The sequence below is a fragment of the Equus caballus genome, chromosome 14, assembly GCF_041296265.1.
Source record: "Equus caballus isolate H_3958 breed thoroughbred chromosome 14, TB-T2T, whole genome shotgun sequence".
Taxonomy (NCBI): Eukaryota; Metazoa; Chordata; class Mammalia; order Perissodactyla; family Equidae; genus Equus; species Equus caballus.
This window is the reverse complement of record NC_091697.1, coordinates 11,943,253-12,078,461: the sequence shown is the minus strand read 5'-3', so window position 1 is coordinate 12,078,461 and position 135,209 is coordinate 11,943,253. Positions and strand designations below refer to the sequence as shown.

Genomic DNA, 135,209 nt, shown 5'->3' with positions numbered 1-135,209 from the left:
TGCTGGACATGCCTGAACCCCCTGCCATTCTAGTGAGAAGCACCTGATGGATACACCAGAAACAGTATTGCACACACCAAAACCAGGTGCTGGACACGACTGAATCACCTGCAAGACATGCCAGAACCAGGTGCTGGACACACTGGAACCACCTGCTGGACACTTTGAAATCCCCTGCTGGATACGCCAGAACCATGTGCTGCACAAGCCGGAATCACCTACCAGACATACCGGGACCACCTAATGGATACGCCAGAACCAGGTGCCTGATTCCCTGAAACTACCTGCCTGACATGCCTGGACAACCCACAGGAAACGTCAAAATCACCTGGATGATACCCCGGAACCAGGTGCCAGACATAACGGAACCACCTGCCTGACGCGCCAGAGCCACCTGGCAGATACACCAGAAACAGGCGCAGCACACACCGGAACCAGGTGCCCCACACGACTGATCCACCTGCCATACAAGACTGAACCATCTGCCAGACATGCCGAAACCACCTTCCGGATGCGTGGGAACCGTCTGTGGCACACGCCGGAACCAGCCGCCGGACATGTGTGACCCACCTGCCTGACACACTGGAACCAACTGGCGGACACGTTGTAACCATCATCTGGACACTCTGGACCACCCAACGCAGATGCGAGAATCAGGTCTAGAAAGTGCCAGAAGCACCTGCAGGACACGCCAGGACCACCTGACTCACATGCCAAAATCACCTGCTGGATATGCCAGAGCCAATTGACGGACACTTTGGAATCACATGCCGGACACGCCAGAACCACCTCTCAGACATGCCAGAACCACCTGCCGGACAAGCCAGAACCACCTGCCTGACATGCTGGAGCAATCTGCTGGACGTGCCCAAATGACCTGCCGCATATGCCAGAACCAGGTCCTGTAAAAACCTGCCGGACATGCTGGACCCACCAGATGGACACGCTGAAACCACCAACCCAATATTGGCGGTCCCGCATCTGGTTCCACCATGTCTGGCAGGTGCTTGCGGCGTGCCAGGACCTTATTCTACTGTCTCCAGTGGGTGGTTCCAGAGTGTCCTTGTGGTGGTTCTAATGTGTCCGGCAATTGGTCCCAGCATGTCAGGCAGGTGGTTCAGGCGTTTCCAGGAGGTGCTTTGGGGTGTCTGGCAGGTGGTCCGGGTGTGCGTGGCACCTGGCTCCGGCGTGTTCAGCAGGTGGTTGGGTGATGTTCACCAGATGTTTCTGGTGCATCCTGAAGGTGGTTATGGAATATCCGGCAGGTGGTTCAATCATGTCCAGCAGCTGGTTCAGTCTTGCTCAGCAGGTGGTTCAGTCGTGTCCAGCACCTGCTTCTGGCATGTTCAACACCTGTTTCTGGCATATCCGGCAGGTGGTTCTGGCATGTCCGGTAGGTAGTTCAGTCATGTCCAGCAGGTGGTTCAGGCTTGTCCGTCACTTTGTTCGGTCATGTGCAGCACATGGTTCCAGTGTGTGCGACAACTGTTTCTGGCATATCGGTTAGATGGCTCCAGCATGTCCGGCAGATGGTTCACTCATGTCCAGCACCTGGTTTCTGCATGTGAGACACATTTTCTAGCCTATCTGGCAGGTGATTCTGGTGTGTCCGGCAGGTGGTTCACACAAGTCTGGCAGGTGGTTCCGGCCTGTCCAGCAGGTGGTCTGGCCTTAGGGCACCAGGTTCCACTGTATCCAACACCTGGTTCTGGCATATTCATCAGGTGGTTTCAGTGTATCCGGCACCTGGTTCAAGCTTATCCAACAGGTGGTTCTGGCGTGCCTGGCAGTGGCTAATGTGTGTCTGGCATGTGATTCTGGTACGTTCGGAAGGTGGTTCCATCATTTCCAGTGGGTGCTTCTTGCGTGCCCAGCAGTTGTTTCTGGCAAGTGTGATGGGTGGTTCTGGCATGTGTGCGTGGTGATTCCGACATTCCAGATCGACATTCCAGGCATGCTGGAACCAGATGCCTGACACACAACTACCACCTGCTGGACACACCTGAACCACATCACATCCTAGTGTGACCACCTGCTGGACATGCTGGAGCCACATGCTGGATATGCCTGAAACAGTTTTTGCACATGCTGAACCCAGGTGCCGGACACGACTGAAGACCTGCCAGACACGATGGAGCCACCTGCCTTATACACCAGAAACATGTGTCGTGCATGCCAGAACCAGGTGCTGGACACTACTGAAACACATGCTGGAAAAGCGTGAACCCCCTGACAGCCTTGCATGAACCACCTGCCAGACACGCTGGGACCACCTGTCTGATATGACAAATACAGGTGTCAGACATGCCAGAACCAGGTGTTGAGCACGACTGAACCACCTGCCTGACCAGCCTGAACCACCTGGTGGGCACGACAGGACCAACTGCCTGATGTACCATAATCTAATTCAGCATGCACTGGAACCATCAGTTGGACATGCCGGAATCACCTGCACAGCACGCCAGAACCACCTGCTGGACACACTGGAACCACAGGCCCGACATACTGGAACGACATGCCAGACATGCAGGAACCACATGCCAGACCAACCTGGACCACCTGCCTGACACCCGAATGCCCTGCCCAGAGAGGCCTGAATCACCTGCCAGACATGCCCAACACACCTTTCAGACACATGAGAACCACGTTTCAGAAATATGTGGACCTCAGAAGGGCCATTCCTTGACCATGTGCTTGATGCACCTGGACCAGCTGACAGACATGCCTGAACAACCTGCCGGACTTGCCAGAACTACCCACTGGACACACCAGAACCATCCAACAGAAACACGTGAACTGCTGGGGTCCAGCCCCAGCCGAACAGGGTCTCCTGAGGGATGGACGGCGTCGGTGAGGGAGCAGGCAGTGAGACAAGGAGTTTAGTGTCCAAGTCTAACTTTATTTTGTGTATGTATGATTTATATAGGGCTCAGGGTATGCAAGGATGATTTCATGAAACAGTCCCAGGACATATCTTTGGCTCACGTAAGCGGGTTTTTGCAAGGTAGACAATAGTCCTAAGAGTAATTGATTGTAAGGTAGACAATAGTCTTAAGAGCAATGGATTGTGTGCAGGCCTGGGGGGAGTCAAGCTTCTGTAATTCTGTACTTCAAGGAGGCTACCCCCAGTGGCCTGCTGACTCAATGGGCCGTGGCAACCACCATCCTCCCAGAGAGATCTGTGGGGGACACAGATTTCTTTGTTCCCTCTCCACTCCCATCGCTTCACCTGACCGAAGGACGGGTCAGAATGTTCTTTCCCTAGAAGATGTTTTTCCCCAGAACTTTCCCTAGAATATTGTATTGTATCATTCTCATTCCCAGGGCCAGGCTGAATTCCCCTGAAACACCACCAGGTGTAGAACAGAGTAAGCAGAAGCAGGAAAGTCAAAAGTACCAGGGAGACTTGTTGCAAGGGCAGCCTGGTAGATTCCCTTGAGGGTCGCTGTGAGTCCCCTCATCTCTCTCCTGGACCGTGTCACAAGGCAGAGGCTTAACTTGTAGGCTGATGGCTCCCGGCAGTGAACCATCTGCCTGACACGCTAGAACCAAATGCCAGACATGTCGGAACCACCACCCAGACACTCTGGAACCAGACATTGGAGACTCCAGAATCAGGTCTTGGACAGGCCGGAAGCACCTTCTGGACACGCTGGAATTACATACAGAGAGTGGAAAATCACCCACCGGACACAACGGAACCATCTTCTGGACACACCGGAACCAACTGACTGACAGGCTGGAACAACCCCCGGATATGCAGAAACCAACCGCCGGACACGACTGATCCACCTGATGGATAGAACTGATCCACCCACCAAACACGGCTGAACCAGCAGCTGGACACACCGGAATCACCTGCCTGACACCCTGGATCCACCTGCCGGAATCTCTGGAACCACCTGTTGGATATGCCAGAGCCAGGTGCCGGACACAGTAGATCCACCTGCCAGAAAAGTGAGAACCACCTACCAGACATGCCGCAGCAGCCTGCTGGACACACTGAAATCACCGGCCAGATGTGCCAAGACCAGGTCCCAGATATGCCATAACCAAATTCCGGACAGACTGGAAATACCTGCCAGAAATGCTGGATCCACCACCTGGGCATGCCGAAACTACCAACCCATCCCGATGCAATCAGGTCTCAGACACGCTGTAGCCACTTGCCGGACATGCCAGAATCACCTACCGGAAATGTAGGAATCCACTGCCAGACACCCCAGAAGCAAACACCGGACACCTTGGAACCACACGTTGGATATGCCAGGCCCAGGTGCCGGAAACACCAGAACCACCTGCTGGACAAGCCTGAACAACCTGCCAGACTTGTGTGAATCACCTGCTGGTCATGCTGGTATCAAGTCTAGAATGCGCCAGAATCATCTTCCAGACAGGCCAGAAAAACCTGCCAGACATGCCAGAATCACCATCGGAAACATTGATACCACCAACCAGACATGACAGAATCAGCTCCTGGACACACCAAATCACCCACCAGACATGCAGGAACTAACTGCCAGACACCCCGGAAGCACCCACCGGACACGTCAGAACCACCTTACAGACATACTGGCAACTCATGCCAGACACACAGGAACCCCCTGCTGGACTCACTGGAACCACATGAATGACACATCAGTACCATTGGCCAGACATGCCGGAGCCACCTGCCAGACAAAACTGAACCACCTGCCAGACAAGACAGAACCACCTGCCGGATACGCCTGAAACATTTGACAGACACTCTGGAACTACATGCTGGGCACGCCATAACCACCAGTCAGATATGCCAGAACTGGGTGCTGGACACGCCAGAACCACCTTCTGGACAGGCCTGAACCACCTGTCAGAGAAGAATGAAGCACTTGCCCGATACGCCTGAATCACTTGGTGGACAGTCCAGAACCACCTGCCGGGCACGCCAGCACTATCTGCCAGATAAGCCAGAACCAGGTGCTGGACACTGGACACGACTCAACCACCTGCCAGGCAACCTGAACCACCTGCTGGAGAGACCTGAGCCATCTGCCGGACCCCCTACAACCACCATCCAAATGTGCTGGAACAATGTGGTGGACAAAATACAACCACCTGCCAGACACACAGGAACCAGTTCATGGGCATGCCAGAAACACCTGTTGAACAGGAAGTAAGAAGCCGACAGACAACCCTGATCCAGTCAACGGACACGCTGGAACCACAGGTCAGACAAGACAGAATCATGCTCCAGACATGACGGAACCATGTGACTGAAATGCCGGAACCACAAGCCGGACACGATGTAACCAAATTCTGGACACTCCGGAACAAATCATCATACATATCAGAACGAAATGCAGGACAACAGGGAATGACATTCCAGACACAGCAGAACCACCTGACTGACAGGCTGGAGCCAACTTTTGGACACATCGGAACCATCATCTGGACACTCTGGAACCACCCACCACAGATGTGAGAATCAGGTCCAGAACGCGCCAGAAGCACCTGCAGGACATGCCAGAACCACCTGACTCACGCCGAAATCACCTGCCAGATATGCCAGAACCACTTGTTGGACACTCTGGAATCACACGCAGGGCACGCCGGAACCACCTCCCGGACAGACCTAAACCACCTGCTGGACATGCCTGAACCACCTGCTGAACATGCCAAATCCACGTGCTTGACTCGCTGGAACCACCTGCCGGACACAACAAAATCTCCTGCCGGATACGCTGGAAGCAGGCCCCTTAGACGCCGGAAAAACCTGACAGACACGTGGGAACTACCCGCCAGACACTCTCGAACCACCACACAGAATGCCTGAATGACACTCCAGACACACCTGAAGCACCCACTGGACCCGCCAGATCCACCTGGAACCACCCGCCGGACACACTGGAACCATGACTCTGACACTCCAGAACCAACTCCTGCACATGCCAGAAGCACCCAACGGACATGCTGGGACCATCTTCCTAACGTACCAGAACCACATGCCAGACACAAGGAACCACCTGCCAGACACTTCGGAACCACCTGTTGGATATGACGCAAAAAGGTGCCAGATACACTGAAACCTCCTGCCGAAGATGCCAGAACCAGGTGCCGGACACCCCACAAACACCTGCCACACAAGCCGGAACCACCAGCCTAACATGTCAGAACAATCTGCCGCACACACCAAAATCACCTGCCAGATACACTGGAACCACGTCCTGGATATGCCAGAACCAATTTCCATAAAACGTGGGAAACACCTGCCGGACACGCCGGAATCACCCACCGGACATGTGGGAACCAACTGCCAGACACACCGGAACCAACACCCGGACACTCTGAAAGCACCAACCCGACACAATGGCATCGGGTCCCGTACACACAGCAGCGACCTGCCGGACACGCCAGTACCACCTTAAGAATGTACCAGAACCACCTGCCAGACACACAGGAACTACCTGCCAGACACCATGGAACCAACTGTCAGATACGCTGGAACCAGGCACCCGGTACGCTGAAGCCACCTGCCAAATATGCCAGAACCATGTGCCAGACATCATGGAACCATGTGAGGGATACACCAGTAACAGGTCCTGCACAGGCCAGAACCAAGTGGTGGACACGCATGAACCACCTGCTAAACCAGCCTGAACCACTTTACGGACAATCCAGAACCAGTTGCCCAACACGCCTGAACAACCTGCTGGACACTCTGGAACTACCCGCCGGACATACGCCCAGCATCCACCAGAAACGCCTGAACCACCTCCCAGACACTCTGGAACCAACCGCTGTAAAAATCGGAACCACTACCTGGACAATCTGCAAACACCTGCTGGAGACACCAAAATCAGGTCCCGGCAGGTGGTCCAGGTGTGTCTGGCACCTGGCTCCGGCATGTTCGGCAGATGGTTCCGGCATGTCCACCAGATGGTTCTGGCGCATTCTGAAGGTGGTTACGGAACATCAGGCAGTTGGTTCAATCATGTCCAGCAGCTGGTTCAGTCTTGTTTGGGAGGTGCTTCAGTCATGTCCAGCACCTGCTTCTGGTATGTGCAACACCTGTTTCTGGCATATCCAGCAGCTGGTTCAGTCGTGTCCGGCACCTTGTTTCTGTGTGTGCAACACCTGTTTCTGGCGTATCCGGCAGGTGGTTCTGGCATGTCTGGCAGGTGTTTCCCTCAAGCCTGGCTGGTGGTCCAGGCATGTCCATCAGGTGGTTCCGGTGTGTCGGGCACCTGGTTCCAGCACGTCTGGCATGTGGTTCTGGAATGTCCATAAAGTGGTCCTCGCTGGTCCAGCAGGTTGTCCAGGCTGGTATGGCAGCTGCTTCAGGCTTGTCCAGCACCTGGTTCTGGCCTTCCCTGGCCTGTTTCTGGCGTAACCAGCAGATGGTTCCAGCGCGTCCAAGAGGTGGCTCGGCTGTGTCCGGCAGATGGTTTCGGTGTATTCAGCAGGTGATTTGGACATGGCCACCAAGTGTTTCCACCATGTCTGGCAACTGGTTCTGGCATATTCGGCAGGTGGTTTCAGGGTATCCGGTACCAGATTCTGCCATATGTGAGAGGTGATTCCGGCATGTCTGGCAGTTGGTTCTGGGGTGTCGGGCTGGTGATTCTGCCGTGTTTCACAGGTGGATCAGTGCTGTCCAGCAGGTGGATCAGTCATGTCGGGTGGTGGGTTGCAGCATATCCCGGGGTGGTTGCAGTGTGTCCAGAAGGTGGTTCTGTCGTGTCGGGCAGGTGGTTCTGGTGAGTCAAGCAGGTGGTTCTGGCGTGTACGGCCGGTGGGTCAGGCATGTCTGTCAGCTGGTCAAGGTGCATCCAGCAGATGGTCCAGGCATGGCCATCCCGTGGTCCAGGCATTTCTGAAACGTGGTTCTGACGTGTCTGAATGATGGTTTGGGAGTGTCTGGCATGTGATTCAATCCTCTCCAGGAGGTGCTTTGGGGTTGTCCAGCAGGTGGTCTGGGTGTATCCAGGAAGTGGTTTGGCATGGCCGGCGTGTCCTTGGAGTATGTCTGGCCTGGGGTTCTGGCGTGTCCAGCAGGCGGTTCCAGTGTGTCTGGCACCTGGCTCCAGTGTGTTTGGCAGATGCTTCCAGCATGTCCACCAGATGGTTCTGGCGCATCCTAAAAGTGGTTACGATGAATTCATCAGGTGGTTCAGGCTTGTCTGTCACTTGGTTCAGTCGTGTCCAAGACCTGGTTCCAGCATGTGTGACACCTGTTTCTGGCGTATCCAGTAGGTGGCTCCATGGTGTCTGGCAGGTGGTTCAGTCGTGTCCAGCACCTGGTTTCGTCATGTGCGACACCTTTTTCTAGCGTATCTGGCAGGTGATTCCGGTATGTCCGGCTGCTGGTACACGCAAGTCTGGCAAGTGTTTCGGGCGTGTCCAGCAGGTGGTTCTGGCCTTAGGGCACCAGATTCCACCATGTCCAGCAACTGCTTCTGGCATATCCAATAGGTGGTTCCGGTGTGTCTGGCAGGTGTTTGTGGTATGTCTGGCAAGTGGTTCTTTTACATTAGGAAAGTGGTTCTGGCGTTTCCAGAGGGTGCTTCCAGGGTGTCCAGCAGTTGGTTCCAGCGTGTGTGGCTGGTGGTTCTGGCGTTTCTGTGTGGTGGTTCCAATGTGTTTGGTGGGTCCTTACGGGGTTTCCGGCAGTTGTTTCCCACATGTCCGATGGGTGATTCCAGCATGTCTGGCAGGTGGCTACGGCACATCCGGGACCTGATTCCGTCATGTCAGGTGGTGGTTTAGGCATGTCTGTGTGGTGGTTCTGTCATGTCCGGCAGTTGATTTCGACATGTACGCCAGGTTTTTCCAGTCTGTGCAGAAGTTTCCTCTGGTGTATTCAGGACCTGGTTCTGGCGTATCCAGCAGGTGATTTCAGTGTGTCCAGCAGGTTGTTTCGGCATGTCTGGCAGGTGGTTCTGGCATGTCAAGCAGGTTGTTGTGGTGTGTTCGGCATCTGCTTCTGGCGTATCCCACAGGTGGTTTTACAGTGTCCGGCACCTGGTTCTGCCATATCCTACAGGTGGTTCCGGCATGTCAGGCAGGTGTTTCCAGGTATCAGGCAGGTGGTTCTGGTGTGTCCAGTTGGTGGTTCAGCCGTGTTTGCCAGATGGATCAGTGCTGTCCGGCAAGTGGATCAGTCATGTCCAGTGGTTGGTTGCAGCATATCCAGGGGTGGTTCCAGTGTGTCAAGAAAGTGGTTCCGTTGTGTCCAGCAGATGGTTCTGGCGTTTCCAGAAGGTGGTCCACTGTGTCCAGCAGCTGATTCTGCTAGTTCCTGCAGGTGGTACCAGCATGTCCAGGACCTGATTCTGGCATCTCCAGTGCATGGTTCCAGAGTGTCTGTGTGGTGGTTCCGACATGCCCAGCAGTTGGTTCCATCGTGTCAGGCAGGTAGTTCAGGTTTTTCTGGTGGATGGTACCAGTATGTCTGGTGGGTAGTTCCAGTGTGTCCAGCAGGTTGTTTAAGCATGTCTGTCAGGTGGTCCAGTTGCATCTGGCACTTGGTGCTGGCATGGCCATCCCGTGTTCCACACATTTCTGAAACATGGTTCTTATGTGTCCAAAATGTTGTTTGGGCATGTCCGGCATCTGATTCAGTCCTATTCAGGAGGTGCTTTGGGGGTATCCGGCAGGTGGTCCGGGTGTTTCTGGCAAGTGGTTTGGCATGTCTGGTGTGTCCTTCAATTGTGTCTTGCCTGTGTTTCTGGCACGTCCAGTAGGCAGTTCCAGTGTGTCTAGCACCTGGTTCCAGCGTGCTCAGCAGGTGCTTCCGGAATGTTTAGCAGATGGTTCCAGTGCATCCTGAACTTGGTTACGGTGTGTCGAGCGGGTGGTTCAGGCTGTTCTGTCACTTGGTTCAGTCGTGTGCAGCACCTGCTTTCAGCATGTGTGACACCTGTTTCTGGCGTATCCGTCAGATGGCTCCAGCGTGTCTGGCAGGTTGTTCACTCATGTCCGGTACCTGGTTTCGGCGTGTGTGACACCTTTTTCTAGCATATCTAGCAGGTGATTCCAGCATGTCCATCAGGTGGTTCACACAAGTCTGGCAGGTGGTTCAGTTGTGTCCAGCAGGTGGCTCTGCACTTAGGGCACCAGGTTCCGCCATGTCCAGCACCTGTTTCTGGCATATTCGGCAGGTGGTTTCAGTGTACCTGGCACCTGGTTCAGGCATATCCAACAGGTGGTTCTGGCATGTCTGGCATGTGGTGCAGGGGTATCTGGCATATGGTTCTGTTATGTTCGGAAGGTGGTTCTGGCATGTCCGGTGGGTGCTTCTGGCGTGTCTGGCAGTTAGCTCTGGCATGTCTGGTGGGTGGTTCTGGCGTGTCTGAGTGGTGGGACCAGTGTGTCCGATGGGTGGTTCTGGCATGTCTGTTGGGTTGTTCTGGCATCTAGGGGCCTGGTTCCAGCATATCTGGCAGATAATTTTGGCCTATCTGGCTGATGGTTCCAGCGAGTCAAGCAGGTGGTTGCGGTGTGCCCGACAGGTCATTCATGCGTGTCCAGCAGGTGGGTTCAGGCCTGTCCAGAAGGTGGTTTCAGCACTTCCAGCACCAGGTTCTGGCATATCTGACATGTGGTTCCTGCATTCCTGGCATGTGGTTCCACATTGTCCATCAAGTGGTTCATGCGTATCTGGCAGGTGGTTCAGCTTGTTTGGCAGGTGGTTCTGGCATGTCCTGCCAGTGGTACTGGCATGTCACTCAGGTGGTTCCAGTGTGTCAGGCTTGGGGTTCCTGTGTGTCAGGCATGAGTTTCCGGTATTTTTGGAAGGTGGTTGTGATGTGTCAGGTGGGTGCTTCCAGGTTGTCCGGCTTTTGGTTCCTGCATGTCCGGAGGGTGATTCCAGTGTGTCCAGGACCTGATTCTGTATGTTGGGTAGTGGTTTTTGCATGTCTAGGTGGTGGTTCCGGCGTGTCCGGCAGGTGATTTCAGCATGTGCAGCAGGTTTTTCCAGACTCTGTGGAAGTTGCTTCTGGTGTATTCAGGACCTGGTTCTGGCGTATCCGGCAGGTGATTTTGGTGTGTCTGGCAGGTTGTTCTGGCCTGTCTGGCAGGTGGTTCTGGCGTGTCTGGCACCTAGTTCTGCCATCTCTGGCAAGTGGTTTCAGGGTGTCTGGACCTGGTTCTGCCGTATCCGACAGGTTGTCCTGGTGTGTCTGGCAGGTGTTTGCATGGTATTAGGCAGGTGACTACGGTGTGTTCAGGACCTGATTCCCTCATTTCAGGTGGTGGTTTTGGCATGTCTAGGAGGTGGTTCTTGTGTGTCTGGCTGGTGATTTAGGCATGCACCACAGGCTTTTCCGGCCTGTGTGGAAGTGTGTTCTGGTGTGTCAGGCAGCTTGTTCTGGCATGCCCGGCATGTTGTTCTGGAATGTCCGTAAAGTGGTTCAGGGTGGTCTAGCAGATGGTTCAGGCTAGTCCTGCAGCAGCTGCAGGCTTGCCCGGCACCGGGGTCCGGCCTGTGCTGGACCTGTTTCTGGCGTATCCAGCAGATGGTTTCGGCATGTCCGGCACAGGGTTTCAGCTTAACCGACAGCTGATTTGTACATTTCAGGCAGGTGTATCTGCCATGTCCAGCACCTGGTTCTGGTGTATTTGGCAGGTGGTTTCAGTGTATTTGCCACCTGGTTCCCGCATATAGAACAGGTGGTTCTGGCATGTCTGGCAGGTGTCTGGCATGTGATTCCGGTATGTTCAGAAGGTGGCTTCGGCATGTCCAGTGGGTGCTTCTGGAGTGTCCGGCAGTTGATTCTGGGATGTCTGTTGGGTTGTTCCGGCATATAATGGCGTGCTTCTGGTGTATCCAGGAAGGGATTTCGGTGTGTCTGGCAGGTTGTTCCAGCAAGTCAACAGATGGTTGCGCATGTCCAGCAGGTGGTTCAGGCCTGTCCAGAAGGTGGTTCAGGCTTGTCGTGAAGGTGGTTTTTGGGCGTCCGGCACCTGGTACTGGCATATCTGACGTGGTTCTTGCATGCCCAGCATGTGGTTCCAGATTATCTGTCAAGTGATTCAGGAATATCTGGCAGGTGGTTCAGTCTTGTCTGGCAGGTAGTTCATCTTTGTCCGGCAGGTGGTTCTGGCATGCCCTGCCAGTAGTACTGGCGTGTCATTCAGGCGGTGCCAGCATGTCAGGCAGGGGGTTCCTGAGTGTCTGGCATGAGTTTCCGGTATGTCTGGAAGGTGGTTCCAACGTGTCAGGTGAGTGCTTCCGGGGTGTCCAGCAGTTGGTGCCCACATGTCTGGCATGTGATTCCGGTGTGCCCTGAATCTGGCTATGTCGTGTCCAGGACCTGATTCCATCATGTCAGATGGTGGTTTTGGCATGTTTGGGTGATGATTCCAGCATGTGTGGCAGGTGAATTCGGCATGTCCGGCAGGTTATTTTGGCGTGTCTGGCAGGTGGTTCCAGATTGTTCGGCATGTGGTTCTGGTGTGTCCGGCACCTGGTTCTGGCATACCCAACAGGTGGTTCATGCATGTCTGGCAGGTGGGGCAGGTGTATCTGGCATGTGGTTCTGTTATGTTCGAAAGGTGGTTCTGGTGTGTCCGGTGGGTGCTTCCGGCATGTCTGGCAGTTAGCTCTGGCATGTCTGGAGGGTGGTTCTGGTATGTCTGGCACCTGGTTCTGGCATATCTGGCAGGTGCATTCGCATTGTCTGGCACCTACTTCTGCTGTATCCGACCTGTGGTTCCAGCTTGTCAGGAAGGTGGTTCTGGGGTGTCAGGCAGGTGTTTCCGCTGTGTCCAGCTGCTGGTTCAGCCATGGTTGACAGGTGGATCAGTTCTGTCCAGCAGGTAGATCAGTCATCTCTGGCGGTTTGTTGCAGCATGTCCTAGGGTGGTTCCAGCATGTCCAAAATGTGATTCCATCGTGCCTGGCAGGTGGTTCCAGCGTGTCAGACAGGTTCTTCTGGCGTGTCAGGAAGGTGGTTCCATTGTGTTCGGTGGGTGATTCTGGCAGTTCATGCAGGTTGTCCCACCATGTCCGGCAGGTGCTTCTGGCATGTTCGGGACCCGATTCTTGCTTCTCTGGGGTTGGTTCCAGAGTTTGCAGGTGGTGGCTCCCATGTTTCCAGCAGTTGTTTCCAGCGTGTCAGGCAGGTGGTTCAGGCGTTTCTGGTGGATGGTTGCGGTATGGCCAGAGGGTAGTTTGGCAAGTCTGGCAAAGATGTTCAGGCCTGTTAGTCAGCTGGTCCAGGTGCACCTGGCACATGGCATGGCACATGGCATGGCCGACCTCTCCAGGCATTTCTGAAATGTGGTTCTGATGTGCCCAAAAGATGGTTTGGGTGTGCCAGACATCTGATTTGCTCCTCTCCGGGAAGTGCTTTGGGGGTGTCCAGCAGGTGGTCTGGGTGTTTCCAGCAAGTGGTTTGGCATATCCAACGTATCATTTAATTATATTTGGCCTAGGGTTATGTGCCGTAACCACCCACAAAACATGTTGGAATCACCTGCTGGACACACTGGAACCACCTTGTGGAGATGCCAGAACCACCCCTGGATAAGCTGCAACCAACAGCCAGACTCGACTGAAGGCTGGAACCAAGCTCCTTATACGCCGGGAAAACTGACCACATGTGCCGGAACCACCTGCAGGACACACTGGAGGCACTACAGAGACACACCAGAACCACGCAAAACACACATCGCAATCAGGTAGGGGACATGGTGCAACCTCCTGCTGAATGGTCCGGAACCACCTGCCAGAAATGCTGGAACCAGGTGTCCAACACGCCAGAACCACCTGCTGGACGTGCCTGAGCCACATGCCAGACTTGCAAGAACCACCTGCTGGACACACTGGGACTACCTGAAGTATAATCCAGAAACAGGTATTGCACACGCCAAAAACAGGTGCAGGTAATGAATGAAAAACCTGCAAAACATGACAGAACCAGGTGCCACATATGCTGGAAACACCTGCTGGACACGTTGAAATCACCTGCCAGATACACCGCAACCATGTGCCGCACACACCAGAATCACCTACCAGACATGCCAGGACCACCTGTTGGATACGCTGGAACCAGGTGCCTGATTCGCTGAAACTACCTCCTGGACATGCCAGAACCAGGTGTTGGACACCCTGGGACAACCCACAGGACGCGTCAAAATCACCTGCATGATACCCGGGAACCATGTGCCAGACATAATGGAACCACCTGCCGGACACGCCAGCGCCACCTGCCAGATATGCCAGAAACAGCCGCAGCACACGCCAGAACCAGGTGTCCCACATGACTGATCCAACTGCCAGACAAGACTGAAGCATCTTCCGGACATGCAGGAACCACCTTAAGAATGTACCAGAAACACATGCCAGACCCCATGGAACCAACTGTCAGATACGCCGGAACCAGGCACGTGGTACGCTGAAGCCACCTGCCAAATAAGCCAGAACCATGTGCCAGACATGCCAGAACCACTTCCTGGACAGACCTAAACCACCTGCTGCGCACGCCTGAACCACCTGCCGAACACGCCAGAACCACCTGCTTGACTCACCGGAACCACCTGCCAGACACGCCAAAATCACCTGCCGGATACACCAGAACCAGGTCCTGGATATGCCAGAACCAATTTCTGTCAAAGGCCAGAACAACCTGCCAGACACGCCAGAATCACCCACCGGACATGTGGGAACCAACTGCCAGACACGCCGGAACCAACACCAGGACACTCTGAAAGCACCAACTGGACACGCCGGAATCAGGTCCCGGATACACAGTAGCCACCAGCCAGACACGCAGGAACCACCTTAAGAATGTACTGGAAACACACACACAAGACACACGGGAACCAACTGCCAGACACCACGGAACCAACTGTCAGATACGCCAGAACCAGGCGCCCAGGATACTGAAGCCAACTGCCGAATATGCCAGAACCATGTGCTGAACACTCCTAAACCATGTGATGGATACACCAGAAACAGGTCTGGCACAGGCCAGAACCAGGTGCTGGACACGCCTGAAACAGCTGCCACACACACCTGAATCACCTGCTAGACCAGCCTGAACCACTTGATGGACAATCCGGAACCACATGCCAGGCACACTGGAACCAGGTGCCCGACACGCCAGGACCACCTGCTAGACCAGCCTGAACCACCTGCCAATGTTGTGAGAACCACCTCCTGGATACACCAGAAACAGGTGTCGCACATGCCAAAACCAGGTCCTGGACACGACAGAGCACCGAAATCACCTGCCAGATACGCCAGAACCGCTTCACAGACACTCTGAAATCACATGCCTGGCATGCCGGAACCACCTCTCAGATATGCCAGAACCACGTGCTGGACATGCCGGAACTACAGGTGATTTTGGCGTGTCCAGCAGGTTGTTCTGGCATGTTAGGCTGGTGGTTCTGGCTTGTCTGGCAGGTGTTTGTGGCGTGTCCGGCACCTGGTTCTGGTGTATTCAGCAGGTGGTTTCAGTGTATCTGGCACCTGATTCCGGCATATCCAACAGGTGGTTCTGACGTGTCTGGCAGGTGGTTCCTGTGTGTCTGGCATGTGGTTCTTCTACGTTTGGAAGATGGTTCCGGCGTGTCCGTTGGGTGCTTCCGGCATGTCCAGGAGTTGGTTCTGGAGTGCCATAGTCATGGTTCCATCGTGTCCAGAAGGTGGTTCCTGCATGTCAGTCAGGTGCTTCCAGTGTGTCCTGTGGGTACTTCTGGTGTGTCCTGGCCCTGATTCTCTAGTCTCTGGTGGGTGGTTCCAGAGTGTCCCATCGGTGGTTCCAAGATTCCGGCAGTTCGTTCCATCGTGGCAGGCAGCTGGTTCACCCATGTCCAGTGGGCGGTTCTGGCATCTGCAACAGACAGTCTGGAAAGTGGTTTCGGCATGTCTGGCAGGTGGTTCAGGCCTCTCTGGCAGATGGTTCAGTCTTGTCCCTCAGGTGATTCAGTCGTGTGGGGCACCTGGTTCTGGCGTGTCTTGCAAGTGGTTTAATCATGTCTGGCACCTGGTTTTGGCATGTGCGACACCTGTTTCTGGCGTATCTGGCAGGTGGTTCTGGTGCATCTGTCAGGTGGTTCTTACAAGACTGGCCGGTGGTTCAGGCGTGTCCAGCAGGTGGTTCTGGTGTGTTGGGCACCTGGTTCTGGTGTGCCCAGCATGTGGTTCCGGATTGTCCGTAAAGTGGTTTAGGCTGGTCTAGCAGGTGGTTCAGGTGTGTCCAGCAGGTGTTTCAGGCATGTCCTGCACCTGGTTCTGGCCTGTGCTGGACCTGTTTCTGTTGTATCCATCACATGCTTCCGGCGTGTCCGGCACATGGTCCTGGTGTATTCAGCAGGTGGTTTCAGCATATCAGGTGCCTGGTTCTGGCGTATCTGACAGTTGGTTCCATGGTGTCTGGCACGTTGTTCCTGTGTGTCTGGCACGTGGTTCCAGTATTTTCTTAAGGTGGTTCCGGTGTGTCCTACAGGTGATTCCTACATGTCCTGCAGTTGGTTGTGCTGTGTCCCGGGCCTGACTCTGATGTGTCTGGTGGGTGGTTCCGGTGTGTCTGAGTTGTGGTTCAGGCTGCCCGTCGGGTCATTCCAGCTTGTCCTGCATGTGGTTCCTGCATATAAGTGGCCTGGTTCTGGAGTATCCATCAGGTGATTTCAGCACGTCCAGTAAGTTGTTCTGGCGAGTGAAGCATGTGGTTCTGGCGTGTCTGGCAGGTGGTTCAGTCATGTCCGGTGGGTGATTTGGGCTGCTCCGGCAGGTTGTTCAGGCTTGTCCATCTGCCAGTTCTGGTGTTCCTGCCAGCTGGTTCTGCTGTAACTGGCAGGGGGTTGTGGTGTGTCCCGCAGGAGTTTCTGGCATGACTGGCGGGTGATTCTGGTGTCTCAGTCAGTTAGTTCCTGCATGTCAGTCAGGTGGTTCTGGCATGCCCAGAAGGTGATTCCATCATGTCCAGTGGGTAGTTCCGGTGTGTCCAATGAGTGGTTCCAGCATGTCTGGAAGGTGGTTCCATCATGTCTGGCAGGTGATTCTGGTGTGTCCCGTGGGTGATTCAGCTGCGTTTGGTGGGTGGATCAGTTGTGTCCAGCTGGTGGATCATTATGTCCTGCATGTGGTTACTGTGTGTCCGGGGCATGGTTCCTGCTTGTCAGAAAAGTGGTTCCATCATCTCAGGGAAGTGGTTCTCGCATGTCCATCAGGTGGTTCTGGCATGTCTGGCAGATTGTTCAGGCATGCCCGTCAGGTGATGCTGGTGCTTCTGGCACCTGCTACAGGCGTGGCAGTCCCGTGGTCCAGGCATTTCTGAAACGTGTTTCTGACATGTCAGAATGGTGTTTTGGGTTTGTCTGGAGGCAGTTCGGAAGTGTTTAGTAGGTTCTTCAGGCGTGTGTGGCAGGTGGTCCAGGTAGGTATGGCAGGTGGCTCTGCTGTGTCTAGTATGACCTTCCTGCATATCTGGTCTGTGGTTCCAGCATGTCTGGCTGGTGGTTAAGGGTTGTCCAGCAGGTGGTTCCGGCATGTCCGGGTGGTGGTTCCCTCCAGTCCAGCGGGTGGTTCCGGCGAGTCCAGCACCTGGTTCTGGCATATCTGGCAGGTGGATCCTGCGTGCCAGGCAGGTGGTTCCAGATTGTCCCTCCAGCGGTTAAGGCATATCCAGCAGGAGGTTCCATCTTGTCTGGCTGGTGGTTCCAGAGTGTCCAGCATGTGGCTGGGGCAAGACCGGAGGGTGGTTCTGTCATGTCTGCTGGGCAGTTCTGGCATTTCCAGTGGGTCATTTCACTATGTCCGGCAGATAGTTCGGGTGTGTCCAGCAGGTTGTTGAGGCATGTCCGTCAGGTAGGCCAGGTGCACCTGGCACGTGTTCCAGACATGGCCATCCCGTGGTCCAGGTGTTTCTGAAATGTGGTTCTGACATGTCCGAAAGGTGGTCTGGCTGTGTCCAGCAGGTGGTTTGGGAGTGTCCAGCACCTGGTTTTGGCATATTCAGAAGGTGGGTTTAGCATATTTGGTACCTGGTTTCAGCATGTCTGGCACCTGGTTCCGGCGTATCCAGCTTGTTGTTTCAGTGAACCAGGCACCTGGTTTCAGTGTATCCGACAGGTGGTTCCCATGTGACTGGAATTTGGTTCCTGTGTGTCCGGCAGGTGGTTCCGGTGGGTCCTGCAGTTGGTTCTGGCATGTCTATCGGGTGGATGAAGTGTGTCTGTCTGGTGATTGAGGCATGTCCAGCAGGTGGTTCAGGCTGGTCTGACAGATTTTTCAGGCTTGAGTGGCAGCTGGTTCTGGCATTCCTGCCACCTCATTCTGGTGTAACCAGCAGGTGGTGCCAGCGTGTCCCTCAGGTGGTTCCGGCATGTCCATTGGGTGATGCCTGCCTGTCAGTAAGGTGGCTCCAGTGTGTCAGTCAGGTGGTTCCGGCATGTCTGGAAGGTGGTTCTGTCATGTCTGGTGGGTGGTTCTGGTGTGTCTGAGGAGTGGTTCTGGCATGTCCAGAATGTGATGCTGTCATGTCTGGACTGTGGTTATGGCATGTCCGTTGGGTGGATCAGGGCTGTCTGTCAGCTTTTCCCTTCCTGTTCAGCAGGTGGTTCCGGCGTGCCCAGGACATGGTTCTGGCATGTCTGGCAGGTGGCTCAGACCTCTCCAGCAGGTGGTTCAAGTTGTCCGGCAGGTGGTTTAGTCGTGTCTGGCACCTGGTGCTGGCTTAGCTGGCAGGTGGTGCTGGTGTGCCTGGCAGGTGGTTCTGGACTGTCTGCCAAGGGATGCAGGTTATTGGGCCCCTGCCAGACACGATGGAGCCACCTTCTCGACATGCCAGAACCACCTTCTGAAAACGCTGGAACCACCCCCAGATATGCTGAAACCAACCACAAGACATGACTGATCCACCTGCTGGACAACACTGATCCACCTGCCAAACACAGCTGAACCACCAGCCAGACACACCAGAACCACCTGCCTAAGACCCTGGAAACAGCTGACAGTCACGCCGGAACCTCCTGTCAGATACAGCAGAACCAGATGCTGGACACCATGAAACCACCCACCGGATACACAAGAACCAGGTGGTGGACATGCCAGAACCACCTGCCAGACAAGCCAGAGCCATGTGCCAGACACACCAGAATAGCCTGCCAGACATGCCAAAATCAACTTCTGGATACCCCAAAACCAAGTCCTGAATACACCAGAACCAACTTCCACACAGGGTGGAAAAACCTACCGTACATGCTGAAATCACCTGCTGGACACGCCGGAACCACCACCCAAAGATGCCAAAGCCACCATCCGACATGACAGAATCAGGTCCTGGACACGCTGTACCCACCTGCTGCACACGCTGGAATCACTCACTGGACATGCGGGCACCAACTGCCAACCACCCCAGAAGCACCCTCCTGACACATCAGAACCACCTTCCAGACACACTGGAAACTCATACCAGACACTCAGGAAACCCCTGCCAGACATGCTGGAACCACCTGAATGACACACCAGTACCACTGGCAGGACATGCCGGAACCACAAGCCAGAGAAAGCTGAACAACCAGTCGGATATTACTGAACCACTTTACAGACATCTGGAACCACATGCCGGGCACGCTGGAACCACATGTCAGATATGCCAGAACCAGGTGCCAGACGTGCAGAAACCACCTTCAGGACAGACCTGAACCACCTTTTGCACATGCCTGAACAACCTACTGGGACACACCGCAATCATCTGCTTGACTCGCCGGAACAACCTGCTGGACACGCCAAAATCACCTGCCAGATACGCCGGAACCTGGCCTCTTTTACGCCGGAACAACCCAGCAGACATGCCAGAACTACCCACCGGACACACTGGAACCACCACTCAGACATCCAGAACCACCCTCCAGACATGCCGGAACCAACTGCCAGACACTCTGGATGCACCCACTGGACACCCCAGAACCACCTTACAGACGTACCAGAATCACATGCCAGAAACACCTGAACCACCTGCCTGACACACCGGAACCACCTGTTGGATATGCCGGAACGAGGTGCCAAATACACTGAAACCACCTGCCAAAATCACCAGAATCAGGTGCCAGACATGGCAGAAACACCTGCCAGACATGTCCAAATCACCTGTCAGATACACCAAAACCATGTGCAGGACATGCCAGAACCACCTGCCAAGCATGCCGGAGCCAGGTGCCAGACACGCTGGATCTGCCTGCTATTCAAACCAGAACCTGAGACCAGACATACTCGAATGACGTGCCAGACATGCTGAACCACTGGCCGGAAACACCAGGACCACCTGTGGGACACCCCTAAAGCACCTCTCGGAGAGGACTGAATCAGATGCCAGACACGCCCAAACCATCTTTCGGACATGTCAGAACCATGTTTCAGAAATGCCTGGACCACGGGACGGCCATGCCTGGACCATGTGCCAGATGCACCTGGACCAGCTGACAGACACGCCTGAACCACCTGCCAAACATGCCATAACCACCTGCTTGACTCACCAGAACCACCTGCCGGACACGACAGAACCACCTTCTGGACACGCCACAACCACCGCCAGATATGCTGCAACCCACTGCCAGAACGACTGATCCACCTGCTGGACAGCACTGATCCATCTGCAAAACATGGTGGAATCTCTGGTCTGACACCCCGGAACCACCTGCCAGACATGCTGGAACCAACTTTTGCATATGGGGCAACCAGGTGCCGGATACACTGAAACCACCTACCAAATGCGCCAGAACCAGTTGCCAGACATGGAGGAAACACCTGCCGGCCACTTCCAAATCACCTGCTGAGTACACCAAAACCATCTGCCAGACACACCGGAACCACCTCTTAGACACACCGGCACCATCTGCCAGATATACCAGAAACAGGTCCAGGACAGGCCAGAACCAGGTGCCAGACAAGCCTGAAGCAGCTGCCATACTAGTCTGAACCACTGCTGGACCAGCCAGGACCACATTACAGACATTCCCAAATCACATGCCGGGCATGCTGGAACCAGGTGCCCAACACGCCAGAACCACCTGCTGGACACGCCTGAACCAACTGCCAGACTTGAGTGAAAAACCTGCTGGACATGCCAGAAATACCTGCCTGATATGCCAGAAACAGGTGTCGCACGCACAGAAACAAGGTGCTGGACACAACTGAACCACCTGCCGGACTCACTGGAGCCACCTGCCGGATACGCCAGAAACAGCTTTCTCACATGCCAGAAGCAGGTGCTGGACATGACTGAACCACCTGCTGAACAAGACTGAACCACCTGCTGGACATGATTGAACCACCTGCCAGATATGCCATAACCACCTTCAGGATGAGCCAGAACCATCTGGTGGACTTGCTGGAACCATCTGCCAAACATGCCAGAACCAGGTGACGGACACACCAGAACCACTGGCTGAACATGAGGAATTACAGGCCAGACATACTGGAAGGACACGCCGGACATGCTGGAACCACTTGCCAGACACACCCGGACCACTTGCTGGACACCCCCAAAGCACCTCCCAGAAACGCCTGTACCACCTGCCTGACACGCTGGAACCAACTGCTGGACACCACCACAAGGACACTCTGGAACCACCCACCGGAGATGGCAGAATCAGGTCCCAGCACACCAAAAGCACCTGCCAGACACTCTGGAACCACCTGCAGGAACTGCCAGAATCGGGTTGGTGGTTTCGGAGTGTGCAGGTGGTGGTTTCGGTGTGTCTGGCAGGTTTTTCCAGGACCTGGTTCCGGTGTATGAGGCAGATGATTTTGGCGTGTCCGGCAGGTTGTTCCAGCATGTCAGGCAGGTGGTTCCGGCTTGTCCAGCAGGTGGGTCTCTCGTGTCTGGCACCTGGTTCTGGCATATCCGACAGGTGGTTTCATCATGTCCAGCACCTGGTTCCGCCGAATCTGACAAGTGGTTCTGGTGTGTCTGGAAGGTGGTTCCTTCGTATCCAGTGGGTGATTCCAGTGGTTCCAGAAGGTGGTTCCAGAGTGTCCGGCAGGTGCTTCTGGTGTGTCCAGGATCTGATTCTAGTGTCTCCAATGGGTGGTTGCAGATTGTCCGGGTGTTGTTTCCAACATTTCCGGCAGTTGGTTCCAACATATCAGGCAGGTGATTCAGGCGTTTCCAGTGGATGGCTCCGGTATGCCTGGCAGGTAGTTCCGGGGTGTCCAGCTGGTTGTTCAGGCATGTCTGTCAGCTGGTCCAGATGCATCTGGCACATGGTCCAGACATGGCCGTCCTGTGGTACAGGCATTTCTGAAACATGGTCCTGAAGTGTCCGAATGGTGGTTTGGGCGTGTCCAGCAGCGGATTCAGGCCTCTCCAGGATGTGCTTTGGTGGTGTCCAGCAAGTGGTCCAGGTGTGTGCAGCAATTGGTTCCTGCATGTCCAGCATGTCCTTCCAGTATGTCTGGGCTGTGGTTCCGGGGTTTCCAGCAGGTGGTGCTGGCGTGTCTGGCACGTGGTTCCGGCATGTTAGTCAGGTGGTTCCAGCATGTTATTCAGGTGGTTCCAGCATGTCCACCAGATGGTTCCGGCGCATCCGGAAAGTGGTTGCGGTGTGTCCACCAGGTGGTTCAGGCGTGTCCAGTAGGTGGTTGAGGCCTGTACTGCAGGTGGTTCCAGCGTATCTGGCATGTGGTTCTGGAATGTCCGTCAAGTGGTTCAGGCATGTCCAGCAGGTGGCTCAGTCTTTTCTGGCAGGTGGTTCAGTTTTCTCTGGCAGGTGGTTATGGCATGTCTGGCCGATGGTACTGGCATGTCATTCAGGTGGTTCTGGCATGACAGGCAGGGGGTTCCTGTGTGTCTGGCATGAGTTTCTGGTATGTCAGGAAGGTGGTTCCAATGTGTCCGGTGGTTGATTCTAGCATGTCCAGCAGGTTGTTCTAGCATTTTATGGAAATTGGTTCTGGCATATCCAGGAAATCTTTCTGGCGTGTCCGGAAGGTGATTTCGGCATGTCCGGCAGTTTGTTCTGGCATGTTAGGCAGGTGGTTCCAGCTTGTCTGGCAGGTGTTTTTGTCGTGTCCGGCTCCTGGTTCTGACTTATTTGGCAGGTGGTTTCAGTGTATCCGGCACCTGGTTCTGGCATATCCAACAGGTGGTTCTGGTGTGTCTGGTATGTGGTTCTGGTACGTTTGGAAGATGGTTCTGGGGTGTCTGGTGGGTGCTTCTGCTGTGTCCGGAAGTTGGTTTGGTGTGTCTGGTTGGTGGTTCCAGCATGTCTGAGTAGTGGTTCCAGTGTGTCCAGTGGGTGGTTCCAGGTGGTTCCGGCGTGTCTGGGGTGTGTTTCTGGCGGGTCTGGTGGGTGGTTCTGATATATCTGTGTGGTGGTTCCACTGTTTCTGGTGGGTGATTCTGGCATGTCTGGCTGGTTGTTCCGGCATATAAGGGGCCTGGTTCTAGGGTATCTGGCAGGTGATTTCAGCATATCTGGCAGGTGGTTCAGGTATGTCTGGAAGGTGGTTCCGGCGTGTCCGGCACCTGGTTCTGGCATACCTGACAGGTGGTTCTGGCCTGCTCGGCATGTGTTTCTGGAGTGTCTGTCAAGTGGTTCAGGGGTATCTGTCAGGTGGTTCAGTCTTGTCTGGCAGGTGGTTCAATTTGGTCTGGCACGTGGTTCCAGCATGTCCGGCCAGTGGTACCGGTGTGTCATTCAGGTGGTTCCAACATGTCAGGCAGGGGGTTCCTGTTGTCTGGCATGAGTTTCCAGTATGTCCAGAAGGTGGTTCTGACGTGTCCAGTGGGTGCTTCTGGGGTGTCCGGTAGTTGGTTCCCCCATGTCTGGCAGGTGATTGCAATGTGTCCAGCAGCTGGCTACGACATGTCCAGGACCTGATCCAGTCAAATTGGGGTGGTGGTTTCGGCGTATCTGACTGGTAGTTCCGATGTGACCGGCAGGTTTTTCCGGCCTCTCTCGTTGTCGGTTCTGGTGTAACCAGGACCTGGTTCTGGCATATCAGGCAGGTGATTTTGGTGTGTCCAGCAGGCAGTTCTGGTGTGTCCAGCACCTGGCTCCGGCATGTTCGGCTGGTGCTTCTGGCGTGTCCACCAGATGGATCTGGTGTGTCCTGAAGTTGGTGATGGCATGTCCTGCAAGTGGTTCAGTCACTTCCAGCAGGTGGTTGAGGCTTGTCCGGCAGGTGGTTCAGTCGTGTTCAGCACCTGGTTCCGGGGTGTGCAACACATGTTTTTAGCATATCCAGCAAGTGGCTCCAGCATGTCTGGCAGGTGGTTCAGTCATGTCTGGCACCTTGTTTCGGCATGTGTGACACCTGTTTCTGGTGTATCCGGCAGGTGGTTCCCACGTGTCGGGCAGGTGGTTCAGGCGTGTTCAGCAGGTGGTTCTTACGTGTTGGGCAGCTGGTTACAGCGTGCCTGGCATGTGGTTCCAGAATGTCCGTAAAGTGGTTCAGGATGGTCCAGCAGGTGGTTCCGGCTCATCCAGGATGTGGTTCAGGCTAGTCCAGCAGCTGCTTCGGGCTTATCTGGCACCTGGTTCCACCCTAGCTGTACCTGTTTCTGGCGTATCTGGCAGTTCGTTCTGGCGTGTCCGAGAGGTGCTTTTGGTGTGACCGGCACATGGTTTTGGCATATCTGACAGGTGATTTGGACATGTCTGGCAGTTGGTTCCGCCATGTCTGGCACCTGGTTCTTGGGCATTTGGCAGGTGGTTTCAGTGTATGCAGCACCTGGTTCTGGCATATCCAACAGGTGTCCAGCAGGTGGTTCCGGGGAGTCAAGCAGGTGGTTGAAGCATGTCGGTCAGGTGGTTCAGGCAGGTCCAGCAGGTGGTTCAGGCCTGTCCTGAAGGTGGTTTCGGCACCTCCGGAACCTGCTTCTGGCATATCGGACATGTGGTTCCATCATGCTGGGAATGCGGTTCTGGAGTGTCTGTCAAGTGGTTCAGGTGTATCCAGCAGGTGGTTCAGTCTTGTCTGGCAGGTGTTTCAGTTTTGTCTTGCAGCTGGTTTTGGCATGTCCGAGCAGTGGTACTGGCATGTCATTCAGGTGGTTCCAGCTTGTCAGGCAGGGGGTTCCTGTTGTCTGGCATGAGTTTCCAGTATGTCCAGAAGGTGGTTCTGACATGTGCGGTAGGTGCTTCCGGGGTGTCCAGCAGTTGGTTCCAGCATGTCCAGCGGTTGATTCCAGCGTGTCTGACATGTGGCTACAACATGTCCAGGACATGATCCCGTCATTTCACTTTCGTGTTTTTGGCCAGTCTGAGGGGTGGTTCTGGCGTGTCCGGCAGATTTTTCTGGCTTGCCTGGAAGTTGGTTCTGGCATATCCGGGACCTGGTTCTGGCATATCTGGCAGGTGATTTCAGTGTGTCTGGCAGGCAGATATGGCGTGTCAAGCACCTGGCTCTGGCATGTTCGGCTGGTGCTTCTGGCATGTTCACTTGATGGTTCTGGCGTTTCCTGAAGGTGATGACAGCATGTCCGGCAAGTGGGTCCCTTGTGTCTAGCAGGTGGTTGAAGCTTGTCCAGCAGGTGGTTCAGGTGTGTCCAGCACCTGGTTCCAGCATGTGCAACAGCTGTTTTTGGCATATCCGGCAGGTGGCTCCAACGTGTCTGGCAGGTGGTTCAGTCATGTTGGGAACCTGGTTTCAGCATGTGCGACACCTGTGTCTGGTGTATCTGGCAGGTGGTTCTGGCATGTCCGGCACCTGGTTCTGGTGTATCCGGCAGGTGGTTTCACAGTGACCAGTTCAGGTGTGCTCAGCAGGTGGTTGTGGCGTGTCAGTCACTCGGTTTTAGCATGCTGGGCATGTGGTTCTGGAATGTCCATAAAGTGATTCAGGCTGGTCCAGCAAGTGGTTCAGGCTAGTCTGGAAGGGGCCTAACGCTTGTCTGGCACCTGGTTCCGTCCTGTGGTTTTCCTGTTTCTGGAGTATCCAGCAGATGTATCCACGAGGTGGTTCCGGCATGTGTGGCACATGGTTTTGGCGTATCTGACAGGTGATTTGGACATGTCTGGCAGGTGTTTCCACCATGTCCGGGACCTGATTCTGGCATATTTGGCAGGTGGTTTCAGCGTATCCGGCAGATGTTTCTGGCATATCCAACAGGTGGTTCTGGTGTGTCTAGCAGCGGCCCAAGATGTGTACAGGGTAGTGGCAAAGAGTGTGGGCTTTGACTTGGGTTTTAATCTCTACCCTGCCACTGTTTGAAATCCAAAGGTTGAAGGCCATATATGGCCTTGGGCAAGAGACGTAATCCTTCGTAAACCTCAGTTTGATAACAGTCTCTTCTCCATGGAGATTTAAGATAAATTATATTACAGTACCTGGCAAATAGTAGATTTTCAATAAATGGTACTTTAAAATACTAATAATGACAACAACAATAACAATATCCTTGGATCTACCATTAGAAATTATGAGCATTTTTAGTTAAAGTATTGAGACATCAAGAGCAAGAGGTATTGCTATAAAAAATTAGTAAGAATTACAAAATTTAACATTAGTTGGCCACAAGTATAAACTGTGGAGTCTTTCTAGAAAACAAATATAGAGATTTTCCCAATCAGTCTTACATGTTTAGAGGATGAATAGGCTCTCATTTAATCCGGAACACTGTCAGCCATTGCTTTGGATCAGCATTTTCCCCCTTAAGTGTCCATTTGGAGACTTAAAGAAAGTAGAACTCACTCAAACTTTTCTTTTCTCATCCACTTATTGCTGCTTTCTTCCAGCAATAATTAAAAGCTGTTGATGATTCTTCCCTCAGAAACTGTCTGAGAAAACAGCAGAAATACAATAAATATGTTAATTGGCATTTTTATTATGTAGATGTTTTATATAAGGTGACAAATATTTTTCTTTTATGCTGCTTTAGAACTCATAAAACATGATTAAAAACACTGTTAAAAAATCTCTGTAAAATTTAAACACACATCTCCAAAATCATCTCTGAAAATGTATAAATACAGAGTTGACAGACTGCAATTATTTACAAGTCACACACACATATTGACAAAGCCTGGGATTAGCTGGGTGATCTGGCAAGATCGCGTGAACCTTTCTTGTGTTTTAATTTTCACCAGCAGTGTAATAATAGTTTTTATGCAAAAAATATAGTTTAAAAATTCCTGCAAATAGCTCAATCTAATTATGTCCCTGATGATCTAATTAAATGTTAAATTTTCAGTTATTAAAAACCCACATCTTTCTTGAAAAGAAAATGTTTTAATTAATTGCTGTATATGTTTTATGTTTTACATATGCTATATATTACAAATCAATCACTCTCTTCGTATTAGCTATTTATGCTATTTCTAATTTTCCTATTATACGTAATCCTTCAATTAACATCTTTTAAAAGGTCAACTTTTGTTCAAGCTTCTCTTTTATGTCTCAACATTAGATTTTTATTTCCCTGGTCTTTACAATGGAAGACAGGAATGGCACTCTATTAAAAACTGAAAGAAGTAAAGATGCCTGTCAAACAATGCAAAATTTATACATTTCCACCCCTTTCTGTCCTTCCCCACCACTGCCATCTCCACATAAGTGTGATCCGTTTCAGTGTGTCCAAGTTTCTGATAATTTCTTAGGATACAATCTGAGACAGGGGAGTTACTGAGTAAATTAGAAATTATAGAAACATGAAAGGAAATTATTGGTGGCAAAATAGAAAAATTCAAATCCTATATATATGGAAATAAGAAACATTTACATCAAAGAAAACAAAGATAAAAAGAAAGTCAATGGAATGGGGTAATGCTTGCCATTAGTATGTCAGAGGGAAGTCTGGTATCTAAAATATAGAGAACTGCTGATAAATTTTTTTGGACAGTAACTAGGATCTAGTGGATGAATAAATATTGGCAGAGGAGAAAAACGAGAGCTGGAGGGAAAGGAACTTGCCCATCTTCTGAAGGAAAGTAGACTGTGAAGAGCGTGCTGAGTCTGTGTGCTTGATTGTGCCATCTTGCACTCTCTCTTATTCAGGGTGATGAGTATTTTGTACACGAAGTTTAGATCTCATGAGTAAACATAAAGTGTGATGTGCACTGATAGAGAATATATGCAGGAAATGGGATGGAATGGAGCAGGGTGCTGGAATATGTATATACAGTGTGATGTGCACTGATAGAGAATATATACGGGAAATGGGATGGAATGTAGCAGGGTGCTGGAATATACCTTTAAAGTGGTTTTACTGTACCAGAGGACATGATTGTGTTTGCGACTCTGATAAAGAAATATTTTGAATGATTTCTTCTTTTGAAAGACAGCGTGCTCATTACCATTGCCTTGTCACTCTTGCTAATTTTTGTTAGTGTTTCCTTCTAGTCATTTCCCAAGTATTCCTGAGAAATGAAAAATCCACTTTGTGCCGGATTTTTTTTGCATCTCCTGCTGCATCTGACAGGCCAGCTCCACGTGGAGATGGGGGCGAGGTGGGTGGGGTCTTGTGCAAACAGCAGGACAGGGGGGCCTCTCTGCAGGGTCGACAGCTGTCAATGCTGCCCAGGGACATGATGCCCCAGGGTCACGTGGCCTGGGAATAAATACTGAGCCCCTGGAGAAAGGAAAATGGACAGGAAGCGGCTCAGGTTAATAGACCGACTTATAAAAATCAGATGCATCGAACGCCACAAGTGTCCACAGCTGCATAAATGGAGGAACAGCACACAGGCCGTTGTGGAGGGAATATTACGCAGCCATGAAAAGGAAGCAGATTTGGACATGGGCTCCTTTTTCATGGCTGCATAATATTCCACTGCACAGATGGACCGTATTTTGCCCATTCGTTTTCGGTCTCATTTATTCCTCCTGCAAACAGCGGCTAGATCACCGTCCCAGGATGCAGGCATCTGTTTTCGTGCTTTCGGCACCGAGGATGGAGCGTCGGTTTTTGCACGGGGAAGGAGACAAGCAAATGTGGGGACCGACTGGGCCCTTTTGATGGTGGTTTTGAGGTTGGGAGGCAATGCTGTCTGGGAGTCGGTTTGTGATGGGTGATTTGGGTCAGTCAGGTCCTGCGCTTCTGAAGGACGGTGGTCGGACCTCAGAGGTGGAAGGAGGCAGTGCCCACCATGCCCTGTGACCTCCCCACCACCAGGCTCATCAAAGGGGGAAGCGGCCTCTGACTCAAGACCCGAGTCATCCTTTGAATCAGAGATCAGTTTTTTCTGAGGAAGAGTGGCCCTGAACTCACATCCATGCCCGTTTTCCTGCATTTTGTATGCAAGATGCTGCCTCACATGGTTTGATAAGCAGAAGAGGCAGGAGGGACCCTCCCTGGAGGACCCGACCCATGACCCTTCACCCCAACCAGCTCCTGGTCCCTCGCAGAGCACCCCCCGCCCCCGCCTGCCTGGGTCAGTGTGCAAATGAGCGTCACCTGCTGCGTGGCCCGCGAGGCCCTTTGATGTGTGGCTGCCCCGGAAACGACTCAGGAAACGGCAGCCGGCTTAATTGAGGTGAACATGAAAGCCACTGCTGTGTTAATTGGGGCCGCTTGGCCCCCAACCGAGTCAGGACTCACATCTTTCACGCAGCAAGCTGGGCGGTAATCAGCCCCGGACACTGAGCGCTCGGCCGGGGAGCCCTGGGGGGGGGCCGGGTGTCATCGGCCTGGATATAAAGGAATGGGGCGTGAGCCGAGGGCGTCTGCGTATCAGATGCCGGAGGGAAGATGGGGTTTAGGGGAATCGTTAGTGGGGGGCAGTTGCCTCCGGTCCCCCCACCCAGGTCGTCGGCACACCCTGTCGGGGCTGCCTGGGCCGCTCGGGGGCTGGGAATCAGGCTGAGGGGTGGCCAAGTATGCAAAACGGGATTGGATGGGTGAGGCAGAGTGCAGGTCCGGAGAGTTCCAGGTGAAGGACCGTTCAGGGGTTTGAACCCCAGGGATCCGTCCTACCCCATCCTGGAGCCCAGAGTCTGAGGTCAAGGGTTGCAGGGCTGTGCTCCCTCCGGAGGCTCCACGGGAGGGTCCCTCCGGCCTCTTCCAGTGTCTGGGGCTCCAGGGTCCCTGGGCTGGTGGCCGCCTCCCTCCCGTCTCTGCCTCCGTCCTCACGGGGCTGCTCCTCTGCATCTGTGTCTCCTCTTCTCATAAGGACCCCAGTCCCGTTGCATCAGGACCTCATTTCACCTCCTTAAAGAGCCATCTCCAAATCCTGACATGTGCCAAGGTCCTGTGGTCAGCGCTCCTGCCCTGTTCCAGCCTGCAGTGCCTGGTCCCCTGGGATGGGGAGGAGATGTCCTAGTTAGGTGTCTCAGGAGAGCTGATGAAAATTCATTTCAAGGGCATTGTGGTTTAGAGCGAGTCCCATGAGCAACAGACATTTTCAATATCTCATAGTAGCAATAACTTACTTTGGTTTACCACTTTCAAAGGGGAAATCTGCCTGTCTGTCTTCCTTTCCCCAGATATTATCCAGCTTTGTAATGCAAACAATGGCTCCCCTGTTGTTCTCACTGAAGCGCGGGTTACAGTGGAAGGCGAACTCATGCCCTCTCTTGAAATCTCAAGCAAGCCTGTTTTAAACCAAAGACCAGAGTTAGTAAAATGATTCAAGCTGTGCATTTGTATCAAGTGAAGAACATGCAATTTTCTAAAGAGCAAATCATTGTATAAATACCTGACAATTTTCTAAACAGAAATCACACTGACGGTACCCTGGGCCAAGGACTGGATGTAATACATGAGCATCTGACAGGAAGCAAGACAACGTGCTGAGTTTTTTGCCTCGTTGTCTTGGTCACGTCATTCTAGTCAGCTGTCATTCCCTCTTTACCACCTCTACCCATGAAAGGTCTTCAAGGTTTTCTCACAGAGGTTTTCGGGCCACTTTGAGGGCACTTTATGCTTTACTTTGCAGAGAATAATGGTTACCTCCTTCCTGCCCTGCCAGCCTGCTTTTAATCCCTACTAATGGCAAATAAGAGCTTTCAAATACTTGGCTTCCTCATAGTTAACCAAAAGCCAAGTCCTGACACAGCAAGAGCTAGACAACATCGTTAAAGTTCAGTATTCCGATGCTAAGTTGTAAAGTCGTGACAATAAATGTGGTAAACATTCCATGATGTCAAGTGGAACTAATGAAAGTGCTGCTTGGCTTTTTTTTTTTTTTTCAAAGATTTTATTTTTTCCTTTTTCTCCCCAAAGCCCCCCGGTACATAGCTGTATACTCTTAGCCGTGGGTCCCTCCAGTTGTGGCATGTGGGACACTGCCCCAGCGTGGCTCAATGAGCAGTGCCATGTCCGCGCCCAGAACTCGCTCCAACGAAACACTGGGTCGCATGCAGCGGAGCACGAGAACCTAACCCCTCGGCCACGGGGCCAACCCCACGAAAGTGCTGCTTGGCTTTTTGACCCCAGTTCCTGCACTTGGATGTCAAGGCAAACACAAGTCCTGGCTGTCGAATCACTAACTCTTTCCCTCAGTGTCTCAGCAAACCCCATAGAGCACTGACAGAATCAGCATGTGCTCTGGTTTTAAAGCAACGTCTGCACTCTAGACCTTTTAACAATGATTCTCTGTATGTTTTGATTCACCCAGTAATGAACACATACACCACACTGTGTCTTCCAATGATTAAATTCACAGGGAAAAGACCAAGATAGCCAATGGCAATAGAATTTGTATTTGACTGAAAATCCAATGCCTATATTTCCTCTGCAGTGAAAAGCAAGATACTGTCATCTCTACTGCCTTCAGTGTTCTTTTTTTCTTGTAATTCCTCACATAGAATTTGCAGGACCAAGCAATAATTTTTTCAGTTTAGACCACCTTAACCACTTCAACCAGAATTAGTTCTGAGTGGCCGCAGTGTCAGTCTGCATTTCTAGTGTTCCTGGAGCTAAAGTTTCCAGTGCAATAACCCTAAATAAAGCAAAGATATGTATATCAGTGTGGTCCTGCATGAGAGGGGTCGTACAGGGAGGAGAGCAGATATTAACAAATCATGAGTGCTGTGTGCACAGGGTAAGGTGTGCTGGGTCCTACCTTATGTTGGGAGGAAAGATGGACGAGGACATAGGCAGAGGATATATATGTTTTGTACTTTGCTGTGAGGCAAGCTTTATTGTGCAGGGAAGAACTGTGCCATCAGAAGCTGTACAGGCTGTGTGGAAGTAGCAGTTGGCTTAGGGTGGTGACCTTCATGCGGAACCAGAGGAAGCTGGCTGGAGGTTGGAGTGAGTGGGCCATTTGGATGTAAAATGATCAGATCAGAGCTGAGTCTATCTCCTGCTAACAGAGGAGGTGGCTCCCTTTGATTCACCAGGAAAAAGGTGACAGACACTCATGGAGTCTGTTTGCAAATTATTGAATAAACCTGTGTGCATAGCTTGACTTTGTGCCTTTTGTGTCCTGGTCATAAGACCCAGAAACACAGATGAATTAATGGCTGCAGTAGCTTTAGTGGCACCACTGACCTCAGGGACGGGCGTACTGGACAGCTTCAGGATATCCTTAGCCTTCTTGTTTTACACGTAGGTATAACCAGTGGTGATCACCAGGCCCAGGCATCCCAGGGCAGCCATGGATCAGCACGGATTTACCTGTTAGCTCCAATCTTACCCCATCCTAGCTCACCTCAGTCAAACCAGTTCCAAGGGCAAAGGTTGATTTATTTTGAGGAAGTCTTGTAACTTGAGGGATCTGTTCAAATCTTCTAAGTATATAGAGTCTGCTCAGAAAACTGGGGTTCTCCATCCTGCCACTTGTCAGCTGTAGACCAGGCTAACACCATAGAAATCTGTGACCCTGCTGTTGCCCCCACTATGAAGATGGAAATGGCAGCCGAGCTTGCAAGGTCCGAGACTGCACTGTGACCTGCACAACTGCGGGGAGATTTGCACGCACATCAGGACAGAGTGGCATCACTTTCAAGCGCTCAGACCAACTTGGAACAATGTCCAGTGGGGTCTTTTTGTTTTCACACCTTGTTTTTGATGGGCATGTAGACATAATGTGCATGCTTGGTTGTTTACACAATGTATGGCGCAGAGGTGGAGAGACGGCCAGGCATCATATTACAAAAGCTCCACGTTTCCTTGAGCTCTAAGGCTTTCACTGCCAGGAAACACCAACAGAATGGGTTTCCTGCTCTTCCTCTTTGTCCTCAGAAAGTAGGACTGTTTTATTCTTGATTCTTCTGGTTTAAGATTCAGTGAGGGAAACGTTGTCCCCGTATTGGGAATACATATTGATTTATGGGATAATCCCGTACTGTGGTATAGCCAAGATTCTAAATGTGTAGTTTTAAAAATTCTAAACCAATCAGCAAATACGACAGACTTGCTAATCTTGCTGTTCACCTGTTTGCACTGCGCTTCACAGTGCCCAGAATTGTTATCAGCATGCAAGGCGTGACTCCTCCAGGCAAAGGCAGGTCACAAAGCACAGTCTGGGAATAAAAAAATATATATGTGGTAAATATTCCATTTGCACTTTTGGTATCCTCTTAATATGTTGCCTCTATGAATCATTACTGTGTTGTTTTGGTAGCAAATTTTCATTATTTAAAAAAAAATTTTAATTTATGTTTTTATTTTTTATCATTTTAGTTGCAGTAACATTGGATTATAACATTATATAGCTTTCAGATGTACATCGTGATATATTTCAAATTCTGTGTAGACTGCATCATGTTCAACACACAAAAACGAATTATAGTCCACCCCCTCACGTGTGAACCTAATCACCCCTTTTGCCCTGTTCCAGCCCTGATTCCCCTCTGGGAACCACCAATCCAATCTCTGTTGCTAGGTATTTGTTTGTCGTTATTTTTATCTTCTGAGTGAGATCATACGGTATTTGACTTTCTCCCTCCGACTAATTTCACTCAGCATAATACCCTCAAGGACCACCCATGTTGTCACAAATGGCCGGATTTCATAATTTCTTATGGCTGAGTAGTATTCCATTGTGTATACATACCAAATCTTCTTTATCCATTTGTCCCTTGATGGGCACCTAGGTTGCTTCCATGTCTTGGCTATTGTGTATAATGCTGCAATGAACATAACAGTGCATGTATCTTTATGCCGTTGTGCTTTCAAGTTCTTTGGATAAATACCCAGCAGTGGGATAGTTGGATCATATGGTAGATCTATGCTTAATTTTTGCAAGAGGCAGAGGAAATTCCAGGCCTGAAATGCAAGGGAAATGCATGCATTTCCCATACCCAGGGCCCCCCGACCTGTGCAGGGCTGGCTGCGTCCCCAGATCCCTCCCCACGTTCCCTGCTTCTGGAGGACTCTTCCCAGAGAATGGGGGCCATGAACAGCAGCCAAAGCCTGATCAAGTCAGCGGGGACTGAAGGACAGTCTGGCAGCAGAAAAGCCATGCTGGCTTCCAGGAGAGGGGCTGGGTGGGTGATGGGAGGAAGCCTTGTCTCTAGGGAAAGTTGCTTCTCTTCTCCAAAGCAGGTATGTGGAAAGTAAGATGCCTCAGGCCAGGCCAGGGCCACATGGCACTGCTACCGCTCCACACACTGTCACCACTGTGGCGGAGAGGGATGCTGGAGCTCATGCCGACAGAGACCCTGAGTGCCTGTGCACAAGGAAGGAGTGGAGGCACCAGGTTTTCTATGTCCCTGTGTGGCCAGGACAGCGGCACTGCTCAGGGATGTCAATGCTATAATGAAGTCTGTGCTATTTATCTGGCTACTCAGAAAGGGTTTTCAAAGCAAGAGGAAAGAGGAAATAGGGTAGGAAGGCAGGCCTGGGCCAAGCGGCCTCCATCACCTCCATGTGCTAAGCAGGCCCCCTCTCTGGAAGGGGTTTCAACGACAGCCTTTCTTTCTACTTCCTGGGCACAGAAACTGAGCAGGAACCCAATGAGAAGGAGGGTTCTGGCCTGGAATGGGGTGTAGCAGCTCCCCATTGGTTTGATCTGAAACTCCCAGGCCATGGAGACAGAGGCCAGGTATGGGGTCTTGGGTTCTTGCCTTTACAGGAGCCCCAAAGGCTTTAGGCTTCCCCCTCAGCTTCCTCTGGTGCACTAGAATGACTCTGGCATCAGGCTGAGGAAGGGAGGCTTTCTCAGAGATCAGCAGCTCTCCTCTGGAAAGGCCCCACCTCACCCCATGAGACTGACTCACAGCAGCGTGGCCCTGATGAAAGTTCACAGCTTCCAGAAACCAGCAGCCTCAAGGTGATGCTCTGAGGAGCAAGGGGCAAAGGAAAAGAGACTCTGCCTGGTTGGCTTCTGCTGGGGCTTGGGAGTGGTTGAGTGGAAGAGGCTGGGACCCCAGACCGCCCGGGCTCTAACAGACCCTCAGGGAAGTGGGGGCTCTTCCCACCCTGTGATCACATGGCTCTTGCTACCAACAGAAAAGGTGAAGCTTGGCCAAGGCCAGCATTATTTGGGGGAGGGGACGTCACAGGGGAGGGAACGGCTAGGGAGCAGGAGCACCATCAAATTCCCTGGTCTGGGCCGAGCGTGTCTTCTGCACGTGCAGTTGCCTTATTTGGAGGCAGGAGGTCTGCTACGGCACTATTTCCAAGGTATTACTATGGAAACGCAGTGTAACCCTGAATGCTGTTATTCTGCCTGGGAGTTTTTTCTCTCAAACCAGCCAGGTTTGGGGGATTTGCATGTGTGTCTGCTGTTCCCCAGCAGGAAGCTGTTCAGTCTCCAGGAACAACTCCCATTTGATTTTGCCAGGGACACTACCTTCCAGAGGATGCTAGCCTAGGACTCCTTGGGGAGGGTAGACAGAGGGCAGACAATGACCATCAGCTGAGAGCAGGCCCAGAGCTGCACTCTACTAGTAGGAGGGTTTGTGCAGCAGCCCAGGGCAGGCAAATCCAGGGGAGACCCGGGGGGCATAGAGGAGAAGGGGGACCCAGTTCCACCCAGGCTGATCTCTGCCACTCAGTGAAGGAGAGAGCACCAGGAAGGACTGCTGAACCCTGGGGGTAGCCATGTTCTGCTATGCCTGGACCTCTGCCAGGCTCTGGGCCTTGCAAGATGCCCAAGGGACCCCCAATCTCCACTCTGCTCATTCTCAGGGTTACTGCGAGGCTCGATCAGGCAAGAACACTTGGTAACAGTGAAGCCTGAGCACAGAGGAAAGGAATAACATTTACTGAGCACCCACACTGGGCCCAAGACCTCCTTTCAAGCTCACAAATAATCCTATAACTGGATCAAAACAAGCCCATTTTGCAAATCAGTTCACTGAGGCTCAGAACCTTTCCTGGTGCCCTGAGCCCCTGGACACTGGCTGGGGAAGAGAAGGGAGAGGAGAGGGGTCTTTGGGGAAGGACTGGACCTGGTGGGACCACCCCAGCCACCTCCCACTCTGGTCACATGGGAGTCAGAGCAGGTGCACACAAATCAAGACCAGCACCAAATTTTCCATTTATGGTCAAGGCCCCAGAGCAAGAGTGGGGTCCCCGAATTGCCCTTCACTTGGCTCCCCTTTCTCAGCCTGCTCTCTGCAAGAGCATCTCTGTGTAGAAAGTGGAACCGAGCTGAGTCCTTCCTTGGACTGTGGCGCATGAGGAGTTTGTGCAGCCAGCAACCCCTCCTGGCATGCTCTTTGCTTCCCAGCAGCTGGAAGGACAGCCAGGGGAAGAGACACACGCTCTGCTACTGCTCCTCAGCACCTGCCCCCTGGCTGGAAGCCTCCTGGGGCAGCCCCAGACCACACAAGCAGGCCACCCTGTCCCTGTAGTGGGTCCTGCCCTGTGGCTTGAAGAGGAGCATGCAGATTGTAGCCCACAGACCACTGTAAGGATGGAGACAACGTGCAGGGCTGGTGACCACCTCAGCCCTGACCTGAATCCTTCCCTCACCCCTAATTTTAGGCTGGGTCCTGAAGCCCTTGAATCTTCTGGGGTACTCTCGCTTTGCCCCAGCTCCTCATCTCTGAAACCACAAAGTGGACACCAACTGGCAAACCCACTGCCTACCTGTGGCGTGGGTGGCTCGACTTTCTGCTTCTTCTTCTGGTTCTGTTTGTTGGTCCTGGGATAGAACATGAGCATCTCCAGCCACCTGGGGAGAGAAGAGAGGACCGAATCAGACCCCTGCTCTCAGGAACTAGGACCATTTCTTGTTGGGTGGTCCAGGCACCAGGCTCAACACTTCCGGACTGGAGGCACCCACCCAGTGGCCAGGCCTTTGTACACCTAAGCAGGGCAGAGCACTGCCCAGATTAGAGCCTGCCACTGCTGGGGCAGGAAGTGCCAGCAGCACAGCCTAGGACAAGCACTGTGCCAGGGTGGAAATGTTCACTCTCTTGATTGTGCTGATGTTTTCAAAGGGGTATAAATTGTCAAAAGGTATCAAATTATGCATTTCAAATATGGACCCTTTATTATATGTCCAGTCCGTATTAATTAGAAGAGCTATAAATAAAACAAATAAGGTGTTGGCTTGACTTCTGGTTTCTGGTCCATGATGTTAGGAGCCTGGAAGTCTCCACTCCATCCCCAAACACTAAACAGCTGAACAAACTGAAAAGGCTCCAGCTGTTCTTAGGTTCATAAGAGCAGTGAGGTCTTGGGCAAATTGCCGCCCCCAGATTGGGGAGACTCACAGGTGAACGCAGAGAATCACAACTGAGCCCCTGAGGGGACCAGTGCTGGGGCAGGGAAGCCTAACCTGTAATGGACAATCTGCAGGAGGCCCAGTGTGGACAAGTGTGGACCCTCAGAGAGTTAAAATTCCAGGAGGACCTGGTCACAGGGGCCCAAACTTTTGTGAGTTTTGCCTCCAGCAGCTGGACCTGCTTCTTACAGTGAATGTCTGAGAAAAAATATTGTGCTTCCACAGAGGAAAGAAAAAATGAACAATTTTGAAATATGCTAGAGCATTCTGTTCTTAAAAAGTCTGCTCTAAGGAGAAACTATTTTACTAGAACCTGACATGCTAAGGTTTGATCAGGGACACACCTACCTGTGGGCACTCCAGCCCACTTCAGCCATCCCGCCCTGCCTACGTGGAGGACGCAGAGCACACGTGACGTTCTCTAAGCACATGAATGTGATCTCTTCTGATGCCTCTGGGAAGGAATTGGGTCCAAAGTTACCAGAAATGAAAGGAGAATGAACATTTATTGAGTATCCACTAAACGTCAAGTAGTTTATTAAAATGTCACCCCGTCAGATCCTCTCAACGCTGCACTTATAAACACTGTACATCTTTTTCGGAGAATCCATTTAGTGAGATATTAATTCTTTCAATGTCAAACAATTCTAGTTTTCATTTCTTCGAAATTATCTAATTTTGAAGTTTGATATTTCATGTACTACTCCTTCAGTTATATACTCTAAGCATTTTGTGATCACCAGAAATTGCCCAGTTTTTTTTTTTATTGTGGTAAGAACCCTTACCCTATGGTCGGCCCACTTAACCAAGTCATAAGCGCACACTGCAGTACTGGGAACTCTGGGCACAGGGCTGTGAGCAGCTCTCTAGAACTTACTCATCTTGCACGACTGAAACTTTGTGCCTGTCGGACAGCAGCTCCCTCTTTCCTCTTCCCCCAGCTCCTGGCAATCACCATTCTCCTGTTTCTGTGAGTTTCACATTTTTTTCTTCTTTTTTGGTTTGGGGGGTATTTTTCCAGTTTTAATAGGGCATCACTGCCAAATAAACGTATCTCTTTACAATGACATGATTTGATACATCGCAAAAGGTTTCCCCTCATCAGGATAAATAACACATCCGTCACCACACAGGTTTCTCTTTTCTTCTCTTTCTTTTTCTTGCAAGCATATTTAAGTTCTCTCTTCGCAAATTTCAATGACACAATGCAGTGTTGTCAACTATAGTGAGTTGAACTGTTTCAGATAGCTCGCATAAGTGGAATCACACAATATTTGTCCTTCTGTGACTGGCTTATTTCACTCAGCACAATCCAGCGATCCCACTTTGGGGTATATATCCACCAGAATTGACATCAGAATCTCAAAGAGACATCTGCATTCTTGTGTTGACTGCAGCCTTGTTCACAAGAGCCAAGATATGGAAACAGCTTAGTGTCCATCGACAGATGAATAGATAAAGATAATGCCAAGAAATATTACTCAGCCTGAAAAGAGAAGGGTATTTTGCATATGCAACAACATAAAGACATTTATTTGACAAGCAACTGCAGACTTCTGTTTGGGCCAAATGGAGTGAGCCCCATGCAGCCTCTCTCTCTCAGATGACAAATGAAACTCTGGCCAGAGAACAAATAATTGCCGTCTGATTTTCTAAATTCACCAAGTGAACAACTCCCAGTAACTTGAATCCTGATACTGACCAGGTCTGAGACAGGTTCTGTTGGGGTTTTTACATAAAACAATATTTATATATTACAAATGCTTTAAAAATATACGCAAAATAAATTTGAAAATATGCACCAAAATACGGGCAGAGCTTAATAAATGGTTATAAGGCAGTCCCCCTATTGACCACCACCAAGGTCATTGCCGTCCTCTGTGACATTTGCTCAGTCTTAGTTGTACAGGAGACTGCAAATTAGTACTTCCTGTGTCCCTATGTTACTGTCTCTCTAGGCATTTCATTGTGTGGAGTTCGTCAATGTCTCTGGAATGAATCATGAGAAGAATATTATTTATCATATTATGTAAAAAATGACACTGAAATGAGTCTGACCGAGTTGGTGTGAACATTATGCAGCATTTTAAATGCCCTTTTCCCTCAGCAGTGCTATCTGGGGCAGAAAGAACAGGCAGAGCAGCTGAGGGGATTTAGAATTAGAGAGGAGCAGGAGGAAGACAAAACTTCTCCAGTAATCTTTGCAATTTAACCACCACATTGGCGTTCTCACAGCATGAAATCAAATATGATTTTATGTTCATTGCAGGATTGCTAGCACATCATTTCATAAAATGTGCAGGGTTATTGTTTCCTTTCCCGTCATCTGTATTTGAGAGCCCCAACTCACCTCAGACAAAGGTCCATACTGAATTATTCTGTGTCTTCTATTAAACAAAGGATTCTTTGATACAGTGCAGAAAAATATGTACCTTGATGAGCACGAAATTTGAAGAGAAGGAGCATCTAAAACTTAAGAGGAAAAGGAAGAATTAGAAAAAATAATTGAATTATCTGAAAAACACAAATAATATCAGCTTTCATAAGTCACTGTAAAATATAGAAATAAATGACTGACATACTACTTATAAATAGCTACTAAAATTAGGACATTTTTAGAGCTAACGCATTTATTATATATTCCATCATGAATAAGTTGGGAGGCCATAGTAATGAGCCAGGACCCCTGACCTCTGCAGGGAGCCCTCACCCAACCCCAGAAACTGTCTCAGACACTCTCAAGGCATCATGGGTCAGAATCATTCCTTCCTATAGGGAAGGTGTGGAGCCAGTGGTGAATGGAGGGATTGGGAAGCTGGATATGGGAGAAGAACCCGGGGCTCAGAGGCCCTTCACAGAGCAGGAAAGTGCAGGGAGGAGCTCCCCCTGGTGGCTGTTGGGTGATGCTGCTTGACCCAGGTCAGAGCTTTCCCTGGGCTGTGCTGTTTACCTCTGAAGGACCATGCTGATGCACACTGCCCACCATGGGCTAGAGGATCAATGAGTCCCGTTTCAGTGGGTCCAGTAACTTCATTTTCCTCTCCCGCAGTGTGTCAAGTCTCCACCGCTAGAAGCTCACAAGCTCTCTCTGCGCTTGGGGCGTCTGGCATGTGGCTCAGTGCGTCTTCATATCTGCTGTCCCCCAATTCTGTGTTCACCATCGCCCAGAGATTTCAGTCATCTAGTCTCAGCCCAGATGCCCCCTAGGGTCAAGGTGAATGTTTCTGCATATAACACGGATGGTACTTGCACCTATGCTCTGCTCAAGTGATACCGTTCCTGATGGTTTGGGTTTCATTATTTTCCTAGAATCGGAAAATGAAATTGCCCTACATCCTCTCTTCTTTTCCTCTCTCTCTATATGTAACATATAATATACAACATACATAAGATGCAACATGTAACACATAATATGCAATATGTAGCATTTCATACATTATAATGCATTTTACATACGAAGTTCTCTCCATATAATACATTACATATATTTATGTTTTTATATGTAATTTTATAATACGCATATTAGTTTAAAATAAATATAAATTCCTTACTTTATATGACTGTTTGATGTAGCTAATATATTTTTAATCAAGTTCTGTAGTGTTACTCAGTGTGAGGGCTGATAGAACAGGAACGTTACTACAATGGAACCTCCTCCCTATTTTAGGGCTCTTCTCCCATTGCTGCACTAAAAACTCTCACAGCCTGTGACTGTAATGTACTGGGCCCTAATCAAGATTTTTTTAAGAGCTCCATGGAATTATTGAGTGTTAGGTGTCTAGGATCTGAATCCAAAAGAACAGATGTTTATCCAGTACTTTCCCAACCAAGGAACCACAGGGAAGAGCAGGAGACGTTGTGGATTGACCTGAGGGAGGTGAGCACTGAATGAGATGGCATTGAATGTGGAGATCACTGTGGGTGGTATTGATGGATACCTGCGCAGTATTGTCATCCAGTCCGTGAACATGGCTGCCCTTTCACTTATTTAAATTCGTTTTTTTCAGTAATGTTTGTATTTTTCAGTTTACAGCCTTTTCTATTTTATTATTTTTGATGCTTTTGGAAATGGAACTGCTTTCTTAATATCCTCTTAATCTTGTTCTTTGTTGTTAATTAGAAAACCAACTGATTTTTGTAGAGTATTACTACCCTTAAGTCCCGTAGGAGATACCAAATAGAACCCATTAGGGGTTATGATAGGAGTTGGTTTTCCTATCTTGAAACAGTAGGGTAACAAGTATTGAGGCAGGTGGGAATATGAAAATGAAGCACTGCCATCCGTGAGCAGTACAATGAGTAACCCTGGATCCACCTCTAAAGGCATTGAGGAAAAGTAGGGATTTTCCTGAAGGTTTAGTGGAGGCCAGAGAATAGCTATCACAAAGCACACCTGAGAGCAAAGCTTCTTCAAAATCCCCTTCGAGTAGCTCTGTCTTCCTAGATTTCCATTCCTTTTGGCAACTGCCCCAACTCTCTCTTCTCCCTCTCTGCTCGTTTTCCCCAGTCAAGCTCATTTCTCTCTGCATCTTTCTTCTCCAAACCCCCTCAGCTTGCATATCCACCCAGTGATAAATACCAAGCCCCACCTCGTGGTCATCCACTCCTCTGCAGCTTCTCAAGGTTGCCCCAGGACTCTGAAGCACCAGCATTCTTTCCATCTAGCATCACTTTGGAACGTAGTTAGTGACGTAACTCATCGGTGAACAACATGGGCTCTAAATTCTGACTTCATCTTCGCAAACCGGGTGACCTCAAACGATATCCTTCCTCTGGAGCTGTTTTCCAATCTATAAAATAAGGATAATATAAGTACTTGGCCGGCATGATTGCCATGAGTATTAAATGCGATGATGCCTGCAAAATGCCGGTCTGTAGTGACTGTGCAGTAACTGTTAGCCATCAGTACTATTATTCATCTGCTGGAAAATTCTATGAGGTCAGTAGGGCAGTGGTTCCTGTTTTGATATGAACAAAGCAAGGACCCCAGTGGTGAATTGATTTGCTCAAGGTTGTACAAGACAGGCAGCCAAGCCAGAGGTCAAATCCCATCCCTTGAGTCCAGAGCCTTTGGATTTCTGCCCAATTTCTTAAGGTCAAGACCTGACAAGCAAGTGCTTGTGAATGGGGTCCCCCACAGCTTGGATGCTGTTTAAGAATTCTGAGGAGAGGCGATACCCCTTCCTGGCTTCAGTTTTCAGTGCCAACATTAAATTATGATGATGTATGACATGAGATTGTGTCCCCTGCTGGCCCCTGAAAGTTGCATTTCTTCTGAGGGCGACTAGAGAGGATCCATTTTGCTGTTCTCAGTAGGTCTGGAGTGACCTACTCTAGTCCCTCTGCTTGGGACACAAAGCTCATTGCCCTCATGAGCCATTTCTCACAGCAGCCACTCAGGGACTTCCTACATACTTCTAGTTTGCCTGGATGGTGTCATCACTTCATTAAAATACAGAATTAAAGTTTGTCACTGGACACCCAGCCAGCTGTCAGGATCCCCCCCTCCTCCTGCCAATGTCACACACTTGGTACTTCCTAGTACAGTGTGGTGTTTAGGGAATTCTGGAGTCAGACAGATATGAGTTCAAGGTCTAGGTGTGACACTAAATGTGGACTTGGTTCAATTTTTCAGCCTCTCTGAATCTCCATTTCTTCATCAGTAAAATGGGTATTTGGATAATGAAAAGCAGGCAGTTAATACTTCCTCAGACTCTGGTAGTTCATGAGATTGTGTCAGTGAGATATGACTACACTAATGTCACATAACAGATAACCATATACCTTAGGGGCACATGACAATCAACAATCCACAGAAGAACAAATGTAAGTAGCCAACCCAAATGTGGACAGACTTCCCTGCATTAGTAAACAAAGCATGTCCAATTAAAGAAAACCCAAGATACCATTTTTCATCTATACTTAATGGGAACTCTTTAAAAGATAGACTTTACTTTTTAGAACAGTTTTGAGATTGATAGAAAATTTAAGAAAGACAGCACAGAGAGTTCCCATACACCTCTGTTCTGGTTTGCTATTACTAGCATCTTACCTCAATCGGGGATATTGGTTACAACAGATGAAATTATACAGGTTCATTGTTATTAACTAGATGTATGACTGTTGATGCTGACCTTGATCGCCTGGCTAAGGTAGTGCTTGTCTGTTTTCTCCACTGCAAAGTTACTGCCCCCTCTTTCCATACTGTGCATTTTAGGAAGGAATTCCATGCACAGGTCTCTCCCTGGTTGATGCCCCCTCAGCTCTCAGGATCAGGGCAGAAAAAGGAAGATGTGCACAGCTGACTCTCTCCCAGTTCAGGCCTCATCCTGATGCAGTACCACGTGACCTATATAGTGAGGGGTATGTCTTCAATAGCAAATATTTACTGAATACCTACCTGGTGGTTGGCAGTGGAATCCCAGGCTGTGCTAGACAGCCTCATCCCTGCTCAGGGAGCTTGCCCTGAAGTAGGAACATTAGGGTGGGAGGCATACATGGGGCCATCCTTCCCCAACTTCACCACTGGAGACAGGGAGGCCAGAGAGGACACTGCTGCACTCATGGGTCTGTGATGGGATGAGCGTTGTGGGATGATAGGAGAGCAGGGAATCAGAGGCAACACGAGAGCTGAGGGCACCTGGGAATGACGTGAAGAGTCCTCGGGTTTAGGCAAAGATGTAGAAAAGTCCATGAAACGATATAAACAGAGGAGGATGGAGATAAACAACATGACCTGGGAGAAGTGAACTACCAGGGAAATGAGATTAGAATTCAGGAATTACGAGACCCTGGCAGGGCAAGTGCCTTAGGAATCCCAGAAGATGTGCTTTGGTTTGTCAGGTGGAGGGGCTTGGTCATCGGTTGAATGTGATCTACTGAGGCTGCTGGAAAGGAAGACAGGGAGAGGCCACATGTCAGCAGGGTGAGAAGTGAAGTGTGGGTGAGAGAGTTGACAGAGGGAGGACAGATTCCCCTCCAGGAAACCTTGCATGGGAAGTGTAAGATGGAGGAGTCCAAATCTGGATGTCCTTCACTGTGTGTCATAAAAATAGAATAATGTTAATTTGTATATTTTTGTCACAGGAGAAGATAAATTCAAAGCTTATAGATTGATTACCCTTTAAAACATTAACTGTTTATGTCCAACAAAGAAAATTTGCTTCTTTGGCCCCAGCTTGGTGCCATAAAAGTACTATACTCAAAAACATTCTTTACCACCTTACTGGTCTCCTCAGTAAGATGAGTTTAATAACATTTGGACTCAAGTTTAGACTCTAGTGTGTGAGATTCATGTGTTTAACTTTGTGAAAATTGGTCTCTGACACGTTGGGAGCTTATTTCCTGAGATGTCTGAGAGGATCCTTCCATCTAATCTACTGACCCTGTGGTGACTGAGGACTGGAATCTTCAAGCTCAGGAATTACTGTTCTTGAGTCCTGAGGTGATTCCCAGGAGCTACAAAAACTTTACTTTTCTGACCCTGTATTTTTCTAGAAATTCACCACCCCCACACACTTTTTTGTTACAAGGGGCTGAAAATAATTTTGGGGGCATTAGCTGACTGGTGTCTACGTGATGAGAACATAACGGAGGTAGTAGAATTTTGGAGAAAGTGTTCTTGGTGGGATATTACAGGAAGGAAAGGAAAGGAAAGGGTCGAGTATGATTATGGAGACTCTAATCTTCAGTGACTGAAAGCATTGCAGACAGGGAGCAGGGTGGACCCACGCCACGTGGGGCTTCGGCGTCATTCTGCAGTTGTGCCTTTTTGTAAGTCACTATCACTCTCACTGGCTTGGATTCGAGAGGTTGCTTGGTTGACACTCCTGAAATGAAAAACCAACGATTGTCTTAGTATAAGCATATTCTCAGATACTAGACTCATCTCATTGCGATGAAGTGGATTTTCCTAAAGACTTCCTCAGAGCATTGAGGTAAATGTCTGAAACCAAGAAATGTCAAAAATAGGAAGGGGCTCATGATACAGGCCCCCGGGTTCTCAATCTAAACTCTACCTTCTAGAATGGACTCCTGCCCGTTAGCTGTGATTAGCGAGGTGCCAATAATACCAGCTCTAGCCTCAGGGGCACTTCTACTAGCCTTATTAAATACTTTTTCACAAATTTATTTTACATCCACTATCTTATTTAATCTTTACAACAATCCTAAGATTTAAACATTATTACCCCCTACAGTTTAGAGATGAAGAAACTGAGAACGAGCTAGAATAATTGGCCAAAGATCAAACAGCCAGGAAATGGTAGCACAGGAGTTTGCAGTACTCTGAAAGGTTGTCTGACATCAAGTCAGCTCCTTTTTTCTCAATGATGCTGCTCCTCTTAATCTGTTTCAAAGAGCACTGGAATTCCTCGGTGCTTCAGGGACCACTGAGCAGCAGCGCCTCGGGGCCCTCACTCTGGTTTCAACCAGAGCACGTCTATTATACACATAATAGATTGGAAGTTTTGTTTGAAAAAGTTCCCAGACACTCTATTATCCCATGATGTCTCCTAAAGCTGTTACGAGCTGCACCAGCAACTTCTTGAAGTCAGAGACCTCGACTTCTTTCTTTGGTCTCACAACAGTGTGCAACCCTGCCTGACCTGTGAGCCAGCCTGTGGAAGGAGGAGCAGGTGGGAATCACTGCCCTTGGGATGTGCTCTGGGATCCCCCGTCTAGGTATCTCCCATGACCCCTGGCGGCCTCGCTGCCTGTTTCTCACCGAAGTTAGTCGAAGGATCTGCAGGCTTCTCGCTGCCATCACAATGCATGGAGCTCTCCCCCAGGAGGGAAGCAATGTCTTCTCCGAAGTCAGTCGAAGGATCTGCAGGCTTCTCGCTGCCATCACAATGCATGGAGCTCTCCCCCAGGAGGGAAGCAATGTCTTCTCCGAAGTCAGTCGAAGGATCTGCAGGCTTCTCGCTGCCATCACAATGCATGGAGCTCTCCCCCAGGAGGGAAGCAATGTCTTCTCCGAAGTCAGTCGAAGGATCTGCAGGCTTCTCGCTGCCATCACAATGCATGGAGCTCTCCCCCAGGAGGGAAGCAATGTCTTCTCCGAAGTCAGTCGAAGGATCTGCAGCCTTCTCGCTGCCATCGCAATGCATGGAGCTCTCCCCCAGGAGGGAAGCAATGTCTTCTCCAAAGATCTGGAGGCAGTTCTCAATCAAAAATTGCACAAGAGAAATCTGCAACACAAAAGGGTAAAAACGGGGTGTTCTTTTTCATATGGCATAGTTATAAATCACATTTCATACATGAATCTTGGCTCTAACAAAAATTGTGAAAGAATACTAAGAAAAATTCAGAGAACCAGTTTTCTCTAAGAACGAACTGTGATACTTTCGTGAGTACTTTGGGCACAGGTTTTAAAATACTTTTCATCAGTGGACTAAAGGCATAATTTGTGGTCTAGTTTAAAAGCTAACATTTTTATATCAATGGTTACATCTTGAAAACAAAGGCAATTTTCAAATGTAACCCACATAGGATGTTTGGGGGAAGATGTATACTCTCTTATGAAATTTTATCTGTTCGTTTTCATTAAAAATTTTTTCCGGTTTTGTTGAGATATAGTAGACATATCGCATCTTAGGAAAATTTATAAAGCACCCAATAGACACGGATACGTGAAATTCATTTGTAAGTTTAGGTGCTGCTTCAACTTGGGCAGCAGAGATTTCTGTGGGTTTTTGTGAGGGAAGAAAGCAGCTGGAGAGACACCATTCAGTTTGTCTGGCTGCAGCCCCTCCTCTTGCATTGCCTGCCCCACCCTTACTTTCTGGGAAACTCTCTTGGGAAACAGCTGTGATCTTATTGGGCATGTTGTAGCTCTGATGGGATGTTCTGGAAGCTTTTACTAGTTTCCTCACCCTATAGCAGAGGCAAAATAGTAGCCAAGTATTTTTCTGAATGAGCCACAGCTGGCAGAGGAAGGTCAAAGTGTGTGGAGCCATGGGTGCTCATATTGCCCAAGCTGCCTAGGATGTGCCAGTAATGACCAGAGGAGCTGGGTGTTGTCGCCATCGTGTGATGAAGAAACCATGGCTTGGAAACTTTGCCCAGGGTTACACATCCCTCGGTGATTAGGCTGAGAGTTGAACCTTGGCTTGTCACATTCCAAAGCCCAGGTTCTCTTCTGTCATATCGGGCCGCTCCTCTCTCTGCTGTTCAGTCGGTCCAGAGTTTAGTCTCATGGACACGAAGGGAGGAGAGACTCCACTGCTCACAGTTCCCCCTTAACAACCCTCCTTCCCATCCCCACAGAGGAGGATAAATGACTCTGCCACTCAACGGATGCACTTTCAAAAACTGGTCTGTCAGAGTTAACACCGTCCATTTTGGGTTCCAAGTGGGGACTCTGACCCCTAGGGCACGCAAATGAGAGCTTTCATTACCTTTCTTGTGATGTCACTTTCGAAGTCTGCGCTGCAGGCATTGGGCAAACAAAGAATGCTTGGGGCTATGCAGGTGGCTAAGTTGTAAGCTGTCATCTGATTGACGGACGAATGCTGCTGAATGTTGTGCAGCACTCCAAAAAGATAGCGCAGGAGTGCTGCATTGGCTCTGGGCAGCTCGTCCAAAAGCCTAAAGACACAAAAATGGACCTTTAAAGACAGCACGTCATTTTGCTTAGGAAGTTGGAAATACAGAGAAAGGGAACAGAGGACTTCTTTGTAGAGCAGGCACAAGGCCCAGTGAACATGCACGAGAATGCAGAAATGGCCCTCCTAAACATGCTGCCTGAAATATTTCCCTGAAACGCCTAGAACGTGTTCTCATTTGGGCACATCTTATTAATATCGAATTTAATCTAAATATATTTTAAAACTCTGAAACATTGCAGAAACTCTTCAATTCAAGTTCACAAATCTCATTGATTAAACCAAACAGTGATGAAATTTGAAAGGCTCCCTTTGTTTTGAAGGTAGCAATATAGGAACACTGTCTCAGGGTAAGAGCCCAGCAAAGTTCCAGGCAAAAATGTTTCACTGAGTTCAGTTTCTGAACCAGATAAGAACTTCTCTGGCTAGTTAAGTGTTTGACAAAGGTAAGACCATATCCCTGGCAGATTGGTCCTTTAGCATCTCTCTTGGACCAAAGGATTTCATCTGCTCTCAGTTTCATATTGTCAAATAAAAATGGCAAGTAATAGGATATAGTGGAATATATGAGGAAGCCATTCTGGTGTAAACCTAATTCGGGCCTGACCTTGTCTTTCCAAAAGGGCCTGACCGAGGCCGTTGAGCATGCATTGTATATCTGCTTTAGAGATTCCCTATGGCAAGAGCAAAAGGACCTTGAGATAAAGTTGCAACTTCCCTCCCCCTCCCACCGTTGGTGTCTCCTTAAGGATTAAGCATCTTTCCTTAGGCTAGAAACTCACTGCTGTGTTCACCTGTGACCACCCAGCTTGAGACAATAGACTTGCCTCCTGCTGTGCCCTTGGAGATAGCAGACCCACTACCTGCTGTGTCCAGCAAGTGCTGTGCCGACAGGGCAATCTTGTGACTATTGTGGGAGGGACATTTCAATCATGTGAAACACCCTCTTTGAGGGTATATAACCACCCTATGTACCCCCACTTCTTTGGAGTGCTCTCTTCCTTTGTGGAAAGACCTCCCGGGTTATAATCCTAAAATTTCAGCTCAGAATAAACTCACCCACATTTTCATTTATAGATTGGTTATGGATTATTTTCGTCGACAACATATTCAGAAGGTGTAAAATGGTCAAGGATTCCTTATTAACAAGACTAGGAGAAGAACAAGAACTCAATAAGAGCAGTAAGGCATGCCTCTATTTTTGAACTGGCCTCCGTGGGAGTGGTCAAATCCAACTCTTTGGCATTGGTCATCATTTTAGTGGACAAAGCTGTAAAGTATAAGCTAATATTTTCCTAAGAGTATGTTGATTGTACTTTTCAGGTGTGCCCCAGTAGAGTAATCATAGCATCGTTACCTCTGAGTGGCAGCGATTTTCTCCTCCTCGTTCTCTCCATCAGTTATAGTGACCCATTTAGCATAGAGATCAGATGTAAAGACGCTCCCTGGGATGTTTCGAAGAAAATCCTTACACACATCAAAAGAAGAGTATTATTCTTATGGCAAATACATATTGGACAAATTACAGGGAAAACATGCAGTTGAAAAGTTGAGTTTCTGTCCCCACTTCCTTCTCAGGCTCCCCACACTGTGACCCACGCAGCGCTCAGCTCCACCTCTCCACTGACTTGCACACCCTGAAGTGGGTGCTTGGACTTCTAAAACTTAGAAGCATCAAAGCAGAGTGGGCCACAGTGGGAGTGAAGAGAAAGCCCCCTTCCATCACCTGGAACTTCCTCTTGGTGTCCATTTTAGTAAACTAGTGGAAACTGACAAGGTCCGGTGAGACGTCATCCTCAATCCTGCTAGTTTCTTGAGAAGAAATACCCATCCCCGTTTGAGACACAGTGCTTGCTCTTAACTCAAGCAAGAGAAGTTCCGAAACAAACCAAACGCGCACCCCCTCGTGCTCTCGCACACATATTAAGAGAGAACTGAGCCTTCTGACTTGAGGTATGTGTGCTCCTTGGGAGAACACTGCGTCACAATAGCCTCGTTCTTCCTGGTTTTAACTGTATGAACGTTCGATTCTGCAGACTGGGAAGCAGCAGACATTGGAAATATATCAAAATCCCCAATGGGTAACACTGTGTTACCCCTTACAGTCTGTGAGTGGGACATACAGATCCTTCCAAAAGAAGAAACTTACTAAAAACTTAGATACATCGCAACTTCAGGCCTCTGAGTATCAGGGCTACAGACGCACAAATGTCAGCTTCCTAAGTGGAGGCCTGGAACATCTGTCACTTTAGAGGGCTGAGGAACAAGTTTAATATCGTAGAATTGGGCCTATTAAAATTTACGGAAGCTTTAATGCTTGTGCAAGACTGAGGGGAAGTTGTCACATTGTCTTGCTAACTTCCAAGCACACCTAGCTTCCATTGTTCTCACTCAGCAGCACACGCCTTCTCTTAGTGGTGGCTTGCTCAAGAAGTGCCTCAGGGCAACTATCCTAATTAGAATCTAATGATGGTTCACTCATGCTAATACCTATTGAGCTGCTGTTAGTGCCAGGCACTGTTGTGAGCACTGGGGACAGAGCAGAGAAGCCAATGGACAGAGTCCCAGTCCTCTCACTTTGACTATGTTGATTGGTGTGTGGTACCCAAGGTATTGTAGCTAGCCATGGTAGTTAGTGCTTTTCACCGTGTTTCCTATGGAGTGCTTCCAATATATTTGGAGGGAGGAAGCAGTCCAACTCTGGCCGGCTCTTCGAGTCTGGGAGCGTGCAGGAGGGCCCTTGCCTCATGCGTACCACACTACATGCACTCGGAGCATGTGTCTCCTCTCTGTTTCCTGAACCCTGTTCTGTGGGAGCCCATTGGTGAGGCTGAGTGTGGTGAAGCCAGAACATTACCCGAGCAGAATATGCCAAGGGTATTCACTGCTGGACCTCTATTTTTAGACAGCTCAATGGCAGACTCAATGTGGTCCTGATGACGTACTCATTTCTGGTTTAGGTCAACACTCCAGTTCACTGGGCGTGGTATTATCAAAGCCAAGTTGCAAAGTCTGATTCCCCACCAAGATCAGTCAACTTTAGGAATGTCTAAGAACTATACCCACGAGTGGCCACCCCCTTGCTAGTCTGTACTTATAACAGACAGATAGGCAAGACTCTGCTGATGGGCAACTCTAACTCTTGCTGTAAAATCAGTTCCAGGTGTGCACCTCACAGAAGGCAACACTCAACTTGCTATTTGCATGCCTAGTGTATATTTCTAATCATCCCAGTGTCACAGTGCTCGACTCTAAGCCACTTCTGAACTGTCCCTATATATGACAGAGCTGAACAATCATGGGGAACAAGGAAAGACCAAATGGAATCTCGATTATAAGAGAATTTTAATAACCTATTGTAGTCATTTCTACTTATGACATTCCTCTTTAGAGCTGTTAACAAATACCAAGATGGATTGAGTCAATTCTTTCCCTGTTCTATGATTCCCTTCATAGAAACATAACTGGATATTTGTGATTTAGCTGTATCATTTAAAAAACTTTTTTGTATAAATCTATTGAATTTTCAGAATTCCAAACAAATTTTCGTTGCTGCACCTACTTTAAAAGTCAGATTTATAAGAAGCATGTGGTAGGAGCTTGTTACTGTGTGACCATAATCGTGGGTGGTGGGTTAAGCATAACAAACGTTAATAAAGGATGCCAAATTTGGTAAGGGTGAAAAGGCAAAAAAAGTGAAGTCACCCCTACACTACTTTTCAATTAAAAGAGACAGGCGAAAGGAGGATGAGGAAGTGAATGGAGCTTTTGGTCACTCATTGAGCATTTTTTGATTCATTGAATGACAAATGTTGGCTTACTGACTACGGTCAACCTCTCTATCTATTTTCAGATGTTTCATACGAATTTTCTTTTGTAAACTTTGCTTTCATTAGGACAATGGTGAAGAAGTCATCAAAAACAGGATGTTTGTTCTGGTAAACGTTCTGTATATCTAAGTGTGTGTTTAGGATTTTTATTATTATTATTCTGGGATAATGTTCAGGAATGAAGAAGGAGAAGGCGGTGTGTGATGAGAAAGGAAAGTATATCTAACATTTGGGGCTTTTAACACCCAAACTAACGCCCTTAAATTTGGACTTCGTGAAGTGTTTTTCAGTTTCTCAATCTATTATGCCTATTATGGTTCCTGGGCAATCACGGTGAAGGAAATTGATCATGTACCTTCAGAGTTACGCTGTGTGTGGATAATGCTAGAAGTTTCCCTACCTTTAAGACAGATGCGACCACAAGAACAGATTCACAGTCCAGGTTCACTTTGTCCCCAGCATTTAATGTCTCCTTTAGGGCTCTGCATGATTTTATATTGGCTGATTTTCTGAATATGCCCTCTGTGAGCGGCCCTTTTTGCTTGATAAAGCAAAGCATATCCTATAGGGAAGAAGAGAAAGGAAAAATCAATGGCACCTCGTATCCAGGAGCCCAGAGCACCCGCTCCCCGCTTGTCGGAGCTGGGGTAAGCGAGGTGCAGTGCTGGAGGTGGGGGCATGCAAGCAAACGTGGAATTTTTTTTCTCAGTGTCTCTATTTTCTACCCAACCATCCCTTCTACATTCATATGCTGAAGCATTTCAAACAGTTGTTAAGTCAGATTTTCCTTTTCAGTGAATTGACACTTTGGAATCAAACTTCCCTGCTTCCAGGCCTTTGTGGAATCACCCGCTCCTACTCCACCAATCTTTCCTCATCGTGCCCTAATATAGCTGCTCTTCCCCAGCTATGGAAATCTTTGTGCCATACCCGTGTCCCATTGTTCGTTCCCCTTTAAGGGGCTGCGTACCCCATTTCTACTTCCTGGATTGCGTTCCCTCTTTTAAAATCGGGCTCTCCAAACCCCGCTCCTCCTCCTCTAATTACATCCTCTTCTCATCACTCTTTCCTTTCCTTTTGCTGCATCTTCATGTCCTCTGCTTGTGGTGCAGAAAGGCTCTAGGTATTGGAGTCAGGTAATCCAAGGGACCCGAATCCTATGATGCTACTACATCTTGGCTGTGTGGCCTTGGGCACAGTGTACACTTTAGTGAGGTTACTTTTTTTTCTCGTTTGTGAAGTGGGAATGATGATAATCATAGCTACCCCCTAAATTTGCTGTGAAACTTGCAAGGACTGAGGTAGTAGGAGCATGGGACTGGCATGACACATTTCTTCATCGTTACCCTAAAATTCCCTAGATCTGGTAGAGTGCTTGGAGAGATACTGGACACTCAATAAATGTTGACAGTGACAATTCCATACACCAATTTGAGTTAACACAGGCCAAATTCTGTGGCTGTCACTTGACACATTCTATTTGGATGAAAGGATCCACATATGCCAGAGGCTGAGTCTGTATGCTTCAGCACTGGAAATACAGGTCAAAGTCACCTGAGAGATTCTGAGAAGTGAGACTGAGTAGACTCAGCTGAAGGAGGCTGAAGACTACTGTGGAGTTCAGAGAAGATGAGACGGGGTGGACTCTCGGAGACTCCTCCACATAGAGCCCATTTGCATTGATCTGAGCAGGCATATGTGGGCCTTTGCTGAAACCTATGGAATGGACAAGGGTATCTTTTCCTTGTCGTGTTTGCTTTAGGACTCTGCAGTACCTAAATCACATTTTATTCTCTGAAGTAATATTAGCAAAGCTTTTCCCCCAAAGCCAGCGGCTGTCTAAAGATTTCTCCGTTTAGGGATAGATTTAAACGAGACACTTGACTTCTCAGAGTTCTCTGTCCTCAGGAAAGCCACAGAAGCCCAAAATGAAACCCACCAGAAGAGAAGGGGGCAGGCTGTCACGTTCGCACACATCCCCGAGGCTGACGCCGAAGAGCTGCCCTGGCTTTGGGGATGGTGGCGTCACGTGTGGAAGGTCCTGGCAGGCGCTGGAGCCGCGCCGGAGGGCCCAGTTGCCCATAAAATTCCTTCTCACTGACTTCTGGCCTGAATCCAAAGAAGAAGTGAGATTATCAGTAGTAGTTAGTTTAATTTACTTACGGCACATTCATTGCGATGGCAAGAAGAAAGAGGAGCTGAGTCAGCTTTTGCACAGAATTTCCCACGTTCGGAAATTGGCCAACTGCATCCTTGTGGTGTTAATGTGCTCTTCTTCCCCTCATCCTGCAAACCTAGAGGCTTGCTCAGACTCGGGGTCACTTCTTCCAGGGGAAATGCTTCCTAGGCAGTGCTCTCTCCTGCCTGTTGTATGAGACACTTCACTTGTACTTGTCCGTGTTTTCTGATGTTTAGTATGAACAGTGGATTCAGGTGACAGATCACATTTCAAAAGCTAACCAGGTTTGGTTTTCAAATCAAGCAGAGTTTGGCAATCATCTGCTTTCATAGTAAGTCTCCTCCCACTCTTAGATTCCCTGTTTGCTTTCTGAACGCCCAACCATGGTCAACGTTCTTTCAGCAAAAGGATCTGCCTTGCAAGACACAACCTGCCTGAGCCCACTTCTCAGCCGGCCTCTGACCTCTGCTCCGGGGGCCACAACGCTCAGGCAGCTCCATGATGACTATCAGCAGTCAGGGTCCTTGGGAAGTAGTCATTAAATGCTGGCTATGTGGTAAGATTCCAGGTGGCCGTGTTTCTTCGGACACCCCACAAAGCTACCCAGAGATGATTTTTAACTACCCAACAGCCCCTGTCAAAAGAATGCTTTTCAAAGGAAAGGCGATCAGCAAGGAAAAGCTGAGTTCCAAGTTTCTACTGCTCAGCTATGAATGTTTACCTAATAAGGTACCTTAACATTTGTTTAAATCACATGTTTATACCGAATACTAAAAATGTCAACAGAGGAGCCAAGTTGTAGAAGGATAAACAGTGAAGCAACATTTCACCAAGTAGCCTTCAACGCCCAACCACTCGGCCTTCCCGGGAAGGAGTGAGTGCATCTCCATGTCCACTCACGTGGATGCAGTGCTCCTGGGGCTGGACCAGAGAGAGCAGGATCCGAGAAACAGAAGGCTCCTGGTTCTGCCGCTTAGTCAGATAAGTTTACTCAAAACTCTTTGAGCTTTGGTTTGGTCTACTTTAATGTAAATGATGCTACCTACACCTCTTTGGACTAAATACTAGAAGGTCCCACTCAGCATAAGGCATGGCTCATAGCAGCCTTGATAAATCTCATCTCCCTCACTCAGAGGCCTAAGGAGGCCTAGACATCTGTCTCCTCCCCCCAAAGCAGACCCCACCCCCATTCTCCGTTTGATTTCACTGCCTCCAGAAGGTAGCAGTCATGAAGGAATGCCACCACTCCCCTAACTAAGGCTTCCTCCTGCCTGGCATTCATACCCCTACCATTTTAAAGAGAGAGAAGAAAGCCAATACATTCTTAACTCCAGGAGAAGATTTCTATATGTCTGCATGTACAAATGTTTGTCTCAGATACACGTTCAAATATAGGTTGAGTTGTTGTATGCAACCTGGTTTTCCTACTCTTAACCTGATTTGATTATTTCTGAAACTATCCAAATGTATTCCATTATTCAGCTTAAACAAGAATGCTCTGAAGAAGAGTGCTCTATCCCTTGATACAAAGCTACACATTCAGCTACTCTATGAGCATAGACAGAAAGTATAGACAGTGAGCTAACATCTGTTGCCAATCTCCTTTCTGCTTGAGGAAGAGTGGCCCTGAGCTGACATCTGTGCCTATCTTCCTATATTTTGTATGTGGGTCGCCTCCACTGCTTGGCTTGATGAGTGGTGTAGGTCAGCACCTGGGATCCAAACCCACAAACCCTGGGCCACCTAAGTGGAGCGCACTGAACTTAACCACTACACCACCGGGCTGGCCCCCAAAACCTAGCTAGTTTTAAACAGTCCTGGCAAGATTTAGGTTAGTGTTTCCTCATGCTCCAATTAGGGTGTGTGTATTAAAAAATAAATTTTTTGAAACTTTATCCTTATAAAATAACAATCATAATAAAAATACTTTGAAGTAGAAATTCTATTCTGGCTCAAATACTTCCCAAATAAATAAAATGTCTTCTTCAGAGAAAGAAATATCAATGGGAGAATATTGGAGTGGTAGGGGAAAAAAATGACAAGAAGGAAGATAAAAAAGCCCTGACCGTAAACATTCAGTCTAGTTTTGGTCTCGCCCTGGGTCTGAAGCAGACGTGGAAAGCGAGCTTGCTGTGGGAACAGACTTGAGAGTCCAGTTCTCTCTGGAATCCCAAGGCCACTTCAGCCGAAGCCCAGAAGAGAGTCCAGTTCAATTCCATAACTCTTCGCTCCACTGGAGTTTTTGATTCCAGGTGTGTCTAAGACATGTGGTCATTTGGTCCCCTCCCGTGACAGACCGAGATACTGGACAAATCCCTGAGATTGGGAAGGCACGTTCTCGGGTTGTAGAAGCACATGCTCTGAGAAGACACATGGATGTGCAGACACAGAACTATATGGCAACAGTGCTCTGGGGATACAGAGAAGGGAGCAACTGTCTACCTAGAAGAATTAAAAAAGAAAAAAAACCTTCCTAGAATTGAGCTGGGTCTTGATTTCAGACCTTTGGAGTTTCTCTAAGCTTGATTCTGGGCGGGTACTGGGTCTCTGTCCACACGGGCCCTCCACCCACACATGGAAAATCAGCTCTGTGTCACGCGTTTGGGAAGTGGAGACATGAGCCAAGAGAAGGCGCTTGCCGGAGGGGAGGGGCTCACCTTTCCTCTGCTGGTTTCTGGCTGGGTGCCTTGGCTTCAGGATGAATTGGCCTTGCATTTCTGGGGACTCCTGGAATGTGGAGCCCTCTGGTCCCTGTGGCAGGAGCCCAGTGGCTGGACGATGGCTCATTTTAATTATGTAGGGATGCTCATGTCCTGTACAGAGAAAAATCTAACTATGCATCAGGATGATGGTGATGGATTAGGATCAAACCTCCTTACTGTGAGCGTGTGGGCCACACCAGTGTGTGCTGCCATTCTCCCGCAGCTTCTGGATGAAGAAGGCTGTGCTCCCGAGCGAGCGCCACGTGCACCCTCACGGGCGACACCTTGCAAAAAGCAGGTGCCCAAGCAAAAGAGTTTAAAAAGGAAAGAGAAAAAGATTTTTAACCACGTTGCTTTCTTTGGAATGCATAGATCCGTAAGTGCATTGCACAATGTTGACTTTTGCTGTGTTTCCCTCCGAGAATATTTAATGCCTTCTAGTTTCTGCCTTGACACTAGCTAGATCTGTACATCTGAGGCAAATTACTTGACCTCTCTGAGCCTGACATTCATCCTTTTAAATGCTTACCCTCACACAGATTTATAAGGATCAAGGAAAATATATTAATAAACATTGGTGGTCAATGGTTTTTAAAGAATTGGACCATATATGTTCAGAATTGCTGTGATCACTGTTGTCTCACTCGTAATGTCATTTTAACACAGATTTTTTGTTTCCTTTTGTCAGTTCTAAAGACAAGGACTCCTCAAGAGCAGCAGGGCTCTGTGCCTTCAGCTGCCCTCCCACAGCTGCCCACCCTCCCAGGGCCCTGCCAGGCAGCCATCAGAGGGAAGGCTGCACGGTGTTGGAAACCCAGAAGCAAAGTGCAAAACAGAGTTTACAGAGTGGAAAACTGCCCCCAACATCACCGGGAGTTGCCTGCCATGTGATTTGTTTTGCTCTTCCATGCTTTAAATTGCTTCCTCTCCATAGAGTTCTCTGTGGAGAATTGCACTTTTCCCCAACAGTGTGGTGCGGATTTCATTCTTGAAGAATACAGGCATGCCTAGTTTTATTGTGCTTCCCTTAATTGCATTTCACAGATACTGCACTTTTTACAAATTGAGAACTTCCGGCAACCCTATGTCAAGCAAATCAATCAGCACCATGTTTCCAACGGTGTTTGCTCGCTTTATGTCGCTGTGTCATATTTTGATAGTTCTTGCAATATTCCAGTCTTTTTCATGATTATTATAGTTGTTATGGTGATCTGTGATCAGTGTCTTTGATGGTACTATTGTAATTGTTTTGGGGCACTATGAACACTGCCCATCTAAGATGGAGACCTTAATGGATAAATGTGTGTGTGTTCTGGCCTCTCCACTGACCTGACATTCCCCTCTCTCTCCATATCCTCAGGCCTCCCTGTTCCCTGAGACATGACAATATGGAAATTAGGCCAGCTAGTAACCCTACAATGGCCTCTAAGTGTTCAATGAGAGGAAGAGTCACACACCTCTCACCTTAAATGAAAAGTGAGAAATGATTAAGCTTCCTGAGGAAGCCATGTCGAAAGCTGAGGCGGCTGAGAGCTAGTCCTCTGGCACCAGAGAGTTAGCCAAGTCATGAACACAAAAGAAAAATTCTTGAAGGAATTCAAAGTGCTCCTGCAGTGAACACATGAATGAGAAGAAAGCAAAACAGCCTTATTGCCGACAGGGAGACAGTGTTAGTGGTCTGGATAGAAGATCAAACCAGCCACAACACTCCCTTCAGCCCAAGCTTATCCAGAGCAAGGTCCTCACTCTCTTCAATTCCGTGAAGGCTGAGAAGACCTCCTGCCAGGTCTGCGACAGAGCCTGTCCCTTCCCTTGTCTTAGTCCCTCTATTTTCCGCACTGAACAAATTTGGTGATCCAAGATTTATTATTATTCTTTTAGCTCACTTGCTCTAATAACGATTTTAGGAGAGGTGTAATCGATTTATCAATGACCTCAAGAACAATGCTAGAAAACTCGGCCTGAGAAACAGCAAAGTACCGGTGGTTTAGTCAGTGAAGACGTGAGGAGTTAACTGCGATTATCTCATCTTCCTTATGATGCTGAGAAAAGTTTCAGACACAGAGCAAGTATTAAATAAATATTTGTACTTGGATTCAGAGGTATGGCTGGATTTTTTAAGATTCTCACAAAATAGAGGCTACTTAGTAGTTAGGAACTGGAACAGAGGAATTCAAGACTGGAATATAAAAAAATAAATAGATGGGAAAAGAAATTCCAATCCAGGTTGCCATCATACCTGAGGAAGTAAGTATGTATAAGTTTTTCAAGACAGCTCTGCTTGTCAAGTAAAAAAGTAAAGAAGAAAAACTCACATTTCCCACAAACTAGACCATAAGCCGTGGAATGAAGAGATGTTATCAGTGCCTGGGATAGAGTAAGTGCTTAGTAATTATTTAATAAATGTAGGAAGGAATATTGCATAAGATTTTCACTTTTAAGGGTCTTGGAGCTTGAGACTGAGCAACCGTTCCTTGGAGACTTCAGAGTTGCAGTTTTCTACCCAATCAGCCCCCTCTGAGATGTTCCCAGACACTTACCAGTGAGTGGGCATGGGGCCTCTTTCTTGCCGGAACTGACCCACAGCTGGTAATCTTTCTCAGAGCCCTTGGAAACAAAAAGAACTATGTGTCACACTAAATCTTTCACATCAGGTACCAGTTCCTTAGCATTTCTGCTTCCAAAAAGAAAAAATTGGGGCCAGTATAAATGCTATTTGGTCAATGGGGGTGGCTACAGTTTTTTGAAGTCAATGGCGCCGATTTCAGTAACCCCTTATCCCTCTCACAGCCTCCAATAGACCCTCCCTGATTCTTGTCCCTGTTGATGAAGGCCAAGGATCTATGGAACCACAATGCAGTCAGCCCCTCAATTTGGGCATGGCCGATAGCAAAAGAAATCACAGTTATGCCCCCTTTATTAAGGAGGAAAAGTCTAATCTTGAGAGTCCTGCCTTCTGCTATCTCCAGACTCCTTGGAGAATGTTGGCTTTTGCCTTCAAATGTCCCTGCCCAGACAAGCATGCTGTCCAGAGAGCCACACACCCTGCCATGACTGTTCCATGAAAGTAAAGCTTGAAAGGCCTCGATGGCTCAGCAACCCTGAGCTAAAGGAGGCGGAAGCCCAGGAGGCCTTGAGGAGATGGCCCAGTGAAGTCAGCGCACTGACTCTGGTGCAGACGCGGGAAAGAAGCCACAAGAACTGTAACCGAGAGAACAGGTCAGATGCAGAGCACAGCCACTCCCAGCAGAATCATTGCCAGTAATGCTGTAAAGCCTACTCGGAACGAACAAGTCGAAATTATAAAGACAGCTGAATTATTTTAAAGAGTTCTCCAAGAGAGGGTAAAGCAAAAAATGTTTGAAACGGAATTGTTGGTGATTGATAGGTACCGTGCTTGCCCTTGACTCCCGATTAAAAATCAGTCTAGCCCTTCTGAAGGAGAGTCCCAGCTATGGCAGCCATCACACACACATACACAGGCACACACACGTGCCTGCACAGCTAAATCTGCTCAAAATTGTGTTGCAAATACGAAATGAGAGCTAATAAAAACCTTTTCTTTTAAGGTAGGGATTGGAAACACTGTGTTGGAATCTCTTCAATCAGGCATACATATATAGCCAAATAAGCCCAACTCTTCATTAAAATAGAAATTTTTTTGTCTAGTGAGATTGATCACTTTACGCTAAGGAAAATTAAAATCATGAAATAAAATGAGCTATATCATTAATCAATCTCCCTAACCTCATCCCTAAAAACACTCACTCTCTTCCAAGGTTTAATTGTTATTCAGAGTGTACACATCTTCTAGGTTAGAAATCAATGCAGAAGTGTGCTTTACTCATGCATATAAATTCCAATTCATTTAAAATGTATTATTATTAATTCTGTTTGTACAGAAATCATTGGCTCCTTATGGAAAATTCTGGTTGCCCTTTGCTTTTAAGAGGCTTTATTATACCATTGGGTTAGGCAAATTTTAAATACAAGTCTTGTAATTACGCCCTGTCACTGTAGCAGGGCATTTTTACATTTCCAGAGAATTTTATTTGAGGAGCCGTGCTTTACAAGTGCTTCCTTGTTTTCTGTCCATCTGCATGTCACTCTCCCTCTCTTTTCCCTGACACAACCTTGTCCTCAAACGTATGTATCTCTCACCAAAAAGAATTTCAACAGCTCACACCAGCTCCATCAAAGTATCAAAGAGCAGACACTTAAAAGCAGAACAGGATGAAAGTGATGTGGACACAAACGCCCCCGGATTCGTGGTCTCATTCAGAACTTGTCTCCTCCTTTACCAATTCACAAAGGGCATTAGCCAACTCATCCTCAGGGTCTGCATCAATGGGGTGGAGCCTGTAGCCAGGTGGTCTTTATATCAAAGTTCACAAGAAAACATCTTATTTAGGGTTCATCATACTGAGATTGAGTCCTTGAATGACAACCAGGGCAAATGGCGATGGGAGGGGAGGAATCAGGAAAGAATATACAGAAGGAACAGTCCAGTGGAGGAGGAAATATTTAGAATCTTATGTGATTGTCCATGTATAAAATACATACAATAAAAATGCATTTTGCCATTAGCACTCTAAAATTATAGCCCAATTTCATTATGCTATTACTTTCCATTTGCACAAAATTTAAAATGGGAATACAAGAATAGCAACCATATATAGGTTAATAATATAGCTTTGCTGCCTTCAATTTCCAAATTTGAAGGGGGACAAAATATGGCTTTGAAATCCATAATAATCAGTTGTCATGATGGGTGGTGCATTACGCAAACACACACACACACACACAAATCTCAAAAATTAAAGTTGGTTTTTAAGTAAAAATAGTTTGCAGGTAACTTACAGTTATTCCAAGCATTGGTAGTGACATGTTGATAATGTTATTCACTGTATCCGAATTGGTCACTGTTACAGTTACAGACTGTAAAAAATAAATGTGAAAAATTGCTATAATTTAAATTTGAAAAATTTAAATAATTTTTGTCAAATTACTATCCGTTTTCTAAAGGCAAGCTCATTTTCAGGTAGTGACACAGCACAGCACATGCAGAGCACGAACCCCTAAATACCATTTACTTTCATTCCTTTGTATAACATGAGGCTAGTAGGAAGCATTTCAGTAAATCAAACATTTCTCTGAAAGGATTTGTGGCACAAAAAACATAACAGCTTAAGCAAGAAGGAGAAAGACTGAGAATTCCGGGCAGGCCCGTGGGCTGGTCCTCAGCACCTTGAGGCTATTTCTGTAATGGAGGGGGGGTGGTTTAAAAAGGAGGAGCTGAACCCTTTCTCTTCCTGAGTTGTGCTTTTGTAATATGGCTTTATTTCTTTGCAATTACATACTTGGTATTGGTAAAATCAGAAGAACTGGCTATAAAAGGCATTTTTAAAAGCTATTCTTTAGTGAGTACTTTCTTTGTGTCTGGCATGATGGTCACTAAGTTTTCATTGTCAAGATATGTTGAGAAAATTAAATAAAACCAATGAGTCCAGGAAACTAGACTGAAAATTTGAGAAACTCAAGTTCCATTCCAAACTCTGCCAGTGACTAGGGTATTCACAATAGCTCCCTGCCACACCTCACAGTGAGAAACTGCTCCATTAAAATAGGAAGACAGTTTACAGAAAAGTACCCGAAAGCAATTAATAGGATTTTGAGATATCTATTGAACTCTGAACTCCAAAAGACATTTTAAAAGAAGAAAAACGGTAACCAAGAACACTGACTGCGCACATAGTTTTGGAGTATTATCAGGCAGGAAGGCCCCTGTCCTGAATCAACGGTGCTTAAAGAAGACAGACAGCATAAGGGGACACTCAGAGGCTTGAAGATGACATTAAAAACAAAGGGAATCCTTTCGTAATTCATTCCTTGTCCTTTCATTGTATTTTTCTTCGTATGAATTCAATTGCTTGATATGACAGATGGCCCTGAAACTTGCTTATAATGGGACTTCTATCAATGAAAGCATTCATTGATTTCCAACTACTTGTAGCCCTAAGGATTATGAGAAAGTGCTTCAGAACCCAGTGGTAGAGCTCCGAGGGCCCAGACGCAGGCATGCTGGGAGCCTCCTGTGCTGACGTGTCTGGGGGCATTCAAACATGGGGTTTCCCTCGGGACCTAACCAGAAGTAAGGGTGCTGCTGTTTTTAAGATGTCTGAAGTCCCTTCAATACAATCAAAAACTCTCCCATGAAAGATTTTTTAAAGTAAAAGAATCTCTTTTCAAATGCTAATCATCACTCCCTAATTTATCTGGTCTGTAAGATAACGGTTTTTCCTGGCATAAGGAACATATTATGTTCAAAATAGTCATTCCAAGGATGTGTGTATTTCTTCCTGCATGTTGTCTGTTCTCCAAAACAGATAAATTCCAGTAGACAGAGCTCTTTGCAAACAAACGCCTTAAAAAAATTAACTATTTCATCAAATAATTTGAAAAAAATGGAAATGTGATTTTTTTCATAAGAACTAAAGCGTTACTTGATATATGAAGAACCAGGAAAATGTGATCAATTCTCAAGAGTTGAGGACAACCCTGAGATGATCTAAACGTTGAAATTATTAGCCAAAGACAGCTATTACAATTATGCTCAATTATAGAAATGAAAATATGGTCATAATAAACAAAAATATAGGAATCTCAGCATAGAAATTAAAAATATTGAAAAATAGAAATTTTTTATCTGAAATCTGAAAAAAAAATTGAAACTACACAGGCTAAATTGCATAATGAAGATGACAAATGGAAGAGGAAATGATTTTGAAAGTAGATAATACAAATTATCCAATGTGAAGAGTAAAGGGGAAAAAAGAAGATTGAAAAAAATAACAGAACCTGAGGGGCCTGTGGACAACATCAAAGTGTCTGATATACGTGTAACTAGAATCTCAGAAAGAAAGAAGAGAAAAAATGGGGAAGAAAAAAAAATGAGGAAATAATGACCAAAATTTCCCAAACTTTAGACATAATTTACATTCATAAAGACATAAATTTAAAAACTCAAGAAGTTTAGAAAATGCCAAACAGGATTTTGTTTGGCAAAAAAACATATTCAAGGAAAACCATGCTCTGATACCCACACTGCTAAAAACCAAAAATCAGAAAAAATCTTGAAAGCAGCTGAAGAAAAATGACAGATCATATGCAGATGATTAATGTTTGAATGATCACAGACAACTCATCAGAAGCATAAAGACCAAAAGACAGCGGAATATCTTTAAAGCGCCGAAAGAAAAAAAATTGCAGGCAAAATTCTACATCCAGCAAACACATCTTTCAAGAGTGAAGGTGAAATAAAGACATTTTCAGATAAAAGAAACTAAGAAAATCTGTTGGCACCAGATCTGCATAACAAGAAATGCTAAGGAAAGTTTCTCCATGGTGAAATGAAATAGAATTAGAGGGAAATTTGGATCTTCGGGAATGAATGAAGAACATTAGAAATGTTTGTTTTGTGTAACGTTTATGCAATTAAAGTTCATTTTCAAAAATTTAAAGGTGATTTTCCATGAAAAATTCTGACTGCAACCCCTGCCCTAAGTGAAATGAGAGCAGGCTGTGTGCTTTCCTAGGGAACACTCCAGTCTTATCTCCTCAAACAGAGCATCTCTTGGATACTCAGAAACAGATCAGAATATTTGCACGGCTTTCCTACTGGCCAGGAAATAACTGTCTTAAACTGCCTCTTTTTCCACCTTCACATACTATCGTGTGTGATCGAGAGCTCCCGTAACAGATAACAGAACAAAGTGATATGAAAAACACCCAGAATATTTGCTCCTCAGGGTCAATGTCTTAGCTCCTGCACTACAGTTTCAGAGATCAAATTCTATAGAAACAACTGAGGTGAATGGTTTTTTTCCCCAGTGGCATCAACAAAATAAGGTAGAAATATACTGATCTCTTAAAAGTCTCAACCTTTTCAGTTCAATTAGTGCTGACATTCCTCAGAATGAAAGACTTTTCAAAACTTCTCCGCATTTTTAATACCTGACCCTCCAGTAGATTCTCTCCTAGAAGAGGGACATTACTGAGGCCAGCCGGCAAAATGGGAACATGAATGGTAGCTTCAAGTATCACACCAATGTTCAATGGACTAAAGGCGATAACTGTATGGTGTTATAGAAGGGAATACCCTTATGCTTAGGACATACCCAAGTGTTTAAGGATAAAGGACCGCGACGTATGTGTGACCCTCAAAAATAGGTATCTTCATACACAATATGGAGAAGGAGAGAGAGACAACAAAATAAATGATAAAGCAAATGGAGTAAAATGTTAACCAAATAGGTGAATCTAGCTAAAGGGTATATGGGTGTTCTTTATACCTTTTGTATTTTTGCAACTTTTCTGTAACTTTACAATTATTCTAAATAAAACATCCTAGGAAGAAAAAAACTGTGGAAACAACCCAGGCCACTCTGCATGTAGCAACAATTGGAAAAAATGTTTCATTCTAATAGGAAATACCTGGTTGTGAAAATCACTTTATTACAACAAGCCACTATAATTACCATTAGCAGGATCCAGAGAAACATTAGGAACGTTTACCATGCAATATTCTTTTCATGCTTAAGCACTGAAGCCATCATAGATTCCTCTTGCTTCATATCACCTGGGATTCACGTTTTATGTCACAGTATGGATACAGGAAAATACAGTTTTCCACTTGGTACCTTCTAAATTCTCTCTTTCTCTTCCCCTCTCTTCCTTTCTCCCTCCCTCCCCCTCATCTCCCCTTCCTGTTTTTCTTTCCTTCTCTCTCCCTTTCTCTCTCTCTCTCTCTGTTTCTACCTCCATCTCTCTCTGTCTATGTCTATGCCTTTCTCTTTCATTCTGCCCAAATAAAGAACTTGGAATTTAATTTAATTTTTGATCTTAAAAATACTCACACAGACACAGTTCTTAATGTCCTCAGTGACGATTTTGAGGGGAATGCTCTCTGGCTGGTCCTTCTCTTTGGCTAGATTGATGCACCTAATCACATTCAATAATAACCCAAAATAGAGTAGGATGGATTAGCTATTAGCTTCTTTTCAAATAATCTATACTGCTAATATTTTCAGTCTACTTGGTTATTTTTGAAAGCATATAAATAGACTCGGCAAAACCAAATTATGAGTTGGAAGAATATGCAAAAATACTTCATGAAAGTAAGACATGACCCAGAAAATAACGGGTTGCCCTTGTCGTGTGAGATTTGGCAGTAGATCCAGTCCTCAGAGCTCTCCTGCCTGATTGGAGAGCCCAGCACCTTCCTGGGTTCAAGGGTAGGAAGTAGCAGCTGCTTTGAGAATCACTCAGTAGAGTAACCTGCACTTAGGGAAATTGAGCATGTGTTTTCAGAGTAACATTGGATCCAATCATTAGGTTGGAGAGAAGGGGAAGATGAGAGTGACAAGCAGAACTTCCTCAAAAATAAGCAAAACATGCATGTAAGTGAGAGGACATTTTTGCAGTAGCAGCCGGGTAAATCTAAACAAGGAGTTATTTGAGGATGCTCGCACAGCTTCTACTAGAGAGAGGGAGAATAGTTTGAGGGTGCTGCCATGAAGAGATCTGCAATCTTTTATTGTGGATCAAAGATTTAGAATATGTATACTGAAAAAATACCTTTGAAGGGAAGAGTGCCATTTTTCCTTTAGTTCTGAAGAACTGCAATTTAAAAAAAGGGAGAAAAATTAACTACATAAAATACTTATACTAAGATATTAGAACTGCCATTGCAGATGAAAATAGCAGCAGCCGTTTATCACTGACGTGGATGTGCGTGTCAGTTGTGCTCTCCTCATCGTTGGGCATTTGATGGGCCCTGCTGTTTTCCAAGCAGTGTTACAGCAATGGGAAATAGATCGTAAAGTGGGAGAGCAGTTGGTGTGGAATCTAAACACATAATTGCAACTATGTGAGGCAAGCTATGTGATCACGGGCAAATCAATTAACCACTCTGAGTTTCAGTTTCCAGAACAGGAAAAGGGTTAACTATACCTCAGAGCGTTCCTGCAGCTGGCAGTGCTATTCAAATATAAAAAAGGACCCCTGTGAACCCAGAAGTGTAGACTCAGGATATCCAGGGTCGGGGGACCACATTCCCCATCCTCGTGCCAGTCTTAGAACATGTCTCGGAACACTAACTTGTACTCTGGGACCATACCTTTGTCTTGAATTGTCACCTCTCTATAGACACCAAATAAGACAATATGTACACAGCAATTCAGGCAACCCAGTATTTGATGACATGATTAATTTTATTTGTATAATTAAATACTATTTTTAAGGGAATGAATTTGAGAGTATAAAAGCAATTTTTCAAACTGACTTGGACTATTTAATAGTACTTGCTCACGGAAGATATTCCAGTGATTTAAAAACACAGCTACTCACTGGGGATTAGGGGCAGGATGTTGAGAGGGGCCTTAAACCTTACTCCATGTACCCTGAACATCCACCTCCCCAAGTAGCTCCTAGAGCCCATTTGAAAAAGCACTCATCCAAAAAGGAAAGGAAATTACTCCAATAGTTCCCATTGTTCATGATCAATTTGCACATAAAAACCTTTTGGGGGAAAGTACATACAAGTGTCATTATGAGAGGTCAGAAAAGGAGTCATTGAATACAAAAGCTGTAGGTCTTACCTGAAGGTGGCCACAAAGTTCACTGTGGGCCAGCCCAAGACAAAGGACCTCTTGGCAGAGGTTTCCACTTCTCCAAATTTGTCCAAACAGTTGGCAATCCATATGGTGTTCAGGGGTACTTTATTTTTTATTTTAAAGTTTTTTTTGTAACTAGAAAGATAACCAAACAAGACCTCTGTTAGTTTGTTTCTTAAATGTTATGGGAACAGCTGTGCTCATGGTAAGATGCCAATTCTCACTGCCTCAGGGTGCAACGTGCCTCCTTTAGCTCTGTGACCCTCTGTGCTCCGCACAGTCAGGGGTTGGATGGGTCTTTACAAAGTGTGTGCTGAGTGACGCCTGGCCCAGGAAGGCCCTGAAAACACAATGGCAGCAAATAGCCATTTTTCTGCATGTTGAGGATTGAGTATGGACCATACTCTACATTTTAGAGCTTTTTTAGAGAACCATTAATTCATTTATTATTCATTTATTATTGTTATATTTGTTATTATAGTCACATATATCATTTTATTTACTTAATGATTTATTATTACTATAATTAATTTATTATTTGTTCATGTCTTGCTTACTTTAAAAAGCCTTTGAGTAGCTGAAGAAAGATACATGATACATGATTTATAAAGATAATTATACAACTTTTTTCTTGAGAATCAGACTAAAACAGCAATAAGCTTGGATCAGAGGGATTTAAAATACATTTTCAGCCTTAATTTTTTAAAAGATTTTCTAGCGTTTAAGCATAGGTTATTTTAAATTTCCTTTATTAAGATTTCATTCATATCATTTTCTACCAGGTTCCGGATCAAACTGAAAAACTGTTAGCGCGTGGACTGAGCTCAAAATTCAACCAATTAATCGATTGGTCCCACATCAGTGCCCAGGAGGTCTTACATGTGAGTCATGGAGATATTTCCCATTTATCTCTGAGGAATCGGAAAGTGATCGACTTTGTCAGCAATGAAATGGTTTTCCGACAGTTTCTGCCTAATCTCCTTTGACCTCTGACATGGAAACCACTATATCTCTCGGTTAACTCACAAATTTAACACTCAGGCGAGCCTGAGATTTAGACGGTACAAGTCCTCTGAAGGATGCCTAGGGAACACGGGCACGCCACTTCGGAATTGCCTCCTATTCAGAACCACATGTGGAAACGCTAAAGCTAAAATGAGATCCAAGACACCTCAGGTTCAAAAACCCCTAAGACTCTGCTGACTCATGGAACAGTTAAAGCAAAAAGGCTTTGATGGGATTTATGAAACGAAAATAATTCTGCAGGAAGCCTACCTGAAGGATGACCTAGATTCAAACGTTAGGGTACAGTGGATGCAAATACGCCTTGTGACACAGGTGGCTTCTTAGACATTTCTTTCACATTTTTACCCTATGTTGATGTATTTGAAGATTTGTGTGAAACACAATCAATTCTCAGATAAAATAATTGTTCTAGATCGTAACTCTAAAAGCATTATGAAGCTAAAAATAGCCTACTGCCGATAGGAAAGAGAGACACGTGTCTACTTGTTTTTACAGATTTTAAAAGTTTTGTCATGTAGATGTCCATGTGTGGAGACACCTAAGGTACTGTGTGGAAAATTCCAAATATGTGCACCTGAAAGAGTCATTTCTTTAATTCTCTCCAAAGTTCCATGAAGTCCCAAGATTATCCACTTCCTTGAAACCAAACCACGGAGTTGTCAAAAGCCCAGAGTATGGTTTTCAGTCTCCTATAACATTTATTGAGCTCCCACCACATGCCAAGCACTATTCTACATATTTTACAAAGATTACTTCACTTAATCCTCAATCCACTATATCTATTAGCTCCATTTTATAGATGAGGAAACTCACAGAGAGATTAAGAAAATTGCCAAAAGCAAGAGATGGGCTTTGAAGCCAGACAGCCTAAGTCATGAGCCTATGCTCACAAGCACTCGGCCTCCATGAGTGCTGACCTGGACAGTTCCATGTAGTGCCCTCCTCATCGTTCCTACCTCCAGCCTCCTTTCTCCCCCCAGAGCCATCAGGCTTTCTGACGGTATTGTTCTCTCATTTGAGAGTGAGAGGATCAATCTCCTGACATTCTATCAACAAAGCTAAATGCTAGCCTGGAAATACTGAAAATGTATTACAGCAAAGGCTTGTACTACAGTGGATTCTCCTGAGATCTCACCGCATTTCTCTGCTCTCAGTGTCTGACTCTTCAGATTATGTCAGTAGAAACGAGAAGGGATGAACCTTATGGAAACTGGCTCAAAGGGAGCAGGAGGAAAAAGGCAGTTTTTATTTCTACGGCATGGGCCCTTGATATCGGTCTGCTAAGATGATGGTATCCCTCTTGCTTTCTTCTACCTCAACTTGGACAAGGGAGCGTGAGCCCCGGTGAACTGTGGAAAGTCACAGATTCTAGGGAGATTCCCCTCATTCTAAGGCACAGGTGTTCCCTTAGATGCTGGGAGTAGGGGTCATGGTATCTTCTGCAAGAATCTTTGTAATGCCACTGATAATAAGCTAATAGTCATCTTCATCTTTTGACCTAAACAAAATTGGATTTCGTTGTTTATATATTCTTTAATAACTAAATATGAGGACAGAGATGTCTGAGGGGGGTGTGAGCTAAGTAAGTACAGTCTCTTCCTTTCTGTACGTTCTCCATGGGCCTCTACGAGTATTAGTATCTTATGAAGTAGATGCTGTTTAAAAAAACAAGTCATAATTTCATTTGAAAAATAACCTCTTATTTAGCATTCTAATGAATATCAAAAATGTTAACAAAGTTCCCATCTGACTTTAATTCTTGAGAACCAAAGTTTCTAATGTAGTATGAAAAAAATCTCCAAATAATTTCCACTGACTGTTATTAACATCCAGCACAACGGGAGAAATATAATTTCCTCATGAAGAAAGGACATATAAATCCCCTTTATTATTACACACAAACTAAAGTTCATTTAGTCTGACTAATATATATGCAGCAGTCAGTCAACTATTTACTCCCTTTGTGTTGGTTTCTGTAGCATCAACCTGGAGAAGAAAGAGTTTCCAACTGAAGCCTCAAGACACACTGAGGAAAAACGGAACCTAAGTCACTCCACCCCCTTCCCTGAGTAGAAAAAGCAGGCACTAAACTCAGGTGATTAACTTGAACAGATCGATCCAGGACATAACACAATCCTCCATCTGAGAGTGAGGCATGACAGAAAGGAAAAAAGCGACTTGTTGCAGGTGGCTATTTCATTGAAGTTGTTATTTCTTGGTAGGAAAAAAATAAATAAATTTTCTCATATGAACAGTAATCACGAATGTCCCCAAATGTTTACTATGGAAATGATCTAGTAGCCAGCTTTCTAAAAGCTGTGGTAAACTCTTGTACAAGGTGGCAGCATTGAGTACTGCTTGCTTCCTGCTATGGACTGAATTGTGTCCCCAACTCCTACCCCACTCCCCACCCTCCAATTCATACCTTGAAGCCCTAATAGCCAATATGTCAGTTTTGGGAGATAAAGCTTATAGGAGGTAATTAAGGTTAGATGAGGTCATAAGAGTGGGGTCCTAATCCAATAGGATTGGGAGGAAGAGAGAGAGCTCTTTCTCCACAGGCACACACTGAGGAGAGGCATGCGAGCCCATGGGGAGAAGGCGGCCATCTGCAAGCCGGGAGGGGAGCTCTCATGAGGACCCAACCCTGCTGACAGCCTCATCTCAGATTTCCAGTCTCCAGAACCATGACAAATTTCTGTAAATAAATAAATTTCTTTTCTGTGTGGTGAGGAAATGACTAACTCTCATCTGCTTGGTACCTGGTGAGAAATGGAACAGAATGCTCAGGGAACTGAAAAACAAATGAGAAGTCTAGCTATCAAAAAGAAAATCAGAGGCCAAAATAAAGATAAGAAAATATATTTAAGATGAGTGAAATTGCTTCCAGCTGTAGCCTTGGAGATGGTGATGTCATAAAGAGGACAGAGAGGAAAAGACTCTGTCCAGGGCTTGGCATGATGGCCACTGGAAGCACTAATAATAAATAAATGAATCTCTGTAAATACATTTCTGTGGTTTAAGCCAAGCAGTCGATGATATTTGGTTTTGGTAGCCTGACCAGATGAAGACAGTTACCTTATCAAAAATCTCTGCTCTCTCTATATCAAGGTCTTCTGAAGCAAATCAAATGCCTTAGATCACCTACACTTTCCAACATTCCCAATGGATGTAGAAAGCATATAAAAGTAATCTTGCAGGAACTGAGTCTCATAAACAAGAATATTATTGAATAAATTGATAGAGATTGTGTCACATTATGAAACCCTTGAGCAGACACAGAGAGCTCTCTGAAAAGCAGTATGTGAAAGATGGTGGGCATCTTCTGTGATAATGGACCAACCAAAATAAAAATTCAGCTCTGAAATGGATGCAATTTGCTAGGAGAAAAGAACACTGTATCAATATAAAATGTTTTTAGCAGAGTACTGTAGGTTCTATCAGACCCATTCAGAGGTTAGCAGTATCTGAGAAAACAAAGGTCTCCTACTCTCCTAAATACTGTAATAATTACAAAGGTGAAAAGAAAAGTGAAGGAGAACGTATTCCCCTTAAAAATTGAATGTGAGTGGTCTGCAAAGTCCTGACAAGCAGGAGATGAGTGTTGTGGTTGCTTGCTTTTGTGTGTCTCAGGTTGAGCACAGAGGAATACAACATGGTGTGACAGGAAGAGCATGGCCTTGGGATGAAGGCAGACCTGCAGTGCAGTCTCTCCCACCATTTTCCTGTGTATGACATCGGGCCAGTTCCTGAGCCTTCCTCAGTCTTTGTCTTCCTATCTGAAGCCTGGAGATGATAACAGTACCTGCCTTGGAGGGCTATTGGGGAAACTAAATAAGCCATCTGTGATGCTCCTCGTGTGGTCCCAAGAATGCATCCAAGAAATTTCAGTTTCCTATACTAACCTTGCTTAAATAAAGAGATTGGTAACTAGTCTACACTTTTTAAAATAATGCCTCATTCCTCTATCAGGAGCAGAGTGCCTTGAATGGACCTCATGCCAAGCCCTGGACAGAATCTTTTTCTCTCTGTCCTCTTTATGACATCGTCATCTCCAAGCCTACATCTGGAGGCAATTTCACTCATCTTAAATATATTTTATCGTCTTTATTTTGGCCTCTGATTTTTTTTTTGATAGCTAGACTTCTCATTTGTTTCTCAGTTCCATTTCTCACCAGGATGTGAGGTAGCCATTTCCTCACCACAAAGGAAAGGTTGATTTCAAGGATGAGAGAGAAACTAGTTGATTGTGGTGTGTTCTGTGAAATCCAGACAAAAGAGAGAATAGAGGCAGCAGCACCACAGGTTGGGTAAGAGACTGTGTGCTGAAATTAACAGACCTAGCTTCAAACGTGGACTCCACTAATTGCTAAGGTGGTGACCTGGGGAAAGGCAGCAGACTTCCGGGCATCAAGGTCCTCCATAAGATAAGGAAAATGAGCCTATCTCACTGGGTAGTTGCAAGGGTCAGACAAGATTCAGTACATAAAGTCCTCAGCATAATTCCTGACAGAAAAAATTCTGATAAATCATGCTTCTTATTATTAACGTCGCTCAGATTAAATATAGCATTTTGCAAAGTCGGTACTTGCGTGTCTTACCTATGACATGGCGTAACTAACTGAGAGCTAGTGGTGAGGGCAGCCAAGAAAAGAGTTTTCATTTTCTCTAGTAATGAAAAAGCTTCTTGATAGTTTGTTTGGTGAAATATTCTTTGTCTTTTATGGTGTTTCATAAATCATGAAAACAGAGATGAAGAAAGTAAACAGATGACCTTGCATCCACCTACCGTTAGACGTTAATTGAGCAATTACCATGTTCTAGGCTGGATATTGGTTACATTTGTGTCCAGGGTTGGGAAGAAAGTGCATCCATTTGGTTCTGTCTCCAACATATGTTCCAAATCTGTCTGCTGCCTCTTCTCACTGCCACTCCCAAGATGGAGTCCCTGTCATATTTCACCAGAACCACTGCCTCCCTAACTAGTCTCCCTGCGTCCACTCTTGCTTACCCACCAATCTGCTATCTAGCAATAGGCAGAACAATATGCTAAAAATATAAACCAGATATGGTCACTTGCTTAATTAAATACGCTTCAGCATAATATTTCAACCTTTGTTGTGGCCTGTGGAGACCCTGTGTGGCTGGACCCCTGACCACAGTATCTTACCTGATATTGTGCCCCACACTGCAGGCTCCAGTCACATCAGCCTTTCCTGAACCCCTCCCTCCAGAGGGCTGAGTTGCACCCACTGAGTCCTGCTGGTCCCTCACTCTAGAAGGCTCAGCCACCTAGTCTAGGAATGCGGCTGCTTCTCACCCCATAGGTTTGGTTTAAATGCTGCCACCTCGGAGAGACCTTCATAGACAGCCCCTCTCTAGGATGGTCCCATTTTCTTCTCCACATGGTACCCTCTTCTCTCTCTTATGAGAAGCACTAACTTCAATGTGTAATTTCCCTCCTCTTATTTTTATCATCTGTCCGGAAGCTCCAGGCAGGAGAGACCCTGCCTGTCACATTCTCAATCGTGTTCTCTACAGGGACACGGCACAGAACAAGACCTCTGTCGATACTTGTTGACTAAAGGGAGGATCAAAACATTTGCAAAAGCAAAAGAAGAAATCCACTTAATATTTTCCCACAGTAAGGGTTGGTGAAAACACAATCTGATGGTAATCAGGAGAGCCTGTAGTGTACACGTACTTGGTGTTAGTTATCAGCAACAGATCGCTGAGCAAGAAGAGGTGTCGCTTCTGCCTCCTCCAGCCTCTTTTGAGTTCCACGGGGCCGTGGATCAGCAGAGTGCGACCGGCACTCTCAGATGACGTAGCATTTTCACTGTGGGTGTCCACCTCAACAGAAGAGCTTTCCCTGCAAAGCAACAAATACCACAGGACAACCAGTCACCCATCAAATACCTGATAGAGTTTTGTGCCAAAGGTCAAGGTTAACACGACACTAAAAATTAGCCTCGATCCCCAAAACCGAACTCTATAGCTCAAATTCAAGTCTCCAAATTACAGAAAGCTATTAAAAAAGATGAGGGCACACAGGGAGTTGAGGTAGCTGGAGAACAGTTTCCAGGACATGCCCCGGAGCATGCCAACTCTTAGAGGTGGGGAGAAGGGGGCAGCAGCAAAGCAAAGATGGCCACGAGCTGTTGGGAAGGGGAGAACCAAGAGGCCAAAGGTTGAGAATATTACAAGAAGGTAAAAAAAAAAAAAAACCCAAAACCCAGGACAATTTGTGGCCTGAGACAGATAAAATAAAGTGACCTAGAGATTTGTGAAAAAGTAATTACAATTTAGTTTCATGTTAACATAAAAATTTAGATAACTGAAGATTCTGGAAAATTGACTCCAATCGTAGCTAAATCAGTATTCAAGTTTTGGGGGGAAATTCTCAAAGATCAGCAAATAATACTGGAAACATCAATAAGTTTCTAAACACAACAGGGTCTTAGATATTATTTTGTTGAGCTTATAACCTCTAAGCTATGACTCTTTGGTCATAAAAGGTAAAACAACTAAATTTCTCAGGACACAAAAACTCTTTCATGAATAGGGAGATATTGTCATAGGTCTACAGAAAATTCTCTCTCATGGAGCCAAGAAAGAGTCTCCCTTGACTATGTAAAGCCTGCTTTCTGTACTCAGCAGCACTGAACCTTGTGAACATGAGTAGCTTTTCATGAAAGCAGTGCTGAAGGTAAGAATCAGTTCCCATGTTTTAGGAGAAACAAAACAGAACACTTCCTGTGACTGCTAGTCCCTTTGGACGATCAAGAGTAGTATATTCAAAGACTACCTGCGGAGGTGAAGCCTTGAACGACCGCCTGAAAGCTGAAAGCGCTTTTTGATTGACGAAAACATCCCGTTTTCTTCAATTCTTGGCACTGACTATCGAGCACGTCTACAGCACTTGGCAGAGCACTGTAAACTAGGCACTGAAGCCTGAGGATTCTGGAGTTGTCAAGGTCACCGGCCGTTATGACGTTAGGGTTCTAAGGCGCATGCCATAACTGACAAACTGACATATCTGTTTCCCTGGTTTTGCCTGCATCTTTTGAGTTTTTAAAACTAATCTATTTACTTTGAGATAATTGTAGATTCACAGGAAGTTGTAAGAAACAACCCAGAGAAATTACATCAACGTTTTACCTGGTTCCCCGAATGGTACTATCTCTCTAAACTATAGTACAATACCATAATTAAGATAGTAGCATTGATACAGTCAAGATACAGGACATTTATTTCCATCACCACAGGATCCTTTCTCTGCCCAGTCTCCATGATTTCTTCTGGTACCACCATATCCAGTAATCGTCAACACTGAAGCGAGAGGTCAGGGTCCAGGAGAGTCTGGCTGTTTTTCCAGGAGATGCAGAGGGAGGGCAGCTGAGTCAGCACAGGCTGGGAGAGGGAACCTGCAGACACAGACAGGCATGGTTGCTGGGCAAGAATCATGGGAAATTTCTCAGAAGTCTAAGCAAGGGAGAAGTGATGTTGGGGGCTTCCCTCTGTCCCCAAAGCCTGTCCCCAACTGTGCAGTGAGAGAGGAGCACAAGGAGGAGGGGAGACCAGGCCATGGTGCACACATCCCCATGGTCTCCACCCTGTGCCATAGTAGGGGCTGCCCATGAAAATGGGTTTCCATCCAGTGACTGCCCAGCCCCTCCCTGAGCCCTGGTGCTGGAGCTCAGCTCACACCACACACTGAGGAGGATGGAGGTTGGCCTCACCCCTTGGGAGAGCCCTGGGAGGAAGCACCTACCGAGACAACACAAAGGTCCCTGCTCAGGGGACTCTGCCAGGCCAGAGAGGACAGAGCTTCTCAGCCTCCTTCAGTAAGCACAGGGTCCAGCCCCCAGGCCCAGGCTCCTTTGAGTGAATGGTCCTTGCTGAGCAGCTTTGTAGGGACCAAAGGGCTGTCCTGCACTGCCCCCTCCTGGTCACAGGACACACCCCTCACCAGGGCCAAAGCCCTGAGAGCACAGCTGGTTTCTGCAGCTCACCAGGTCACTGTCTCTATTCACACATCCATGGTCTGATCATCTGTTAATGGCATTCACATACATTGGAGGCAATGACTCTTGTATCACTCTCTCATAAGGCAGTGCACATGGAAGGTGGAAAAATGTACAGAAATTGGAATTTAAAGTGTTTTAACCATGAGACAAGATGTTGCAAACATCATATCCCTTCATTTTAATGTGGTTTAGGGAGCGCATCCATGTTCAGTGTTCCATCACTTGTGCATAAAGCAATGAATTCCAAATAATCTCACATAACCTTATCTGTGTTTTAAACTCCAATTTTTAGGTAATCTATTGCCTGTACTAGTGAGAAATCAAAGAAGCACAATGAATCCTAATATTTGAGCTGTGCAGCTCCCATCACGCCATCTTGTATTAGAGTAAAGTCCAACCTGGCAGAGAAAGTCTTAGACCCTCATTTGTTGGCTTCTGTCATCCATCTCTCCCTGTTCAGAATCATCTCTTCTATGGACACACAGCTTACCAACCCCATCATCCTCTCTTCACAGGTTTTCCCACTAGGGTCCTTCATAGGATTTTGGGTTAAAAAATTGAGTATTAAAATTTCATTGATCTTGTGCTGGATCATGAGCTCTACATTTAACATCTTGTTAATAAATGTCTATCATTAGGGGCCGGCTTCATGGCCGAGTGGTTAAGTTCGCGTGCTCCGCAGCGGCGGCCCAGTGTTCGGATCCTGGGCGCGCACAGCTCGTCGGGCCACGTTGAGGCGACGTCTCACATCCCACAACTAGAAGGACCTGCAACTAAGATATACAACTGTGTACAGGGGGTTTTGGGAAATAAGGCAGAAAAAAAAAAAAAGATTGGCAACAGTTGTTAGCCCAGGTGCCAATCCTAAAAACAAAATGTCTATCATACATGTTCTTAAGTGGAATGCTATTTGACTTCTATCAAGTTCACCCACACTCTGCAGTTTATTTGCTCATGGAGCTTGTCTCCTGTGCTCACAGTTTTTTCCCCCTTCCGCCTGCTCCCCATGGTTTTTTCCTCAGTCCCTGCAGGCCCAGCGCATCCTTCTCTTTCTCTGCGTGAAGCCGTGGAACCCAGTCCATCTCCCTGGTCACTGTCCCCAGGGTCAAGGGGGAGTTTCTCTTCTGTCCTATAGACAATGAGATCACCATTATTACTTAACCTCTACTCTTAATTCGACTCAGAACTCCAGGCTCAAGCTGTCCAGAAAGCAGAAATCATTATCTTTGCCTCAGATCTGCTCTTCAACAAGGTTTGAAATTCAGGAGAATTCAAATACTCTTTCAGTAAACACTTGCTGAGTTTGTCCTTTGTGCCACAGTTTTCTGGGCTCTGTAGATACAGCAGTGACATAAGAGGGGAAAACTCCTATTCACATGGAAGTTAGATCCCAGCAGGAGAAAGAGGCAGTGCATAGACTCGCATAATTCCTCTGGGCATCTGGAGCCTGCTCCTGCTGGCTGAGAGCCCCTCATCTCCCTCAGGACATGGACACTGAGATTCTCTGTGCTCTGTCCCCAGCCTCCCCTCAGCTGCACATGGCTCTGCCCCATTCCAGGTACCACGTGCAGGAGCCCAGCCCTGCTCCCCCAGCCTTGCAGAGTCCCTCAGTGTGGCCTCATCCCACAGTTTGCCCACTGTATTCCATTCTTCACTCTGTATTTAGAGCGATATTTCAAGCGCATCTATCTGATAAAGGCACCTCCCTGCTTAAACGTTTCACACAATTTCTCTCACTGTCAAGATTATGTAAAGCTGTTGAGTGTCACATTCAAAGTCTCTGTATATGTGACCATCTTTATTTCCGACCTCTTGGCTCACCTCTCCCCTGGAGCCTATACAAAAGCACAAGTAGGGCCCCTTTGCTAAGAGGATGCTTAACCCTGAAACCCAGTGTCACCTTCTCCTTTTGGTACTTCTGGTCCTCCTTTCCCACCGCTGTCCCCTTCCATCAGGACCAGGCTCACACATCACCTGCTGGAGATACTGACCATGCTGAGATGAGCAAATACCTGTTTTTATTATAATAATTTACTAGGAAATTTCCACACTTACATCTGATCCCATTGTGCATATTCTCTTAGATAAAATTTAAGCATAGAAATACTGAACAAAGAATGCAGTTATGATTCTTATCATCATTTTGTTTTTCTGATTAGTTTACCCTGTTTACATTCCCTAAAGAAGTGGATGTATATTATGTTATTACTTTTTATTTAAACATTTCATATTTCCAATTTGGTTGGTGGAGTATTATCCTTGGACTGAGTCAGACATCTAGGATAAAGGGTTGTAAGAAGAGATTTTATAGCATTTGAATTCCAGAACAACTTTACTATGACGATCTGTAAAAATGTGACCCATTAGAGAGCCTGGAGGACTATTCCTCATGATCATTTAATTTAAAAACTGTGACAGACAAGGATGTCCCTGCGTGTGGGGAAGCTCATAATCTAGAACGTCCTCTGCAGGACCAAGGATGCTGCTCTCATAGCAATTCTAACAGATCGCTTCTTCTGATGTGTGACGTTTGTTTTATCTCTGTTTTAAATAGAGAAATTCTAACATAAAGTGACTTAGAATAATGATTTTTGATGATTTATTTATTTCCTGTCTTCTGTCAGGGAATGGGACTTCCCTTTGATTCCAGTTTCCTGAGAGATTGTTTCAAAATCACAAACAAGTTCTGAAATTTTATCAAATTCTTTTCTGTTGAAATAGTCACTGGCTTTTCTTTAATTGATCACAAGCCTGTGGTCTGGAAATAGTGACCACTGGCCACTGACTCGTCCCATATGAAAAACTCAATCTGATTTGAATCATAGTCATCAATATGAAAGTTAAAATCATAAGAGTTCTAGAAAAAATACAGTAACATCTTCATGTCCTGGCAATAGACAAATTCTTCCTAGGTTGAACACAAAAATGACTAACCATACGAGAACAAAATACATTACCTAAAATTTTTAAATATCACTTAACAGGCGAGTGACATCAGCAAGATGATGGAATAGGCGGTCCCCCACTCGTGTCCTCACTCAGCAACCATGATTTGGCGGCCATCAATGGAGAAAAGTGCCTTTGTGGGAGCTTCTGGATCCAGGTAGGAGACTGTGAAATCCTGGCGGAACCCAAGGCTGAGGAGTGGTGTTTGAGAAGGCAGGCCCATGCTCAGGGGGTCCTGACCACAGGCCCAGATCAGTGCCATACCCCTGTGAACATGGCACATCTTTTTTTTGTCTTCTTCTTGTCACCTGCACCATTTGTCAATGGACCCAGCAGGAGTCACTCCCGTCTGTGCCTCAGTTAGCAGGCCTGACAACCGTGTCCCTGGCTGTGAGCCCTGAAGCAGCCCGTGATCCAGTTCCAGCCCCTCTTAGCCACAGTCCAGGAGCAGTCCTGCCCATCCAGGAACTGCACAAGACAAATGCTCATCAGTGCCCCTGGAGGCAGGCCTGCTGCCCTCAGTCTGAATGGGAATCTTGAGGCAGCCCTGTGCCCTGGCTCCAGCCCTGTGCAGAGTGGTCTGTGGGCAGGAAATGGGCTGGGGACAGGCCCATTTAAGCCCCAGGAAGCAGGCCTTCAGACTAATACCAGCTGTGGACCCTGAAGCAGACTTCTGTCTCAGCACAGCCCTTATCAGCTGTGACCCAGGGCCAACCCTGCCCAACAAGGAAACTGTCCAGTGCCCAGGGGGGAGCCACACCCATCCATCCACTATCTTCTCTTGATTTTGGGGTAAAGCATTGCCTAGATCCTCCTTCTCACTGCACTGAGGGGTTGTCTTTCTTGAAATGCATCCATCACACTTTGGTTTCTAGGAGAGTCTTCTTGATTTCTCCTACTAGACTCTGCTTGCCTGGGAAATGACGCCATCCTAACACCTGCTTCCAGGCACAGCCTTTCAGCCCCCACAGGGGATGACTGGGATCAGGATGTGTGGACCATCCTCCTGGACCCTGCCCAGTGGGAGAGCAGGCCCCCTCATATGAGGCCTGAGGTCCCATCTGGAGCCAAGTCTCAGCCTCTTCAGCCTGTCCTGTCTTGTTGGCCAATTTTCTTCCTCAAGAAAATAAGAAGAGAAGCCAAGTAGGCATTATCAATCTTTTTTACATAAAATAAACCTCTGGAAGCATTTTAACATGACCCCATTACAGAATCCCGCTCCTGAAGTTCAGATTAATTAATCTGGTAGAAAGGGTCATTTTCTGGCTTTTAAAAAGTGGAAAGTTTCTAATATGGGGGCAGCATTGAGAAGGAGGGGGCTGAGTTCATCCTTCGTGTTCTGTTCCTCTAACAAGATGCTGAAATTGAACAGGCACAGGTGAAGTTTTCATCAAATGTAAGAGGAGAGTAAACTAGAGATGTGCAGGCCTGGCCTTCCTAATGAGTAGACACATTTGTCAGAGCTGATCATATCTCCTGAAAATGTGAGCTTCAAATAATCCTGTCTCAACTAGATGGAGCCATCATGTTGTCTCAATTGATTGAATCACCCGACACCCGCACTTTTCCCAAGAGCCCAGCCTCAGTTCCTCTTTTTCCCAACACCATCCTTCAATACTTCCTTCCTCCAAGACATGGGGAATCTGAACTTATTCCTCTATCCCACCTGCTCCACCGGTTAGCCAGACTCACAGTCTGACATTTGTGTCGTCCACAGTTCCTACCTAGTCCCTACCTACATCCAATCCTCCTCCTCCTTCATTTTCTATGCAGCACCTGGGCCTCATAAACAAATCACATACTGTTGATCCCCTGACAACCTCTCTAATGCTCCCATCTCCACCCCACCAAGCTCACCCCTCCTTACTCTCCCAAAACAGCTTTCCTATACAGTATATTTTGCTTGTTTGTACTCTCTCTTCCCCTAGACAGTGTCACCACTCTGAGCATGTGAACCCTTCCTATCTTGTCCACCTACTATCCTGAGCCCCTACACCCAAGTCTGACCCAAATTAGGTGTTCAGTAAATGGTGTGGATGCACATAATATGGAGAGTCAACTAGCCTGAGTCAAACAGAGCTGGACTTTGTTTCCCTGATTCTGCCCTGACTCCCTGATATGGACTGAACTGTGTCCCTCAAAATCCTAGGTTGAGACCCTAACCCTGATGTGACTGTCCCTGGAGATAAGGCATTGAAGGAGGTAATTAAGGTAAATGAGGTCATGAGGGTGGTGCCCAAACAAGTGGGGCTGGTGTGTTTATAAGAAGAAGAAGAGAAACCAGGGATGAGCACACAGAGAAAGGTCCCTGTGAGGACACAGTGAGAAGGCAGCCACGCGCAAGCCAAGGAGAAACCAAACTGCCGTCACCTTGATCTTGGACTTCCAGCCTGCAGAAATGTGAGAAAACACATCTGTGGTTAATCCACCCCATCTGTGGTGTTATGTTATGGCAGCCCTGGCAGACTCACACACCCCTGGTGGACTCTGTCCCCAGGGCAGCCTGCCCCAGCATCCAGGAATGTCTGCTCGATTAGAGAAAAACAGACAATGGATTGAAACCAAGGACAAGCAGTGGTGGCAGTAATTGAAAGACACAGACTCTTTTCCTCTTATGTGATGTCTTCCTTGTTAGAGATTAAGCAGCGTGTCTCCAACACTCCAAATCTTTGCTTCAGAGGTCCTATTCCTGGTGGAATGGAAGTACTTTGATTTTTGCTACACTCTTCTCTTGGACCAATCCTTACCATTCACTGGTCTCCTCACTAATGTATGAGTTGAATAGAATATTTCACATGGCTCATTCTCTACTTGTATGAGTGAACCGTTCACTTTTCTGAGTCAGGCTAACTCTGATCCAAGCTCCAGGACACAGAAGAGGAACGTAACTGGGACAGAGCCCCTGAGACCTGGGCCCTGTGAGGGGGAGAATCTCAGAAATCAGCCCTCAGTGACCTGAGGAATCACTTGTTTGGGGGAACATGACAGAAGGGCTCTGGACTGGAGTGTGTGTCTAGACATCCATGAGCTGGGCCTCTAGGACAGGTCCTCACCTGAGAGAGGAGGCACTTGCAGGGGAGGAGCCCGGTGATGGCAGGCAATGGCCACTAGTGTGGGTTCTTGAGATGTAATCGCCCTTCTCACTCCCTCTGGGAAGAGGACATCCTCATGAGGGAGTTTTGCCCCCTTCTCCCTCTCCAGAGAGTATTGAATTTCAGCCTGGGGCCTCCCTGATTGGAGTTGGTGTCATTTCATCTGAGACTGACCCTTTGCAGAACATTAGAAAGACCAGGGCACCAAAAGCAGAGTCTTATGAGACAGTGTCCCCTGCCCAGCTCCTAGTGTGCACAGTAGTTGACCCAACATGAACTAATGACGAGGGTGGAGAGCAGATGATGCACATGCTGGGACCACTGAGGGAAACCTTCTGTCCTTTCCTCTCCTCTCTGACCCCAAATCTCCCAGTCATGTGGTGAGCCTGTGATTTGCCCCAGCTCCAGCCCCAGGGACAGGCCTTTCATTTTCCAAACCAATCAGACAATCCCCTCCCTGCTCACCATGATGGAGTCAGGGGAGACAGTGTGAGGTATCTCTTCCAGTCCCGTCCTCATGAAGTCTGAGATTCCTGTTCCATGGATCAGGGAGGGCAATCTCTCTCATTCAGGAGAGTTTATTGTGTGTGTGTGATGCCTGGGACTGCAGGGACATTTTTGACCCATGTGGGATATCAGCCTAGGGACATGTGAGATCATGGACATTGGACAACTCAGATAAATCTCAGAGAAGGAGGGAAGTCCATTGAGATGACGCACTTGACAACTACAACCTTCCTGTCACCACTGAACAAGGCAGGAAGGCTGTTGTCTATATTTCCATCACAAGGATGAGCTCAGGACCTCAAACCCCCATGTGTGTCCATAGACCATCATTCAGGAGGTACAGCTCACTCACATCTCACCCAGTCCCCGAGGACCAGCCTCCAAACCTCTTCCCTAAATCCCCTTCCTTCCCTCCAAAAAACATGCGGCATCTGACCGAGGGAGAAGTGGGCTGGGTGGAGGCCCTGAGGCTCTGGGACCCTGGCATGGAGGTCACTGGACATGGGTCACAGACTCAGGTGGTGGCTGTTTTCCTAGCTGCCATCACCCCATGGAACCTCCAGCGACTGGCCCACAGCGCCTCCTGCTGCCCCAGCCCTTATTCCTCTCGGCCTGACATGAGGGGTTAGGAGCCCCTCAGACAGAGATCCCCTGCCTCCACCCCTGGCTCAGCTTCTGCCTCTCACTCCCCACAGGAAGGGGCCACACCCAGGCCTTGCTCAGGCTGCAGCCTCTTGGTCACATTCAGCTCAGAATTCACTGCTGTGGCCTTCTCGCTGAGGACCATCCACAACTGTCTCCACTGTCCCCATACTGATTCCACTGCTGGGCTGAGGTGGGGTGTCATAACCCATCCCCAGCGCAGGGAATAAAAACACAAAGGCACCACAGATCTGACCCTGTGCACTCACAGTTTGGGACCCAAGAAATTTGGTCTCTGTCTCTCTTTCACTCTGTTTTCTCTCCAGCCTCTCCTTCCTGTCAAGCTGAGCCTCAGTCCTCGCTCCCTATGGGCAGAGGCTCCAGAACAACATAAGCAAGGAAGTGCTGAAGGGAGGACGTCATTGTCCCCACAGTGGGTGCTGCTCCAGTGCGGCCCCTCAGATATCAGAGGGAGGGATGTGTTAGCAGCAAATGCCAGTTAGTGGGCAGCACACGGGGTCACTGTGCCTGGTCCATGTCAGGCTCTGCAGTGGTGGCGTGTCACGTGCACCGTGACCTCTGCTTACGCTAACCCACACTTTCTCAAGGGGAAACATGTATGAATAAGTCACAACATAAATAATAAAGGTGCCCATATAACCTGTCTACTCACTGCTGACATTTTTACTCTGTTTTCATGTAAGGAAACATTCCACCATTTGTTCAATTTTTTATTTTATTACATGCTGAAATTTGTAATTGTTTTTCTACAGATATGGTCAAATTTTTAATTTTTTATACTGGAAACAGAATCATATACATTTTGAACTACATTTTAGATTACATACTTTTAACATGAGATACTATGTTTATTCATTGTGACTCAGATAATTTTTTCATTCATCCTAATTAATTTTCAGTACAATCTCTAGACTTCTAGGTACATACTTATAGCTTTCATAATTAAAATCTAACTCTTCATATTTAAATGTTTTCTCTTTTTTTCTATTCTTGACTTGACACAAATCTCAGGGTAAACCTTTCAGAAGAGCTGTGTCGGCAGTCATCACGTGCGGTCCAAGACCGAAATGGAACAATTCTAGTCTTCTCTGTTCTGGGATAATGCTTTTCTCTGGTTTAAAGATACACCATCCTTAAGCCATTGAGGAAGTAGTCCTTATTGCTTTATTTCTATATTTATTTTTACAAAGGCAGGCATGGAGATGAATTTAATTGTCATCTTCTTAAGCGTTTATTGAAAACGTCACCTGTGTTTTTCTACTTAAACCTTTGCAATGAGAAAGGAGACAAAAAAGGATGGTTTTGAAACAAATCCACTCATTTCACTCTCACGATTGAGTCCCACTTCTGTCTCTCTTGGCTTATGGTAAACCTTTACATCCACTAATTCTGTGTTTGATTTCCAACACCAGCTGTGGAGTCTTCTTTTCCATTTCCAGAATCTTCCAGGGAACTGACAGACCTAAGGCCTGTGCCTTCATTGAGTGATAAATGATGAACAGTGGTCTCTTCTTTGCCTTGATAAACTCTCACCGATTTCTCCTGATCTGGCTAGAGAAACACACGTTTGCAGTCTTGACGCAGTCCTGAGGTCAGGGACACAAACTGTCCCGAGGATGTGGACACAGAGGCGTCAAGGTACCCTCTTTCCCTCCGCCCAAGTGGGTCCTGTGACTCTCGGAGCAGCCTTGACCCTGGGTTCCTGTTCATGCAGGAAGGTCAGTCCTCACAAGGGAGCCTGGGGTCTGAGGGCAGGGAGCCCCCAGGGAGCAAGATGCACAGAGCTGAGGGTCAGGCCCAGGGGATCAGGTTGGAAGTTACTGCTCCTGGCCTCAAGAGGACAGGAAGAGGGCCACCATCCTGGGATTGGGTAAAACAGGAAAATAGAGGCATATTTTGGGTTTCTGACAAAGATCTGGGATTGGATTTCATGGGTTCCTTGTGGTCAGATACTGGCAGGTTCTTAACTCGGCTGGACACATTGGCATCACCCTTCTGTTGACTCTTCCGTCAATTATCTAGAGAGAATTTGTGCCCTGAAAAGAAAGCTTCTGTCTGTGCAGCAGTGATGAGGGTGAGAACAGGCTGTCACGAATGGCGCAGCCATCCTCAGAGCCGCAGCTCCCACAAAGTCTCCAGACATTCAGGGATGGCAGCAGATGAACAGCAGAGTCACCCGGATGTAGACTCAGATGAGGAAGTGACCAGAGAGTGACGGGCTCACAGGGGGAGGGGGAGGGGCTGCATCGTGATTCCTCACAGATCTGGACACTGTGTCAAGATCATCTCATGTCTGGTCCCAGTGGCCAACCCCATCCTAGGACAGGATCTAAGAGACCCTCAGGAAGCTTTCCTGCCAGACCTGAAGCCAGAGGGTCTGTCTCAGATGCTGTGAGAAAAGAACACCTGGGTCCACGTTTCTAGGGCTTCTGCCTGGATGCTGTTGTCGCCAGGCCACACTGACCATCTCAAGGTGCTGCTTTCTCTGCTGTGGATGATCCTGTTCCTGAGACCTGACCCGACACCACAGATGGATGTGTGAGCACAGCTTGGAAGCAGGAGCCTGAAACACATAAAAGATGGAGAAGGGGAGGTTTGGGGTCCCTGCTCATGTTGTCCACAGCCTGACTCACTTGAGGATTCACAGCAGACGTTTGGGATTGCCAGAGAGGATGATAAGTGAGGGGGAAATTGCAAAGATAATGGAGTCACCCAGTATGGGAGCCACAAAACCTGAGCATTGACTGAAAAGAAAGCTCTGGCTGTGGAGACTGTGAGGGGAGGAGCTCCCAACTCATGTTTCATGTCTTCACTGATCAGGTGAGGAGACACTCTGCAAATTTAATAATAATGCTACAAAGTCAGCCCCTCGTTAGCACTGAAGGGGGGTTGACTCTTGCTGCCCAAGGAGTGTGACTCTCGGTCCCCAGCCCTCCCACACTGGAAGAGCACTGTGGCATCTGGGTTGTGCTGGTTAGTGATGCTAAGCTTCACCATCGACTTGGAAACCAGAGCTGTTGGCCGAGGGCCATGTGGAGACCGAGAAGAGAACTGAGGTTGTGAGAGTGTGGCTGTTCCGATGGGTCTGGAGCTTTAACTGGATATCCCAGGGGCTGATGTGTCAAAATCACTCCATTCTATCCAGCGCTTTTTTCTGGGGCAGCAGATCTTGGCTTTCCATCCGGGAATCCCAGTCCTCGCAGGAGGCCAGCTCAGCAGGGAGAGAAGCAGAGTCCTGTGCGCACAGGACAGGTCCACGCTGCAGGGAGCAGGGCAGCCCTGGGCAGTGTGCCTACACGTGTGTCAGGGAGCCATTAAAGGTGTGGTGTTCAAGGTCAGTGAGGAACAGGGGGACCCAAGGCATGGTGAGGACAACCTGAACCCTGCCCCTTAAGGCCCCAAAGCTAAGGCACAGCTACCTCACATCTCTCATCCTCCTCCACACCCAGAGGGAAGGGAGGGGCCTGTGGAGGTTCATGTTATGTGTCAGCTTATGTATGCCATGATATTCAGTCAGGACACAGATATTTGGTCGTACATTACTCTAAGAGTTTCTGTGAATGCATGTTTTAAAAGAGATTAATAATTAAATCAGTAAACATTGATTGAAATTTATTACTATCCATAATGTGGGTGGGCCTCATCCAATCAGTTGAAGGACTTGATAGAGAGAAGACTGACCTCCCCTAGGAAGAGGGAATTCCGCCAGCTGACTGCCTTCAGAACCCAACTGTAACTTCTACTCTTCCTTCCCTGGGTCTCTAGCCTACCAGCCTTCTGCACATTTTGGACTTGCCAGTCTCTATAATCATGTGAAAAAATTTCTTAAAATAAATTTCCATAGATAGATACACACATACATACACACATAGGTAGATGGATAGACGATAGTCAGATACATACATAGATACATGGATAAAGAGAGAGAGAGACACATCCTACTGATTCTGTGCTCAGGAGAACCATAAGTCGTACACAGCCCTTCATCCAAATCTCTGCCTGCTCTTCGCTCGTTCTGGCCCTTTGCAGGGTCCTGTCCTGTGGAACAATCCGTGATACGTGGTGGCACAAGGGCAGCCTGTGCTCTGGGCCCTACACAGACCTCAGGAGGTCGTGGTCACAGGGAAGCAGAGGTCCAGGAATATTCCTGGATGGTTGTGCACTGTACACAACCCCACGAGACCAGGCTGTCGGCGCCCCATTTGTTGAAGGACGGATTCACACTCTTTCTGCGACAGGCCAGGCAGCTATCGCCAGTAATCCATGATTTTGTGAGAAGAGCCTTTGGGTTTCCTGTCCAGGATTCATGGATGCAGGTTCCACTTCTGAGCCTTGGAAATGATGTCAGGGACCCTGGGAGCACCTTCTTCTTTAGAGCCGCTGGGTCACAATCCTCATGCACAGGTGACAGATCAGAAGGTGCTCCTTGTGGTGAGGCAACAACAAGAAACCCATCACCCCCGGCGCACATGGTGGGTGCCAGCACGGGCTCAGGACCCAGTGGCATCCAGCCCTGGCCTGCTGCACCCACCCTCTGCCCGTCAGCCCTCAGAGAAGGTTCCCCACCTGGCCTCTGACTCTTCTGGGACTAACGCTGCTCTCCTTGCCTCACCTTGATCATCGAAAACAACCTCTCTGTTCCTGGAGTTCAAAGACGATGCTCCACCCCTCCCTTCCCAGATGGATCGGCTCCCCGGGAGGGAGAGAAGGAGCATCCCAGGGCTGTGCGCCATTTATGTCTGCTCTTAGCATTTTCTTTCTTTGCTGAGATCTTCTCCCTCATGGTTCATCATGATTACATTTTACCTGAAGACCTTGCAGCGAGTCTTTGGATCATTTCGGGAAGAACTGTTATCTTAGTGACAGTCAGTTTTTTGACCCAGAAAATAGGAATATCTATTCATTCATTTATTTTTTAAATTTCTCTTGAAAGGTTTTGTAATTTTCAGTATACAAGATCTGCAATTTTTCTCAGATATATCCACGTTTCATTAAATATTAGTAATGTTGTATGTTATTGTTTTTCTTTTAAAAATTGAAGGTTCATTACTGCTATATAGAATACAATTAATTTCTGCATCTTGGCATTTTATCACAAAATCCAAACTGAAACAGTCAGACCGGAAGCATATCGCAGTCACTCGACCCTGCGCTGGGCATGGGCAGACTCGATCTCTTTTGGCCTCCTCAAATGTCTCCACTGAGAGAATCTTCTCTCTCAACAAGCAATTTTTGTCTATGCAAACATGAGTTGGATAAGAATATATTAGCAATGATATTCTTCATGATATGAAGAAAAGGGTATGACTTTGTCAACTGTTCTGGTTCTAGGAAAATCAGGTCTTGTCTAAGATGTGACAGCAGAAGCCATCTCCTGAGCCACCAGAGGGGCGAGCGCACCAGGCCAGGAGAGTGGGGGGGGCGGTTTGTGTCTCACGTCCTCGGGGGTCTGGAGCACATGTGAGCATTAGTGACGCCGGGCCATGTGTTACAGTAATAGTGAGCCTCGTCCTCAGGTCGCAGCCCGGGGACGAGCAGAACACCAGAGTTAGTTGTGTCATCTTTGGATCCAGAGAAGTGGCTGGGGATCCTGGGCCCTGATGCTCATTTGAGTCTGTGTGGCAGAGCAAGAGATACCTGGGGGCTCCCTGGCTTTGGCTGGTCCAGAATATCCTGTATCCACCAACACTGATGCCACTGCTGGCAGTGCAGGTGAGTCTGGCATATGCTCCAGGTGATGCAGAGGCAAGGTGGCTGAGTCAGCACTGGCCGGGAGAGGGAACCTGCAGACACAGACACCCGTGGATGATGAGGCAGAGACTAAGGTTAAGCAGCTAGAGGGTCTCAGCCACAGGGGGCTGACACAGGCTCAGGAGCTGACTCTGGACACTGCAGACTGTCCCTACCTGTGCAGGGAGAGAGAGGCATGAGGAGGAGAGGAGTCCCGGCCGTGGTGCACACAGCCTGCTGGGGCCCCAGATCAGGGCTGGGTGGCCCCCAAATCTTTGCTCTTCTCCATTGATCTGAAAGAGAAGGGGCTGCTCACATAAGTTTGTTCCCCCTAATGATGATCCCACTTTTGTCCTGAGAACCAGCTGAGTCTGAGCTTGATTCCTTAGATGGAGGAGCTGATGGGTGAGTTCAGAGTTTGCCCCATCAGAGGGACCAGGGAGGAAGCAGCTGAGGGACCTTACTCAGACCTGTGAGCAGAGAGGACACAGCTACTGAGACCCCTCAGCAAACACAAGCACCAATGTCCCAGCCCGGGAGGATTTGAGGGATTACACAGCAGGGGGCACCCAAGGTGCAACCTTGGGGAAGACCCACAGCGCCCCCTGCTGCTCACTGTTCTAACTTCAGTCTCAAGTTGGAAATAATGTCAGGGACACTGGCTTGACAGCCTGGTCACTGTGGGTCCACAAACATCCATGCGCCACACCCCGTGCTCTGCCCCCACGTAAGTGATATTGATAAACAACCTGTTTAACTGTGGGCTTCCTGGCCTGCTAGGAGGAAGAGATGTGGAAATCTGACCACAGGACAGTGAGACTGAGTCTGCAGTGAGTGAGGAGGCAGAGGGCTCTGGGAGCAAGACCCGAGCAGCTCCTTCCACAGGGGCCACATGAAGGAGCCACTGGAGCCCTGGGTCTGAATGGAGACCGGGGTTCTGCTGGTGGACAAACAAAGCAATAACTGTTCCTAGGAAATGTGCTTGATTCTTGGAAGATCGGCAGTGTTTGCAAATACTCAGGGACATTAAGTAGACTAGGTTGGTGGTTGGGTGGCAAACCATACAGGGGACCTTTGCAGTGGTCTACGGCACTGAATCTGTGGCTCTGAGGAGAGCTGGAGACCGATTCGAAAGAACTTTTTCTTTCACCAAGAAGGGATTGAGATGTATTTATGACAGCTTTAGTGAGGTTTAATTTTCAAATAATCAACTGCCATTTTAAAGTGTGTAATTTGGCAAGCTCTCATGAATATATGAACACACTGGTGAATCCATCACCACCGTCAAGGCAATGACTGTATCTGTCATTATGTTGACATCACCAGTTTGAAACCACTCCATCCCGCCATCCCCTCCCCAATCCCTAGGTGATTGCTGATCTGCTTTTGTCTTTATAAATTAATGTCCATTGTGTAGAATTTTATATAATTCAAATCTTTGTTCTGGTTTCCCAGCTTTACTTGTCTGGCTTCCTTCATTGAGCATATGTATTTTGACACCCATCCCTGTTTTCACAGTTATCCACAGGCCATTCCTGGGCACACAGTATGGACGGGCCGCAGTCTGCTTCTCCATCCGCCTGTTCATGAGCGTTTGGGTCTTTTACACTTTGGGCTATTTATACATAAAGCCGTTATTTATGTTAGAAGTAAATTTATTTGTTTGCATTTATTTAATATGTGATTTCATGTATTAAGTAGTTAAAATAAAATTTAATATGTAACTTTATGTTATAAATGAATAAACCTGCTGAGTATTTGTGTACAAGTCTTTGAATGAGTATGCACTTTATTTTTTCTTGGGGAAACAGAGCAGCTGGGTCTTAAGAAGCTATATATTTACCCCTTTTAGAAACTGCTCAACTGTTTTCCTAACTAGTTTGTCGATTCCGTGCTCCCACCAGCCGTGTGAGAGTAGCTGTGCTGCCTCCTCTCAGTATTGTACTTTTGTCCCTTCTCATGCAGGTTTAGTGGCATATAATTTCCATTTTAATTTGCATTTCCATAATATATAATGATGTTGAAAAATTTTTCATGAGCTTATTTGCTATCATGTATCATCTTTGGTGCAGTGTCTGTTGAAATATCTTTCCTAATTTTAAATAGAACTCTCCTGTAATTATTGAATGGAAAGAACTCTGCAACATATTATCCACACAAGTCCTTTATTAGGCAAGTGATTTGCATGCATATTCTCCCAGTCGATGGCTGTCTTGTCCTTCTATTAGCAGTGACTTTCAAGTGCAGGGTATTTCATTTTTGATGAATTCCAAATTATCAATTTGTTTTTTTGGTTTTTCTTTTTTTGGTTGGAGCTTTTGGTGTTGCAACTAAAAGGTCTTTTCCAGCGTGAGCATTCTTACATATTTCCCTTTATGACATTGTTTTCTTTCTTTCTTTTTTGTTTTGCTTAAATATATAAAACTGGAAAAGCTGAGTCAAACTAAATGTTTAGATTTCAATTTATCAGAAATTGGCAAAAGTTTTCAAAGCATCTCACATTCCAAATGAGTAATATAGGTGAGTTCCTCTGGCCCCACATCCCTGTCAACATTTGGTTTGTTAGACTTTCTCATTCCATCAGTTTCTGTAGGTGCATAGTTTCTTTTTCTTTTTTTTTTTTTTTTTTGAGGAATATTGACCCTGAGCTAACATCTGCTGCCAATCCTCCTCTTGTTGCTGAGGAAGACTGGCCCTGAGCTAAGACCCGTGCTCATCTTCTGCTACTTTATATGTGGGACCCCTGCCACAGCATGGCTTGCTGAGAGGTGCCATGTCCACACCCAGGATCCAAATCAGCGAACCCAGGGACGTCAAATTGGAAGGTGCAAATTCAACCACTGCGCCACCAGGCCGGCCCCAAGTAGGTGCATAATTTCTGTAGGTGCATATTCCTTCCTCTCCATTAAGCCGAGGCAGCTCTGATTGTGCTAATTGGCTCACTATGGGCCACCTTTTGGTCCAGGTTTCATTATAGTTGGAATTTCCCTTTTGCTGATGACTTATAAGGCCAAGAACTTTTTAAAATTTTTTATTATTTATTTTCCTTTGTGAATTGTTTGTTCAGATCTTTTGCCCATTTTAATGGATTGTTTCTCTTTTTATGTGAAAATAGCGATTATTAATGTACTTTTGATGTAGCCATTTTGGTCACACATGTGTCATATGACATCTGGGCAGTTAGTGTGGAAGGTGAGGAGAAGTGACCAGGCCATGGTGGACACACCCAGGCCTGTTGAGGACTCACAGTGCAGACAGAGCTGTCCCAAGTCTGTGTGTCTTTTGTCACCCAAGCTCCAAGGGAACTAGGGCTCTCTCAGTCCCTTGGGCACCATCTGTCCCCAGGCCCCAGGGGCGGTAGGAAGTCACCCCCTGTGGGTCCCAGTGAGCACTGAGCCGGGCCGTGGATGAGCGAGGGGAGGAAAGGGCAGGCAGGATTCCGGCTGCACCGGCTGCCTCTGAGGCTGGAGTGCGTGCTTTTCAACAGGTCACAGAGTCCTGCCTTTCAGTCTCAGGGGTGTCAAGGTGGCCTTAATGCATCTTTCTCATTTCTCCCTCATTTTTCTGGATTAGCACCTCTTTTCTTCACTGTGATGGGGTCGGTCCCTCCTCCTTCTCTCTCACTCACCAAACCCACGTCCTGGACACCTGAGATAAAATGTCTCAAGATATAAGAAAGAGTCAAGTGCATTTACTCCCACCATTCTTACTGTTCCTATGTCTCTCTGCCTCTGTCTCTTTCTCTCCTCCTTAAATTAGCATGTGCTTTCGAGTTTATTGCGAGAGTTCTAAAATCCTTGGTCCAGAAGATCAGTGAGATACCTCTAAGGTGGTCACTCCAATGAACTCCAGTGAGGCAGGAGTGAGGGGCATCATCCTGGGGTTTCCACCTGGAGAGGAGAGTATTCCTGCTCCCCTAGGGAATGACACCGCACGAGACAGCAGGGTGCACCAGGTTTGCTTTCTACATTTGCACCATTATTGCAGGACCAGGTCACTCTGTAGCAGCTTTCCAGCCGCCTGCTGCCTGGGGAGCTCATGGTAGGAAGCTATATGCCTTGCTCTTCCCTGGAGAAACAAGAAGAAAAAATCCAACACTTTTGATAGTCAGGACACCAGACACTCTTTCTGGGAGCCATGTGACAGTGTCGGTAGCAGGTCAGAAGAAACAGGATCATCCCACTTCCCCATTCATCTGGATCACTGTTGCTTCAACAAATGACACAGCAATGCTGTGAGATGCTCCACAGACTGGCTGGTGGGGATGGTTGAGTAGCGGTCAGCCCCAGAGCTGGAGCCCCAGAAATGATCAGGAATTCCATCCCCCTTGCTGTGGCTTCCTTCACTCTTCAGGCACGTCACATCCTGAGGGGGTCTTCCTAGGGTGCTGTTGATTCCATCCGATGTAGAAGGTGCTCTGCTCACTGCTCAGGGTGCAGCTGAGCATGGCCAAAGCTCCCAGGGAGGCAGACGCAGAGAGTAACTGAGTCACACAGGCTGACTGAGTCTGGAAACACAAACAGCCATTATGGTGGAGGGAGGGAAAGAGGGAGAGACATTTCCTCCATGTGGTTGGGAGGTAGTTTAGTGGGCTGGGGAATCAGGACTGTCCTGACCTGAGCAGTGCAGGAGGAAGGGGAGGAGAGTGGAATCCAGGCTGTAGTGCAGACGCCCCAGAGCTCTGCTGAGATGGAAATGCTGCAGGTCTCTCTCATCCTCCTCAATCCCCAGAGAATAGAGCCCTTCATACAAATTTGCTCCTCTTCTCCTGGCCAACCAAACACCTCCTCGGTTCATGTTTGCCTCTCCCACCACACACACAATGTCCTGAGATCATTATTTCTGGGAGGGGTAGACCTGGGCTGAGACTGGGCTGAGAATCACCAGGAACCCCGAGACATCCAGCTCCTGGGCCCAGGGGGCAGTGAGCAGAGACCAGGGGACAGGTGTCTGGTTTCCCAGCTCTCAAAGATCCCTTGGCAGCAAGCCTACAGCGCCCCTGCTGCCCCAGGCCCAGGTCCATCATATCTGTGACCAGAGGACAGGTGACCCTGCCAGAGGCTCCTGCCTCCCCCACTGCTTTGATCACTGCCATTCCCTGAGGGCAGAGCGAGGCCCTCCTCAGGGGCAACCTCCCACCTCATTTCAGTCTGTCGTTGTCTGCTTGGGCCTCCTCAGCAGGAATCAGAGACAGAATTCACCCCCTTTGCAAGGAGTCCTCAGGGGAAGGGGCCTCATATGCAAACCCTACATGAAGGAAAACATTCATTAGCTGAGAACAGGGACAGGTCAGCCATGAAGTCACTTCCCAGGCTGCTCAGGAATCCAGGTCCCTTTCCTCCTGCCTGACCCCTCACTAGATGTGCACAGAGGACACACGGGGGTGAGAGTTTCGAGGATGAAGGCGCACACTGGGTAGCTCCCTGGGGAATGAGGAGAAGCCCAGGGAGGAGAAGGGGAAGGGACTCCTGTGGCTGGAAGAGTCAGGAAACTCGAGGGTCCTTAGGAACTAAGGGACCAGAGAGGTCGGGAGAGAAGGGATGTGAGGAGCACTCCTGAGGAAAGATCTGGGAAAAAGTCCATGTCTTTTCTTCAGGAAGTCATCACAAATGACATTCTTTGAAGCATTTTCCTCAAACCTCTGAATCATTGTGAACAGAGCCTGGGCCCAGGGGAACGTGACATGTGTAGCTATTAGGATCAATCTTTCCTATTAGAGAGTTTTGAAAAGAATGTGGTTCATACTCAAGAACCAATGCTCTGGGCAGGGGTGGGGAGGTTAAAAACGAGAACGATTTATATGCTTTTATCTGGCAAAATGTCCACTCTACATGATTTTGCCAGAAAGATCACCTCCAGCCAAAAGTAAAACAAAAAAAACCAAAAACTTTTACCAAAATAACATAAAACAAAATAAGCAGATAATAAGATCAAATAATAAGATTTCTATAGCCAGAAAACTTTGAGAATTCTATGCACCAGACTCTTAGCTCACTTGAGTCTGGGGAGTTGTTAGGGGCAGAGAGCACATCCTGGCCATCAGCTTGGTGTGCTCTCTGTGTGTTACAGTGGGGTTGCGTTATCTTGAGATATTAATACACCAAAATGTTTAAATGGATTAGTGAAAATCTAAAGTCATTATTTAATCAAGAGTAGTCAATGAATTTTCCTGGGGGAAAAAAGCTCTATTTTAATTTTGCATTTATAATGATACCACCTCTTGAAATATTATTTTCTCTGTAAGTTTTGTTATTTTTAAACAATTTTGATTAAATCACACAACAGGGACTTTATGAAATTTTCTTCATTATTGAGCAGAAATTAATTTTTACAAAATATTTGCACCTTGAGTTTTTTTGGCACTGCTTCCTTTCTGATGATGCAGAAATGTTCATTGTGAATTTTATTTTGCTTTTCCTTCCACTTCAATAAACAAGGATTTGCAGGTCTGCCTAGTCTCTCACACACAGGATGAGGCTGCCTGTGTCCCCTCTCCCCATGGATGCTCTCTCCCTGGTGGGGCCCCCTCAGCTCTCAGGCTCAGGGCAGAGAGAGGAGCACGGGCACAGCTGACTCTCTCCCAGTTCAGGCCCCATCCTGATCCAGTACTACTTGGCCTGTGTAGTGAGGAGCATGTCTTCAATAGCAAATGTTTACTGAACACCGATCTGGTGTTGAGTCTGGGGGTTGGGAGTGGAATTCTAGGCTGTGCTAGACAGCCTCATCCCTGCTCATAGAGCTGAACCTGAAGAAGAAACATGATGGTGGGAGGCATACAGGGGGTCTCCCTTCCTCACTTTCACCACTGGAGGCAGGAGACCAGAGCAGACACTGCTGCACTCATGGGTCTGTGGGGGATTGAAGGTTTGTGGGATCACAGGGGAGCAGGGAGTCAGAGACAACACGAGAGCTGAGAGGACATGGGCAGGACTTGAAGATTCCCTGGGTTTAGGTGAAGATGTAGAGAAGTCCAAAAAGTGGATACAAACAGAGGAAGACAGAGATAAATAACATGACCCCGGAGATATGGGCTACTAGGAAAAATCGGATTAGTTAGCAGGGCAAGTGCCTTAGGAATCCCAGATGCGGTTTGGTTTATCAGGTGAAGGGTCTTGCTCACTAGTTGAGCGTGACCTACTGGGAGTGGTGGAAAGGAAGACAGGGAGAGGCCATATGTCAGGAAGGTGAGAAGTGAAGAGTGGGTGAGAGAGTCAACAGAGAGAGGACAGATTCCCCTTTAGGAAAGATCGGACGGGAAGTGTAAGATGGAGGAATCTAAAGTCTAGCTGCCCTTCTCCATATTTTTCTTGTAAATGGAATCACGTTAATTTGTAGACTTTTACACAGAAGAGAAATCCAAAGCTCATAGATTTATTACCCTTGAAGACATTAACCAGTTTATTTCCAACGTAGAAAACTGGCTTCCTTGGCCCAGTCTTGGTAGAATAAATGTACTATATTTAGAAAATACTCTTTAAAATCTATTACTGTCTCACTAGTCTCCTCAATGAAATATAAGTTGAATAAATTTTTGACACATGTTCTTACTCCATATGTTTAACTTTTGGAAAATTTTCCCTGACAATTTAGGTTACTTACTGAGATCTCTGAGAGGATCCTTCTATCTAATCTATTGACCCTGTGGTGACTGAGGACTGGAATCTTTAAGGTCAGGAATCGCTTCTCTCGAGTCCTGAAGTGATTCCCAGGAACAACTAAAACTTTGATTTTCTGATGCTATATTTTTCTAAAACTCCACCCCCGACACACATGTTTGTGACAATGGGCTGAAGATGCTTGGTTGGGTTCATTAGCTGACTGGTGGAAAGGAAATGAGAACATAAGAGAGATGGTAGAATTTGGGAAAAATCAATGAGTCTAGGTCTGAGGACATTACATGATATGATTGGATAGACAAAGGACATTCCAGAAGGACCTTGACATGTAGAGTCCAGGTGGAGGAAAAACCAGGACAGTTCAACTGCGACTCTTAATAGTTTTCTCTATGTCCTCGATGGGCAGAGTCACAGCAGAGGTAACATCAGGCTGAGTGCTCTCATTCCCTTGGAACTTTACTCTGTGACGTGGACACTCCCAGAAATGACACAGTGGTGGCCAAGGGAGCAGTTGCTGTGGTTTGGGAGCAAAAGGAACTTCCATGTGGAGCATGTGGACAGAGGTATTGGTTCATGTGATGGTCCCTGAGTCTGGTCCACATTGGAGAGAGTGAAGGCGGGGAGAGGTGTCCGGTGAGCTTTGGAAGATGCCACCATGGAGGTTTCTTGAGCCTTCTTTACCTTCTTACTAAACCTGGGAAGAAGAGGTCATCAAGAGAAAGCTTTTTTTTTTCTTCTTTCTTCCTCTCATGAGACTACCTAAATTTCAGATCAACACGTTGTGGATGGGAATGAATCTGTCTTGTCCCGGAATTGATCTCTTGTAGGAATATCGGAAAGGCCAGGGAGCCAAGCTGTGGCTTTATGATACGGGAACAGTCTGGCCTGTGTCCCCTTCCCAGATCCGAGTGTCCACAGTACATGCCCCAACCTGAACTGACAATGAGGGTGCAGGGAAGAGTGAGGAAATGTTAGAGACCTATTTGGTAAAACTTCTATCATTTTCTTCTCCTATTTGGACTCCAAGTCTCCCAGACATGCAGTTGGCCTAGGATTGACCACACGTGCTCCTGGATAGCCCTTGTGTTACCTAAACCAGTCAGACAATCCCCTTCCTGCTCACCATGGTGGAGCTGGGTGATGGTGTAAGTGAGCTCGTCCAGCCCTCCTGAAAGCTGATTTCCTGATCAGTGGAACAGGGAGGGCAAGTCTCTCTCCTTATGGACTGATTGTTGTGTGGATATGATGCCTGGGACTGCAGAGGCAAGTTTGGACCATGTGGGAAAACAGCCTGGAGACTCTCTATATACTCATGGAGGACGTAGAGACAATCACAGAGAATCCAGCAGCGTTCATCAGCCCTGCTTACAGTTGGTCCTTGTGAAATTTTGCCATTTGTCTTCCTGATACCACAATCCAAACTTTGTAGCCCACCCTGAATTTCTGGTTCTAAACAGACCAAAGTATCCCTCTGTCCCTCCTTCCTCGGAGAGAGTTCTCCAGACCAAAGACTGTTAAGCAGCCAGGTTGAAAGCCCCTGCAAGATGAGGTTCTCTCCTACGTGACGGGGGTCCCTGCACCTGGCTCAGGGCCACTTTAAACTCACTTTAGCTCATATGTGTTTAACAATTGAAGGGACTGATTGAACTTCTGGAAAATCATATCTTCTGAATGAACGGATTAACCTAGTGATAGCATGACATACATATCTTAGAAAAATCCTCTCACTATTTTCATTTGGTTCTAATGTAAAGCATTGCCTAAGTCCTTCCCCCCTCCTCATCCCTGCAGTGAAGGGCTGTCTTTCTCTAGGTGCATCCATCACATTTTGATTTCTAGTAGAGTTTTCTATATTTCTCCTACTAGACTGTGTTCATCCTGGGACCTAATGAGCCCATCCTAACACCTGCTTCCCAGCACATCCTTCCCCATCCCCCAGGGGATGACTGGGATCAGGATGTGTGGACACGTCTGCCTTGACCCTGCCCAGTGGGAGAGCAGACCCCCTGCTCTGAGGCCTGGGGTTGCATCTGCAAATGAGTCTCAGCATCATCAGCCTGTCCATTCCTCTTGGCTCATTTTTCTCATCAACAGAATGACAGATGTAGCCAATTAGGGGTTATCTATTCATGATACATAAAAGAACTTTCTGGAAGCATGTAAACACAAACCTATTACAGAATCCCACTTATTGAGTTTAAAATTAAGTAATCTGGTGGAAATTGTCGTTTTCATCTTTTCCAAAGTGGAAGATTTCTAATATGGGGGCAGCATTGCGAACGAGGGGACTGAGTTCATCCTTCACATTCTATTCCTCCAACAACATGATAAAGTTTAACAGGCACAGGTGTAGTTTACATCAAATGTGAGATGAAAGTAAACTGGAGACGTGCATTCCTAGGACTTCTTGTGAACAGTCCCATTTGTCAGGAGCTGATCATGTCTCCTAAAAATATAAGGTTTAAATAATCCTGTCATAAATATATGGGGTCATCATGTTGTCTCAAGTAATCGACTCACTTACATCCCGCACTGTTCCCAAGAGCCCAGCCTCGGTTCCTCTCTTTCCCATTTTCATTCTTCAGTCCCTCCTACCTTCAAGACATGGGGACCCTGACCTTTCTTCTCCATCCCACCTGCTCCTGCCCTCCTCCAGGGCTCCTAGTCTGACATCGTATCATCCACACCCCGACCTGGCCCCTGCCTTCACTCTCCCCTCCTCCTAGTTCACCTTCTATGCAGCACCTGGATTAAATACACTTAAATCGCATTCTGCTGTTTCCTTGTTCACCCCCCCAGTTCTCCCATCTCCACCAACCGCCATGCCTCTCCTCACTCTCCCAGGACATCTTTCTTTCAAAGCATGTTTTGTTTGTTTGTTCTCTCTCTTCCCCTGAGAGTGTCAGCTTCCTGAGCATGGGGACTTTCCCATATTTTCCACCTACTATCCTAAGCTCCTAACCAAAGTCTGACACATAATAGGTGTTCAATAAATTGTGTGGATGCACATCATCTGGACAGTCATCCTGAGTCAAACATAGCTGGACTCTGTGTCCTTGGTTCTTTTCTGACCCCTTGATATGGACTGAACTGTGTCCTTCAAAATCCTATGTTGAGACTCTAACCCCCAGTGTGACTGTCTTTGGATATAAGGCATTAAAGGAGGTAGTTAAGGTAAAAGAGTTCATGGGGGTTTCTCCTAAGCAAGTAGGGCTGGTGTCTTTCTGAAAAGAGGAAGAGAAACCAGGGGTAAGTACACAGAGAAAAAGCCATGTGAGGAGACAGTAAGAATGTACACATCTGTGGGCCAAGGAGGGTGGCCTCAGGAAAAACAAACCTGCCAGCACCTTGATCTTGGACTTCCAGCCTGCAGAACTGTGAGAAAATACCTTTCTTTGGATTAAGCCAACTCATCTATGTTTTTGCGCTGTGGCAGCCCTGCCAGACTAACACATTGCATGGATGCTGTGGCCAGCACAGCCTGCCCCCACATCCAGGAATGTCTGCTCGATTTGAGAAAATCAATAATGTGTTGAAACCAGACACAGGCAGCGGGGGAAGAATTGGAGAGGACGAGGACACAGTCTCTAAACAAAGCACCCTGGATTGAGTCATAGAAAGTTTGGGGCCAAAGAAACCAAGGAAGCAGCTGATGTGGCCGAGGAGTGGGGGCTGTGCAGGGAAGCCTCATGGCTGGAGGGGAAGCAGGTTTCTGTCTCACTTCCCCACATGCCTGGAGCACTGTGTGAGCACTCAGGCTGGCATCATAGCACTCACAGTAATAATCAGCGTCGTCCTCAGACTTGAGCCCAGTGATGGTCAGGGTGGCCGAGTTGCCAGACTTGGAGCCAGAGAATCATTCTGGGACCCCAGATGGCCGTTTGCTGTTATCATAGATGATGAGTTTGGGGGCCATTCCCGGGAGCTGTTGGTACCAGTGCACATCATAATCACCGATGTGGGAGCTGCTTCCAGTGCAGGAGATGGTGACCCTCTGGCCCAGGTTCCCAGACACTGAGGCCGGCTGAGTCAGCACAGACTGGGCCCAGGATCCTAGAAGAGGGAAAGACAGAGAGATGGTGATGCTGGGGTCTAGAAACAAGATGAGAAAGCAGGGTGACATGTATCTTCCCAGGGCCCCTTGTCCCCATAACTAGTCACCTGTGCAGAGAACAATGAGGGTGAGGAGACGGGTCCAGGCCATGGTGGAGGTCATCACCAATTCCCACCGTCTGTGGCCCCACAGCTGAAGCAGAGCTTCTCCCAGATCTCTCCCTTCCCCTCTTCATACTCTACCAGAGGAGGGCCCACACATGCACATCAGACCCTCCCAGCTTTCTGATCTCTCACTGGGCCTTGGTTCAGGTCTCACTGCCTAACGATGGCCAGGGAGTGGGGAGTTCACATCTGTGATCCCTGAACAGAGGGCACCAGGCAGTGCCAGGGGGCTGGTCCCAGCTGTGATGAGCCACAAAAACCTCAGGAACGAGCACTGAGCACCCCCCGGTGTCCAGGCCATGATTCATCAGGTGTGACACAGTGACTAAAGCCAATTAGAAACAGCTCTGGTCCCCACTGCTCTGTCCACTCTCCCCTTGCCTTAGGGTCAGGCCAGGTGGCCCCTCATGTTGCCTCCCCACCACCCAAAGGCAGTCTTTATGCTCTGCTCAGCCTCCTCAGGGGTGAGCATGTTCGTGTGGCCATTGGCTGTTCAGCGGTCAGGACTGAGGGGGTGTCTCTTATCAAACTCCTCTTAGATCAGGATCAAGAACAGAGCAGTGACCGGCCCCATGGAGGCAGGTCCCCTTCTGTGCAGGACCCAGATTCTTTCCTCGTATGTGATCCCTCTCTTGTTAGAGATTAAGCAGTGCATCTCCAACACTCAAAAACTTTGCTCCAAAGCTTCTATTCCTGCCGAAATATAAGGACTTTGATTTTTGCTATGCTCTGTGACCAATCCTTACCATTTACTGGTCTCCTCACTAATGTATGAGTTGAATAAAATATTTTACACTGGTTCATTCTATACTTGTATGAAAGTCAGGTGTTTACCTTTTTGATTCAGGGTCACTCTGATCCCAACGCCCGAACATAGAAGTGGTAGGTGACTGGGATAGAGCACCTGTGACCTGGACCCCATGAGGTGGAGAATCTCAGCAATGACCCCTCACTGACCTCGTGGAGCATGTGCTTGGGGATGGGGGTAGAAGGGGCCAGGAATGGAGCATGCATCCAGAGATTCATGAGCTGACCCTCTGGGACTGGTCCTCACCTGAGGGACAGGGTAGATGGTGGAGAGGAACGCATGTGATGATTGGCACCAGCCACTACGGTGGTTTCTTGAACCTTAATCATCCTCTCACTCCCTCTAGAGAGAGGATGTCCTCATGAGGGATTTTTGCTTCTTTCTACTTCTCCTGAGAATATTGAATTTCAGATTGATGTCTCACTGATGGAAGTGGGTGTGGTTTCACCTGAGATTGATCCTTTGCAGACCATTAGAAAGGTCTGGGAGCCAGAAGCAGAGTTCTGTGAGACAGGAACCTGTGGCCTGTGTCCCCGGTTCAGCTCCCAGTGTCCACAGTGCTAGGATCAACATGAACTAATGATGGCGATGGAGGACAGAGTGATGTGCTTGGTGGGGACCACTTAGGCAAACATTTTGCCTTTTCTTGTCCTCTCTAGACCCCTAATTTCCTAACCATGTGGTGAGCATGTGATAAACCCCACTGCAGCTTCAGAAATAGGCCTTTAATTTCCCAAACCGATAAGAAAATCCCCTCCTGGGATGCCATGACGGAATCAGGGGAAATGGTCTAAGTGCTCTGGTCTGGACCTCATGACAACCAGGATTCCTGTTCAATACATCAGGGAGGGAAGTCTCTCTCATTCAAGAGGATTTGTTGTGTGGATGTGATACCTAGGACTGCAGGGACATTTTTGATCCATGTGATAAATCAGCCTGTGGACACAAGAGATAATGGAGAGAGAACATCTCAAGTGAATCTCAGAGAAGAAGGATTGAAGCTTATTGAGATTCCACACTTGACAACTAAAGAGAAAACTTTCCTGTGTCACCACTGAACACGGCATCCAGGACGCCAGTCTAATATTTGTAGCAAATCCACAACCCCCGAAAGGTCTCTGCCTTTACTCTCACCACCTACCCACTCATCTTCTTTGCAGCATCAGGACTTCATAAACTTAATCAGATTTCATATATTCCATGTCAAATCCTCTAATGCTTCCTATTCCCCATCTAGCCCAGCCAATTGTTGGTGCTTCCTAAATGGCGTGGATGGATGTACCCATGAACATTCGGCTACCCTGCATCAAACACAGCTAGACTATGTGTCTCTGGTTTTTCCCTGACCCATCGTGGACTCTGGCCTCATGGCAGCCTGACCTTGACATTGAGTAATATCTGATGAATGTGAGACGATCAGATAATTTGTTGCTGCCAAGGATGGGCTTTGGGAGCATAAACTGAGAAGATGGGGCTACAAGCTGTACACCATGTTCCCTAGACTGGGTATGAGAACCTAGTTTTAGGCCAAACAAACAAACTAAGGTATCAAAAAGCCTCACTTCAATGAGAAAACTCAATGCCCAAGTCTGCAAGAGCCAGTAGAGCATTCTCTGTGCCTGCTTTGCCCAGAACACTGCCCTCTCAGGACCTGTCCAACAGCACTTCTGCTGGTCTCAGATCCAGGGGCCAGTGCCTCTGACTCCACTCAACTCTCCTGGAGGATGTCCTGATTTTGCTCACAGATCATTGTGATGTCACTACCCAGAATAGCAAAACAAGTAGGCCATTTCATGGGATTTGAGTCTGAGACATTAATTGCCTGTAGATAACCAATGATCTCCATATGGATAAATACGGGATGCATCACACAGTCCTCACGGCGCCAGATATTTCAGGTTTACCCAACATTTTACTTTGCTTCTGCCATATGTCTGGAGCATCTTAAACCAAGTTCAAGGCCTAAGACTCTACAGTGTACTCTGTTGGTTCATACTGGTGAGAAATCTGTCTGGGATACCCTGACAGGCTGATTTATGTTGTTGTTGTCACCATTATTGTTGCTGTTGTTGTTGTGAGGGACTCCTGTTAGACCCCCCCAACCCCACTGCACAAGTGCTGGTCATGCCTTCTCCAGTGGCCACTGGAACACGGCGCTGTTGGAGAAAGGCGCCCTCCCTCCTGCTGATCACTCTGGGCTCATTTGCCCTTAATGGCTGTTCTGGAGATTTATTCTTTCTTCTTTTGAATCTGTGATAGATTTCTGGTAGTTTTCCCTATTTTAGTCAAGTTTTGTCAATGTTTTTAGTCTGAAGATTGATAAGTAAACCATTACTATGTGCATCTCTCTTTTTTGAGGTCCGCCCTCTCTCCTTGACTTAGTGGCATCCAAGATCTGTCACACAACTCACACTGGGCCCTGACCAGGTTTACTTGGTAGCTGCTCCATATGCTGATGTGATTAATGAACAGGGCTGTCTGTAAATTGTTTTGTAATATCAGGGCTCTCTGTGATAAGGAGGGTTGGGTCATAGGCTCTAGATCCCAATGACCTGAGATGCTTTCAAACATCTCCCCCTCCAAAATAAAATAAACACACAAAAAATCTGTAGCTGTAAAACCGGTAAGATTTGTGGGATTAAACTTGGGAAAGTGAGGAGGTGATGGGTGTGAGAACTCAGGGCATGATCAGCAAAGCCTGGGCCAGGCTCATGGGACATGTAGGGGATGGAGCAGAGGAGGACCTGGGTCTCCTGGCTCTTGCTGGCTGACTTCTCTTCTCCATGCATGCATGAGGCAGGGAGGTGCTTGTATAGGTTCTGGTGACAAAATGATTTGCTTGCATTGGAAAACCAGTAATAAAATGGGTTTGTTTTTTTTTTTTTGCATCCATACAGGTGGACTGACTAGAAAGCATCAGTCCCTCTGGTTTTAGTAGCACAAGTGACAGCAGAAGCCAAAACCTGGGCTGGTGTTGCCTCCAGGCAGGGACAGAGGAGAGTTAGGTCAGATCGGGGAGTGGATCTCACTCCCCACGGACTAGGATTGGCATCAAGGTTGCATGCAGCTGTTTGACAGTGACAATCAGCCTCATCCTCTGGCTGGAGCCTGCAGTAGTCAAGGAGGTTATCTTTACGGACCTGGATCTGGAGATTGGTCTGGAACCCCTGCTGTCCCAGGACACACACTTAGGGGCTCTTTCTGGGAATCCTTGATGCTGATTTCCATTGTAACCTATGTTTCTGTTGATTCCCTTAAAGGAGACGGTTTGGGTCCTTCTAAAGAGCTTCCTGGGTTGGATTGACTTCATGCACATATCAGGGAGTTTCTGCTCGCTCATATTCCACTGTCATTCTCTTACACTTTGTCTAATTGGAAAGGTCCACTGAGATACAAGAGGAGAGAAGGACTCAAGTGTGTACCTGTAGGCTCCAGATCACACACCGGAGGGAGTCCCATGTGCCCTGAGGGGGATCGGCGGTAGGAAAGTCACAACTGTGGGACATACTTCACCCAGCTTCCATGCTGCAGGCTCACCATTTTAGTCTCCCCTTCTTGCTGACATCACAACCGTAGGTCCAGGCACCCAGCAAGTGTGTCAGGCCAGCTCTGTGCCTGGAATTCCTCCTGGGATGTTTCTCACAACATCTTACATCTTAATCTTTTGTGCTTGAACACAGTGAGCCTCAGCCAGATCTGAGCACAAGAGCCTGGGAGGGAGGGAAGGTCTCCACTCTGACCCCTCACAGAGCAGAGTCCCTGCTGTGGAGGACTGTGTATCTGCTGGATGGACCCTGGGTTCCCACAAGAAGAAATCTAGCAAAGGCTAATTTCCCATCTTTCATGACAAACAGCCCAGCTACAAAGGCTCTCATTTTATCACACATGGGTCACCAGGCAAAGATGCAGTGTCATCATGAGATTTGTATTTTGTTTGGTTTGGTTTTCATTTTGGTGTTTGTTTACCTGAGATTGCAGGTATATTGACTGGAAAATTGGGAAGACAGCCAATGTGAACCAGAAGCTACTTCCAGGCACAGCTACTGCGTCTACAAGTTACTGTAAAATTGCAGAAGCGTCTATTCCAAGTGCCTGAGTGGGCTGAGGTATTTGTCCCAATTTCCCATCTGCCTGTGTCACTGTGAGAAGCCCTATTGTGCACAATCACACAGTAATAATCAGCCTCATCCTCTGGCTGCTGCCCAGAGATGAGCCGAATCCTTGCGTTGGCCGAGGCATCTTTGGATCCAGAGAAGCAGCTGGGGACCTGGAGCCTGGTTCTTCTCTGAATCCGTGTGGTAGTAGAGGAGATGCTGGGAAGGGAACCGTGCATTCTGCTGGTACCCACGCTGCTTTGAGCAAAAATCCTCCCTGAGCCGCTCTGTAGGGACCACAGGCCAGTCCCACATCACCCCCTGCTGGTCATATGTGGAAAAATGAAAAATGCCGAAAATGCAAGAGATAATGTCTGTGAAAAATAGGTAAAATACGTGCTTTTCTAGGAAGGATCAAAATTGGCTCTACTGGAAATAAAACAAGTAAGCTTATCTATTTTAATACAGAAATACAAAATGTTATGGACCCACTCCACAGAATGACTGAACAGACAGATATTCTCACATGGAAGCTCTAAAAACATCAGAGACCAGAGGGTTCCAATCTACTTGCTCTATTTTTAAATAGCACTTAAAAGGATGGAAAACTTACCAGTTCTTTTAGAGATCAGTTATATCAGTTATAATGCATGTTACAGTTAAATTACAGAAAAATAAAAATGGCTGACGAACAACATTAGATATTACACAAATGTTCTAAATAGAATATTAACGAAGAGAGCTCAATACTAGATTAATGAATTGATGAATTATTACCAAGTGTCATTGATTCCAATGATGCAAGTTGTATGCAATAGTAAGAAATATTTTAATATAACACACAATACAAATATAGATAGATAGATATGATCATACAGTCTCAAATGATACTGGAAGGGATTTTGACGAAATTTAGCACCAATTCCTAATGAAAGCCACATAAAACTAAAAGCCACAAACAGAAACATTTATAATACGGCCAGACACACTCTCTCACACACGTATAATGAAATCCTAGTGGCAGCATCTTAGTCAATGGAGTGGTAAAGGGCAGCATTTCCAAAAAGATCAGCAATAGGCAAAGGTGATTCCCTTTGCCCATGTACCTCCATTAATATTCCACAGTATTCTGCAAGAATGAGAAAATCCAATTAAAGTAATGATATCAATGGTTTGGACATAGAATTCATGGGAACAAAGAAGTAGACATTCTTAATGATCCAAATGAACGTTGTGGCCTTAGATACTCTGGTCCCGGTGAAGAAGTGACAGCAGAGATCACCCCAGTGAGTGACTAGTCACTAACACTCACTACTACTGGTAACAGGTAGTGACAGAGGCATGTGAGTGGAACAGGGGGAGCAAAGGGGAGGTCTTGGTGCACCTGCCCAGCAGTGAAGAGCATCTTGTAAGATATTAGGCAGTCATCTGAGGTCTGGGGTAATCATCTGCATCCCACTCACACTGCATCCCAAGTAACATCAGTCATCACACTTATGGGGCTTCTGTCTCAGAGCCAGAATAAGCCACATGCAGACTTCCAGGGCAGAAAGTGTGGACTTTCTGCCCAAGTGACCAACACACTGAGACAGGCGTTGTGAGTCTGGTGTCACAGCACCTGCTCCATGTGGAACCAAGGAGAAGGCAGGTCCTGTGCGTAAAATCTTGTAAAGGTCCCCTACCAGAAGCTGGAAGAACAAGACTTCCGGGTTTGGTTGAGGCGCCACTGAGCTCTGTCTCCTGAGGGTCCACTGTGCGGACTCCGCCCACAAGTTGTGTCTTGTCTTCTGCACAGTCTTCCCAGGAGCCCACTTCCTCCTTGGAAGTGCACTGGGGCTCCTAATGGTCTGTCAGCCCCACCTTGTTCAAGACTCCCTGAGGAAAAAGGAGGCGATGACCTACATTGGAAGCCATCAGTTAGGAAGCCAAAACCAGGAGCTCACAGGGTCACGGGAAGCCTCACGGGTGAAGGCAAGTCCCACATCAGTGAGGACACAGGTCGCCCAACTGCCCTGGAGCCCACTGAGTGGTTGAACATCTGTCTGACCCAACACCTGCCTCTCCTAAGTCTGAGGACACTCCATTGCTGCCCCTGCTGGTGACTGCCCATCCCGCAGCTGCTGTGACATCCCTAAGCACACCACGCAGAGTGTTCGATTTTACAGCAGTCTTCCCCAACGTTACTCCCAAGAGAGTGGAATGAGAAAGGCCTTCTAGGATTACATGGGGACAGTGATGCTCTCACACCTGCACTTCTATTTTCATGAAAAACTATAATTATTTTCAAACTGTCAGTCTCTGTCCATTCCACCCTAGAGCTCCAACTTTGCCTGCTGTGGCAGACACTGACCTCGGTGTGTGAGAGGACAGTGAAAGGGCGCAACAGGAACACACCTATGCTGACACGGCCCTGTGTGCATGTGGGTTGTGCACATGGCTCTGTGTTTTCTTGTGGGTTGTGCACATGGCTCTGTGTGCATGTGGGGTGTGCCCTGGGATATTGGGACAAAGGAGCCTGGACAAAGCTGTGATATGTAAGCTGGGATCTGTGGGATGAGTCAAGTGATCACCCTGGGAAAGACTGGAAGAGCCTTCAAATCAGAGGTCAGGTCATGTACCGAGGTCAGGAAAAGAGGGGAGGCTGGTTGCTGGTGACGCTGGTGGATGGCCACTTGAGGTCGGAGAGATGGACCCTCTAAGCAGGGGAAGCCAGCACCTCCAAATGGAATAGAAAAGAAAAATCTCGAAAAATTAATATTCTCTTACTTAAACCTTGAAATCCTTTATTACACATTTTTAAGGTGTATGAATGTGCATTTTCATATAGCCACAAATGCATTCACAATGATGTTGCCTATACATTTGTTAATCATGCAGATGAAATTTTCACTTATTGTATTATTTTTAATACTGCTGAATAGGCCACACAATTGTCAGCTGGAACCCAGTCACTGTCCTTTCCTTGGCAGTGAATGCTGCTCTGGGAGGTCCCCATGCGCTGGGTGAGCCTGGGGAGCTCAGGGTTTGTGTCTCCTTCCCCACTGGCCTGGGGCCCCATGTGCGCACTGAGGCTGCTGTCCCACATGGAGCAGTAATAATCAGCCTCGTTCCAGGCTGGAGCCCAGAGATGCTCAGGGGGCCACACTGCCTCACCTGGAGCCAGAGAATCTCTCGGAGACCCCAGAGGCCCAGATGTTATTCCTGCTGGTCAGGAGTGTGGGGACATGGTCTTGGGGTTGCTGCTGCAGCCACGCTGCCCCCTCATGGCCGACATTTTTGCTCTTTCCAGTGCAGGTGAGTGTGGCCGTCTGTCCTGGGGACTTGGTCACTGAGGGCGGCTGAGTCAGCCCTGCCTGGGCCACAGACACTGTAGGGCACAGAGAGGAGTGTGAGGGCAGGATCCCAGCTCACTGTGAAGGAGGGTGGGGGTGTGGGGCAGAGCTGGGGGTGGATCTCCATCCCGAGGGTAAGTCACTCTCATCTGTGTGGGGAGTGAGGAGGTGAGGAGGAGAGGAGCCCAGGGCACGGGAGAGACCAAGACTCTGAGCCCTAGAGCTGTGCTGTGGAGACGGAGCTGCCCTAAGTCTCTCTGGATCTCCTGAAACTTTCATCGGGGGTGGAGTGGATACACTCAAATCAGCCCTTGCTCTCTGTCTGCCTCTGGCCTCCCTGCCCTGGTCCTCACAGGGAGATGGAAGTAGAGGAGGGATGAGCTGACCCAGGGGGTGGAGGCCCTGGCTCTTGATGACCCTGGGTCCTGGAGGTCAGCACAGCCCAGTGAGCACACTGATGGCTGAACCCCTGGAGCCCTGGGTGGCTTCCCAGCTGGGAGGGGCCATCTCAGGATTGTCCCACACTGTCCCACATGCCCTCAGACCCCACCCCACCCGGCCTCTCTGACACACCTGGGCCCTCCGGTTAGAGGAGGACTGTTGTCCCGATGCTCTTCATGAAGCTGCTCCTGGTGTCAGAGAGGGACCTGGGCAGCTGGGATTCTAGACACCGGGGGTGTGGGTTGAGGGATGTCCCTGTCACTACAAAGAGGCCACAGCAGCTTGCCTTTCAGCTGCATCAGCAGAGTATGCACAGAATTTTATTAGATCATCGATTATAAGTCCAAAAATGGAGAATATTTTCTCTTTCAGTTTTTCATGAGAATTAGATCCCAACAATTTAATACACTTATTTTCCTAACACCAGGAGCTTGGGATCGTGTGAGATCCGTGTTGGCTCCAGCGCAGTCTCTAGGTCCTTCTTGTTTCTGACATGACTGGAGTCCGCCTCCCTCTGTCCCCATCACTGTCTCTCTGGAGAGACTGGGTGCCCTGGAAAAGGAGCTCCTGCCTGTGTGGACATGAGCAGGCAGAGGGTGCATCGATGGGAATGGCTCAGTCTACAGGGGATCAGAGGAACGGACATGCTCAGATCGACAGACCCATGTAGGGGGCTCAGACCCTCAGATGCTGGTGACAGAGGTGACGTCAATCACAGAGGAGTGAAGGTGTGATCAGGGGCCCCAGGGGGGTGGTTTATGTCTCACTTCCTCGTGGGCACACAGCACTGAGTACACTGAGGTCTCTGTCATATGTGTGACAGTAACAATCACCTCGTCCTCAGGCTGGAGCCCACAGATGGTCAAAGAGACCATGTTGCCTGACTTGGAGACAGAGAATCATCTGGAATCTCTCAGGGCCTGGTACTTCCAAGAGTCAGAGTTTTGGGGCAGCACCACTGACAGCTGGAACCAACACACACTATGGGATCCAATGTTGCTGTTCCTGGAGCAGGAGATGGTGACCTCCTGGTCCAGGGTCCCTGACACCGAGGATGGCTGGGTCAGCAAAGACCGTGCCCAGGACCCTGAAATGAGGGACACAGAGTCACAGAGGTGGAGAGTCAGGGCCCTTCCCACACCCCAGGCTGGACACCAAGGGGAAGGAAACGTCCCTGTATCCTCCTAGGGACCTGACCTGACCCCAGAGTCCAGTCACCTGTGAGTGAGTGAGGAGGGTGAGGAGAGGGGTCTGGACCATGACAGAGACACCCCAGAGCTCTCTCTCCCTCCCCCAGATGACACAGGGCTGCCCAATTATCTATCCCTCATCCCTTCCCTCACTCTGATGGGAGCAAGAGCCCTTCATCCAAATTGTTTCCCCTTCTCCCCTCACCTCTCCCAGCCTGTCTGTGAACCAAGATTCAATCCCCTTTGCCTTGGAGTTTATCATTGGATGACATGGAGCTGGTAACTTATGATATGGGCTCTTCTGGGACCTTGGGAGGAAGGATCTGCTGGGGCCCAGGGGTCACTGAGCAGAGGGCACCAGCTAAGCAGCCAGGTGCTTGGGTCACAGCTCTATCTCATCGCATGTGGTTCAGACACATGCCCACCGTGCCCCCTGCTGGCCCTGGTGCGCTTTGCACAATGTCAGAATACACTGTCAGCATCCCAACTGCAGGAGGGCAGGGCCTCCCTAAGCATTGCCTTTTCCACAGTCCCCTCCTCATAAAGGGGTGGGACCCTCACCCAGGCCTTCACTGGGCTGCAACCTCCTCCCCACACTGACTCCTCAGTGTCATAGAGAGGCCTCCTCACATGGTGAGCTCTCTGATGCCCCTTCAGTTGTTACACAGTGGAGCGCAGGGCCCTGAGAACTGGCCCCAGAGGGACAATTTGTGCTGCTTTCTCACAGCAGAAGGACAAAGGCCCTGAGACCAGCCACGTCTCACTGTTTGGGAAGGTGGAGGCACTCCCCCTCTCTCTGACCCCACTTTCCACTGAGGCAGGTGCAGGCCCCTCGACCCTCCCCCTTCATGCCTCTCATGTCCCCCCTGGTGGGGATGGGGGTCCATCAACAGGAACAAGGCAGGGAGGTATTGAGAAGAGGCTGTTCTTCATCCTCAGAAGGACAGAGGTCGGCTGCTCTGGGACCCACCTCTCAGCACAGCTGTCCAGGATGACGCTGGGGCTGCAGCCCTGGGACCTAAGGGGATGGGGCTCCATGAAGAGGGCAGCGTCCCCAGGGTGAAACCGAGACCCTTGTAGGAGGGAGAGACTGAGGAGTGAAGGGGGCTTAAGGATTGAGACCCCAGGAGACAAGGAAAGCAGACTTTGAGTGACTGAGCCATGGCTGAGTGACAGGAGAAGGGAGGTTTCACACCATCCTCTGGCCCACAGGGACCCTCACATCAGAAGATGACAATGACCACACATTAGAGCGGATGGAGCTGAGGTGATGGGCTACTTTGAGCAGGGGTCATGCTAGAGGTCCGGGGACCTGCACAGCTGCCTCTATTTATCCCCACCAGGCACCTTCTTAAGGAAACATTCAGAAAGGTGTATTTTGCCTACTCTTTTCCTTTTATTTCTTTCTCTCTCCCTTCCACACACACACACACACACACACACACACAAATATAGGTAGAAATGTGTCGTGAATCAGCCATGATGGGCATTCGTACTGAAGAATTTCGTACCATGAAAGAGACCAACTTTGCTTTAAACTTGGCTACTCTCTCACTTTTGTCCTAAAATTTTTACCTGTTCTGTGTATTTTGTGTATCATCACTTCTCTTCCTATGTATAGTTTTCGTTAAAAAATAATAAACGTGTGTGATTGAGCATCAATTTATTAACTAGAACACAGCTTTAATCTTACTCTTTTTTGTATCTAAAATACTCCATTTACAAAGTAATTATGTAATTTTTTACCCAACCTGTTCACTCTAACAGAACTGTACTAGTGAAAATATTGTGATATTTCTTTACTAATTTCTCAGTGAATAATTTAGCCTTTCACAGTGACAATGAACACAAATTTCTCAGTGAATTCATAGAGATAGGAAGTTCACTAAATACATAGTCTCCGTTGCATAGAGAGAAAAAGTAGGTAATATATAGAGATGACTAGAGAAGAATTTACATAATTTGATAACTCAGATAAATATGGCTTTTCAAATGGAATTTCCAATGATTCTATTTCCAAATGTGTGGAGGTATAATTAACAAGTAAATATTGTATTATATTTAAGGTGTGAAATGTGGTGATTTAATACATATGTACACACACATTTTCAAATGATTACCACAATAAGTTAATTAACACATCCATCACCTTTTTGTTTTTGGTGAGAATACTTAAGATCTACTCTCTTAACAAGTTTAAAGTGTTCAACAATGTATTATTAACTATAGTCACCATGCTATATATTAGAGCCTCAGAAATTATTCATCTCTTTTTTTTTTGAGGAAGATTATCCCTGAGCTAACATCTGCTGCCAATCCTCCTCTTTTTGCGGAGGAAGATTGGCCCTGAGCTAACATCCGTGCCCATCTTCCTCTACTTTATATGTAGAAGGCCTGCCATAGCACGGCTTGACAAGTGATGCGTAGGTCCGTGCCTGGGATCCGAAACAGCAAACCCTGGGACACTGAAGCGGAGTGCACGAACTTAAATGCTGTGCCACTGGGCCAGCCCCAGCAATTATTCATATTAATACTGAAAATGTATACCATTTGCTACTTTTCATTTAAATAGGAACAAATTTTATGTTCTTTGTCCTAGAAATGTCAGGTGACATCTCAGAAAGGGTAGAAATGGGTGGGTTGGTATTTCAAATAAAAAAAAATGTACTGTATTTATTTCCATCACGTCAGCTTTTAGGCCTCTCACTCTGAAATTTTCACTCTCCACTATAGTTGGGGTGCAGGTCTTTTTCCTACATATAGCTCGTTTCCAGAAACAGAGAACAATTATTGTGACACTCTATTCAATTTTTCAAACTATTTACTCTTCAATGATACACTACAAGATATAAAAACACACTTATATAGAGAACACCAGGTGGGCGCCACAGTGTGGGGCATATGTTCACTCTGATAATCCTATGATGACCCATCTCAGTGGTTCTGTGCTGATGGACACCTTGTCCTCCATTTTGTCACTCTGTCAGTGGGGAGGTCAGATTTGATTGCAGGTGAACAGTTCTTAGCTTTATACCAAGAGTCCTCCAAGATGGGAAACCAGCACTGCTGCTCTAGAAGTATGTTCACAAGGATTCTGTGAATGTGGTGACAACAAATGGGCTGTCTAACTCTTCTCAGAATATTTGACACTACTTTTCATGTCCCCTTCTCCAATACATTATGCAGAGTTATAAATGCATCTTATAATTTTCTTTTATTCCTCAGTTTATATTTTTGAAACTTCATTCAAATTGGTTGTGTTAAGTTGTGTATCCATTTAGAAAAATGTACACTTTCCTAATTCCAATCTTGAACACTCTCCTCCAGAGAATATAAAGAGTGAGAACACACCCAGCCCAAAATCCCTGAATTCAACACACAGAGGAGCTGGAGCCAAGAGTCAGGTGCTGTATTTCCTGGGGAAGAGTGACAGGCAGGGTTCCCACTGTAGGGGAGGATGACAATTCCTCTACCCTCTACGTCCTTCTGGTTAGTCTAAGAATTAAGTTGACATGAGACAGGATAACAGGAGAAAAATCAAAGTACAATAACATGTACACATGAAATAAATGCAGGAAAACCGAGTAACTCACCAAAATGGCCAAAGCCAGCACCTTAAATACCATCTTCAATGAAATAAGATGTAGATAAAGAAAACACAAACCAATAAACAAAACAACACAAAAATATCCCTAATAAATATTTACACAAAAGTCCAACCTCCCCCCAAAAAAACATACCAGCAAACCAAATTCAACTGTACCTTAAAAAATTTACACATTATGAACAAGTAAGATATTTGCTAGAATGCAAGGATGGTTTAACATAAGAAAATCAATCAGTGTAATATAGTACATTAACAGTATGAAGGACAAAAAACACATGTTCCTCTCAATTGATGTATAAGAAGCATTCAACAAGTTTCAACACTCTTTCATGATAAAAACAAGACCAAAAAATTCAACCAACTCAAAATAGAAGGGCCCTACCTCAAGATAATAAAGGTCATATATGGCAGAATCACAGCTAACATTGTACCAGATGATGAAAAGCTGAAAGTTTTTCCTCTAAGATCAGAAAGAACACAAGGATGCACACTCTCACCACTTCTACTGACTATACCACTGGAAGTCCTGGCTAGAGCAATTAGGCAAGAAGAAGAAATAAAATACATCCAAATCAGAAAGGAACAGTTAAAACTGTCTCTGCAGATGATAGGATATTATATATAGATAACTCTAAAGACTCCACCAAAACCTGTTAGAATAAACAAACAAATTTAGAACATTTTCAGAATACAAAAACAAAATACAAAAGTCAGTTGTGCTTGCACACACTAACAACACACTACCTGCAAAAGAAATTTGGAAAACAATCCCATTTACAATGACATCAAAATGAATAAAATGCTTAGAAATAAATTTAACCAAGGAACTGAAACATCTGCACAGTGACAACTAAAGAACATTGATGAAATAAATTGAAAAAGACACAAATCAACAGAAAGATATCCAATGTCCATTGGAAAAATTAGTATTGGTAAAACATCTATACTACCTAAGGTGTTATATAGACTCAGTGCAATTACTTTCAAAATCCAAATGCTATCTGATACAGAAAGAAAAATACTTGACCATAAACTTTACATGGAACCACGAAATACCTCAAACAGAAAAAAACAATGTTGAGAAAGAACAAAGCTGGAGGTCTCATAATTCCTGATTTCAAAACATATTGCAAAGCTACAATAGTCAATGAAGTATTACACTGGAAGAAAGACAGACATCTATACAAATGAAACAGAATAGAGAGCCCAGAAATAAAGTCACGCATAGATGGTCAACTGATCTTCAACAAGGTTGCCAAGAATACACAATGGAGAAACGATAGCTCTCCAAAAAAGGTTTGCAGAAAACTGAATATGCATATTCAAAAGAATAAAACTGAGGAGTCTGATCTAACACCATACACAGAAATGATTTCCAAGTGGATTAGAATTAAACATAATAGTGGAGACTGTAAAAGTGCTAGAAGAAAACAGAAAAAGGGATAATGACATTGGTGTTGGCAATCATTTCTTGGGCATGACATCAAATCACAGGACACAAAAACAAAAATTAGAAAAGGGAGGTCACAATTATCTGAAAATATACACAGCAAAGGAAACAGCAAGTGAAAAGACAACTTATAGAATGGGAAAAGAATATTTGTAAGCTATATATCTGATATGAGGTTATTATAAAAAATACATAAAAGAACACCTATGACATAACAGAAAAAGTCAAATAACCTGATTGAAAAATGGGTAAATGTTTGATGTAAAGTGATGCAGCCACTGTGGAAAATAGTACAGGGTTTCCTCAAAAACCAAAAGTACAACTACTATATGATGCCGCTCTCCCACTTCTGGGTACTTATCTAAAAAATTGAAATCAGGATCACAAAGAGTAAATTTCACTCCTGTGTTCATTGCAGCATTACGCACAATATTCATGAGGTAGAAACAACGTAAATGTCCTCTGACAAATGAAACAGTAAGGAAAAAATAATATATACATGCAATGGAATATAATTCAGTGAGGAACCAAAAAAACAAAAAGGAAATCCTGCCATATGCTACAACATGAATGAACCTCAAGGGGCATTATGCTAAGTGAAATAAGCCAGACACAGAAGGACAAATACTGTAATACGGCACGGTTCCAGTTATACGAGATTTCTAAAATAGTCAAACTCATCCAAATGCTGCAGGAGCAGCAACGGTACTCATGTCTTAGCCCTTGCCCTTTCTCCAGCAGTGGCAAATGGCACCTGAGACCCGAGGCTTCAGGAGCCACAGCAGAACCCACGACCCAGCCCCCAGTGGTGGCACTCCTGACACACACTCTACCAGCAGCAGGGAATGTATACAAGACCCTGGTCACCCAGCAGTGACAGTGACACCTGTGAACCTACTGCTCCTGGCAGCAATGCTGCCATAAAACCTGGGAGCAGCAGCACAAGTGAAGCACAGGGCAGCCTCACCCAAGCCCAGGGAGAGCCAGTGGGAAAATATGACACTCAGGAGACTCCAAATGCAGAGGAAGTGTTTGCAGGCTGGTCACCCTGATGGTGACACCTGAGAATGCAGGAACATCATAAACATCAAGGCACCAACAACCTTGGAATCACAAGCAGCACAGGGACGGTACTGACAATGCCTCTGCAGTGGCAGTGGATGGTGAAGTGTGCAGGCTCTCAAAAACATGCAGAAGCAGCCTAGAATCAAAGTACCCAAAGTCTTACCCAAATAAGAAAGGTGTTTACTGCCACAAATGCACTGGCAGAGAATCAACTCATCAAGCTCCATGAAGAACTACAGTAACAAGGCAGAATAAAAAGGAAATGAGAAGTCTCTAGAAATCAAACTGGAAGTCATGGAAGACTGCCATCTGACTGACAGGGAACTCAAATAGCTGTCATGAAGACACTCAATGAGCTAGAAGAAAACTCAGACAATTCAATGAGCTCAGAAATAAAATTAATGAAGAGAAGGAGTACGTCATCAAAGAGACTGAAACTTTAAAGAAACAAACAAACAGAAATTCAGGAGAAGAACATGATAAATGAGATGAAAAATAAAGTAGAAAGCACTGGAAATACAGCAGCCCATATCAAAGAGAGAAGTAGCAAACTCAAAGATAGAGACATAGAAATGATTCAGGTAGAAGAGGAGAGAGAACTAACATTTTTTTAAAAATAAAGAAATTCTATGAGGAATATATGAGTCAATTAGGAAAAGCAACATAAGGATAACAGGTATCCCAGAAGGAGAAGAGAGTGAGAAAGGAGCAGAGAGCTTAGTCAAAGAAACAATAGCTGAGAATTTCCCAACCCTGAGAAAAGAACTGGATATACCAGTACATGAAAGAAATAGAACTCCTAATTATCTCAATGCAAAAAGACCTCTCCAAGGCATGTAACATTAAAACTGTCAAAAGTCAATGATGAGAAAGAATATTGAGGGTGGCCAGAGAGATGAAAATAATTTACAAAGGGAACCCCCATGAAGCTATCAACAAATTCTTCAGCAGAAACTCTACAGGCTAGGAGAGAGTGGAATGATATATTCAAAATATTGAAAGACAAACACTATCAGCCAAAAATACTCTATCCAGCAAAGTTCTCCTCCAGATATAAAGGAGAAACAAAGGCTTTCACAAACAAATCTGAGAGAGTTTATCACCAGTAGACCTCCCTTACAAGAAAAGTTCAAAGGAGCATCGTACCTGAAACTAAAAGGAAAAGGTTGACAAGATTTCAGCTTGGTGATAAAGACACAGACAGAATCAGAAAATTGCAACTCTATATCATACTAAGTAAACAGTTATACCATAAAGGCTAAATGGGAAAAAAAACACAACAAAAATAACTATAACCACTTTAATATAACAAACTCACCACACATAAAGGATAATTTGTGACAATAAAAACATAGAACAGGATGAAGAAAAGGATAGTATCTTCATAGGCTAATGGAGATAAAGTGCTATCAGGAGAAAAAGGACCTCTCATCTAGGAGATCTTTTATACAAACCTTATGTTAACCACAAAACTGGAAAATCAGAGCAGAGTCATAAATCATAAATAAAAAGGAAAATGAGAAAAACATCACAAAAACCCAGCTGACTGAAACTGCAGACAGAATTACAAGGAAAAAGAAACAAGGAAACACAGAACAACCAGATAACAATAGATAAAATAGCAGTATTAAAGCCTCGCATATCAATAATCACTCTAAATGGGAATAGATTGAATTCATCAATCAAAAGACACAGAGTGGCTGGATAGATTAAAAGACAAGACCCAATAATATGCTGCCTCCAAGAGAGCTAAGTCAGGTCTAAAGACACACAAAGGCTCAGAATGAATGGATGGAAGATAATACTCCAAGCAAATAGTAACTGAAGGACAGTAGGTGTCACCACACTTATATTAGACGAAATAGACTTCAAGCCAAAAAAGATAGCAAGAGACAAAGGTGAGCATTCTATAATGATAAAAGGGACATTCCACCCAGAAGACATGACATATTCATATGTATGCATCAAACATAGGAGCACCAAACGATATAAAGGAACTATTAGCAGAAGTAAAGAGAGAAATTGACAGCAACAGAATAATAGTAGGGAACTTTAACACCCTACTTACAATAATCGGTAGATCATCCAGACAGAAAGTCAACAAGGAAACATTGGCATTAAAGCAAACACTAGACCAGATGGACTTTCTCTCTCTCTATATATAATATTCTACTGTAAAGTACCAGCATAGATATTCTAAACATTCTTCTCAAGTGCACATGGAACATTCTCAAAGATAGACCATATGTTGGAAAAGAAAATAAGCATCAATAAATTTAAGAAGATTGAAATCATATCAAGCATCTTTTCTGACCACAGTGGTGTGAAATTAGAAATCAACTAGGAGAAGAAAACTAGAAAACTCACAAATACATGGAGACTAAACTACATGCTACTGAACAACTATTGGATCAATGAAGAAATCAAAGGAGAAATAAAAAAAACACCCGGAGACAAATGAAATTGAAAACACAACATACGAAAACTTACAGGATGCAGTAAAAGCAGTATGGAGAAAAAACAGGAAAAATCTCAAATAAATAATCTAACTCTACCTAAACAAGTAGGAGAAAAAAGACAAATAAGCCCAAAGTCAGCAGAAGGAAGGAAATAATAAAAATCAGATCAGACACAAATGAAATATAGACTAAAAAAATAAAACAAAGGATCCATGAAAATAAGAGCTGCTTCTTCAAAAAGAAAAACAAAATTGACAAACCCTTAGCAAGACTCACAAATAAAAAAAGAATGTTCAAATAAAATGAGAAATGAAAGAAGAGAAATTACAACAGATACTACAGAAATAGAAAAGATTATATGAAAATACTAAGAAAAGCCATATGCCAAAATATTGAATAACCCAGAAGAATAAGATAAATTCTTAGAATCATATAACCTCCTGCAGCTGAATCAAGAAGAAATAAAGAGCCTGAATAGATCAGTCACTAGTAAGAAAGCTAAAGCAGTAAGACACACCTCCCAGAAAACAAAAGTCCAGGACCAAATGGCTTCTCTGCTGAATTCTACCAAACTTTCAAAGACTTAATATTTATCCTTATGAAATTCTTCCAAAAAGTTGAAGAGGATGGGACACTCCCTAACTCAGTTTATGAGGCCAACATTACCCTAAAACTAAAGCCAGATAAGGACAATGCGAAAAAGGAAAGTTACAGACTGATATTGCTGATGAACACAGACGCAAAAATCCCTAACAAAATATTAGGAAATCAAATACAACAATACATTAAAAGAATCGTACACCATGATGAATTGGGATTTATTCCAGGGATGCAGGGATGGTTCAACATCATCCACAAAACAATCAATGTGAGACACCACATTAACAAAATGAAGAATAAAAAACTCATGAACATCTCAATAGATGCAGAGAAAGCACTTGTCAAGATCCAATATCCAATTATGATAATGACTCTCAATAAAGTAGGAATAGAAGGAAAGTACCTGAATGTAAAAAAGGCCATATACCACAAACCCTCAGCCAACATCACACTCAATTGTGAAAAAGTGAAAGCTATTCCTTTAAAGACAGGAACGAGACAAGGATGTACACTCTCACCATTATATTCCACATAGTATTAGAAGTCCTAGCCAGAGAATTTAGGCAATAAAAAGAAATAAAAAGGATCTGAATTGGAAAGGAAGAACTTAAACTGTCACTAGTTTTGGATGGCATGATTTTCTATGTAGAAAACCCTAAAGAATTAACCAAAAACTACTAGAAATAATTAATGAATACAGTAAAGTTTCAGGGTACAAAATCAACATATGAAAATCAGTTGTATTTCTATACACTAACAAGGAACTAGCAGAGAGAGAAATCAAAAATAAAAATCCATTTACAGTCTCAAAAAAGTGAATAAAATACCTACGAATAAATTTAACCAAGGAGGTCAAAGACCCATACAGTGAAAAATATGACACTATTGAAAGAAATTGAAGAAGACATAAAGAAATGGAAAGCTATTCCACGTACATGTACTGGAAGAATAAACATAGTTCAAATGTCTTTATTACATAAAGCAATCTGCAGAATCAATGCACTGTGAATGAGAATCTCAACAACATTTTTCATGGAAATACAATGATGAATCCTAAAATTTATATGGAACAACACAAAACTCTGAATAGCCAAAGGAATCCTGAGAGAAAAGAACAAAGCTGGAGGTATCACACTTCCTGAATTCAAAATAGACTACAAAGCTACAGTAATCAAAACAGCATGGTAGTGGCAGAAAAACAGACACTCAGATCAATGGAACAGAATTGAGAGCCCAGAAATAAACCACGCATCCATGGGCAGCTAATTTCCGACAAAGGAACCAAGAACGTACAAGAGAGAAAGGAAAGTCTTCAAAAAATGGTGTTGTGAAAATTGGACAGTCACATGGAAAAGAATGAAAGTAGACCATTATCTTACACCATACACCTAAATTAACTCAAAATGGATTAAAGACTTGAATGTAAGATCTGAAATCATAAAAGTCCTGGAAGAAAACACAAGCAATATACTCTTAAATGTCAGCTTTAGTATCTTTTTGAATATCATGCACCCTTAGGCAAGAGTAACAAAAGGAAAAATAAACACATGGGACTACATCAAACTAAAAAGCTTCTGCATAGCAAAGGAAACCATCAACAAAATGCAAAGACAAACTAAGTTAGGAGAAGATGTTTGCATTAATATTTGGATTAGTATCCAAAATACATAAAGAATTCATACAACTCAACATCAACAGTAAAACCCAATTAAATAATGGGCAGAAGATCTGAACAGACATTTTTCCAAAGAAGATATACAGATGAACAACAGGCACTTGAAAAGATTAGGCAAATGCAAATCAAAGCTACAGTGAGATACCCCCTCACACCCAAGCAGAATGGCTATTCAAACAGACAAGAAATAGCAAGTGTGTTTTAGGACGTGGAGAAAGGAGAACCTCATATACTGCTGGTGGCATGTTAACTGTTGTAGCCACTTTGGAAAACAGGATGGAGATGCCTCAAAAACTAATACTTGAACTACCATATGAAAGAAAGAAAGATGGAATCCTTTCTCCCCCAATCCTAACTCCCTATGGCTTTTCATCCCAGATAGCCAATTTCTTTGCAAACTTATTAAGACTTAAAAGAAATTACACTGTTTAAATCTCCACGATAAACTTCCTGGGAGGCATAATGGATCTAGAAAGGAGATCCTCTCTGCTCCAAATGATCGCAGGAAAGCGGGAAGGAGCATTTTGAGGACAAGCTGGCACAAAAAGCACGGCTCTCCACTCCTAATCATCTGTTTTCATTATGGTAAAATATGTATAACCCAAAATTTACCGTTCCGACCGTCTTTAAGTGTGCACGCAGCGGCATTAAGTCCATCCGCAATGCTGTGCAGCCATGACCACTACCCTTTTCCAGAACACTCCCCATCTCATACAAACCCTGTTCCCATTGAACATGAGCGCCCAGCCCCCCCCTCAGGCCCTGGGACCCTCGGGTCCGCTCTCTGACCGTTGATCCGCCTGCTCCAGCTTCTCACGTCAGTGACATCCGCCCTTCAGTTCCACCCTCTCAACCACCACATCTACGGTTTGTAGTTTTCTCTCAAAACTGCCCCAAATGACACCGACAGGAAATGCAACTGCAAAACAGTGATTTTCCGTGATCGCTATCACATCAATCGATGATAAAGCCGTTGACAAACTACTTTCTGCAGTTTTTGAAATTTCAATATTACCCAAAAGACCTAAATGACAAGGCTGTTTAGAGTTGAAATCCTGCACAATTCGCCCAATTTTACCCTCGTGCTTCCCAAAGCCTCAAGTTAAATGAGCCAAACCCACTGACTCCGGGCTCAGGAGCCACTCGGACGCCCTGAGCCCCGCCCTGTGCCCCCTCGGCCGGACCTGGAGCCCTCGGTCCCTGAGGACAAACCTGCACATCCTCCTCAGGGGGCACGCGGGGCGGCCACACCTTCCAGTCAGTCAGCGCGTTCAGGACGAGGAGCGCGAGCGGAGTCTGGTCCCTGCTCAGCGCCCGCGACTGTCACCTGCCACACACGACCGGGGTCGGCGCCCTCACCGGGGTCCAGGCTCTGAGGGGCCGCTGCCGCCAATGTCCCCGCTGCCAAGTCGCTGACGCCCAACTGCCGCCGCCGCCGCCGGCTCTGAGGGCCCTGGGGGAGGGGCTGGCCGCTGCGGCCCCGCCTCCAAGCGCCGACCACGCCCCTGACACGCCCACCACGGACTTCCGGCTGGCGGGGGAATCCGCTTCTCTCCTCAGGGCCAGTTCCTTTAGCGCCCTCTCTGGTCGCGGTGAGTAATGCAGGAGGGCTGTGCAGGGCTGCGTGATGGACATCCAAAATGCCGCCAACCACGCCTACCGTGTGCTCTTGATCTGCGTCTATCCTTCTACCAAAACCATTCAGCTCTGAACGCTGTAACTTTGACTTTTACAAGCTTGTGGCCTTATTTCTCCCACTTTATTCTCTTATTTAAGTGTTTTAGCTATGCATGCTCCTTAGCTTTTCCATACACATTTTCGCATAATTTTTTCTGTATCTACAAAATGTCTTGTTGAGATTTTGATGGGAATTATATTAAATACATATATCAATTTAAAAGAAAATTGACTTCTTTACAATACTAAATTTTCCGACTCACGAATGTACTGCGTCTCTCCATTTATTTAGATCGACTTTTTTTGATTAATTTCATCTGCATTTGAAAGTTCTCAGAATCCAAGATCTGTACAAGACTTCTACAAATTTTTTGTGTATTTCTTAGAATTACACTTAAGTTTTTCATCTTTGAAGAATAGTAACTGACTATATACTTTAAATTTCTGCCAATGCTGTCATTTCTAGTATACTGAAATCCAAATGATTTTTGTATACTAATTTTGTGGCCTCCAAATTTGGTGAAGCCACTTATTACTTATAGAAATCTTCATTTGTAGATTCCATGGAAATTTCTATGGAAGCAGTCATGTCCTTTGCAAAAAAGGCATGGTTGCATTTCTTCTTTTTCTATATGCATGTCTTTTCTTTCCTTGTCTCATTGCACTCACTGGAACTTCCAGTATGATATTAAATAAGAGTAGTGAGGATGGGCCTCCTTGCCTTGTTCTCAGTGATAGCAGGAAAGTGTTAAATATTTCCTCCTTAGGGATAGTGATAGCTGTAGGTTTCTGTGGCTCAATTTTATCAGGGTGAGGCTGTTCTTTATGCCTAACATACTGAGATTTTTTTAATCATGTGTTAAATTTTGTCAAATTGTTTTATACATTGATTGATATGATCATGTGAGTTTTCTTCTTTAATCTTTTCATATGGTTAATTACGTTGATTGATTTTTCATATTGAGCTAGGCTTGCATCCCTGCAGTAATCCACAGTTGGACATGCTATATAATTCATTTTATATACCGCAAAATATAATTTGATAATATATTAAGGAATTTTATGTCTATAATTGTGAGGGATATTGGTCTATATATTTTTGTGCATTTTAAATTAATACGTCTTCTATGTTGTTGGATTTAGTGTCTATGAATGTTGCTTGGATCTTATCAGTTCATCACGTTGAGTTCTCTTATATTCTTGCTGACTTTCTGTTGAGGTTTTTATCAGATGTTAAGAAGGCTTTATTGAAGTCATAAGGTGTATTTGTGGATCTACTTCTCTTTTCACTGATATCAGTTTTGCTTCACATATTTTGCATCTCCTTGCTGAGACTTTCAATTATTCCATTTATTTCAAGTTTATTCATATGTGTGTTAATTTATTTTCCTAATAGTTGCTTTTAATCATTGTCAGATAGGTAATTCTAACATTTTTGTCATGTCTGTGTTGGCATCTATTGTTTATCTTTCTTCACTGTGTGATGTTTTCCTGATTGTTAGTGTGAAGAATTATTTTCGATTGAAAGCTGAACATTTTGGGTATTGTATTATGAGACTTTGGGTAGTATTTAAACTTTTTGTCTTAGCTGGCTTTCTGTTACATCACTCCAGCAGGGGAGAAGAGATGAGCAACACCTCATTCCTTCTTATTGCTTTGTAAAACGTTTGTTCAAAGTGTGTATTTGGGAGTCTATGTGCTGACAGTGTGCCACAGGTTAAAATATATGTTTCCCTCTGGGTCCTGATCAAACAATATGAACAATGTTGCCCCCAACTGCACCTGCTGCTTCAGAAATGCCCACACTCAAACCACAAGTCAACAGAATGAACTTTTTCATTTCCTGGAGGATAAGTGGCCATATGATTAAAGATTTTAGTTTATTTCCACAGCATTTTTAGTCTTGAAGATGAAAGAGTTTAAAGCTCACAAAAAGCATGGCAACAATTACGGAAGATATGAAATGGGCTCAATGTTTTCAGTCCAGGTTGCAGGCCTAGATCATCCCAGTCACGAGCTAATACCTTCCCATCTCTCCCCACGAGGCTGAGAACACCCTTTTCAATGCTATTTTTTCCAAAATGAAACTCACATTTCTGATTGCATTTTCTTACATCTGCCTGACAAATCTCAGTCTCTTTTGACAAACACCAGTCTCAACGTCAAAATCCTTCTAGTTTGTGTTTCTTCATATTATGTATCCTCAGCTCTTTTATATTTCATCTTTTAAACATCATTTTGCATTGACAAATTTATTGGTGTGTTAAAAGTAAATAGTACGTGTTGTGATGTGTGTGTTTGTGTGTAGATCTCTGTCTTGGTATGTCTGTCATCGTCCATAAACTTTCCAAGATCAAGGAGAAATTTCCTCACTTTCTTTTTTTTCTTTCTCTTTGAGGAACTCCATATGGCTTTTTATATTCAAGAAGCCAAAGAAAAGTGCAGACTTCTGAGTTGAGCTTCTAAATCTAGAAATCTACTCACCATCGGATTACTTGTAAGCTACAAGGAACCATTAAAGATCAAAAGTTGGAAGGTGCAGATTTAGCTGGAGGAACATGATGGGAACGTGCAATGTCTTCTCTCCTCCTGAGTGCACACAGGAGCTCCATCCAGGTACAATTCTGGATGTCGGAGGAAATGAAAGTGCTGTTCCTGGGCTTGGCCCATTCCTCTACAAGGGTTATGGACCATGATAGTTGTGCAGTGGTATTCGTGGAAGTGACAACATGATACAACTCTCCCAAGGAAAGACTAGAGAGGGACCCTGATGGTGGTCTGGGTTCATCAACAGCTCCAAGCTCTGGGGAAACTTCTGAAATCATGGGCTCTAAGTACATACACTGAAGCTGCTGTAAGCATGCGTCAAACTCTCCAATCTCCCATAGGGCACACACAGAAAATGAAGACCATGAGAATTCGTTCCTCGACATAAAAATAATTTACTACATCATGTTAAGTAAAATAGGGGACTCAATCTATTGTTGTTCTAAAGACATTAATACTGCTGATCATGTGCTCCTTTCCTCTTTTTGATTCTCATGTGTCTAAGAAATAATTGACGTGTAATCAGTCCCCTCCTACCTTGAACAGGAGCATGCTTTCTTTTTTTCTTAAATCTACTGAAAATAAGACAAAAGTAATCTTACATTTTCAATTAAAAATTGTGTAAATTAGAAAGAAACCCAATGTCTTAGATAGCAGAAGAAACCCACAGGTACATCAATTAATAGAAAGTTTATTATTAACTTAAGGAGATAAAAGCGTGAACTATTTCTTTTATTTATTTTTATTTCTTTTGTTTTTGAATTTTAAAAGAAGATGTCAGCATAACTGAATTTATGCTTTAATTTCAAAAACCAACTAGAGGGGAGGGGAGTGAAAAAGTAGAACTTTTAGAAAGAGGTCAAGCTAAAGAGTCTATCTACTCAATAGAGACTGTTATATGCATAGTATATTAAATATGATCCTCATGGTAACCACAAACCATAAACCTACAACAAGCAGGAAAAAAGGTAAGACAGAAGAAATGTAACATATTACTAAAGATAGCCATCAAACCACAAGGGAGGAGAGCAAAAGAAAAAGAAAGGAACTGAGAAGAACCACTAAAACACCCAAAAAAGAAAAAAGTGACAAAATGGCAATAAATACATACTTATCAATAGCTGTTTTAAATGTCAATTGGACTAAAAGCTCCAATCAAATGGCACAGGGTGGCCAACTGGATAAAAAATCAAGATCCATGTATATGCTGCATACAAGAGACACACTTCAGACCTACAGACACTCACAAACTGAAAGTGAAAGAATGGAAAAAGATATTTCTTGCAAATGGCAAAGAAAAGAAAGCAGGGGTAGCAATGCTTATATCAGAGAAAATATACATTAATTCAAAAACTGTAATAAGAGACAAAGACGGGCACTACATAATGATAAAGGGAACAATCCAACAAGAAAATATAACACTTGTAAATATCTATGCACCCAACATAGGAGCACCTAAATATATGAAGCAATTATTAACAGACATAAGAGGAGAAATAGACAGTAACACAATAATAGTAGGGGACTTTAACAGTCCACTTACACCAATGGATAGATCATCCAAACAGAAGATCAATAAGGAAACACTCGCCTTAAACGACACATTAGACCAGATGGACTTAGTAGATATATACAGAACATTCCATCCAAAAACCACTGAATACACATTCTTTTCAAATGCCCGTGGAACCTTCTCCAGGATTGATCACATATTAGGCCACAAAACAAGGCTCAATAAATTTAAGAAGATTGAAATAATACCATGCATCTTTTCTGACCACAAAGGTATGAAACTGGAAATCAACTACAGAAAGAAAACCATAAAAGCAACAAAAACTGTGGAGATTGAACAAAATGCTACTGAACAATGATTGGGCCAATGAAGAAATCAAAGAAGAAATTTAAAAATTCCTGGAGAAAAAATGAAAATGAAAACATCACATGCCAAAATCTGTGGGATACAGCAAAAGTGGTTCTACGTGGGAAGTTTATAGCAATTCAGGCCTACCTCAACAAAGAGGAAATATCTCAAATAGACAATCTCAAAGTGCACCTAAAGGTACTGGAAAAAGAACAACAACAAAGCCCAAAATGAGCAGAAGGAAGGAGATAATAAAAATCAGAGCAGAAATAAGCGAAATAGAGATTTTAAAAAAAATAGAAAAAATTAATGAAACCAAGAGCTGGTTCTTCGAAAAGATAAACAAAATTGACAAACCCTTAGCTAGACTCACCAAGAAAAAAGAGAGAAGGCTCAAATAAATAAAATCAGAAAGGAAAGAGGAGAAATTACAATGGACACCTCAGAAATACAAAAGATAATAAGAGAATGAAAAGCTATATGCCAACATATTGGATAATCTGGAAGAAATGGATAAATTCTTAGAAGCATACAACCTTCCAAAACTGGACAAAGAAGATGTAGAATATTTGAATAGACCGATCGCCAGTAAGGAGATCAAAACAGCAATCAAAAACCTGCCGAAAGATGAAAGTCCAGGACCAGATGGCTTCCCTGGTGAATTCTACCAAACATTCAAAGAAGAATTAATACCTATCCTTCTCAAATTCTTGCAAAAGATTGAAGAGGAGGGGAGGCCTCCTAACTCCTTCTACGAAGCAAACATTATCCTGATACCAAAACCAGACAAGGACAACACAAAAAAAGAAAATTACAAGCCAATATCACTGATGAACATCGATGCAAAAATCCTCAACAAAATACTAGCAAATCGAATACAACAATACATTACAAAGATCATACATCATGATCAAGATCTATCAACGTGATACACCACATTAGCAAAATGAAGAATAAAAATCACATGATCATCTCAATAGATGCAGAGAAAGCATTTGAAAAGATACAGCATCTGTTTGTGATAAAAACTCTAAATAAAATGTGTATAGAAGGAAAATCCCTCAACATAATAAAGGCCATATATGACAAACCCACAGCAAATATCATTCTCAATGGAGAAAAACAGAAAGCTATCCCTTTACGAACAGGAACCAGACAAGGATGCCCACTGTCACCACTCTTATTTAACATAGTATTGGAAGACCTACCCAGAGCAATCAGGCAAGAAAAAGAAATAAAAGGGATACACATTGGAAAAGAAGAAGTGATACTGTCACTCTGTGCAGATGACATGATTTTATATCTAGAAAACCCTAGAGAGTCCACTAAAAAACTTTTAGAAATAATACAGGAATACAGTCAAGTTGCGGGATACAAAATCAATGTACAAAAATCGGTTGCGTTTCTATACACTAACAACAAATTAGCACAAAGAGAAATTAGGAATACAATCCCATTTACAACTGCAACAAAAAGAATAAAATACCTAGGAATAAACTTAACCAAAGAGGTGAAAGATCTGTGCAGCAAAAACTATAAAACATTGTTGAAAGAAATCAAAGAAGACACAAAGAAATGGAAAGATATTCCGTGCTCTTGGACTGGAAGAATTAACATTGTTAAAATGTCCATACTTCCTAAAGCAATCTATAGATTCAAGGCAATCCCTATCAAAGTTCCAACAACATTTTTCACAGAAATAGAACAAAGAATCCTAAAATTTATATGGAACAACAAAAGACCCGGAATAGCCAAAGGATTCCTGAGAAAAAAGAAGAAAGTTCGAGGTATCACACTCCCTGATTTCAAATTATACTACAAAGCCATAGTAAGCAAAACAGCATGGTACTGCCACAAAAACAGACACACAGATTAATGGAAAAAAATTGAGAGCCCAGAAGTAAACACAAACATTTATGGACAGCTAATATTCGACAAGGGAGCCAAAAGCATACGATGGAGAAAGGAGAGTCTCTTCAATAAATGGTGTTGGGAAAACTGGACAGCCACATGCAAAAGAATGAAAGTAGATCATTCCCTTACAGAATACACAAAAATCAACTCAAAATGGATTAAACACTTCAATGTAAGACAAGAAACCATGAGACTTCTAGAAGAAAACATAGGTGGTACGCTCTATGGCATTGGTCTGAGCAGCATATTTTCAAGTCCCATTCTGACTGGGCAAGGGAAACAAAAGGAAAAATTAACAAATGGGACTACATCAAACTAAAAAGCTTCTGCACAGCAAAGGAAACCAGCAACAAAACGAAAAGACAACCTAACAATTGGGAGAAGATATTTGCAAACCATATATCAGATAAGGGGTTAATATCCAAAATATACAAAGAACTCATACAGCTCAACAACAAAAAAACCCCCAACAATCCAATTAGAAAAGGGGCAAAAGATCTGAACAGAGATTTCTCCAAAGAAGATATACAGGTGGCCAACAGGCCTATGAAAAGATGCTCAACATCATTAGCTATCAGGGAAATGCAAATCAAAACTACAATGAGGTATCACCTCACTCCGGTCAGAATGGCTATAATTAACAAGACAGGAAACAACAAATGTTGGAGAGGGTGTGGAGAGAAGGGAACCCTTGTTCACTGCTGGTGGCAGTGCAAACTGGTGCAGCCACTATGGAAAGCAGTTTGGAGTATCCTCAGAAAATTAAGGATAGATCTACCATATGACCCAGCTATTCCACTGCTGGGTATTTATCCAAAGAACTTGAAAACACAAAGGCATAAAGATACTTGCACCCCTATGTTCATTGTGGCATTGTACACAATAGCCAAGACGTGGAAGCAACCTAGGTGCCCATCAAGGGGCAAATGGATAAAGAAGATGTGGCATTTATACATGATGGACTGCTACTTAGCCATAAGAAATGATGAAATCTGACCATTTGTGAAAACATGGATGGACATTGAGGGTATTATGCTGAGTAAATAAGTCAGAGGGAGAAAGTCAAATACCACATGATCTCACTCATAAGTAGAAGATAAAAACGACAAAAAAAATCCCACATAGCATTGGAGATTGGACTGGTGGTTACCATTGGGGAAGGGGGGGAGGGCAAAGGGGGTGATTAGGCTCATATGTGAGGGGAGGCACTATAATTAGTGTTTGTATGGTGAACACGATGTAATGTACACAGAATTCAAAATATGATGTACACCCGGAAAAAAGAAAAATAAAAAAAACTAACTAGAGGGAAATTCAGCAAGCATCATGAAACCCTGATCTATTAGATTGTGTATATATGACCTCATTCTAATGCTTTTGTAGAGGCAAAATTGGCACCACAGAACTTAACCTTTTAACAATGATAATAAATTACTTAATAGAAATAGAGGCCCTGGAATCAGTCAGGCATGATCAACAAATATGCACTCAGTGACAACCATGTACAGACCAAGGTCTGAGATCATTGAGATATATTGAACATATTGTTATCAACAGACAAAGATCCCTCCCTACAGAGTGCTTACATTCTACCAAGAAAAGGCAAAAGCAAAGAAACACAATAAAATTAATAAATAAGGTAGCAATATAACACATTAGAAGTTGATAAACACTATATTGGAAAACCAGCTTTCATTGGCTTTGCTGAGAGGACTGGGGCAGTGTATTCTGAATAGAATCTGGAGCATGTAGGGCTGTCTAGTCCTCATTGAGAAGCTGTATTTGAGCAGTCTTAAAGGAGGAAAGGGGATGAATGGAGGAGACATCTGGGGAGGGGAACTGTAGGTAGAGGGCACAGCTGGGAGAAAGGTCCAATGGCAGGAAGTACCCTGCCAGGAGCCCATAGTAGAGGGATCAGGGTGAAAAGGGAAGCAAGGGGAAGAAATCAGAATCAGAGAAGGACCTGGTGTTTATATCCTTAAGTTCTGAGGGTTCATTGTTAAGGTTTTGTCTTTAACTTTAGGTTGAATGAGAGGTCATTGCAGTGGTATTACCATCTTGGGTGCTAAAAGGATCAGTTCAGCGGCTGCACTGAGAATGGAAATGGGAGGTGCCAGAGTACAGCCAAGATTACTGTTAGGAAATTAATGCAGTAATCCAAGAGAAGATGATGGAAGTTCCCCCTGGGGTTGTAGAACTGGAGTGGTTAGGGCTGGCTGAACTCTGGACGCATTCTGAGGGCAGAGTCAATGCGGTTTGCTAATGGACTGGATGTGGGCTGGTGACATCAAGAGAGGAACCAACCAGATCTTTGACCTGAGCAACTGAATAAATAGAATTACTTTCCACTGAGATGGAGAAGTCTGTATGTGTGTGTGCTTGCGTGCATGTGTGTGTTTTGGTTAGGGGAAAGTTATGGTTAAGTTTCGGTTTATTGAGTTTAAAATGTGTATTTTGATGTCAAGTGGACAGTTGAATATAGAAGTGTGGGACTCAGGGGAAAGATAAGGAAGAAAGTAAAGGGGCAGTCAGAGAATAGGTGTGGATTTAGAAGATTTTGCTGTCAATGAACTAAAAGTCCAGATAGAACAGTAGAAACTTTTTAGGAATTGAAAAGGGAAAAAGAAGGATCATAATAGGAGGTGCACAAAACTTTGTGAATCTTGGGATTCAAAGGATGAAGAAATACTTAAGCAACAGACATAAGTCATGATAAAATGCACATGAGATGACTGAATTCAAAGGAGACAGAGGAGAACAGGATGCTAGTTTTCTATGTAGACAGGAGTCATTCCTGAGACTCCCTGTTCGCCTCTTGAGGAGGATAAAAGGTCTGAGCCTGTGTGGTGGTCTTCTTTCACCCACTAGTCTTCCTTGTCCTGGTAAAAGTGTGGAGCCCCCAGGGGATGCATGATCTCGTACCAGTGACTCAGTCCCTCCTGATCCCCATGGGGAAGGGGCTCTGCTGCTCTGAGTGTATGTCCTCTGTCATGACTCCTGTCGAAGAGTGCTGGCCTTGCAGTGACACAAACACTTAGGTGTTACACTGAGTTTCCAGCCCCCACTTAGCCTCTGATGATGGGGCGTCGTGAGCTGGGATCCACAGCATGAACATCTTCCCTACTCAGATCATGCATGGAAGAGGCCTAGGGCATGAATGTTCTGTAAAATATCAAAAAGAGGGTTGGGAGGATATGTTACCATTTCTTCTGTTGGTAAATGAGAGATGGAAAGAGGAATTGTTTGCCTACGATCAAGGATAAATGTATCAAACGTGAATATATAGAAATCTTTCTTTAATATAAGAACTCATCAATAAGGTCTGTAGATCCATCTGGAAATGAAGTTTGAAATGGTTCCATTTCTAAAATTATTATAATCCATAATGCTCCTCCAAATGCAAAAAGTCTAGAGAGAAAAATGTTTAAAAACCTAGAGAGAAACCTACGTCAATAATATTATTGAAAAGTGAGTGAAAGATTTCAGTCAAAGAAATCCCCCTAGAAGAGCAAAACACATTAAAATTCAAGGTAGAGATAAAGAAGGAGATTAAAGACCTGGCAGTTGTTTAGCAGGATAATGTTAACTAAATTTGTAATTGATTAATAATTGTTTAGCATTTAAGTGTTTTAGCATTTGATTACCAATTTTTTATCAGACACAGATACAGATTAAGCTGAAAGAAAAGTTAACCTTCAATGACAAGAATTTTGTTGGGAAGGTACAGAATACTCTTTAAAAACAAGGCAGATATGACTGTTGTTTCGTCATCATCTTCTACCATCTTTACATTGTATTTAAGTAGCAAAGTTGAATTTAAACCAATAATACCAATCATGACCTTAAATATTTACCATAACGTTGTAGGTCAATATCATTATTCTGTAGATAGGAATCATATTAAGAAGCTAAGACTGGGGCTGGCCCCGTGGCCCAGTGGTTAAGTTCGCGCCCGCCGCTGCAGGCGGCCCAGTGTTTCGTTAGTTCGAATCCTGGGCACGGACATGGCACTGCTCATTAAACCATGCTGAGGCAGCGTCCCACATGCCACAACTACAAGGACCCACAATGAAGAATACACAACTATGTACCGGGGGACTTTGGGGAGAAAAAGGAAAAAATAAAATCTTTAAAGAAGCTGAGACTGACACAGAGAGAGGTTATTTGTTTAAAGGTTTGCAACAAGTATATGGCTAGGTCAAAGAACAAGTTGAATCAGAATTCTGAGAAATTTCTACTCTAACAAAAATGTATCAGAAGTAAAGGAAAATGTTGCAATCCCAGAAGGGTATTGTGTGGGAATCAGCGATAGGAAATTGAGAGGAATGAATTTCATAATCCTCCAAAATCAGTCCCAGAATAAAGAAGATTTAAAAAGTAGTTGAATATAGTTTTTAGGAATCATTAATACATAAAGGAATGGTTCTGAATATATTAACTTAGAAGTTAATGGAAGGCTAATGACTAGTGTAAATCAAAAAAGAAAGGAAAGATCAGAAAAGAGAGAAAAGGAAAGGTAGAAAGAGAAAGACTCAGAAGTGGAGAGACAGAAAGAGAACAAGAGAAGACAAGGAAAATAAGAAGGAAGAGAAACAGAATTATGGATATGATGCTGCAACCATATTGGCCAATTCTGAACCAATTTAAGAATTGTCATTTTAAGTACCTAATATATGGAAATCGTGGGATGAAAAAATATTAAAAGAAATAATTATAAATGTATAAAAATCTTTGTTTAATACAAGCCGCATCCATTTGAAGAAAGACTCTTCAAGAAATTGTGTGGGGACACCTGGAAGAAGAGTGAGGAGATTGCTCAATTTCTAAAATTATTAGGCTCCAAAATCCTCCTCCAAATGTGAATATTTCATATTTTCTGCTTTGTCCCTATGGGAAAGTTTCCATAGCAATAAAGATTAAACTTCTAATTTGTTGAGGCTTAGTGTATTTGTATCCTCTACTCCACTCCAGGAAACTTCACTAGACTTAAAATTCTCAGGAAGAGAATTTTAGGAATGATAATTCCTAACATTAGAGGTAGGGTCAAGAGGACCCATGGATGTTCAATTTCTTGACTCCACTTCTGTCACAGCTGGAAAGACAAGAAGAATCACGTCACAGATGACGAAATAAGGTTGGAGAAGACCAGAAGACTGTTGGTTGGATG

At 46.0% G+C, this 135,209-nt stretch overlaps 1 protein-coding gene and 2 long non-coding RNA genes across 3 annotated transcripts; all 3 read right to left on the bottom strand.

Annotated features, from left to right (window-relative positions):
- Nucleotides 1–25,519: 25,519 nt before the first annotated feature.
- Nucleotides 25,520–33,349, bottom strand: LOC138917231 (uncharacterized). The gene is made up of 4 exons (XR_011424961.1): nt 33,258–33,349; nt 30,308–30,469; nt 26,518–26,718; nt 25,520–26,268 (listed from the first exon to the last, which is right to left on the bottom strand). It is a non-coding gene; the product is annotated as an uncharacterized lncRNA (long non-coding RNA).
- A 530-nt stretch (nt 33,350–33,879) lies between these two features.
- On the bottom strand, nt 33,880–38,615 carry LOC138917230 (uncharacterized). Its single transcript, XR_011424960.1, has 4 exons — nt 38,381–38,615; nt 37,852–37,957; nt 36,864–36,948; nt 33,880–33,952 (listed from the first exon to the last, which is right to left on the bottom strand). It is a non-coding gene; the product is annotated as an uncharacterized lncRNA (long non-coding RNA).
- A 28-nt stretch (nt 38,616–38,643) lies between these two features.
- On the bottom strand, nt 38,644–123,498 carry LOC100629999 (rho GTPase-activating protein 20). Its single transcript, XM_070232849.1, has 20 exons — nt 123,256–123,498; nt 100,882–101,157; nt 75,764–75,947; nt 75,329–75,483; nt 74,225–74,392; nt 67,480–67,629; nt 66,458–66,499; nt 65,737–65,821; nt 61,682–61,759; nt 59,362–59,428; nt 56,777–56,932; nt 53,880–54,049; nt 52,341–52,502; nt 49,468–49,577; nt 47,904–48,093; nt 46,229–46,694; nt 43,904–45,332; nt 42,093–42,293; nt 39,854–39,975; nt 38,644–38,989 (listed from the first exon to the last, which is right to left on the bottom strand). Exons 4-17 carry the CDS (start codon nt 75,391–75,393, stop codon nt 45,184–45,186), a joined length of 2,058 nt encoding a protein of 685 aa, XP_070088950.1. The 5' UTR covers nt 75,394–75,483; nt 75,764–75,947; nt 100,882–101,157; nt 123,256–123,498; the 3' UTR covers nt 38,644–38,989; nt 39,854–39,975; nt 42,093–42,293; nt 43,904–45,183.
- Nucleotides 123,499–135,209: the final 11,711 nt, after the last annotated feature.

Bases quoted from the DNA above. Each gene is read 5' to 3' on its own strand.
- LOC100629999 (XM_070232849.1), bottom strand. From the start codon at position 75,393: ATGTTTTCGTCAATCAAAAAGCGCTTTCAGCTTTCAGGCGGTCGTTCA. The intron at 56,933-59,361 runs GTAAGTGTCTGG...TTCTCTGTACAG, and splicing joins GGCCCCATGCCCACTCACTG to GACATGAGCATCCCTACATA. The intron at 49,578-52,340 runs GTAGGGAAACTT...GATGTGTGTAAG, and splicing joins TGGTCGCATCTGTCTTAAAG to GATTTTCTTCGAAACATCCC.